Source organism: Megalops cyprinoides, chromosome 4 (genome assembly GCF_013368585.1).
Source record: "Megalops cyprinoides isolate fMegCyp1 chromosome 4, fMegCyp1.pri, whole genome shotgun sequence".
Classification (NCBI taxonomy): Eukaryota; Metazoa; Chordata; class Actinopteri; order Elopiformes; family Megalopidae; genus Megalops; species Megalops cyprinoides.
This window is the reverse complement of record NC_050586.1, coordinates 43079698-43223876: the sequence shown is the minus strand read 5'-3', so window position 1 is coordinate 43223876 and position 144179 is coordinate 43079698. Positions and strand designations below refer to the sequence as shown.

Here is a 144179-nt window from a genome sequence, read left to right as displayed (position 1 = left end):
AAGATATCTGCTTTGCTTTCACTCAGTTCATCTCCACTGGACCTATAGGCCACTCCTGCAGTCTGCAGAGCATCTTCAACCGGCAAATATATCCTCCCTCCTAGCACACCTTTTAATCAAATAGATATTGAGGGAGATTTTTTAATTTCCTTTGCTGAAGCTTGCAGCCCATCTTTCAAGACCAAGATGTTCCGTTGTGCTGTGTATAACAGCTATGCTTTGCTGCATTCTCCTGGAAGAATCATTCATCCTTCATTACCCTGAGAAGAAACTTCTCTGACCTCCTCCATCTCTCACATACCTGTGATCAAAATGATCAGGTGAGGTCCAACCATTCTCAGTAAATGATGTTGATGATGTTCCTTTTCTCTCAATCTGTTGATGACAATTTAGACTAGAATCCATGGAGCGGGTACCTGCAGTACCAGGTATATATAATGTTCTTTACAAAGCTTTGAAGGAAATTGAACTTGGATGGATATGCAACTGTGGATATGCAACTATGCAATGAATATGAAATCTTGTTGACTCAGATCATATGGATTCATATGGGTTCATGTCATACTTTGTATTTGTCATTTGTAAATTAATAGCATTGCTAATCCATGTCATTGAACTATTTTAATCTTTAATCAGCAGTTTCTTGCTGCATAGGAACCAAGATTTTCCCAGTAACTGTACAAAGACACATCTTGTTGCATTTCTAGTCTGCAGGGGTTTCAGATTTAAAACAGCCATTCACATTAAAAAAGCCAATATGACTCAATTGCATCAAAACAAGTCAATAATTTGTCACATACATTTGATTGTCATTATCTAGCTATAGCACTACAAGAACACATTGTGCCTTTGTGGATTAAATTACAGACTGTTGTAATGTTTGTCTTGTGTACTGGGACCTTCACCGATGGCTCTCAGACAAATTAATTTTCATGTGTAGATATATATCAGTTTACAGTAGGTGAGTTCTCCCTTTCACACAAGCCCTTTTATACTGAAGTAATGCCAGAGCACATAAGAGACATGGAGTTCAATTACATGCCCAGCTCAAATACTCTGCAGAAGATTTTGAATCATTGCAGTTCAGTGATTTGTTCAGATGAAGATTTGTACAATAGATAACTTGTCTAATCTCTAATTGAGATTATACTATGTTGTTCCAACAAATCTGTGAAATACACTGATGAGCCAAAACATTATGACCACCTGCCTAATATGCTGTTGGTCCTCCGTGTGCCGCCAAAACAGCGCCGACCCACCGAGGCATGGACTCTACAAGACCCTTGAAGGTGTCCTGTGGTATCTGGCACAAAACATTAGTAGCAGATCCTTCAAGTCCTGTAATTTGCGAGGTGGAGCTGCCGTGGATCGTACTTGTCGGTCCAGCACATCCCACAGATGCTCAATTGGATTGAGATCTGGAGAATTTGGAGGCCAGGGCAACACCTTGAACACTTCATCATGTTCCTCAAACCATTCCGGAACAATGTGTGCAGTGTGGCAGGGCGCATTATCCTGCTGAACGAGGCCACTGCCATCAGGGAATACCATTGCCATGAAGGGGGGTACCTGGTCTGCAACGATGTTTAGGTAGGTGGCACGTGTCAAATTGACATCCACATGAATGGCCGGACCCAGGGTTTCCCAGCAGAACATTGCCCAGAGCATCACACTCCCTCCACCGGCTTGTCGTCTTCCCACAGTGTACCCTGGTACCATCAGTTCACCAGGTAAATGGCACACATGTACATGGCCATCCACATGATCTAAAAGAAAAAGGGACTCATCAGACCAGACAACCTTCTTCCACTGCTCCATGGTCCAGTTCCGACGCTCGCGTGCCCATTGTAGGCACTTTTGACAGTGGACAGGGGTCATCATGGGCACTCTGACCGGTCTGTGGCGACGCAGCCCCATAAGCAGCAGGGTGTGATGCACTGTTGTGACACATTCCTCCTGTAACCATCATTAAATTTTTTGTGACTTGTACCACAGTAGACCTTCTGTTGGTTCGGACCAAACGGGATAGCCTCATCGATGCCCTTGTGCATCTTGTTTCTAAAATCTTCATCAAAGGTTGTTTGTCATAGTGTTACATGATATTAGTTTTTAATTATTTGGTAGTGGATCTGACAAATCCAACCGTAACCCCCTGTGCTTTGTGCTTAACTGTATATTAAAGGTTATATCATTGGTAATTTTAGGTTATAGATGTGTAGGTGGTGGTTTTTGACATCTGAGTAGGAATATTTCCTTTTCATCCCATAATTCTACTGTTGAATTCTACTATGAGTTCTTAAAGCAGAAATGTACTCATCTTTATTGCTGTCCTCTGTCTATCAGATCTGGGCTGGCAGAACTGGATTGTACATCCAGAGAGTTTTATCTACACCCACTGTGCACCCTGCTCTTTCCAAATGGACTCAACCTCCTCAATTTGCAGAGCTCTCCCTCCAAGGTACTATTAACATCCACAGTCTCCATTCAGCTAAGACCTCAGGTTTGTACTGCTTGCCATACAGTATATACCTGCTTAATGTGCGATGGTAGCAGGGTTTGATGTCATCAAACCTTTCACAGGATTTGAACACTGTTTTTGTAATATTTCCCAATCAAAATGGTGTTTAACTTCTTCCATCATCCTTTCTCATAAGGTAACTATTTTGCTTATTTTGCTGAAAAATCAGTGCTGAATTTTATTATTTCTATACTCTGAACAAGTGCCTTGTGTGGACCCATCCACTGCCCCTTTTATATACTTTGTATATACTTAAAAATTCTTCAGAATACTAATCTAGTGCACTATTTTAAAATACTCTATGCTTAGTTACTCCACTGACTGATTGATTCCATTTCAGTCGGATTTGTTTCAGTTTACAATCAACAAAATGTGTAAAATGAAGACCTGGAGGCACATTATATGCAAAAGGAAGCATTATTGTGAAGAGAGCCCAGCTGTGACTCTCGTTAGTGTATTCTAGTTGTTTCTAACAGTGTTAGAGATAATCAAGGAACATGTGCTGAAACCTCAATTATCAGTGCTTTGTCTGCGCAGATGTTTAAATATTTTGTGTGAATTTGGTACCTGTCATTGTACAAGGTCACCCAAGTGAATTTCCAGAAATAAAAGATTTTCATTCTTCATTTTGAAGTTCCCAAACTCAATCTGCTGAGAGAGAAGCCCAAGGGAAGAAGACAAATGTCCTTAGTTTTCTTTAGTATGTGAATGACTCAGAAGACATAATCATTTTATGACTCAATTTTTCAAAAGAGATGTTGACAAAATGAACAGCGATTACAGTTTTACATTATGAGGTTAGCTAAATGAATTGCTAATTGTAAAGTAGATCTGAAATATTAGGATGAAACTACAGTTCAGGTGGGGTGCTATCTAGGCTGAAATATAACATAGCCTCAGTATAGATGAGACTATATTGTAGTGCTTTTTAGAGTTACAAAATGTTTACGTAGAGGTGATAAATAGTACTAAAAAGTAATTTACAGTGAACTTTACGTCCTCAACAACAGCTTTCCTGGAGAAACTTTTTAGAGGAATGCTTTTTGGTCCAATCTTACAGGTTTCAGAACAGCCTAGTTGCGGAGATCTGTTCTAAATTATTATGGTCATCAGTGGTAGGGGCAGAACCTGCATTAATCAATAACAGACTGTTTATAATTATGGAAATTATGTGTCTCTATACCTTTTTGGTCCAGATAATGAGTTTCAGTCATTGTTTAAATCACTGAAGAGTTCTGTGATGGAAGTCTGTGTCCAACAATGAAGAAACAGAATGTATAATGTTAGTACAGACATCACCATTTTATTGAGTATGTGTATTTGGATCAACCTTTTGTTGCATCAACAGCACGAAAGTGGTGGGGCTTTAGAACGACAGGCTGTCCTTTGTATTGAAAGCCAGCGCTCAAATGTAACCTACTTGTCCTCTTCTAGATGGAGTGCTGCCAATCTGTGTCACAGGAGCTGATTCCATTCTTGTATGTGGATGGGTTCAACACACTGGTCATCTCCTCCATGCATCTGACTAAACAGTGTGGCTGTAAACCAGGCACTGACCCGCACCATGTGCAAAACTGAACAGCTTCCTTCTTCCACAGCACCTCTTGTTTGCTGTTTATACAGTGAGTTTCTACATACCATAAACTAATGGTTTTGTTTTCATCAAACTTTAATAGTGCAGAACCTATTTGTTTGGGGTTTTTTTCAAGCTTAGAAGTACTCACTGTATTGAAAATGTTCAAAAAGACTTAATGAGATGATCTGTAATGTTCTAGCCCTTTGGAAATATTTTAACTGCCCTCTTGTTCCAAAAAGGGGAGCAGAATAGTTGGAATGGTTGTTCCATAAAAGGAAAACATCTAAAATCTATTTGCTTTTATAATGGGCAATATTTCAGTTGTCAGCATCATGAGCTGGCAAGAGATGTGAGTGCATCCTCTGAATGTTGCAAACTAAAACATAATTCCTGTGGATCCCGTTTAAATTTTTACCTTGTAATATAAATAATATAAATATAAATCAAGATAACTTATTGAAAACAGTTTATGGGAATGGTTACTGTCTTTTCATTCAGATTAATGTGGGGTTCAAGCTTCTGTTTGTTTTTGGTTTTTTGTGGGCTGGGGGAGGATCAGATGAGGGGGGGAAAGCATGCAGTGCAATGTTATACTAAAATATGTAGCCTTGTTAATTAGATTTATTTGTTCTTCAATGTTGAGTTCCATTTTAAAAACAAATTGCTATGTATTATATTTTGTGTTACTTTATCTTCAGCTATTTACAATGGGTTCTTTGAATTTGAACAGTTTATACCAAAACATGGTTCCAAGGTTTCTGCCTTATGTAGTCTATGGTGCTCAGGGCAAGATATAATCCTGGCCCTGAAGGTAAACTCACATCTGTGGAATGATTTTGCCATAATCTATTGACACAGGTGGACTGAAAAGTCAGTCTAGTGCTTGTACTTTAGCAGGAATAAATGGTTTCCAAACAGGTTTGTCAATTACATTTCAGGTTTCAAGCCCTCTTCTAAAAAGGAGGCATTTAATGTTGTAAGGAGATCCTAAGTAATACATTTTTTAGAGATGGTGTTGCAGTTGAGTCTTTTTGTTTTTGCACTAAAGTGCACTGTATCTTATCAACATCAAGGGATGTAAATAATTTACACAATTTGTTGCTACTCAGTGGCTTACAACGCACATATTCAGTTCTTCCTGGAGCTGTATGTTTCTTTCTATTTGGTGAGACATGGAGAGTGGTGAATGTATACCTCTAATGTGTTAAACAACTCTAAAATGGAACAACATTTCATAACTAGAACATGCTTGATGAAGTTTTCATTTTTGGAAGTGGGGAGGAAATAGGAAGGTTTTAAATATTTAAAGCAATTGTCAATGTTCTCAAAATCATTTTGGCTGTGTTGTAAATGTTTTATTGAAGCTGTTATAAGAGAACATGCAGATGAGGGATCCCAATAAGTCTTTTTAAAGTGGACAGTATTAATATGGCTAGCAGGTCTAAAGCTAGCAGACCTTTTATTATTTTTGTGTCCTCAATAAAATGGTCATCACTTTCTTAAATATGGTTAATATCTTATCTCCATGTACGTATTAATCCAGCCAAGTATACAACTTTGACTTGAATTATAATATATCACAAAATGCAAGCACAAATAATTCTGACATTCTTATTTTTTTATAATCATATTATTTTTGAAATATACACATTATATTAAATACTCTATGTATATCATTTGCTCTCATTTGGATAAAATAAAGTCTATATGTATAAATTCTGTATATAATTGTCATTGATCACACCACAATTTTATTGCATTTTTATTGTATTTTTGTATGGGTCTTGTAGCTTTAGGTCTGGTTAATTTCAATGAAATTATATGCGGCAAAATTAAAATATTACTAACTATTAATTTTTCAAACAGGAGATGCTGAGGAGAATACCGGAGACCACTCCCCTCCCTGCCACACCACTCTACACCCCGCCGCTGCCCTCCTTCTTCTCCTCTTGGATCCACTCAGTACCATGGTTATAACCCATCAAGCTCTGTTTAAATGACTTTTGTTCTTTTATGTAAATTATTCTGGATGTTGATTGAGCTATTAAATGTTACACAAAAAAACTATTCTTGCATGATGAATTGTACACTGTAAATTTACATAACATTGTCTAGAAGTACCATAGGTTTAAGACCACGGCTGAGGGTGCGGCTGCCCCGGGCCCATGGTTCTTCCAGTAAGGCTACACAGGGGCTCACCTTAGGCCCAATCTGCCTGACTGAACATACATTTTTGTTGTTGAGTTGAATATTGTGAATAAAGTTTGCTCGTGTGTCTTGCTTGCGGAAATAATAAAGTCATAAGCTGGCTGTCTTGTTTTATTTCCCATCGCCGTCACTGCTGACGGAGCCACGATATTAAAAAAATGGTCTCACGCAATGAGGTGTACTATAATCTGCATATCTCCGTTCCGCCCTTCCATCTCCATAAATTTCCCCTTGGATCTGTCTTCTCCATACAGCCTATAATAGGCTGTATAAGGGGCCACTACAGGTCATCGCCCCCTCTGCAATGAGCCATCAGCTCCGCCCCTGGTCAGATTATTTTGTCTGTCTGGTTATTTTTGTCTTTTCTTTTTTTTTTGGTGGTTTTTACTCCACTGTCGTAGTCTGTTGGTGCCTCGATCTGGGATCTCGGAGAGAGAAAGAAAAGGAAAAGAACAAAAGGAAATGGGAATGTTTAATTTTGTACTATCCTCTGGTGGGGATTAGACTGGTTGCGGGGGCTTGTTTTTGGAATAATGTGTAGCTAAGTGTTAACACATGCTTGCCACTGTCATTGTGAAATCAGATAATATATTACTGACTGAATCTGAAGAAGGCATTTCAGGCTGCTGTGGAGGTGCAGGGGGGTTTGTTCCCTTGTCATGATGTGCTGTTATTAGATCACTGCTGGTAGATTGCTACAAAAATACACCTGTCTATGGCCATTGCAGGTCACTACTCATCTCAAAATGGGCTACAGATTCCAAGTTGCAGACAGAATGTTTCTTTTATAGCTCTGCTTTGAGGACAGGTTTATTGTGCAATGTGAACGTGACATTTTCTAACCCTGTTACCATTCGGAATTGAGGAAAAGAAAATATCACACAGCAACAGTAAGAGGAACCTTTCATCTACAGTTCTCTGACACTGCACTGATTTGTTATGGCGGGTCTATGCTCTTTTGGGCTTTACTGTTGGTTCCTGCCAGTTCTGCAGGTTAAGGTATTTGCCATGGACTACGGCAGAAAGGACAGCCTGCTAACAGAAGTGTCTAGAGTCTCTGTTGTGTGTGCTGAGCTGTACTGACACTTACATTACATTTACATTTATTCATTTGGTAGACGCTTTTATCCAAGGTGTCTTACAAACGAGGCAGATGTAACGGAGTGCCTATACCTTTAAGCAGAAGCAACAGCAGCAGTGCGGCGTCGCATCAACTGACGTCACGGTATGCGACACTAGTCATGCTAATTGTTTGCCGTGGGATCCCTTTAAAAGCCCGGCACTGCTGCAGCCAGGTAGGCAATTTGAATTCTGCTCGATTTGGCATTTTGCGTCTTATGCTCCAGTCGCTATCGTTGTTGAGCAGTAGTTGGGTGCCCACGTCTCAACCGTGAAGGTATGTTGGTCAACGCTTGCTTGACGCTGTGATTTTATGTATGCCAGATTCGGGTTGCTAACTTCTGCCTTTGTTTTAGGGCCAAACACTTGGAATATTGCCCTTATCGTGAGTCGCAGTGTGCCGTAGTTGGGGTACCACTCAATCGGTGGGTGCGTGTCCTTGTTTAAGTTACCGGTACGTAGCCATTCTGTGTTTTAGAATTATCGTCAGCGATTCTTAACCTGCTTGTCTAAACTACTGCTATCTGCTTTACTTAGGCTGCTTTGCTGTGTTGCGGTGTCAGCACTTAGCAACGGGAGTTCACCTCTCTTCGTCTTTGGCCGTGGTGGGTCGCTTACCGGAAGTGCACAAGATCAAGGCCGCATTTTGGTCACCGGCTGCTGTTTTGTCATCAATAACTCGTTTCGTTTTATGACTCTTATTTAGCGAATGCTCTATCGCGGCGGCACCGTACGAGGGTGGCCGGAGCATCTGAGTGGTAACGTGCGATCGTGTGTGTTGGTGCGTGTGTGCGTGCAGGTGATTGTGTGAGTTAGTGTTGAGGGCGCTGGGTGTGTGTAGACGTGCTCCGTGTTGGTGTGGGGTGCATGCTCGTGCGTGTGTGTGTGCGTATGGATATCGGGTATGGGGTTTCCTGGTGGGTAGCATGAGGAATGATCTACTGTGGTATTGTATTGTATTGTAAACATAATCTTCTTTGTTAGCTGTCTTGGTTGTTGTTGTTGTTGTTGTTTTCTGTTGTTTATTTTCGGTTTGGGTGTCTTGCGTCTGATGCTGGGCCCCATCTGTGACTAGTCTGCCCTCCTGGGCCCGTGTGTTTCACCTTGACTTTTCACACATTCCAGGATTGGTTAAGGCACCTTGTTGTGCCCGTTGGGGAAGGATTATGTGTTGTGATTTGTACTGGTGTTATTACCTGTGGCCATAATTGCTATTTGGTTAGCCCTGTGGGCTCAGACCTAACTGGTGGGGCCCTTTTCTGATGTTGTCTTATTATTGTTTTTCTTTTCTTTCCTGGCAGGACTGGGGACATCCAGTAGGGAGGCTTGACACCTGGTGGTGGGTATTTGTGTCTTTGCTCCACCATCATTTGCAGTGTAGTGTCACCGGGGTGTGCAGTGCAGAGTGTGTGTGTGTGTAGCCACGTGTGGTCCTTCTGACCCTCCTTCCAGACAAGGTCTCCCTCTGGTAAGCTCCGCTCCTGTTCATCCTAGTTTATTTTGTGTCTTCGGTATCCGCTATCGGTACAATATTCCTCTGTGTCTAAGTGGGTGTTTAGCCCCATTAATGAAAGTGTAACCATCAGACCAATCAAAATAAAGAGTGTATACAATTTTAATAGAACCCTGTCTCTGCTTCATCCTTGCACGAACCTGTGTGCCTTGGTGTGGATTATACAGGAAGCTGGTTGTATTTGGTAACCGGTGGTTAGTTCCTACCAGGCTTATTTCCTACATAGAGATCAGACCTCCAGTAGGTGGCGTAGTCGACACAAAGCTCTAATCATTGCCCCGGCTCCTCTACATTTTGGCGTAGCCGGCAGGATACTCATAAAAGAACAGAGACGGGTGTTCTATTTTGTGAATTTGTGTATTCCACCCCACCGATGTAATTCTTCTGTATGGTTGTTGTATGTGTGTATGAGCGTCTGAGAACGACTGAGTGGGTGGTGTGATTCTTGTTTTTCTTTGTAGAGACAAAACAGCAGCCCGTGGTCGGAACGGATTTAGGAAACTACAGTCCTTTTGGAGTTGCTTCTCAGTCATCTCCTGTGAGTTGTGGTAACTATAAATTTTGGCCCAGTGTGTCTTGGTGTGAAATGGCGGAGGAAATGCAAGAGCTTAGGGACCTAGTGGCCCAATTAAGAGCGGAGAATGAGCGTCTTAAAAATGCTAATCCAGGGGATGCCTCTGGCGCGGCCTCTGCTGACCCTAGTGTACCAGTCATATCGACTACTGAACGGTTGGTTTTTATCCCAAGGGAGAAGAAGTGCCCAATTTTTAGGGGTAGCATAGGTATAGGTATAGAGGAGTGGAGGGAGGAAGCAGCCGCCTGTATGCGGGCCCGGCATCTGTCTACAATTGACAAGGCATATTTTCTCTTTGACCACCTGGAGGGCGAAGCCCGGGAAGAGATTCGTTATAGGTCGAGGGAGGAAAGGGAGAACCCAGAGAAAATTTTTGAGATATTACAGGAGTTATATGGTTGCCCACAATCGTACGTAGCCCTGCAAGAGGCCTTTTTTTCTAGAAAGCAGCAAGAGGGGGAGTCGTTGCTCGAGTTTTCTATTGCTCTAATGACCTTAATGGATAAGGCTAAGGGATGTGCACCCCAAGGCATTATTAATGCGGACGTCCTGCTTCGAGACCAGTTCACGGAACATGTTAGCGAGGGCGCCCTACGTCGTGAACTGAAACGATTTATTCGCAACAAGCCGTTGGCCACCCTGATAGAGGTTCGCAAAGAGGCCATTCGCTGGGAACGCGAGGGCTCTGCTGAACCACCGCGGCCACGTAGTTTCTCCCTCCCGTCTGGTGGTGATAGAGTATTTGGGGTCTCTGGTACCTCCTGTTCTGCGACTAGTGGCCCTTTTGGCAGGCCTGAGCCAAAGTCTGACATGGAGGAATTAAAAGAGATGTTGAAACAACAGCAGATTCAGATAAATAATCTTACTCGTAGTATGGCCGCACTGCAGGAGCCCCCCAGGTGTGGTAGGTTCCCCTGGGGTGGACCCCTTATTTGCAGACGCTGCCAGCAGCCAGGTCACTATGCGAGGGAGTGTGATGGAGAGAGAATGGTGGGGCAGCCACCCGCCCTTTCCAATAGCGACCCAGGGCCCTGTGAGAGCAGGCCCTCTCGCTCGTCCTGGCCCTCGGAAAACTAATACCCGCCGGATTGAAGAGCCACAGTCCGGGTGGGGTTTTCCTAGGCTCAGGTATCGCTTTTGGTTCTCCCAGCGCCGCAAAGGGCTTACTGTCTAGCTGCCCCCATTTGCTTGTTTTGATGGGTGGGATCCGGGTCCCCTGCCTTATTGACACGGGGTCCATGGTGTCTACCATGACGGAAAGCTTCTTCTGTGAACATTTTGAACCTTTGGGCCAGGAGCGCTTACAATCTTGCCATTGGCTGCAACTTCGTGCTGCTAACGGCCTAGCGATTCCATACTTAGGCTATTTGGAACTGGATGTAGAACTCTGTGGTAAGGTTATGCACAACTGTGGCGTTCTGGTCGTTCGGGATCCACCAGGTGACATGTCGCCCCAGGTTCCTGGGGTACTCGGTATGAACGTGATAAGTAAATGCTACCAGGAATTGTTCGGGCAACATGGTCCCACATTGTTTGATCTGCCTTCTGTGTCTGCAGCTGTCAGGGCTCCGCCCTCCTAGCTGTGGTGTTTTTGTTTTTCCCTGTCCATGTGCTTTTGTTTTTCCTTGTGTTCCAGCCCCGCCCCGCTCCCCGCCTGGTCCCCGCCCACCTGATTGCCCCATTACCTTCACCTGCCTGCCTGCTCACCTGCATCCCATCTCCTCATCAGCCCAGCCCTATTTCTACCCTGCTTGTTCCTGTCTTGTTTGCCAGTTCGTCTCAGCGTTTTTGTACCTGTTTCGTTCCCGCAGTTTTTTGGATTTCTGTATTCTCCGTGCCTGACTCTGCCTGCCCTTCGTCTTCGTTTCCTGCCTGCCGTTTTGTCCCTTTGCCTGATTGTTTGCCTGCCCGGTTCCTGATCCTGCCTGCTTCTGTTACTGACCCTGTTTTTGTCCACGGACTGCCTTCCGGTTTTCGACCCTGCCTGCTTTTGGTTTTGCTACTTTCCTGCCGTCATTGATAATCCCGCCTGCAACCTGAAGCTCTCTTGGTCTGCGACTGAGTCCCTGCCTGAGCCCTTACAGTACGAACTGGCCACGATGGACTCAGCAGACCTGCCCCAGCTGAGGACTGCGCTGGAGCTGCAAGGCGCATTACTGGGGGACCATCAAAGCCAGCTGGAAGCCATAGGCCGGTCCTTGGAGAGTTTCGCCACCAACCTTGCCGGCGTCACGTCCCAGCTGCTGCAACTGCAGCAGCTGAGCCAGGAGAACCGCCCCGCACCGCCTGTGGCAGCTCCCCCGTCTGCCCCGCCAGCTCTCCCGTGCCGGGAGCCCCGATTGCCACCTCCCGAATGTTACGCGGGGAATCCTGGAACCTGTCGGTCGTTCCTCTCCCAGTGCTCCCTGGTTTTCGAACTCCAACCCTCCACGTTTCCCACGGACCGGGCGAGGATCGCCTACGTGATTACCCTGTTGACGGGACGTGCCAGGGAGTGGGGCACTGCGGTCTGGGATGCCAACGCCCCTTTCTGCCACTCCTTCGCCACCTTCGCCGAGGAGATGAGGAAGGTCTTCGACCGCTCCAAACACGGTCGTGAAGCCGCGAGGGAGATGCTCCTGATCCGCCAGGGGCGCCAGTCGGTGTCTGACTACGCGATCGATTTCCGCACCCTCGCTGCCTCCAGTGGGTGGAACACGGAGGCACAGTATGACACCTTTCTCCACGGCCTTTCGGAGACCATCAAGGACGAGCTGACCACTCGGGAGTTGCCGGTCAGCTTTGACGCCTTGGTGGATCTGGCTATCCGCGTTGACCAGCGCCTGTCACAGCGGCAGCGGGAGAGAGGAGCCAGTGAACCGCGGAGCCCCTCCCGTGAGCCCCTACCCACACCAGCAACGCGCAGCCCTGCTACACCGCCGCCTGTTTTCCCGGAGCTGATGCAAGTCGACCGCACTCGCCTGACTCGCCTGTCCCCGGCTGAGCGTCAGAGGAGGATCAGCGCCGGGGCGTGCCTGTACTGTGGTCAACCTGGGCATTTCGTGGCAACCTGCCCAGCAAAAAGCCAGCGCTCACCTGTAGCAAGGGGACTACAGGTGAGCGTCACCCCCTTAAGCCAGTCCTCTGAAGTCCGCCCTCTGTTTTCTGCCACGTTGCTCGTCGAGGATCAGCCTCACCCGGTCTCCGTCCTGATTGACTCGGGGGCCGATGGGAGCTTCATCGATGCCAACCTGGCGGCCCAGCTGCAACTGCCCCGGGTCCCGCTGCAATCGCCTCTGGAGGCCCATGCCATCACCGGGGCCCCGCTGGTCCGCATCACCCATGCCACTCCCCCCGTGGGCTTCCTCATCTCCGGCAACCATCGCGAGGAGATAGTACTGCACGTCATTGATACCCCGCAAGCTTCCATAGTCCTGGGTCATCCCTGGCTGGCGCGACATAACCCCCACATCGACTGGCAGGGCAACAAGATCCTGGGCTGGAGTCCGTTCTGCCACTCCCACTGTCTGCATGAGGCCCTAGCTCCTGTGTCACCTGTCGCTTGCGCACCAGAGGAGTTTCCGGACCTCTCGGCAGTGCCGCCGGAGTATCTGGATATGAAGCCCGTGTTCAGCAAGTCCCGTGCAGCCTCGCTTCCCCCTCATCGTCCTTATGATTGTGCGATCGACCTCCTGCCCGGCTCCTCACCACCTAGGGGGCGTCTGTACTCCCTATCCCTGCCGGAGACTGAGGCCATGAATCGCTACATCCAAGAGTCCCTAGCAGCTGGAATTATTCGCCCATCCTCCTCACCTGCCGGGGCCGGCTTCTTCTTCGTTGGAAAGAAGGACGGCTCTCTTCGTCCATGTATTGATTACCGGGGTCTCAATGCCATTACCGTGAAGAACCGCTACCCCCTCCCGCTCCTGTCCTCTGCTTTTGAGTTGCTGCAGGGGGCCACCGTCTTCACAAAACTCGACCTCCGCAACGCCTACCACCTGGTCCGTATCCGGGAGGGGGATGAGTGGAAGACAGCCTTCAACACCTCCACCGGTCACTACGAATATTTGGTTATGCCATTCGGATTAACTAATGCTCCTGCTGTGTTTCAGTCACTGGTGAACGATGTCCTACGGGATATGCTGAACCGGTTTGTTTTCGTCTACCTAGACGACATCCTCATTTTTTCTCGCTCCCTGCCCGAACACGTCCAGCATGTCCGTTGCGTTCTCCAGCGCCTGCTGGAGAACCACCTCTATGTCAAGGCTGAGAAGAGCGAGTTCCACCGTGACACCATCTCCTTCCTGGGTTTTATTATCTCAGCGGGCAGCATACAAATGGACCGGCGGAAGGTCCGTGCGGTGGAGGAGTGGCCCCGCCCCACCTCTCGTCGGGAGCTGCAACGCTTCCTTGGTTTTGCCAATTTTTACCGCCGCTTCATCCGTGACTACAGCACTGTAGCCGCTCCCCTCACGGCTCTGACATCTACCAGCAGGGCATTCTCCTGGACCCCGGCAGCCGAAGCAGCATTTCGCAACCTGAAAGGCCGCTTCACCTCTGCGCCCATCCTGACACAGCCTGATCCTGCCCGTCAGTTCATTGTGAAGGTGGACGCTTCGGACATAGGAGTGGGGGCCGTCCTGTCTCAGCGTTTGGCTGCAGACAACAAACTCCATCCCTGTGCGTTCTTCTCCCACCGCCTCACGCCCACCGAGCGCAATTACGACATCGGCGACCGGGAGCTGCTGGCGGTGAAGCTCGCACTGGAGGAGTGGAGGCATTGGCTGGAGGGGGCAAAGACGCCGTTCCTGGTGTGGACCGACCATAAAAATCTGGAATATATCAGGTCGGCTAAACGTCTGAACCCCCGACAGGCCCGCTGGTCCCTGTTCTTTTCCCGGTTCGACTTCGCCCTGTCCTACCGACCAGGTACCAAGAACGGGAAACCTGACGCTCTCTCTCGCCAGTTCGCGTCAGCAGGCGAGACCCCAGACCCCAGCACCATCCTGCCTACCCGGTGCGTGGTTGCGGCAGCGCAGTGGGACATCGAGACCACCGTCCGCGCCGCCCTCCGGACCGAGCCGGGTCCTAGCTCCTGCCCCCTTAACCGCCTCTTTGTCCCTCAGTCTGTCCGATCCCAGGTCCTGCAATGGGGGCACTCGTCTAGACTTGCCTGCCACCCTGGCGCCCGACGTACTGCGGCGTTCATCGGTCAGCGGTTCTGGTGGCCCACCATGAGGGAGGACATTCCCCGCTTCGTTTCCGCCTGCTCGGTCTGCGCCCGGAATAAGACGTCCAACCAGCCACCTGCCGGTCTGCTGCAACCCCTGCCAGTTCCCCGACGACCCTGGTCCCACATCGCATTGGACTTCGTCACTGGCTTGCCCTCGTCAGATGGTAACACCACCATTCTCACCGTCGTCGACCGTTTTTCCAAGTCTGTCCACTTCATTCCGTTGCCCAAACTTCCCTCCGCCAAAGAAACAGCGCAGCTGCTTATTCTTCACGTTTTCCGGCTGCACGGCCTGCCCTCTGACGTGGTGTCTGACCGGGGTCCCCAGTTCACCTCCCACTTCTGGAGGGCATTTTGCAGATTGCTGGGTGCATCAGTCAGCTTGTCGTCGGGGTTCCACCCCCAGTCCAACGGCCAGACCGAGCGGGCGAACCAACAACTGGAGACGGTGCTGCGATGTCTGACGTCCCAGGAGCCGTCAGCGTGGAGCCAGCACCTGCCCTGGGTGGAGTACGCCGTAAATTCCTTGCCATCTTCTTCGTCGGGGCTGTCCCCTTTCCATTGTTGCCTGGGCTACCAGCCCCCTCTGTTTCCTGCCCAGGAGGAGGAAGTCGGCGTCCCCTCGGCAGCTGCATTCATCCGGCGATGTCGCCGCACCTGGAGGCGTGCACGGCTCGCCCTGCTGCGAGCCTCAGCCCAGGCTAAGCGCTTCGCCGACCGCCACCGCTCCAAAGCCCCTCGTTATCGCCAGGGTCAGCGAGTGTGGCTCTCCACCAGAGACCTTCCCCTCAGAACAGACTCCCGCAAGCTCGCCCCCCGCTTCATCGGGCCGTTCCCCATTGCTAAGGTGATCAGTCCCGCAGCGGTCCGGTTGAAGCTGCCGCTCTCGCTCCGCCGCATACATCCCACCTTCCACGTCTCCAGGATCAAGCCCGTCTTCCGCAGCCCGCTCTGTCCTGCACCCCGGGCGCCCCCGCCACCCCGCCTGATCGACGGATCGGAGGCGTACACCGTGCGCCGCCTGCTTAAAGTTCGGCGACGGGGGCGCGGACTCCAGTACTTGGTTGATTGGGAGGGCTACGGTCCTGAAGAGAGGTGCTGGGTCCCTGCCAGGGACATCTTGGACCCCGACCTCATCCGGGACTTCCACCGCCGGCACCCTGGCGAACCCGCTGTGACGCCTGGGGGCGTCCGTAGGGGGGGGGGTACTGTCAGGGCTCCGCCCTCCTAGCTGTGGTGTTTTTGTTTTTCCCTGTCCATGTGCTTTTGTTTTTCCTTGTGTTCCAGCCCCGCCCCGCTCCCCGCCTGGTCCCCGCCCACCTGATTGCCCCATTACCTTCACCTGCCTGCCTGCTCACCTGCATCCCATCTCCTCATCAGCCCAGCCCTATTTCTACCCTGCTTGTTCCTGTCTTGTTTGCCAGTTCGTCTCAGCGTTTTTGTACCTGTTTCGTTCCCGCAGTTTTTTGGATTTCTGTATTCTCCGTGCCTGACTCTGCCTGCCCTTCGTCTTCGTTTCCTGCCTGCCGTTTTGTCCCTTTGCCTGATTGTTTGCCTGCCCGGTTCCTGATCCTGCCTGCTTCTGTTACTGACCCTGTTTTTGTCCACGGACTGCCTTCCGGTTTTCGACCCTGCCTGCTTTTGGTTTTGCTACTTTCCTGCCGTCATTGATAAACCCGCCTGCAACCTGAAGCTCTCTTGGTCTGCGACTGAGTCCCTGCCTGAGCCCTTACAGCAGCACCCTATCCGGTGGTAAAAGCCCTGCAACACTGCCATCAGGCTGTGATTCAGCCCCCGCCCAAGGCCGGTGGTCCAGTAAACGTTAGTGGTCGAAGGCCATGGCGAGTACCTGGGGGGACTATAAAGATGGTTGCAGCCACCTGCTCAGAACAGTTTTCAGGACCCGGCACTTTGTTTGAGCCAACCGACTCAGGATTACCTGGGGGATTGTTGGTTTCACCGGCTCTCGTACAAGTGACCCAAGGCTTGGTGCATATTCCAGTGGTCAACGTGGGTTCCACAGATATCATGCTCTATCCCCATACTAGGTTGGGACAAATGAGCACCGTTTCTATTGTCAGTTTGCCTCAGGGCATTGTAGAGGTTCGTTCTATTACTGCCACCTCTGGCGGCCAATTGCCCACACGCGTAACGATTGAGGAGCAAATTAGGGCTGTCGACCTGTCACCGCTGTCTGACTCTGAGCAGTTACAGGTCCGGGCACTGTTATTGAAATATTCTTCGGTCTTCTCTGCACACGAAGGGGATTTGGGTTGTACGACCCTGATTTCTCATGACATCCCATTGTTGGATCAAGTCCCGGTTAAACAGCGCTATAGGTGCATTGCACCCTCTGATTATGAGGCAGTTAAATCACACATAAACCAGCTTCTCCAGACCAATGTCATTAGAGAGAGCTGCAGCCCTTTTGCCTCACCCTTGGTTCTGGTTAAGAAAAGGGATGGGAGTTTAAGGCGTGGATTATCGGCTGTTGAATGCTAAGACCCGGAAGGATGCCTTTCCTCTTCCTCGGATTGAGGAGACTTTAGACATGTTGGCAGGTGCCCGCTGGTTTTCCACCATGGATTTGGCCAGCGGGTACAATCAAGTCCCTGTCTCTGAGGGTGATCGGGCCAAAACGGCATTCTGTACACCGTTCGGCTTGTTCGAGTGGAACAGGATGCCTTTTGGCCTTTGCAATGCGCCAAGCACCTTCCAGAGACTCATGCAACGCATGTTTGGCGACCAGCAATGTCATTCCGTTTTGCTTTACCTTGACGATATTGTTATCTTTTCGTCCACTGTAGCGCAACATCTTCAGCGGCTGGAGATGGTCCTGACACGCCTGCAGACAGAGGGCTTTAAGGCTAAGTTGAGCAAGTGTGCGTTTTTTTCAATCAGAGGTGCGCTATCTGGGCCATATTATTTCTCAGCACGGGGTTGCCACAGACCCTGGTAAAGTGGAAGCTGTCTCCAATTGGCGCCGGCCCACTAACGTGTCCGAGCTCCGCTCGTTCCTTGACTTTGCCAGCTATTATTGGCGCTTTGTGGAAGGCTTTGCAAAAACAGCAGCTCCTCTTCATCGGCTGGTGGCTGAGTTGAGCAGAAGCAGGTCCAGACGGGCGTCAGAGCAGAATACACAGGAGGCTTGGACTGAGGAGTGTGAGGTGAGTTTTGCGGACCTTAAGCGTAAGCTGGCCTCGGCACCGGTACTTGCTTATGCCGATTTTAGCCGGCCGTTCATCCTGGAAGTAGATGCGAGCCATAGTGGTCTTGGGGCGGTGCTTTCACAGAAGGAGAACGGGAGGGTATGGCCTATAGCATATGCCAGTAGGGCTCTTAGACCAACGGAACGAAATATGAGCAACTACAGCTCTATGAAATTGGAATTTCTGGCACTTAAATGGGCCATCACGGAGAAATTCAGGGAGTATTTGCTGGGACAGAAGTGTGTGGTGTACACTGACAACAACCCTTTGAGCCACCTCTCATCTGCAAAGCTAGGGGCCGTAGAGCACCGATGGGCAGCCCAGTTGGCGTCTTTTGACTTTGAATTAAAGTATCGATCAGGGAAGTCAAACCTCAATGCTGATGCCCTGTCGCGGCAGTATCAACCCGACACAGAGGGGGTGCAGGACCTGGCTCCAGGGACGGCAGTCCCTGGACTGCTGCAGCAGGTCACCGCCCCCGGGGATAGCATTAGGGCGACCCAACTGGTAGTCTCGGTGTTGCCGGCTCATGCCCCCCTGACTTGCGCGCCTTACAAGAAAACGATCCCGTGATTCGGGCAGCTCTGGTCTTTTGGAAGGACCAGAGGCGACCAACTCGCGAGGAAAGGGAAAAACTTCCGTCCCTGGTGCTCGTTTTGTTGCGTCAGTGGGACCGGTTAATCGAAAGTGAGGGAGTGCTTTACCGACGCGTTCTTCACCCCAACGGGAGTGAAGAATGTCGTCAGCTGATTTTGCCAGCCTCTTTACAGTCAGAAGTCTTGCAACAACTCCATCAGCAGCATGGTCACCAAGGGGTTAATCGAACCCTCGAATTGGTGCGGCAACGATGCTACTGGCCACGAATGTTTTCTGAGGTGCGCAAATGGTGTGAGGAATGCCCTAGGTGTCAGGTGGCTAAGGAAATTGGGCCCCCTGCCTCCACGTTCATGGGTCACCTGGTGGCATCGCGACCCAATGAAATGGTGGCGGTGGATTTTACTACTCTGGAGGGGGTTAGAAAATGTACTGGTAATTACCGATGTTTTTAATAAGTACTCCATTGCAGTCCCCACACGTGACCAGCGGGCCCCAACTGTGGCCCACGTCCTAATAACGGAATGGTTTTACTGCTTCGGGATCCCTAGCCGGCTTCATTCCGACCAGGGGCGCTGCTTTGAGAGTATCCTGATCCAACAGCTTTGTGTTATGTACGGTGTCCAGAAATCTCGAACAACACCGTACCATCCGGCGGGGAATGGCCAGTGCGAGCAGTTTAACCGCATGCTGCACAATTTACTGCGCACCTTGCCTGCCTCCCGTAAGAGGGACTGGGCAACTTGTTTGCCGCATGTGGTTTTCTGTTATAACACCACCCCTCACCAGGCCACAGGAGAATCTCCTCATCTCCTGATGTTTGGGCAGGAGCCCCAGCTGCCAGTGGACTTCCTCCTTGGGCGGGTCCGTGAGCCGGTTGGGGGCCGGGTGTGCGATTGGGTCCAGGAGCACCAGACCCGGCTCCAGGTAGCCTTTGATGGGGCCAGGGAGCGTCTTGCAGCTGCAGCAGAATATCGCAAAGACAAACATGACTCACGGGTGCGGGGTTCGGCCTTAAAAGTAGGGCAGTTGGTGTATGTGCGTGACCTCGGGGTGCGGGGTCGTAATAAAATTCAGGACCAGTGGAATCCGGTGGTGCACACAGTTCTGCGGGCCCCGTACTAATGATGCGAGTAGGCCGAAACATGTGCATCGTAGCATGTTGAAAAGGGTGTTGGGGCCGCAGGCCTATAACAAGTCCCCGGGGCTAACTCCACTGGAGGAACCATAAAAGGGCCGACGATAAAAGAAGCGGGGGGTAGATTGTAACGGAGTGCCTATACCTTTAAGCAGAAGCAACAGCAGCAGTGCGGCGTCGCATCAACTGACGTCACGGTATGCGACACTAGTCATGCTAATTGTTTGCCGTGGGATCCCTTTAAAAGCCCGGCACTGCTGCAGCCAGGTAGGCAATTTGAATTCTGCTCGATTTGGCATTTTGCGTCTTATGCTCCAGTCGCTATCGTTGTTGAGCAGTAGTTGGGTGCCCACGTCTCAACCGTGAAGGTATGTTGGTCAACGCTTGCTTGACGCTGTGATTTTATGTATGCCAGATTCGGGTTGCTAACTTCTGCCTTTGTTTTAGGGCCAAACACTTGGAATATTGCCCTTATCGTGAGTCGCAGTGTGCCGTAGTTGGGGTACCACTCAATCGGTGGGTGCGTGTCCTTGTTTAAGTTACCGGTACGTAGCCATTCTGTGTTTTAGAATTATCGTCAGCGATTCTTAACCTGCTTGTCTAAACTACTGCTATCTGCTTTACTTAGGCTGCTTTGCTGTGTTGCGGTGTCAGCACTTAGCAACGGGAGTTCACCTCTCTTCGTCTTTGGCCGTGGTGGGTCGCTTACCGGAAGTGCACAAGATCAAGGCCGCATTTTGGTCACCGGCTGCTGTTTTGTCATCAATAACTCGTTTCGTTTTATGACTCTTATTTAGCGAATGCTCTATCGCGGCGGCACCGTACGAGGGTGGCCGGAGCATCTGAGTGGTAACGTGCGATCGTGTGTGTTGGTGCGTGTGTGCGTGCAGGTGATTGTGTGAGTTAGTGTTGAGGGCGCTGGGTGTGTGTAGACGTGCTCCGTGTTGGTGTGGGGTGCGTGCTCGTGCGTGTGTATGTGCGTATGGATATCGGGTATGGGGTTTCCTGGTGGGTAGCATGAGGAATGATCTACTGTGGTATTGTATTGTATTGTAAACATAATCTTCTTTGTTAGCTGTCTTGGTTGTTGTTGTTGTTGTTGTTTTCTGTTGTTTATTTTCGGTTTGGGTGTCTTGCGTCTGATGCTGGGCCCCATCTGTGACTAGTCTGCCCTCCTGGGCCTGTGTGTTTCACCTTGACTTTTCACACATTCCAGGATTGGTTAAGGCACCTTGTTGTGCCCGTTGGGGAAGGATTATGTGTTGTGATTTGTACTGGTGTTATTACCTGTGGCCATAATTGCTATTTGGTTAGCCCTGTGGGCTCAGACCTAACTGGTGGGGCCCTTTTCTGATGTTGTCTTATTATTGTTTTTCTTTTCTTTCCTGGCAGGACTGGGGACATCCAGTAGGGAGGCTTGACACCTGGTGGTGGGTATTTGTGTCTTTGCTCCACCATCATTTGCAGTGTAGTGTCACCGGGGTGTGCAGTGCAGAGTGTGTGTGTGTGTAGCCACGTGTGGTCCTTCTGACCCTCCTTCCAGACAAGGTCTCCCTCTGGTAAGCTCCGCTCCTGTTCATCCTAGTTTATTTTGTGTCTTCGGTATCCGCTATCGGTACAATATTCCTCTGTGTCTAACTGGGTGTTTAGCCCCATTAATGGAATGATTATACAGGAAGCTGGTTGTATTTGGTAACCGGTGGTTAGTTCCTACCAGGCTTATTTCCTACATAGAGATCAGACCTCCAGTAGGTGGCGTAGTCGACACAAAGCTCTAATCATTGCCCCGGCTCCTCTACACAGAGTACAAGTCATATAAGATGCAAGTGCATTATACCATTAGACTTGAATTATTATTATTGTTTTTTTAAGGAAAACAAAGTTTAAGACAGAAAAAATTGCTTTAGGTGGTAGTCTTTCAGGTGATCAGGTGAGCACGGGAGAGCTTTACCTTCAGATGTTTCTTGAACAGGAATGTTGATATTTGACAGGTGGGGGATATGTCCATATAGAGCTGGCCACAATCAGCAATGACGATCTTGGCTTTGGTCTAGCCACCGGAGCTGCCGAAAGACTCCACTTTCTTCACAACTTCCACTCCCTGCACCACTTTTCTGAACACACAGTTCTTGGAGAAAGGAGGCACGCTAAAAGTCAATCCCACAAACTCAGGTAAGTAGAAGGATCATGACTATACTGTCATTAAGTGTGGATTCCATTTTACAATTAGAAATGTATAACAAACCTATTATGCCATGGTGCATTTATAACCAGTGTTGGGAGGGTTACTTTTAATATGTATTCCACTACAGATTACAGAATACTTGCCCTAAAATGTAATTTGTAATGTATTCTGTTAGATTACTCAAGGTAAGTAACGTAGTCTAAATACTTTGGATTACTTTCTGAACACTGTGTTTTTAATTTTTAAAAGTATGTAAGTAAAAGTATGAATGTGGCATATCCTGGTTGGGTGATTCTCACAAACTATGTCCAAGTGATGTCAAAATCTAAATAGCTAAACTTGAGTGATTTTTTTTACTGCAATACATAAAATACCGTCTATATTTTTAAAATTATGATAACACTTCACATGAAAAAAAAACAAGTTTTATAAGGACATGCACCAGTATAATTCTCATTACCAATATGTTTTATGATGAATGAAAAAACTAATTAAAAGGTCTATTTTACTGAACTTTACACATTTAGACAAGTGCATGAAGTGATCACAACAAAATATTTTAATAAACTTTTTAAATAAAATTTCTCTCATTACTGAAATACAGAAGCCATTTGAAGTATTAAGTATTAAATTATTTTCTTGTCAATTGAAACCATTCTTAATGGTTTGTTAAAGAATGTTCATCCAAGGAAGGTTCTGAACGTTTATTTTTAGAATGTACACTTAGCATTGTTGTGGCTAACATTTTGGCACCCCCATGTTAAGTCTTGGGCATTTCATCGCAGTTTCTTCAGAACTGTAAATGTTAATTCAAAAACTGTACATTACATGAAAACATGAGTTAGAAAAGGCACGAGCAACCCTAAATATATTGTGAGTGACACTGTTACACAATATTAAAGGATGCACTGCCTGTGTTCTACTGTTGGTTTGAGAAGACAATGGCCACACACCTCACCCACTCCAGTTCACACCTGGCACCACCAATTATGCCCCCACCAGCACCAATTTTCACCCTGCCCATACAACAATACCCCTGTGACGGAGCGCAGCGCGTCCGTCACTGGGATCGGCGGCTTTTCCGCCTCCGCATGAACAATGACATGATGAAACCGCAAATAATGCTTTACCGTCGGTTTCTATGATGTTAATGTGTTTGTTGGTAGGTCTGGGGTTTAGTTAGAGTCTGAAGATAACAATTAAAAGTTGTAATGTAAATAACTGAATCAAGGAAAGATGTAAAACACGGTACATTAATTTAGAATCGCAATTTATTTAAAGCGGCTATGTAAGAGTTCTTTTAGTGCGCACATTGAACATCAGAACACTTGCTAGTGGCTGTTATTTATGCTGTTTCTAAATGTATGTATCTACTTACTGGTGGTTCCTGTACTCCTGTTGTCTTCTGGGTGTGAGCGAGCAAACTGGGGTGCAGGACGGGGAAGCTTTTTCTGCGCTCTTTTCGCGCTCCGATAAGGAAGCGCTCATTGGTGCAGGGGTGCTCCGTGCAAATTTATTTTAATCGTTAAAGAAGTGTCTAAGGGCATTGATAAAATAAACACCTGATTGTCTGTAAGGAAGGTGTTTTGCCTAGGTGCTGTTATCAATGAAATATGGTGTGTAGTAGTTAATTGATTTATGTCTGTGCAATGGATGAGACCGGGGTTTTATAGAAGATACCTCTGAAGTGAGAGGTCATGCCATGGGACCTTTGTAATAGGGCCTAGTTAGAATATGGGCATTGTCTCAGTGTTCTTTTCCTTTTCTTTGCCAAAGTGTTTTGTTTGTTTGTCTTTAGTGTTTGCATGCTTGTAACCCTGCCGGTAGCCTAAAGTAAAATAAAAAGTTTTCAAATTGGAAACTTTTGTCTGCAGTTGTCCCTCCTTCAGTCTTGACCACCTCTCCGCTCGGGCACACTCCGTTACAACCCCCCACCCCCTCCCCCCAGACTACACTGAGAATCTGTGAAAAGGACATTTGCAGACTCTTTCAGAAACAAACCACCAGGAAATCACCAGGCTCAGATGGATTTTCACCCTCCTGTCTGAAAGCCTGTGGTGACCTACTGGTTCCTGTCTTCACAAAGATCTTCAACAGGCCATTGGAGCTATGTGAAGTTGTATCACAGGACATCAAAGTTTAACTTGTATCACAGGATTTAACGATGACAGACCTGTTGCACTTACTGTAATCATGAAGTCCTTTGAGAGGTTGGTGTTGGCCCACTTGAAGATGATCACAGCCACAAAAACTTAGAGCTGAACATGCTCAAAACAATGGAGATGATGGTTGACTTCAGGAGGAATTCCACACCCCTGACCCCCCTCACCCTCCTAGGCTGTCTCAGCTGTGGAGACCTTCAGATTTCTTGGAACTACAATCTCCAAAGACCTGAAGTGGGAGACCAACACCGTCTCCTTGGCAAAAAAGGCCCAGCAGAGGATATACTTCCTGCACCAGCTGAAGAAGTTCAACCTGCCACAAGAATTGCTAGTAAAGTTTTACACAGCAATTATTGAGTCTGTCCTTACCACCTCTATTAGTCTAGTTTAACTCTGCCACCAAACAAGACATCAACACAGCTACAGCGCACCATCAGGTCTGCAGAAAAGATCATTAGAGGTAACCTGCCCACACTCAGAGATCTTTTCAATACCAAAGCCAGGAAATGGGCAGGTAAAATTATTGCTGACCCCTCGCATCCTGGCCACCACATGTTTTAACTCCTTCCCTCCAGCAGGCGCTTCAGATCACTACCCACTAAAACATGCTGGCACCGGAATAGCTGTATATAACACAGGGCAATACCTGTCTAAAACAAAATGTTGTACAGACCCACAGGCTGGCATCCTGTACACTTTAATTTATTGTACAGTATCTGTTCATATTTTTTATATACAGTGGGGTCCAAAAATCTGAGACCACATAGAAAATGTCTAATATTTTCACATAAACATGGAAATAATCAAAAAGATTGAGGATTCAGAAACATTTAAAAACATAAGAAGTTATGTAAAATGACAAAGAAATATGTAGGATTCTGCATTATTTCTAGGTCAGCAATCAAATTTAAGCAAATTTGGGGCATTGACCAACTTAACTCCTTTGTACAAAAGGTCAGATTTCCTTGAGTTGTGTCCTTTCCATTGAAGCATGCATTCAGATGACACTCAAGTGGATTTGATCTACTCATCAGAGGCTTGTTCAGGTAACTCAACTTGCAGCCCGTGTTCACCTGTTATAAATATGGCTGTGCCTCAAGTTTCCAGCAGATCATTGCTTACTAAGTAGCATTGTGATAGTGGGAAAAATGGCATCAGAACTAAGTGAAAGTGTCAAGTCAAGTAATTATTCTAAGCAAAGAGGGGCTTTCTCAGAATCAAATCATGGCTAGACTAAAGGTTTCTAAGTGGGTAGTGCATGGAACTCTGAAAGGTTTTGCAGAAACTGGATCAGTTGTATCCAAAGCATGATCAGGCAGGCCAAAAGTGACCACACCATCAGAAGATCAATACATCAAGCTTAGTTCCCTGAGAGACAGAAAAGCAACTTCATCACAGATACAGAATTGGCTAACTAAAGAATGCAAGACTCCAATCAGCAAAAGTACTGTCAAAAAAAAGCTGTCTTGTAGTGGTTTCAGAGGACGAGTAGCAGTTTCTAAACCATTTCTCAGGAGGGGAAACAAGGCCAAACGCTTGGGGTGGGCTAAGAAATACCAGCATTTCATAGTGGATGACTGGAAAAAGTCCTATTTACTGATGAATCCAAATTTGAGATTTATGGCAGTAACAGAAGGGTGTATGTAAGGAGACGAACAGGAGAGAGAATGATACCGCAGTGTACCAAACCGACAGTGAAACATGGTGGGAATAATCAAGTCCGGGGGTGTTTTGCCTACTCTGGAGTTGGACACCTGCACCGAATTACCTACACCCTGACCAAGGAGACATACCACTCCATTCTTCAGAGAAATGCTATACCCTCTGGTTTGCATCTTTGTGGAGAAGGATTCATACTGCAGCAGGATAATGACCCCAAACACACCTCAAAGCTTTGCAAGAACTACTTGAAGACCAAAGAAGTCCTGACTGTCATGGACTTTCCTCCACAGTCACCTGACCTCAACCCCATTGAACATTTATGGGGGTACTTGAAGACTGAGAAAGCCAAGCATTCTGTGACATCACCAGAAGATCTTTGGAACATTGTCAAATCATGCTGGGATAACATGGGTCATCAGGTGTTGCACAGACTTGTGGAGTCCGTGACAGCTCAAGTGCATGCTGTCATTAAAGCAAAAGGGGGACATACCAAATACTAAGATATTCTGAAATTCATGTACATTTTTCAAAGATTCAACTTTTCGCTCAAATTGTTACGCTGATATCATTTGTAATTAAAAAAATTAGTATTACATTCAAAACAAATGCAAAATAGAAGTATTTTGACTAGTGGTCTCAGACTTTTGGACCCCACTGTATCTCATTCATTCCATCCTTACGCCATTCCATGTATGTGTCCTGCACTACTCTTGTCGTTTGTTGTTCCACTACTGTTGGATGGTATTTGTTGTTGTCACCTTGTAAATCATTGCGTGAACGCACTACGAGAGACATTGGAACTGGAGTCAAATTCCTTGTATGTGTAAAAGCATACCTGGCCAATAGAATCTTATTCTGATTCTATTATTTACCTTATATTTATGCAGATATTCGGACATATTTAGATATAGTAAATTTGTTTTGAATGTTCTTTTTCATCAACTGTGTACTAGTATTATATTCATTCATCAGTACTTAAAGAAAATTATGTCAGATTAAATGAATGCAGGTTTGCCTGTAGCTGTGCTACACTGAGAAGTTCATGAGCTCAAGGCAGTCTAAACACATCACCCACATATCTCAGACAACACAGGTGGACGAACAGATACAGGGTGAGGAGTGTGATGCAGAGTTGTGAAACATCTGGAGCAGCTGCCATTGTTTGTAGGGGAGCAGCCTGTACCCATGGGACCAGTGCAGTTTGTTAAATTGCCTCTTGCTGCTATGAGTCTGAGTGTGATGATGCAGCTGAGTGATGATGAGGCTTAGCTCCAGCACCCTCACCTGCCCTGCATGTTTTAGATCTCTCCCTACTCCAACACAGCTGGTTCAAATGATCAGTTTGTTATTAAGCAGCTTCAGGAGTTTACTGCTGTGATGTATGTATAGATCAATGAGCATCCATGTTATTGTAAGGGGTAAATTATTTGTGTCATGACAATATTTCCATGTTGTTTATCCTGTGTGGAAGTTAGTGACTCTACATACAATGAAAAAAAGAAAACATTGGATTTACTCAATTCAATAGTGGACATTGGTTGCACACAGATTGTTTGCTTTGGCAGAAACTTGTGTTAAGAGTTGTGTTTAATCAACACAAACTATTTATGTTCAATCAACACAAGTACTTTGTATGGTCGGGAGAGTACCATGCATTTTATGGTTCTTTGCTTGGTCTGGGTTTTTATGATTCCTTTCCCCACTCAGGACCAGACCAGAGGCAGATAAGAAGTCAACAAATATACACACATAGCAGGCAAGAGGGCGAATGGCCTACTACCATAAGTACCCCTAAATCAGTGACCTCAGGTCACATACCCACTTACGATAAGCAGCCATTGCTGTTAGAATTGCAAGAAGTTACCTAGAACCCAATCAGATACTTTAAAATCTCAAACTAATGATTGCCGGTTTGGATTTACATTTGATTTTGCCAGATAAAAGCGGAAGTAGGGCGTGGTACACCCGCTTTGTGTATTGGTAAGCATTAATCTGCCCGGATTAATGTAGAATCCTTGGCTAAACGGTTGCCGCAGTCATGTTTGGTTTATACTGAAAGAGGTTCAGGTACCAAATACTTCTGATACAATATTTAAGAGCACTGCTACTTCTCAAAAACAATAACATCCAAATAGTCCACAACTGCAGAGGGCTGCCTTCTCCCCCTTCTCCCCTTCCTGAGCACAATCAGCGTGTGTGTGTTTCTTTGTGTGTATATGTTTTGATCACTTACCCTTTTATACCCCACTGTTAATTGTACCCTCATGTAATGGGTAAAATGTTGGAAAACCCAATGCCATGTGATAACATGTGTAGGTTTATTCCTCAATATAGCAGCAAAACCACCATTTTACCAGTTCCTCTCAGCCAACTCTCTCCTCTCAATCCATGCCTATTAATATTTGGTGTCATTGCGATGCTCATGAGGAACTGAATGCAAAAACGATAATTTCAAAAATATATCCGGTATTTCCAGATGTTTGGATCTACGGCACAAGATTAAGTCCTGAAAAAACTTCCAGGCACTCCCCCACCAAAAAATTTATTATGCGTGGGTCAGGGAGGTGGAGAGAGCCTCTTCTTAAATTAGGCCTAGAACAGGCCTCTTTGCTCAGTTTTGGCAGCGCAGTTTCTGCTTATGCTCAGTTTATTGCCTACGCTCAGCCTTGATGTTCAGCCAGCTCAGATAGGCGCTCAGTCATCTGTTCAGTCATCCAGTCCGTGGCTCAGTTTCTCCTGGAACTTTGCGGATTTTTCCTTTTGGAGTTTTGCTGCTGTGGTGGTTCCTGTGTTCTTCTTTAGGAGAGGTAAACAATTGGCTTGGGTATTTTCTCTTCACGCATCCATTCATCCATTCTGTGATCATCCATGTTCCTGTTTTGTTAATGTCTTTATGTAATTTAGTGTCTGTTAAAGTAGTGGACCAGGTCTATAGCCCAGACTCAGAATTTTGTCTTTGTTCAATAATCCTTTTTAATCTATTCCAGTGGTGATTGGTGATTGATTCTGACAAAGGTTGATCCACCAGACTGCTCATTTCCTATCAATGAATTTGGCGATTTAATCGATATTAAATATCTTTAATAATAATTATTAAATTAAATCAATTCTTTTATTTTACATGTTGGTTAAGTGACGAGTTTTAGTAATTGGTGTCATTTGTGTTCAGTATTCAGCGTGCCGGACGATAAACAAGGACATTAAGGACAAACAAAGACATTCTAAGGCCGCTGGGTTCAGACCATTTAATTTCTATTAAATTCTCACTTCCCCGACAGTATTGATACAGTTATTGTAGTTATTGTTATTGAAATTTGATTCAATAAAGTATATTAAACTCTTTGATAATTTTACTCCAACACAATTTGATCACTTTATTCCAACACAATTCAATCCTTTTTATTCCAGCACAATTTGATCACTTAGTCACTTACTCTAGCAATATTTATTATTTTAATATTCCCATGTCAATTGCATGTTTTCATAATTAAAAATTTAATAAATATATAAATTATGTTAATATATCTATAATTATAATTTAAATATAAAAATTTACTAAATAAACTAAAATACTAAACTAAATAGACTAAATAAAAATAATAAAAATAAATTACAATTAACATTTCAGCAATCAATTATTTTCTTGTTGTCTAATACTTTTCAATTAACTTTTTCTTGATCATTCTTAACATTACCCACTTTTTTTTCCTTTGAAAACTATGAGAAAGTTATGTTGCAAAACCTTTATTCCAGAACCTGGATGAACAGCAGGTGTCCCCACTTTAAATGTGCCAAGTTAAAATGTCACATATAAAATGTCAAATATTTTCAACAAGAAAAAGCACTACACTGCAGACACCAGTGTTTCAACCTGGTGACATCAATTTGCTACATTACCAAACTGCCTTGCGTCACTATCTTGCATCCATATCAACCAGTGCCGTATCATAAGGAATAACATTTCGTACTTTGAACTTTTTCCAGAGTTATTCGGCTGAGCCTGTTCTTAAAACATTCCTCCAAAGTGAACAAAGATACACTATATGGACAAAAGTATTTGGATGCCTGACCATTACACCAACAGGGACTGTAATGACATTGTATTCAAATACATGTACTTTAATATGGAGTTGGTCCCCCTTTTGCAGCTATAACAGCTTCCACTCTTCTTGGAAGGCTATCCACAAGATTTTGGAGTGTTTCTGTGGGAATTTGTGCCCATTCATTCTGTAGAACATTTATGAGGTCAGGCACTGATGTTGGACGAGAAGGCCTGGCTCGCAATCTCCGTTCCAGTTCATCCCAAAGGTGCTGGATGGGCTTGTGGTCAGGGCTCTGTGCGGGCCAGTCAAGTTCTTCCACTGCTCCACAGTCCAGTGTCAGTGTGCTTTACACCACTCCATCCGATGCTTGGCATTGGACTTGGTGATGTGAGGCTTGCATGCAGCTGCTCGGCCATGGAAACCCATTCCATGAAGCTCCTGCCACACAGTTTTTGCGCTTACATTAGTGCCAGTGGAAGTTCGGAACTCTTCAGCTATGGAATCAGCAGAGCGTTGCTGTTGTTCCTAAACGCTTCCACTTTCTAATAATAACACTTACAGTTGACCGTGGAATATCCAGGGATGAAATTACACAAACCATCTTATTGCAAAGGTGGCATCCTATCACAGTACCACGCTTGAAGTCACTGAGCTCTTCAGAACGACCCATTTTGTATCACAAATGTTTGCAAATGGAGACTGCATGGCTAGGTGCTTGATTTTATACACCTGTGGTAACGGGTCTGATTGAAACACCTGAATTCAATAATTAACAGGTGTGGCCAAATACTTTTGTCCACATAATGTATTAGAGCTCATGTTACCCACATTTTTGCCTTCAGCTGAAGAAACAACTCCATTTGAGAAAAGCCAATGTGTTTGCAGTCGTGCAGTCATTACAATTATGTTGGACTGTAAATGGTGTGTATGGTCTGGAAGTGTGAAAACACACATCACACTTTAAACATGTAGCTTTTATATAACATATTAGAAAACAACAGCATGGCAGTTGCAAGGGCCACATTCTCCAGATCATGAAGCATCACCACACCCTCGAAGATTACTCCCACACCAGAATAGTCACTACTGGGAGTCCCTCTGGCAACATAGATCCCCACTGTTGTTGCCTCTGTGGCACTTAGTGTGTTGTCCTCAGTCATGTCCTGGGGAAAGGAAAAGAATTTCTTTAAGGATAGGATAGGGAACGTCTTGACAAATCAGATACCATATGTGAACGACTGAAAATTTTTCAGGTTTCCAAAATGCCCCACGGCATAGTTTTACATTATGGAAACCGTGAAGGTTATCTCTGTAAGCACACCATTAGAGAGACGTCTATCAAATGTAGCTAACTGAATGTGCATTTTCACTCAAGTAGAATGCCCAAATCTACACGTGTAAGCAGAATTATCTTTTTGCTTAAACATCAAGGTGTTTCTGACTCTAGATATGTCTCAAAGGCTTTGGGCGTTTTTCTTCTTTCAAAATTGTGGGCTACCAATCAGTCCACTCAGCAAGTTTGATGGGTGATGATGTGGTAACCTGACTTTGCTAGCTGACTAGCTGGTTAGCTGTGCTACCTAACGTTACACTGGCCTACACTCACTGACACCCTGTAGGTCTTGCTTGCCTCTTGCTCGCCCTGACTAAACCGGTGATATGGCTCTCAAAACAACTGAATTCCTCCACATGCCCTGATTTATATGGTTTTCGCCCTGCTGAAAACTTCGGGTCTCATCCTTAAAGAAGAGGAGAATATGGCTAAGCGACACCATTGCTGCTAACGATGAGCTTGCTATTGCTGATAGTGATGAGTGCTAAAGACAAGCTTGCAAGTTAGCTGCTATAGCGACAGCTGATAGCGATGATTATCCACACTCTAGCTAGCAAGGCCAGAGAGAGAGAATGAGAAGACTCCGTGGTTTCATGGGACGTGTAGTTTTTAGCCTGTGGTTGTACTAGCATATAAGATAAAAAATTAAATTACATAAAATTTAACTCAAAACAATTAAAATAAACAATATAAGTCGCAAGTTGGGATCACAATATATAATCTGGAAATTGATGGCAAGCCATAAATCACTAAAAGTACTTTAAAAGTGCGCTTTAAAAAAGGTCTATGACTAAAATGGATGGGGGATTTCACTTCCGACGCCAGTGTGACGTAGCCACCTCGGTACTGCCTCCCATGATACCTTGCCTGAATTATGGGCACAACTTCTGCTTTGTTACACCACTGAACCTGAACTTGCCGTTGTGAGCGATAACAAAATAACAAATCATAGGGATGCAGCGATTGTGAAATTCTGGGCTGATACCAATGTTTAAAATATCAATTTTGCCGAATACTGATGCCAATACCGATGTTAAGAAGGACCTGGCGCACTTGGCTAACTAGTGTAGCATCCGAGGTAAGACTCTCTTAAGAAAATACACTGAAACGAGATACTGTATCTTTGGATGAGACCAAGGCTCACCGTTTTAATGGCATTTCATCATACATCACACGCACAAAGTCACTACTCCTGGAACACCATGGAGAGAGAGAGAACGTGTGACAATATGGTGTTAGCCCATGATAAAGTCCCTCAGATGCTTTGGGAGCTGGACGACTCTACCTGTCTGTGAGGTCCTCAGGTCAGACTGGGGAGAGACAAAGCAATCATTTGCAGCAGCCTGATCGTACTCCAACTCCTTCACGTAGCCATGGAGATGCGGGCTGGCGCTCCCCAGCTCGCCCCCAGGAAGTGCTGGGGGTCCCGCATCTGCCAGCATGCCCCTTGCAGAAGCAGGCCATGGAAGAGTGTATGGGCGCATTCTGTTATAATGAGCCCTCTGGAGGGGGAAATTATCTTCTAATGGGCTGGCCAGTTGGTAGGTGACCCCAACCTCTCCTGCAACCTCCAGGTGCTCCTGCACCCTGTAAGGCCTCTTCCAATGAGATGCTAGCTTGCAACGGCTCTCTGTAGGATCATGTAGCCACACAAGGTCTCCGACCTCATATGGACTGTGTCTGATGTGAATGTCGTAGTGGGCCTTCTGACGCTCCTGTGCCACAGCTGCATTGTCCGTGGCCCTCTTGAAAGCAGTTTCCAATCCTATCCTGAGGGAGGCGGCAAAACTCGCTAGGGGGGCATTACCCCAGCCCATCACCGTCTGGGACCCAAGGAGCACATCAGCTGGGAATCTAGCCTCTCTGCCATGGGTGAGGAAGAAAGGGGTGAACCTAGTGCTGGCATGCACACTTGTGTTGTAGGCAAAAGCGACCTGTTTTAGAAAAGAGTCCCACTCTCCTTTGCACAAAAGTAAAGTCTTGGCCAACTGGTCAATCAAAGTGCGATTAAGTCTTTCAACCATGCCATCCGAGCGAGGATTATATGGCGTAGTACGGGTCTTCCTTATACCTAGCAGCTGACACAAGTTCCTCACCAGGACAGACTCAAACTGTCTCCCCATATCTGTGTGTAACGTCTCCATCACTCCATGTTCCATTACATACTCATTAAACAAACATGAAGCCACTGTTACGGCTGTGTAGTCTGGGATGGCATACAAGTTGACATATTTGGTATAATAATCTTCTACTACCACATATCTGTTACCACAGGATGTCATAGGCAGCTCCAGAATGTCAGCAGCCACCCACTGGAAAGGTCTTACAGCCTGAGAGCCCATTAGGGGTGCCTGATACTTTGGGACAGGTGACTTTCTTCTCTGACATGCATAACACTCCTCACACCACTTGCGTATGTCCCGGTGCATGTAGGGCCAGAAGCACATGTGACGCGCTTGCGCCAGCACCTTTTCAAAAGCCAGGTGCCCCACAAGTGTGCCTCCTTGAAGCTGACTCAGGAGTTCTGGAACCAGTGCAGCAGGAATGACAGTCTGTATTATCGGTGCAATCCCAGGTTGACCCATCACGCGCCATAACAGCCCTTCCATCAACATAAGAGTTGGGAACTCACTTCACAATCGCCTCACAGTCCAAGGGGCCTTCTTCACCTTCCACCTAGGGGGCCTCTGGCCACTCTCCACCCACGACATCACCACACTGGTATCAGCATCTTTCTTCTGCATGTCTTTGATTGAGGCATTATCATGAGACAGGGAGTAAAGCAGGGACTGGTCTGCTGTGGTGTCAGGCTCTGGCAGAGAATGCTGGCTACATGCCAGTGTACTGTCAGGGATCTGGGGAGGGGTGTCCACCATACACACAGCTGGAAAGTGGCTGCCGACTTCAGTTTGTGTTGCTGCATGCATTTGCACGGGTGGGGCATGATCGGTAATATCATAGACATTATCTGAAGAAGGTTGACGAGAGGTCAGCTCCAGGGCCCACCTGCTGCGTTGGCCTGTTCTGTCATTAGCCAGGGAGAGGCGTCGTAAACCGAGAAGGGGCCTATAGTCAGTGACAATGGTGAATGACTGAAGCTCCAAGTAATGCCTGAAGTGGCGCACGGCCCACATCTCCCTGTCAAACGTAGACCACTTCCTCTATGCAGTCGTGAGGGAATGACTAAAAAACCCCACAACTCTCTCAAGGCCATTTGTCCGCTGAGCCAACACAGCCCCCGCTGCAATCTGGGATGTGTCCGTATACAACACGAACGGCAATGAAAAATCTGGATGGGCCATCACCAGCTCTGAACAGAGGGCATCACGTAAGAAGTCAAATGAGACCTGGCAGTCAGCCGTCCACTGAAAAAGGATGTCTTTCCCCATTAGATGGTTAAGTGGGGCAGCATGTTGTGCAAATCCCTGGATGAACCTCCTGTAATATGAACATAGTCCAAGACATGCACATACCTCCATAGCCGACCGGCCATGACTGCACTTTGTTGATGTTGTGTGGGTCAGGGTGTAGCCCTTTGTGTGAAATCACATGGCTGAGAAACACCACATGGTCCTGGGCTAGGTGGCACTTCCTCGCGTTCAGCCTCAGTCCTGCTACCTCTATCCTCTTGAGGACCTCACCCAGGTGTGCGAGATGATCACTAAAGGAGCTGCTATAAATGAGTATATCATCCAAGTAGACCATGCAGATGTTCCCAGGGAGGCCTTTTAACACCAGCTCCATAAAGCGCTGGAACGTCGCTGGCGCATTGGTAAGGCCCATCGGCATAGAACGGAACTGGTATAATCCGTGGACAGTTGTGAAGGCTGTCTTCTCATGATCTTCCTAACCATCCGAGAAATCCAGCGTGCTGAACTATGTGGCTCCTGACAACGCATCCAAAGTATCATCTACACATGGTAGAGGGTGCAAGTCTTTTATTGTTACAGAATTAAATTTTCTGTAATCAACACAAAATCTCCATGAATTGTTTTTTTTTTTTATTAACAACAATTATAGAAGAAGCGTTTGGTCCATGGGTTTGAGCATTCGGGCCACAGTCTCACTATTGCTAACAAGGGCAATAGTACGGGCCATCACCAACTGCTTATTGTCCCGCAGTTCTGGTTCCAGGTAGCCCACATATAAGCACATGGGGGCCCCCTTTTCCGTCTGGTGCTTCCGCATGCACTGGCATGATCATCTCGCTGAGAGGAGGCACGGTGACCACAGTGGACACAGAAATGTTGCAGCAGTCGGGGACAAATTCAATGGTACGCATCAGGGGAATTGTAATGTTCCTCAGTTGAAGTGAGCCATGGGCTATGTCCAGAACAGCATGATGGTGGGACAGAAAGTCCCAGCCCAGCAACACATTCTGTGTGACCTCCCGCACAACATGTACTTCCTGTTCCCAGCACTCATTACCCATATGTATTGACAGTAACAGAGTACCCAGTGTGTCTAGTAATTGCCCACTGACAGCCCTAGCCAGTATATATTGCTTGTTCATTACACGTTTGTGAAGTGAAGGGATGGACATTATGAAACCTTCTGTGATCAGTTACACACTTGAACCTGTGTCCCTTAGCACTGTAACCTCATAACCCTCAATCAGTCCTCTTACATATGATGTATGTGCAGTACAGTGATCAAAAGTCTGGGACTCACCAGTGAAAGTTACGGTCATGTCAACGGGACTACCATGGTGTTAGCCCTCTACAGGTAGAACTGTTATTGGCAGTTTTCCTGCTCTTGTCTCAAGTGTGCAGGGGAGGGAATGCGGTGGCTCGGAGACAGAAACCTCACCCCCAGTCTCAAGGTTCCCTCTGTGCCACGGGAGATCCAGGGTCCTTTATAGTCAGCTGCTGTTGTCTAAGCATCAGACCTCTCCTGTGAAGACCAGCGATGGGTGTGGGGACTCTCCACTTGCTGGGGAGAACGCCCCCTCATATGTAAATCAGCAGCAGTGGAGTGGCAGCCATACTCCCTGCAGTCACACTTGCAACCACACTGAGTCCAATACGGAGATGGACTATGTTGATTGCGCCCCCTGGAGCGGTAAGAGTCTGATTTGTCATATCTGGCCCTGCGGCTGCACTCTTTAACATCCTGAAACTCAGTTTGCTGGTTGTCCACTTTCACAGACAGACACTCAACTGCACTCAGAAGGTCGGCTGTCATGGCAGCATTACAGTCAACTGAGTCAAAAGTCGAGACATTAGCACGCTGAGGGGTCATACGTGGAACGCGCGTGGTCACACACAGAGCTTGCCTTGCCCGTTCACAGGGCGCAGCAATCGTCATGACCTCCTCCAAGTCACTGGCCCCCATCTCACGGCACTTGGCCCCATGAGAAAACAGCGGAATTTTCCCCCATCTTGCGCTATTTTCTCATATTCTGGAAACGCCTCCTGCACTAGTCTTGAGATATTGGCTGCATACACCTCTAAACTTTCATTTGGTTTCTAGGGCGTTTGGGTTCTAGACATGTTTGGAAATATAGAATAAACTGTTTTTGTCCAAAGTCTTCCATTAGCCTTTCTTTTGCACTCCCATAATCGAACTGCACAACAGACGGTAAGCTGTCCCACAAAATGAACGCAGCCCCATCCAGCCTAGTTGGTAGCATAGTCGTCAGAGTGGTTATGTAGTGTGCTCCCGTACCTCCCCCTGTGTGGGCCCGCACCACAGCTTCAAATTGCTTGCTCCATGTCACAAATGACTTTGTGCCATCGCCTTTAAAGGGAGGGGGAATTCAGTTTTCATGTTGCTACTTGAAATGTCAGTGTCAGCACACAGTGACACACTAAACTTGACTGCATCCTCATCCCAATTGTGATAAACTCTCTGGCTGTGCATGGTCCCTCAAAAGTCACAAATAAAAACTCAGTAAACTGACGACTCGCATGAAATCCTCGTTAGAACTGTTTGCAGCAACAGGGATATTAGCAGCCGTAAGCTCACGGTGATGAATTAGCCAGCCAGTCCATAAATCAACCAAAGATCCAGTCAGTGTCCCAACTAATGTGGAAAAACTACGAGTCCGGTAAGTACCGCTGCCACCAATGTAGCGTCCGAGGTAAGGCTCTCTTAAGAACATACACTGAAACGAGATACAGTATCTTTGGATGAGGCCAAGGCTCACCGTTTTCATGGCGCTTCATCATACATCACACGCACGAGGTCACTACCCCGGAACAACAACAGAATTGTCACATAATGCCCCATTACCATGGTAACTAGTGAAAACAACTCAATTTATGCTATGTCACGTATGAAATGCTACACTAGCTAGCTAAAACACTAGCCCACAGACTACCTAGCTAGCTAGATAGCTAACTATAATGATAATTTGGTAGCTAGCTAACACTACTAAAGTTTTCAGAACAGGTTGCTTGCAGTGTCTGTGGTAAAATTAACTATTTAGTCAGCAGAGACGTGATGAGGCTTTATTAGTTTGATAGCCAGCTAGCTCTTAGTAATATGACAGCTGAGCAAATTGCATGAAAGCCAAATTAGCTAGCAAGCTATCTAGCTTTCGACGTTTTTATTGTAGCCTGCTAACTATATGTTTGTTTGCAAGGTGATATTTGTATTTGTCAGCAGGATAGAAACTAGCTAGTTATGTTTATTGTTTTGTTTGCATTGTAGCTAGCTAGCAGGGTTTCCGCTAGGATTTTTTCCGGCAAGGTCCGGTGTCTGGAAAGAATTTATTTTACCAGACAAATTTGAAACTTACTGGTCACGTTTCAAGAACAGTCTATGTTACAAATGCAAATATAACACCAAGGTTGACGAAAGAATGACAACGACCTCAAATCAGTTTGACTATTTAATGAACAGTAACAATTAAGCAAAACGAACAGTAACCTCAACACTAGCCGCTGAAATGTAGACTATTACGTAACATCTGTAACCTGTAACATCTTTAGCCTGTTTAAAAAAAGGCTAGGCCTACATCGCATCAAATGTAGCCTATAGGCTACCAGGTTACATGTTATTTTCTCCTTTTTTCAATGCGACACAGTCCTCTGCTGCCAAGTTGAAATCAGCTGTGTCCAATGTGTCTTTGCAGCTTCCAATGTGCATAAGCCGCGTCACTCTCTCCTCTCCTCCAGGCGACTTCGCAGCGCCGTTGTCATTCGATTGCAGAGAGAAGCCCCTTGACAGGGGCAGAACACTGCCAGATTTTAGCCAGTGTAGCCCAATTGTCCTGTTTAGGGATAGCCTTCATTATAGCTATGTTTTGTTTAAGCATTATTACCGGATATTTTGACCAGAAAGTTTTTAATTGATCAGTTTTTAATAAATTTTACCAGGCAAAAACTGGTAACTACGGAAACCCTGCTAGCTAGCTAGCTTTGTCTTTGTAAGCTGTTATTTGGCTTTCATGCACTTTGCTAGGTATCAAACCAATACAGCTTCATCATGTCTCTTATGAACAAACACTTAATTTTAACATTCGTACTACAAGCCAAGGTATTGACTTCTGATCTTAAGTACCGTTTGATAGCTAGCTAGGAACTTAACGTTAGTTAGCTAACTAGCTAGCGTTAAGTGCGCCAGGTCATTCATTCATTAGTGGATATAACTTTAAATCCAGCAGCTGTATCTCTTTGGAATTCCTTTAGGGATCTTTGCAGACCCATTTGGCCATTTTCGTTTTATTTCTTCAAAAGGTAAATACAGACACACGTCAAACTTTTGGTCCACTTTGCCATAGATGACTCATTTTCATTGTTAGAAACATTGTTTTTATTTTACTATGAATTAGACATAACATATATTATTAAATATATTTATATGAACCTGGTGGTCATTCTTAGCCCAACCACAAAGTAGAATGTGGGTTTGCCTCCGTTGGTGTCTTGTCAACCAAGTGACATGAACATATATAGAGCGTTTTCGGTGGTCTCTTAAATTTAGGTTCTTTAGCCAATATCGTCTCCATTCATTATCTTTTGGCAGGCGATGGAAAGTATACAAATGGTGACAGCAACAGTCCATCTTTGTTTCTGGCACATGATCAAAACATTGTTGTTGAAGTCACACATTTAGCTTAGCCTGGTTATTAGTACAGCCGCGAATGACACAACATGTACCTGAGCTCCGTAATGCCACTTCAGGCAACGCTAATGACACAAAAAGAAATATATTCCCCCAAAAAGCAATATATGTAACACTATATATGATAGACATGTTTGAACGGACCACCGTGGGTGGCTAGCCACTCGGTAGCATAATAAGTTTTTCACGAGTTCCAAACTTACACTCAGACAATTTTTCAAATCACAACAAAGGCTATTTTCAACTTTGCAGACACTGGCAGTAGTATCACAGACTTTTCAAAAGACAGTTGGAGAAAATGAAAGCAACAGGTGAAATGCAATGACACCACATGCTGTAGTGTAGACTAATGAGCAAAGCATTAGGTCCTACTCCTGAGTCATAATTCACCTTACTATGTAATGTAATATAATATGTGAATATGCAGCTTTTTTCGGTTGTTTTAAGTGTATTACAGTACCCCTTATTGTATAACGGAAATAATGTTACACTCGATTAGCAGTTGTCTTTCTTTTTGTGAAGGTATAAGAAATTATAAATTAATTTCCATAATTTGTAAATTATGAAGAATGCAAATAATGTGTCTGAATGTTTGCTGTATCTCAGGAGGAGGAGCTTCAGGTTTTTAAGGCCTGGGTAGAGCACCCTTGGGCGTTTTTTTCAGAAGGTGGAGCGCTGGGAGACTACGCTAACTCTCCTAATGAGTGTTATAGGGCCCAGTTTGGGACAGAGCCTACCAGCACAAACAAATTCCAAAATAATCTTTTTTTCTTTTTTTTCTCTTTTTTGTTTTGTCAGTTTTTTTTGTTGTTGTTTGTTAGTTCCTGTAGTTGTTGCACTGTAAATATCCTGCATTGGTAATTGGGGCATCTGTAAATAAACCACTGGGTTTGGAAAATCCTCATCCAATGCTTTTATTACGCCAACCGCCGGTTTCCCAACACAGTTGTAGGTACATCCCTGTTTTAGGCATTTCAGGTCCTTAGTTTAAGCCCAAATGAAATTAACTCCATTCACATTTACTTTTTGGCTAACAGTGCATCTTTAATAGTGACCTCATCCTGCACTAGTGGATGTGATAAAAAAAAAAAATCACACAAATTTCTCACAGTGGGACAGTATGGGAGCGTTATACATTTTATGGGTCCTTTCAGGCCTGTAAGTATGCCAGTTTTTGAAATTTGTGTCTGATGTTCCTGTGCTATTGACAGTATGAAGAGCTCAAGCAACCTATATATCTGGGCTGGTATAAAAGCACATAAACTATCATTTAAAATGATAAACATGAAATTATCAAACATTAACAAAGGTCCTGAAAGGCTCTAAACCAGGAAATGCACCTGTGTCTAAAATACAACTTACTTTTGTGAAGGGAATTCCTGTGTTCATATAATCATGATGGTTTACTCTTAATCTTATCCCATGTTTAAACTTTATTATGTTTAACCCTAATCTTTCATTGCTTAAATAGGTGCTCTGGCCAATTGCTAGGCTGAACTTGCCCGTATTGCTAAAAAAAATTTGGGCAAGAAGTATATTATTTTTCTATATAGTAATTTTTATGATAATTGTTTTTCCTGGATGATTTGTGTGATTTATGATATATATTTGACTCAACTTCTGATGTGTTGGATTTAATATGTGCCTGTATAATATCAATCTTGATGTTTTTAGTTGTTTTTGCCCTTTTAATAGAGGCATGCTCTGTCCCCCATGTGGGAGTATCAGACAGTATTGTCCAGCTCTGCTCTGATTGGTCCAGCTTGAGAGTAGATTGACTCTCAATCATGCAGATCACGATCACCTGAGTGATGAATGTATTTGTGTCTATATATTGCTTGTTCTGCTTTGGTGGTTTGACAATGCCTGACAAAGATCTCTGTTAGGTCAAAGCATTGCTCAATTAAAATTGCTGGGAGCTACTAGTACAGTGTGTGGATCTTAAAGCTGCCACTCAGCCATAGTTATCATACCAAAATATCATCTAGACATCTTTTCAAAATTTAATATGATTTTGCCACCTTGAATGGTATGGGGTAGTCAAATGTTGGGATAACTGACCATTGTAATGGATACTTATATATCTTTTACTGACGTAATGCCAAAAAGGCAAAAATGCAATTTATAGTTAAATAGTTAAAAAGTTCTTACTGTCATCAAGGCCATGTCTTTAAGCTTCTTGCCCTGCGCTCCTGATCGCTTTGCAAACACCCTCAGGAGATTTGCGGTGTGTAAGTCAAGCTGTGACAGAGACCTTGACTGTAGAGGCATGGTTGTGATACGCTTCAACTCTGCGTTTATCTGAAACAACATGAAACCATTTTTTAACAACACGGCCCACTGACATACACACAAGACATAAGAACATATGATGACAAGAACAGGCCATTCGGCCCAACTAAGCTCGCCATTTCTTAATTAAAGAGTATCCAAAACTGCATCAAGTCTAAACTTGAACACAGCAAGGGTCTCTGCCTCTACTACATGACCTGGCAACCTATTTCATGTATTGATAACTCTTTGTGTAAAATAATATTTCCTTATATCAGTGCGGAACTTACTCTTAACTAGTTTCCATTTATGTCCTCTTGTTTTACAAACTGAACTCACCCTAAAAAATCTATTATAGTTAACCTTATTGATTCCTTTTATAAATTTAAATACATCAATTAAATCACCCCTAAGCCTCCTCTCGCTTAGTCTAAATAGGTTAAGTAACTTGGGTCTTTCCTCGTAGCTTTTATATTTCATGCCAGGAACTAATTTAGTTGTCCTTCTTTGAACCTTTTCAAGAACTTCGATATCTTTTTTATAGTGCGGTGCCCAGAACTGCACACAGTATTCCAAGTGAGGTCTGAGTAAGGCATTGTATAATTTCAATATAACCTCTTTAGATTTATAATCAATACTTTTGGCTATATATCCCAGCATCCTGTTGGCCTTTTTTACTGCTATAGCACACTGCCTAGATCCTGTTAAGCTTGGGTCAACTATCACTCCCAAGTCTTTTTCAAATTGAGCACGTTCTAGTTTTTTTCCACCCATGAAGTAGTCTTGTCTAAGGTTCTTATTTCCCACATGCAAGACTTTACATTTATCTACATTGAATGTCATCTGCCAGGTATCTGCCCACTTTTGGATGCTGTTTAGGTCTTCCTGTATTACCTTAATTGATTCTATACTGTTGGCTAGACCCCTAGTTTTGTGTCATCTGCAAATTTTACAATTTTACTACTAACCTCTGCATCAAGATCATTTATGTATATAAGAAATAGCAAAGGGCCCAACACCGATCCCTGCGGGACTCCACTTTGCACAGGACCCTGCTCTGATACAATTCCTCCTACAGTTACAGTCTGCTTTCTATTAGACAACCAACTTTGAACCCACTCAGTGATAGCTCCTGTAATTCCTGCAGATTTCATTTTCAATATGAGCCTCTCCTGCGGAACTTGCCTTTCAAATGCCTATTGAAAGTCCAAATAGATAATATCATAAGCTTGGTTTGAGTCCAGACATGCTATAGCTTCCTCAAAGAAGTCCAGGAGGTTTGTTAAGCACGACCTCCCCCTGCGAAAACCGTGTTGGCTATCATTTAAGACACCATTTCGTTCCAGGAATAATTCCAAATTATCCCTAATGATGGATTCCAGTATTTTGCATGCGATACAAGTTAAACTGACAGGCCTATAATTTCTTGGATCAGTCTGGTTTCCTTTCTTGTTGATAGGTACTACACTGCCATGTTTCCAGTCATCTGGCATTTCTACAGTTTTAAGGGATTGCTTAAAAATAACTGTCAAAGGCTTGTAAACCACCTGTGCTAGTTCTCTGAGAACTCTTGGATATATTCCATCAGGGCCTGCTGCCTTATTTGTTTTAAGTTTTTCTAGTACTTCTGCATCATTTAAATCAATTTCCTCTATAAGTCTCTGAGAACTGACTGCACCTGAAGGCATATGTGAAAACACTTCACTAGTGAAACTCTCCACAAAGTAACTGTTTAGTGTATCAGCAATAGCTTTGTTATCATAAACCATAACCCCATCCTTATTTTTTTATACCTCTTATTTCAACCTTAACTATCCCTTTTCGACCGTAATATTGAAAAAAACGCTTAGAGTTACTCTTTGCATCTAGTGCAATCTGTCTTTCAAAACACCTTTTAACTTCCCTTATTTTTTTCTTAACTTGAGCTCGCATATTACTGTATTCAATCTTATTACTATCTGAACTTGTATTTTCTGAATAATTTCCTTTTTTGTTTCAAACTGTTCCATAGCGACTTATTCATCCACTGTGGATGCTTCTTTTTCAGTTTCCCTTTTCTCACTTGCGGAATGAATTTATGCCGTACATCCAGAATAATTGTTTTAAATATGCACCACATTTCTTTCACAGATTTACCACCTAGAAGAGGTACCCAGTTTATATTCCTTGTATAATCACGCATCTTAATAAAGTCAGCTCATCTAAAGTTGAATACTCTAGCATTGGAGAACATTCCCCTACCTCAGTACTGCCGATTCTATCAGGATTATTACACAGAACCAGATCTAGGATTGTGTTCTCTCTCGTGGGTTGAGTAACAGACTGTATCAAAAAAGTCTTTTACAACATCTAAAAACTCTTCCTCACATTTACCTTGACCTGACACAGCTTCCCAATTAATTGAAGGGTAATTGAAGTCCTCCATTACTATTGTCTCACCCTCCTGACATGCTAGTTTAATGTTATCAAAGAGCATACTATTGACACTGCTGTCTGAGGCTGGTGGCCTATAGCATACTCCAACAGACCTTTTTCATTTTCCCCCAATATCTTAATCCATATGTCTTCAGTAACACTAAGGGGCTCCATTCCTTGTCCACTCCATGTAACATTTGTTACACTGAAACTACACCTGCCAACCACATCACTGCATGCACTGTGCATGTTTAGTCATTATTTGATTTCTGCTATGGAATATTCTGAACCACATCCTAATGGAGCCAAGCATTAGTCTGACATTGCATTGCATATACTATCTACAGCACAAGAAGTCAAACCATTATTGACAGATTTTTTTTTACCTCCATTACATCAAAGAGAGCTGGCCATCTCTCTTGTACATCACTGATCATGAGAGCATCACAAATTACTTCTTGTCTTCTTAATGCAAATGTTTTCTCCATTTTAGCCCTGTCTCTCTGTTGTTACGCTTCTTGATATCTGAAAGGAGTTCAACCCTCATCTTCTCCAGGGATTGGTAGCTTTCTCGAAGTGGAAAGGAGGGGCAGTAAACCACTTCATCCCTCTTTGGTTTCTTAACGTCAAAGGTGGGACGTTTCCCATCTGGTTTATGTTTCAAAGCATTTACATATACTTCAGGACATCCTACTTTCCAGAGGTGTATGCGGTAGTTGGAAAACTTGTATTTGAGACTGGTCTTCCATCCCCCATAGCCAGTGGCAGAGCCTTTTTCTTGTAAACATGGATGCCTCATGATGAGCGCCTCTGCAACTTGGTCAAACTCCCTGTCTGTGACATAGACTTTGTGCTTAACTATCTCCTTAATCAACCCCTCTAGTATATCAGACTTCAGCTTTGGATCAGGGATCAGCAGCGTCCTTTTTCTCTGAAAGCTTCAAGGGCCTTCTCAATCTTCAGCTCTGCATCATATGAAAAACGAGGAACACGGAACATATCTGGCCACAAAGACCATGAAGAAGTGGACTCTGGAGATGAGAGAATCACGGTGCTGACACCAGAAGAAGATGTGGTGTCATCAGGATGACTGGTCGGTGGAAAGGAGCAACTCTCCACACACTGATCTGCATCAGCATCGAGAGGTTTGCAGGATATGTATATGACCTTGACTGTAGCGTTGTCTTGTATTTCTTCCATGGAAGTTAAGTTCATAGACTTGTTGCCAAAAAGCGTGTCCATGAACTGCAGCCGAAAGGGTTCCTTTATTTTACACTGACTCTTTATCTCAGTCTCCACTTCAGTCACAGTTGAAGGCAGGACAACAGAAAACACCACCCTCTGACAGCTGTCTGCCCCCAGGATTACTCTGAGAATAGCTGAGGTCACCATGGTCTTACTTCACTGTCTGTTAGGAAAAAGAGTAAATAAACAATAAAAGGTTTAAAATCAGTTTTATTTCAAAAGGTACATGTGATCATCAAAATCTCATAATTTGACTGTTTTCCCAAAGCAAACATGGGGCTGGTTGATAATTTCCTTATTGTGTAAAAAGGGGGCTTGGTAAGAGAAGGGTGAAAGCTTGTCATCTTCAAAAAGGGTTAATTGTGAAGAACATCTTGAATTTTGTTGGACCAATGTAACATGACAGCAACTAGGAGTAGGAAGAAAAGCAAGACTATACTATTGTTTTCAAGTACCAGTGTGTACTAGTGTGCTACTACTACAGTGCTAGTGTGTAATGATCTTATCATCACATTAATTTTTATTAATTTTATAAAGGGGTGCACATAGCGGACTCATTCATTTTTTTTTAAATGTCCCTGTTCCTCTATCCTTCATATCCCCATAGACTACTGTCTTTGTCAACCTTCTTTGAATAAGGTCTTGAATAATGTTTCTGTCTATGCCCTTACTTCTGTACTGATTTTTAACTCTTGGGATCATTCGCTATCACTCCAAACCAGTTGCAGATACACCCACACACGCCCTACTTACCAATGCCCTTTCCCTACCTTTACATATATGTACATTCGCATGTGCATATGCTGATTTTTTTTTATTTATTTATCTATTTTTACACCTTCATCCCCCATCTTTTTATTTATTTATTTTAATTTATTTTATTTTATTAGTATTACTGTTTTGCTTATTATTTCTGTTTCTGACTGATCCTTGTAATATTTATTTAATCTATCTTGTCAATATGCTTTTTGTCACATTACACCCCCATAAAAGTAGAACTTTTGGCAGTTTGGTGATCTTGAGTATCCAGGTGTATTAATACTATGCCAAGGAGGAAAGACACCTAAGACATAAACACAGAAATGAAAAAGAGTGTGCCCTCCTTTTCATGTGACTGTATGTAACTGCCCACACAGTGTTTAATTTGTTACCTTACCTCAGGCACAGATTGATCTCTTCAAGGTCACCATTCGCACACACCCAACCAGATAAGCAGCCAAGGGATACTCATTGACCAGTTCACAGACTTCCACAAGAGCAAGTTCTCATGTCAGAGATGGAGTCAGCTCAAAGGCTCCGTAGTGCTCACTATACCATCCACACAGCATTTTCAAAACAAAAAACAGTCTCTGATGCAAAATGCATATTTGATGGATTTCCCCAAATTCAGGCAAGCCACCTTCAGACCAATGGGCAACTACCATACCTGTCCTGTAGTTTATTCCCTTGCTCCAATTATTTTTTGCAAGGTGTATTTCAGATAGATCAGGATCTCTCTGTTTAAAAGCTTGAGCTAGCTCCTCCTTCAAAAATTCTAACGCGGCAGTAGATACATCTGAGATATCCAACAGTGGTTTATTGATAAATGGAGATAACAAGTGGTACCCAATCATAAACTGATGTTTCACAGCCAGAGAGAAGGGCACTTTTTAAAAGCAACTCGTGTGTTTCATTAACTTTTTAAAGAAACTGCGCTTTGCCTCAAACCTAATGGTCCGAAATCTCACAAGAGGCCCAAAAAACCTTATTAGTTGTGGGTAATGTTCTAAATAGTGGTGTTTGGGCAGCAGTCTATTGTTAGGAAACACCTCTTGATACCTTTGTCTATGGTCTGAAATTTTGCTCTCAAGGTATGCAATGGACTCGTCATTGTGGACTAGGGTAATCACAAGTTCAACAATCTGTTTTAGGTCCAACAAGATCTGTGGCCTCATTTATAAAAAAGTTGCGTAGAAACAATCCAACATTTGATCTAAGATCATTTCTGAAATGTGCGTACGTTTGATTCAGAGAAAATGAACGTACACACAAAAAAATGTGCGTATGCCACTCTCTCAGATGTGAAATATATAAATCACAAATGATTGTGCGTAGCTGAATGGTTTTAGATCTCCCCCTACAGAACCCCTAGAACACCCCCTAATTAACTTCATTAGCATATAAAGGAGCTTGAATCAAAACCCAAGTCCTCTACTTGATAACGGCGAACTGCAAGAAAAAATTTTTTTAGTGAGGCCAAAATCGAGGTCCTACGGAGCCCCCCTAGGGTCAGGTCGGTGAAAAAAAGCCGTCTGTAAACTGCGCGAAGAGACTGTAAAACTGTGAGCACAGTTTAGAAACCTGAGGGCACGGTTTTTAAACTGAGGACACAGTTTATAATCTGCGCCCACTGTTTTGAAATCCGTACCCTCAGATTACTAATTAAACAGTGCCCACATTTTCGCTAGATCCGTGAGTGTGCGTGAATCTTTACAAAACACTTGATGCTGAGGAGCAAAGGTGATCGTATCTGCTGTGTAAGTACAATTTTAATTTCGATTTAAGGGTGTATAGGTACCGAGCCCTTACAGAGTAGATTAGCAATTTTATAGTTATGAGTTTTAAATGAAAAATTTTCAGGCCCATAGAGGCAAGGGAATGCTTTGCACCTTCTGCAATAAAAGGCGAGGTTTTCATTGCTGATAGACAAAGCGGTCGAGGGACAGAATCTGTAACGGTGATTCAATACGTTATTCATTTATTGGACTGCATTGACATTCACGAATAGGTTGATCTTTGTAGCCAGCTCTGCTGCTTTATCTTTGTCTGCTCTCTCTCTCTCTCTCTCTCTCTCTCTGCAATAGACTACCCAATAGCCCACCATGGATAATCTTCATTTGATAAATCAAACACAACGGTATTCTCAGTTTGAAAACCTTGAAACAAATCCTAAAGACAAACGGGATGTTTCGCCTGAAACATTTTGACAACTTGGCAGACACTGTGCAATTCATAAGGAGGGAGCTTTAAGGGTCTGGAGCTTTGCATGGCTATAGATGGATGTACGCCAAATGCCAAGAAAATGGCTTGCGTGTAAGGAAAGAGGATATGCACATTATTCTATCCACGCTTGACCCAGAGGGCACAGACATCAGGAAAAGCAGAAGACTGAATAGGTGAGCTTACTTTGCAAAGGGACCCAATTTTTTTTGGCATGTTGATTCCTACGACAAATTGAAGCCCTTCGGCATATGCATCAACAGAGCCATTGACGGGTTCTTGAGAAGAGTACTGTGGCTGAATGCGTATTGCACGAGCAGTGACCCCAAAGTCATAGGAGGCTACTTCTTAGAGACCATATAGGAACTCGGTGGATGTCCCCCTATCCTTAGAACGGATATGGGGACAGAAAACAGCTGCATACGAGACCTGCAACGTTTTTTTCGGCGCAGTGATACTGATGCTCATGGAGGTGACAAAAGCTTCATTTCTGGTAGAAGCACAAGTAATCAGAGGATAGAGAGCTGGTGGGGCTTTCTCCATAAAGAGTGTGTGGACTTTTGGCTGGACCGGTTTCACCGACTCAAAGATGAGGGTGATTATGTTGCAGACTTCTTGGACAAGAATCTCATGTTGTTTTGTTTCCTCGGATTGACACAGGTAAGTTAAAAAATTCAAAAATTCACCTGCGCAGAGACTTCAGATACTTTTGTGACTGACTTCTAGATTTCCACTGACAAGTGTCCTGGCTGCGCTGTTGAGGCCAGTACGGCGTAGAATATAGGCTAGCCAGTCTGCACTGTATCGCTTGGTGAAATACGCATGTGAATAAAAATAAGTATAAATGTGACGAGACGTGTGTGAAATAATGTAACAAAGTGTAAGTAGGCCTAGATTTTTAAATTGTAATAGTTTTCCAGTACGCTTGAAAAGCTTTAAAACTACTCCTGTTCATAAGATTTATTCTGGAAATGGTGTCCCCTCCCTCAAGTAGCCTACTTGGTGCCATATGCACAATGTGTAATGCACGTGGTGGGAGTAGCAGCGGTACTGACAATTATGCTGGGCCTCAGTGCAAATACCCCCCCCCCCCCCAAACAAAACAAAACAAAACAAAACAAAACAAAACAAAAAACAAAATAAAATACCTCCCCCCCAACACACACACCGCTGCATGCACACGCTGTCTCCAAGGACAGGCTCACCATGCAACATAGGCTACCAGCCTTTGATAAGAACCATAGAAAGTGACTGCCTGATCGCTACCGCCACAGACTTCCTCCTCCAAAATATCTGAAAGAGTTTTAACCAGCTTAGCCTACACTAACAAATCAAAACACGGATATTATAGCATGGTAGCCATCCAGATAATCACAGCAACTCATAAGCCTGCGCAATGTACCACAACACAATTAATATATGCCAGGGTATCATTTATCACAGCGATACAGCGGCCAGATGTTACCACAGACAGGTTACAGTAAGAACGCATTTTACAACAGTGTGGTGCATTCATCAGCTCAGGTGGATTCACCCTGGTCCCAACGTGGTCTCTCTGCAGCCTGGCAGGGCTGTAGGCTTACTGTCGGTGGTCATGCCAGTGGCCATATTCTCTGTTGACAATCTAGCCTACACAACAGTCTCTCCTGCTTATGTATACACAGTACTACTCAAGCCTCTTGCACCTCATGCCACAGCAACCCATAAGGTACAGAATGATTAACTGTGTCTACTTTTTTCACCTCTGTAGGATGAATTGGATTCAACCAAACATTCCTGGAACGGCCACCTGATCAAAGAATGAACATGTTCCCCATGGTCGGCCTGATGCCATGTACACCATTCCAGAATTATATGGAACAAAGGACTGTTTGTGCCTCGTTGCGGAGGAAGATTGGGTCAGGTGTGAAGATGACTGCATCCACTGCCATGACATTGCCTGTGATGATGACCTGTTCACCTTCTGTACCTATATAATGGCACAAAAAAATCTCCAAGTTCCTGTGGATGCATACATGGCCATTGATCTCTACCTTTCCCTGAGAGAAGAGCTAATTAGACTATTCAACCTTGACAGGTAGAAGTGATATCAGCTCAGTTCTTCTCACTTCATACACAAGGCACGTGGACTGTAGTGTTGCCCCATCCAGAGGATGAACAATTAAATTCGATACCCCTTCTCCTCAGAGGACAAAAACTCTCTCACACTCACATGCAACTGTGTGGTTTGCAAGTCATCCTTTTACAAACCTACACCATCATTGGTACTCTTCACATTGCTTGTTTCTGTACTTAGCTGTAGTGCACCTACCCACACTATATTTGTACATGGTGTAATGTTTATCGCTCCTTTTACAAACCTTTACACTGTGCTCATAGCATTACTTGTTTACTATAGTTCTTATGTCTGTATTTTCTTTTTCAAGGATGCATTTGTTTGTTGGAAATGCTATTAAGAACATGGTACAAAATTAAAAAAAGATTGGGTGTGTTGTAATATCTTGTGCAAATCAATTTGTCTTAATTCACCTAATGATTCAAATACAAAATGACAATTTCTCCCTAAAATTCCACTTTGCTTTGCGAAGTCCCTGGGCAGCTTGAATGATTCATTTGCACATTAAGATCAATACTTATTTTGTTCATTTTAATTTAAAAAATGTCATTTGTCATCCAAAACAACAACAAATACCAACAATTAACAATTTAATTTGAAAAAATAAATAACTTTGCATTAAAACACAACAGTTTTTCACACTTTACATGAAACTATTAATATAATATGAATATTAATGATTTCATTTGACTCATATTAACACAAAATGTTGCCCTTCTGTTGCCCTGAGACAGAAACAGGTAGATTGAGTCAAGAAGTGTTCAAAACTGTACAGGAAAATGCATTTCTCAATTAATTTCATTTCAAATACTCAAACTCAAATAACTTGTCACTTTCCACTAAATAATGTCCATCACCCACATGTTGGCATCAAGCACATTTCCAGACTCCTCTGCCAACTCTGGGTATGAGGCATAATTATTTGGCACCTCCAACACACAACCACATGTGTGGGACTGGGGTCTTCTAGAAAAAATGCTCTCCGGCTCAATGAACCACACATGGATCCTGTCTACGACCAGGAGGTCTGCACCTGTTGAAGACATAACAAACACAGTATCTATATATTAGTACGGATGCACTAGATACTTATGCATCAACTACATCACTAATAATTATGTTAATATAAAATAAATCCAAAGTATCAAAAAAGATAACAATGTAAGTAACAACAATGTAAGCAACACAACTTCAGATTTACCAGTCCATTAATCCAATCTACCGGAGAAAGGAGAATTCCATGATATCTATATTTTTAGTATGTCTCACCAAACAATCAAACAACGGAAAATGAAAATTATGTAAAATGCTTACCTGTACAAAACCTGAGGAATTTCCTCAGCTGAACCTTGTTGCAGTTTCCTATGAACTTCTTGAGAAACTGTAGAGACTGGCTGTCTCTTTTGCTGAGGGTGTCTTGATGCAGAATAGATAGAACCTTCCTGGGTGTTGGGGTGAGACTAGCCAGTACCTCATCCAATCCTCCCTGGGGCAGTTTAAGCCCTTTTAGCACACCATTCCAACACTCTGCAATGTACGCAGGGTCCTGGATTATTTCCTTGTGTGCCACTTCAATCAATGTTTTCCAGACATTCACCTGTGTTACCAGTGTTTTTATATCATGAGCATCAAGAAAATCCAACCATTCCTCACTTTCAGAGGTGGTTTCGAAGTCTCTCAGTGCTTGCTCTACTATTTCCTTCTCTTCAGATGGAATTGTTTCCAAGAATGTCAAAAAAAGATCTTCCTCCTTGATTTCATGTCCAAGGCAGTAGCAGAGGAAGGGCTTGGCAAGCACTATAGGGAAATATCTCACCATGTTGTAGCCTAGTACAAGTACTTTCGCTATGATTTCCCATTCATCTTTCATATCATGTCTAGTCATGGGTATTTTAAGGGTGTTCCCAGCTGTGCATTTCATGACAAAGGTGTCCCAGTACTCACTCAGTGCGTCATGGAGAATTCCACCATTGTCCTCTCCTTTTTCAGGGGTCCCATTGGGAAGGACTATCTCAATTTCCAAGAGCAAGTCATCTACAGACAGACAACCATTTTTAAAAGCATCACTGAGTTCCCTGAAAACATTTCCCCTGTGAAGCCGTATCCTTTGGTGTTTCACAAGGTTCCTGGACCCTAAATGAAGTTTCCACTGGCACTGGAGGGGTATCATTAAGGTCATCATCATCTGCAAGATATCCATATCCAAGTATAATTTCCTTATCGAGTGAAATTGATGCCTGTGGTAGAATCAAATGGTCCTCTTCAGCCAATTCACTGTCTACAGAGAGGCAAATTGTAGCATTTACCGTTTCAGTCACCAAAGTCAGTGTAGAGTCAATTTCTCTAGTTATATTTGGACTTCCAGTTGTGTAAGCTATTCCACTAAGAGTTTCAGTTGTGGAAACAGTTCCTTGTGAAGCAACAGCGGCACATGGGAATTCAGTGGTGAGGGTGGGTGCTAGAGAATTCACTGGTGAGGGTGGGTGTGGGTGCATTTCATCAGCGGTGGTAGCAACATTTAGTCAGTGTTTCCTCTGAATCAGTGTCAGTCTTTCTGCATGACAGATACAGTCTCAACATTTTCACTTTTCGCATCTCATACAACTTACCTAGTGTGGTTGATGGATCTAGCTCATCTTCGGCGTAATCTCGCATGATGAACTGAAAGTCACTGACACTCCCAAGTTTACCTTTTCCATTGGGAAAAAATAAGTCTTTGTCAATCTCTACCAGCTGTTTCATTGTTGCCGTCTTCAAAGCCTTTAAATGCCTTGTTCCTCCTCCACACTTCTCTTTTACTTGAACATTTGAGTCCCCAACTTCTTCAAACAACCCCATTTGAAAGGCACGCTCCTGTTTCGCTGCATTTGAGTTACCACTCAGCTTTCCTGAATGATCATCTTCATGCCTTCGGTTGGCAGCCCGCCTTTGGGTAATCTTTGCCATCAGGCTTTCTGTTGCCTTAGAGATGGTTGTGGAAGTTCCTTCTAGTGCTGCCACCTCTCTTCTGCAGTACTGCCGAATAGCTATCCGGTCTCCAATTTTAGGCACATATTCAGTTAGCTCATCGTCTGTCATCCAATTGACGGCATAGCAGCCAATCTGGAAAACAAACAAAAAAAGTACATTAATATACTTACCACCCTCCGTTTCTCAGGCAGAAAAATTATAATGGAGAAGTATATGTCTGAAAGAATTTCAGGACTTATTTTTTTTTCTAATGGAGGGTGATTCCCCCTTGAATGTTTTGCATAAAGGGAACTTTTACAGTCTGGGGGGACAGTACTTGCGAGCACAAATACCTTTTGTCGCTTTTGGATTACCAATACAGGGCTCCAGATTAACTTTTTTTACAAGGAGCACTGTAGCCCCCTACTGAAATTTTTAGGAGCATTGATGTAAAGACTGACAGTGACTCGAGACTTCATCTGAACATTAAGTTTCCCTCGTACCGCAACGACGGGTACTGCGTTAGCCATTGTGGTTGAAAGTAGTACTTTTTCTTCTTCATTGGCTCAGTCGGTCTCTCCCTGCCTGCACCTGCACTCTCATCATCAGTTGTGTCTGAGTCGGGACCTCTCGCTGGCTCTCCCTCTCCACCAGTCTCCTCCTCTATCTCATTTTTTTAACCCCTTCGCACGTACGGTCACACCGGTGTGATTAGCCGTTTAGCGCATATGCTAAAACCGGTGCGATTACAACAGGAGACTGGAAATTTTCTAGCTAATTCTATCTTTGAAGAAATTTAGCGATTTAACATTAAAAAATATAGCAAATGCGGCGGTGAAAACTATGAGAAGCTTAATAACGTTAATGAAAACATAACAAATAATGTAAGGTTACGCGTGCTACATAGCATAAAATAAGTTACGTGCGAAAGGATTAAAATAATCAGCTACAGACCGCTTCGTCTTTGCAACAGGATAACAGCTAAATGGATCGTTTCGCACGTTTCATCATCAGTGCGTGTGTACAGGCAGGGAGAGTGCAGGTAGGGAGAGACCGACTAAGCCAGTGAAGAAAAATTACTACTTTCAACCACAATGGCTAACGCAGTACCCGTGCGGGAAGGGCTTGCACGAATGCGACCACGTAAAATTTTAATTTGCACATTCTCAAAAAAGGTTGGCATATGCGGGCATATTTGCAAGTCGCACTGGTGCGCCTAGTTATAAAATTTAGTCGCACTGTCTCCAAAAATGGTCGCAGTCTGGAGCCCTGTTTAGCCAACGTTACTTTTGAAAATCTAACTTTAATCACTTAAAGTACACAACAGTGCCTTGAAGCCTGCTTGAAGGACACGACCGATCTCCAAGTACAAGTGGTCACAATAGCCTACTTCTCAAGTCTGTGGGCGGGGTTCATAAATCACGCTTTGCAAATCTGAGGGTACGGATTTCAAAACAGTGAGCACAGTTTACAAATCCGAGGGAATGGATTTTAAAACAGTGGCCACAGTTTAGAAATCTGAGGGCACAGATTATAAACTGTGCCCTCAGATTTCTAAACTGCTCTCACAGTTTTGCAATCTGTTCCCACAGTTTACAGACAGCTTTGTTTTTTTTTTCGCCGACCTGACCCTAGGGGGGCTCCGTAAGGTCCTGTTGGCGGAGGTGCAGATGCGTGCAGGGACGCTGGTTGGGAGACTTTCCAGTGGCGCTACCACTAAAACGAAGTATGTGCCATCTGGAGCACAAAGCTCTAATAGCGTAGCTCTGGGCAAACGATAGCCTACCTGCTTATCAGCCACTCGTCATCATGCGCAAAGACGTCTGCCCGATCTGTAAAAACTTGTTCCCTTCCTATTGCGCGGTTGGCGATATCTTAGAGAAGTGCCAGTGCTGCCATTCTTCCTCTTGCAAACCACTGCATTATTGGAAAATATATTTTAAAAATCATTTAAAAAAACGATGAATTAAAAACTTGTCAGTCAAAATGGCCGATAATAATGGTCATACAAAACGTAGCCTACATTTTAGCGGCTAATGTTGAGGTTTTGCTCAATCGTTACTGTTCATTAAATAGTCAAACTGATTTGAGGTTGTTGTCATTCTTTAGTCAACCTAGGTGTACATTATATTTGCGTTTGTAACATAGAGTGTTATTGAAACGTGACCGGTAAGTTTCAAATTTGTCTGGTAAAATAAATTCTTTCCGGATACCGGACCGGCAAGAAAAAATCCTAGCGGAAACCCTGGTTGGCGCTCTTAGATTTCCGAATAGCTGCAGTACTCCAACATCGCCACAAGGGAAAGTGCGTATGCCAAGTTGGAACCTGACGTAGAACTAAGTACTTTTCCACGTCAAAGACCGTTTTTATAAATCTGAACTTTGGCGTGGATTTGAGCGTACGCACATTCTAAGATCAAGTATGTGCGTAAGAACGTTTTATAAATGAGGCCCCTGCCATGTTGGATCATGCTCATGAATCTTAGGCCCAATTAGAAATGGGAGCAGTCTTAACAAACTCCAGTTTTCATGGGCATTACCACCTATGATTTTCCTGCTTTCCTGCTATGATTTTGTGGCAAAATATGAGGCTTATTTGTTTTGTCTGTCCACTTGTATGGGAAATGTAGAATGGAATCATTAACTTTACTGTTAATGACTTGGAGAGATGTGCTATTTCAACAGGCACAATGCCTTCAAAGAGATCATGGGCAATGTCAGGAGGGTAGCCACTGACAACATGAAAATGAGGGACAAAAATAGGGGCCTCTAAAATTCTCAACAAAGCCCTCTGTTCCATGAGCTCCTAAATTGTCTGCAGCAATAGTCTGAACTGTACCTTTCAGCAATCTTCCCAGTTGTGGGACAAAAATTCCATCAACTTCCAAAGACCTGAGATTGTGTATAAGTGGCTCTAAAACCTTGTCATAGCCATAGGACTTAACATTGTTTTGCACAAAATGGCTAAGTAAATGGAGGAATGAGACCCTGGGGGTAGGTTACTCAGCACCCAATACACAGCACAAAGTTTGTGGGTTTTACGGGCCTTACAATGCCACATTCACAGCAACATTCTGCCACACTTGCAGCACCATTCACTGCAAAAGAGGAATGGAAACAAATAAGGATTAATGTACATTTGATGATTTTCTCATTAGACAAGTATTTCTCATTCAAAAATGCATGACAAACTGTCAAAAAAATATGAAATATCAAACATAAATCAGTAATAAAAGGGGGAAGGTCTAAGTAACAGTAGTGAACAGAGGCCCTGTTCACACCTGGAATTAACATGTGTCTCGGGTGATACGATCATAAGCGGACAGCACTAAGTACAGGCGTGAGCGCACCCAAGAAGCATTGAGAACGCATTGAGATCCGACTGCTCAGACCACATTCAGAGGTGGTCTGGGCAGTATATGGCCACATTCTATTAGCAGTGTGAACGCAAAAACGAGGAAAACGCTTAATGTAAGATAATGTCCATACTTATAGGATTTCGGTTTTGATTTTTTGACAGGCGGAAGTATTTATGACAAGAGATGTCCAAGAGAAATTTGGTGACCATTGATGGCTGTTTTGGAACATTAAGCCACGTTAAGCCTTTTCACGTTAATCATTTTAGAATGTCTGGATAACTAGGCTACGTGTTGTCCACTGACCATGATGCTTGGTGTTATTTTAATGATTAATAATTATTCAGTATTGCTAATTATTTCTCAAAACTTCCTCAAGCATTAAATTCTTAGGTAAATAACAACAGGAGAATTATTTAAAATGTTTAAATACGTTTATTTTTTTTGCAGCTGGCAGAGAGTGCTGTGATGCCTGCCTACTTCCCACAGCCCTGACAGGACTACACAGCTACTGAAAGAGTGTTTTGGTGAGAAGGTCCTCTCTGCCTAATGTGATCAAAGCATAATAGTGGATGTTTATGCAGCTCATGTTAGTTAGTCAACAACGCGTGCCCTGATTTTGAGGAAAATTAAATTATCATGATTTTGAAGAGTGTATTTCAGAAGTTCCATACCCCAGATACTCTTACAGTAGTGATATGCAGTCCTCAAGACAGCAATGATGTGCCACCAACGTAGACAAGATGATCACCTCTGACAAGCATTACAAATCTCCACTTCCTCAACGAAGGACCCCTAGTCCTTACCACAGCCATGCTTCTTTCCGTGATGATTGGGATCAGCAGGATCATCACCAGGGCAATTGTTATTAGCTGATGTTGTGGGGCTCTCATCAGCTAGTTGACCACCAACCCCCAATGACCATTCCCTACAGAGCTTAGACAACAGCCATGCTGCAGTGGCTCCTACTGGCCATTCTGATGCTTCTCTTCTGAATGCCTCTTTGTGCTTATCTTCATACTCAGACAAGATTATTGGAAGTAAAGACAATTTTACTGTGAACATCATTGACATTTAAGAGGGCACAGACATACATATACTATTGGCTCTAGAATTTCTTTTCTTAGTGAAGCAACAAAGATTTCAATTCCTTCCACTACTTAAAGGATTATTACAAATGAGGTTGAGTTGGTATTCAGTAATAGCGAATAGTACGTTTTGAAATAGCACCATGGTATATTTTTGCATTGGGGCAGCAGCATTTCTAATTTCTGCTGCAGAGGAAATAAAATGTAAATAATATCCATATCCACAGGTATGAATGCTTGTATTGTTAAGTGCCAAATTGATGTACCTTAAGTAAACAAGAGTCCTGCTAGCTCACTAGAAAGAGGACAATCTTGTTGTTAAAAACTCAACTGCCTCCATCAGATACACCACAACGGTCTCTCCTGAAACAACTTAAAGCAAATGTTGGTGTCATTCACCAGGAACACTGAGCGGACAAAGCAAGTTTTTTTGTTTCTTGTATTTCTCCCACTTTGAATTCAACAACATGTTTAGCTAATTTTATGATTAATGTATCTAACTTTAATTTGTAATAAATTGGCCGCAGTAGCCAAAATAAATGTAATACATTTCTATTAAGGCAACTTTTGAAAAGCTTTGAAACAGTTGGAGTGTGGTTTACATGTATTAATACTTTTATTTTGGTAAAAGTATTAATTATTATTTGCATGACTTGAAAGAATACAGAATCCAGAACACAGAAATCATATATTTTTGACCTCCGTAATTTGTAGCAAAATTTTTTGAATCTGTGCAAGACAGAGAGTTTCATTTGGTGTAAGTACATTAAGGCTATTGTTTGAGCACTCTTTGAAAAGTTCTTGGCTGTCGTTGCAGCCAGCTGCTCTTTGGCCCGTTGTGGAAAGATTTTCACAAACTGTCTTTTCTGGACACCCTCCAGGTGACTCATTTACAGGCTGGAAGTTCCAAGTAGTCCTGTACCATTATGTATTTCAGCCCATCCATGGCCATTTGCTATGTTGATATATTGGTGTCCAATAGAGATACACACTGCATTCCGATTACAACAGAATTTCGCCACTTCAAAGAAAATACCTCCAGTGCAAGACTCTGGCCTAGCCTGCTAAAAATTAACCCGTCACTGCATTTCAGGGATGGAACTCACTCTGGAGAGAAATTTCCATGTACATCTCATCCGATTGCCAGAAAGGTCAGTCAAACAATAAAAAATAAGAAAGCATGATATAAAAATATGATCGTCACAATTGATTTTTTTACTGGCATTTTGAGAAATTAATGAAACAAAGATGTTTGATAGTATATTTTGTAGTGTTTTACATCTCCTTTTTAAACATTTGGGTTTCATATTGGATTCATCAATATTGACATGAAATCTAGCTAGATACATACACTAGATAACTTTAGCTACCAAGCAACCTTTATTCATTTATGTATTTATTTACATCTTCAATTGTTCCACTTTAAATGATTTTTGTGATAACAATTAACATTGTTCATCTGTTTTCCCCATCAAACTGTACCACAGGAAGGTTTTGCCTTCATTGTAGGCTTTGCTGTGGAAACTATATTAAAGATTCCTGTAGACTACGTCAGAGCTTGCACAAAATTGCCAAGGGACAGTGCAGTGCAGTCCCTCTACACAATTTATGACAAACCATCTCAAGTGGTGTTTTTACAATGGTGTCTTTATTATTATTGAATTATTTCCTCAGCAACACAAATGCAAACACGTCCTCTTTCCCTAATGCAAAAATCCCTCCAAACTCCAAATAGAGAGTAGGATGGCTGCTGTCTCCCTCCTCCTGCCAACACCAGCTCGTTGAGACAGGTTACCAACTTGGGCTATGCAACCAAAGCGACCAACCATTGCCACTGCTTGATTTGTGCCAGATCCTGCCAGAACCTCTCAGTTCTAGACTACCTGCATTCCAGGGACTATACATGTGGGTCCAGCTCCTTCCATGGCATGTCGTCAATGTAAAAAGCCCAATAAAAAAACAGCTGACTTATCTGTTTCCCCTTACCTCCAAAAACTTGATTGGCACATGCCCATGTGAAAATAACATGCTTCCCCACATGTAATACTTACAGTTACATTGTCACTGATTCCAGATGAATGTTCAAATTGCAGGCTACATAATGTTATTATGGGGTGGGCTGGCCATGGGTGGCTGATCTCAAATGTACATACGGCAAAAAGCTGCATAGGTAATCACATCACAAATGAGTGAAGTGTCAAATTGTGTTGTGTCATTAAAGAAAACATGCAGGAGCAGAGGGCTGTGGTGTGGGCCATTTTGGAAAACAAGATATGGTAAGCACACGTTGACAAATAGTTAATTTAATTTACAATATTTTACTGTGACTAGAATGATCTGATTGACATTGAAAATGACTTGGAGTGCAGACATGTAAGTTCCACGGTTAAGCATGTGGCCATTTGTGTGTGTCGTGAAGAGGCTTAAAATTATTTTAAATTAGTGCCTTTTATATCATGTGAATTGCTTGAAAGGCCAGGCTGTAAGACCCACAGCATGCAGTGTGTAGGCACCATGTTCAGGACATTTGCATGTAAGGACATTTGAGGCCCCCTAGTCAAATGTCAAATACCATCCAATGATCTATATGTTTACCTACCAGTGACAAATGGGAGGGGCCTATGATACGAGACAGAGAAAATAAGTAAGCATTTTTTCACTTTTGAAATTTTGGACTGCTTTGCACTACATCAACATCAACAATTATGCCAATTTACATAATTTATGTCAATTTATATTAAATATAATATGGTCGCCCAATTTGCATTGACCATCTTATACTTGATCCTGTCTTATGGGACAACTCCTTTGTGCATGTCACTTGAAATCATACTAGTTAAAATGATAAAAATACATTAAAACTGATTTCTAATTTTGTTGTTATAGTACAATTTAAAGTTACGAGTTACCACATTAGACCTTAAATTAAACAGGAATAACCTTCTACAGGTGGCTCATGCCTAAAACTGTCATGTTTAAAATTTCCTGTCTTCTCTATCTTCATATCATCATCTGTCACTGGTACGATGTCCCATTTTGGACTTAAAATTGCAACTTTCTGTTTACTAGAGTAATGCCTTCAGGCTACATCACACTGATGCTTGAACAATCCTGCATGTCTGGACATTTCATTTAATCTTTTGCATTTCTGCCTATACCTACCATTTTTAAAATCATCATGAATACAAATACACATTTTCTCTCACATATCTAACAAATGAATAATACAAAATATGAGGTTGTTTCAATTAATATTGGAGCAAAAAGAAAACATTACAAATGTAAAAATCAAGGTAAAGGATTGAGAAACTGCTTTAAGTCAGTAGTTATCACATGAACCATTGTGCCCTCTGTCCATCATGCTATCCACAATATTTCTGCAGAACCGTACTAATCTAATACTGAGCCTTTTAATCAATGGGGTGAGAGATTTAGGGAGTATTGGGTTATCCGTATTGAAGGAGGCTGAAAAAATCATGAACAACATAAATACTTGTGGTGGTTATGAAACTCAGCTTGCAATTACAGGATTACAAGTTATATTCAGTGCAATGCACCCTTAAGTAAGGTGCTCAATCTACACAACTCACAAAAAGTTAGGGATATTTGTCTTTCGGGTGAAATTTATGGAAAATGTACAAAGTTCACGCTACAGTGATATTATATCATGAAAGTAGGGCATTTAAGTAGAAGCATGCAATGGTGATTTCCTCATCCCAAACAATTTATTGAAACAAAAGCCCACAACAGTGGTGGGTATACCACAACAAAAAATGTCAATGTCTCAATAACTTGTCATGTGCCCTTGAGCATCAATTACAGCTTGACAACGACGTCTCATGCTGTTCACAAGTCGACTTATTGTCTGCTGAGGCATGGCATCCCGCTCTTCTTGAAGGGCGGCCCTCAGGTCATTGAGGTTCTGGGGTACAGAGTTACGAGCCACTCCATTTGAGGTATCCCAGTCTCCAGCAGCCGTATGATGTGACCTTGATGAGCTGGAGCATTGTCGTCCATGAAGATGAAATTAGGCCTGTGTTGTTCATGCGGCTGCACAATGACTGGATTAATGATGTTATTCAGGTAGTATGGGCTTGTCACTGTACCATTCACAAAGTGTAGGGCAGTTCTGTATTGACTAGACACACCTGCCCACACTGTAACACCACCACCACCAAAGGCTCGTCTGGTGACAACAGTGGCTGATGCATAGCGCTCTCCTTGATGTCTCCAACATCGTTGGCGGCCATCATTTCTGCTCAACGTGAATCGACTTTCATCAGAGAACAGCACTGAGGCCCACTGGTCCCTCGTCCAGCGTAAATGCTCCCTGGCCCATGCAAGACGATGACGCCTGTGTCTGGTGGTGTGGTCAGGTACCCTTGCAGGTCGTCTAGCACGCAGACCACGCTGATGTAAACGGTTTCGAATGGTCTGACGTGACACTTGGGTGCCTCTCACCTCCCTTAAATGTGCCTGGAGTTGAGTGGCATTCATCATCCGGTTCCGCAGGGCACTGTTCACAATGAAGCGGTCATCAGTGTGGGATGTGGCCAAAGGACGTCCACTTCTATGCCTTTCTGTGACTCTTCCAGTCTCTCTGTATCTCTGTTGCAACCTGCTGATGACACTCTGTGACACTTTAAGCTTAGTGGCCACTTCCCTCTGAGAACATCCTGTTTGAAGCCTCGCAATGGCGTGGTACTGTTGATCAATTGCTAGGTGTCGTCTTGGTCTCATGATGTCAAAATGTGAACAGCATGATGTAGAGGACTGTTTAAATACCAATTCTAATTGAACCAGGAAATTTATTGGTCGATTCATGGATCAAACACCTGTTGTGAATTTTGCCGTTCAGCTCCTTGTTAGAGAACAGCAAGTTGTGCAAAAAGTACTGAAACATTGAACAGTTGGACATGTGCATTCAAAAGCTAAGAGAAGGTCAAATTAAGTTCACCTGTAAAGGTTATAGTGCATTTTAGGTTCATCCTGAAATTTCACCCGAAAGCCAAATATCCCTAACTTTTTGTGAGTAGTGTAAGTTGCTTCAATCACATCCAATCCAAATGAATGGAAAATATGTAAAACAATGTGTGTTAATGTCTGTTAAGCAAGTAACAATTACAATCATTGTTATGATTTCATGCTCTTATTTCAATGTTCTTGTGTGACCTCTGCCCAGAAACCTGCCAGTGATGTTCTTATTTTGGTTAGATTGTTTTCATTAAATATAAGTTGCATTTCTTTAGCTGTGCTTGTCCTCAGCTGAAATGTATTGGAAATGTGCCTACTGACTTCAACAAATATATTTCATAACTTATTTATTCTCATATTAACAAATATAAAGAGGATAATATGACAATGGTCCTGTTTTTGTCAATTATGAGCACTTGTTCAGTTAACTTATGTTCTGAGGAATTTAGGTTACCAAGGTTACTACAGAATTTGTGAGAAGAGTTTTGGCCCAATGGTAAGAGACAGGGTTAAAAAGAAATTACATCAGCCAGGACAGTATCAAGAAAGTGTGTAACCTTTTAAAGACACTGTTTAAGTGAAATACCGACCATCATTTTGTGCCATAACTGTCATGACATACACAAACTTTCTAACATGCACATAAATGCGGATAACTTACAGGCTTCCTTTAATTGTTATTTAAAATGTCCTCTAACTAGGTAAATGCTGCAACACAGTACTGACACTCAGTCCTGCCATCAAGGCTTCCAAATAATAAAAATGCTGAAAAAATCTTTATAGCGTGATTAGTACAGTGCTGTCTAACTTTAGCAAGCTAAAAGTGGCTAAATACAAGGCATTACGTGTACCTGAACATTAGGTGACCAAGCTGCAAAAGAACAGGGACAATAAAGTATACATCTATGGATGTATCATTTTTCAATTCACAAACAAGTATATAAGTTAGCATACCTGCTAATTAAAATTAAAGTACAGGAAAAAAGAAAAGCAAATGGGTAAATATTTTAAGTGAGTAAATATTGCATAGTCGCTGACTATAAAGCATTAAATTCATCATCCACTGTGGCCTTACCACGTCAGCCTCCATGAAATCCAAGATAAAACTGAAGTAACTATTAACATTCACAACGCAATTTTTGAACAATGGTCTTATTTAATATACAATTTCTATATTGCCTATCAAAACAAAAACAAATTTCCACTTGTTTTGTGTTTGACAGTCTGATCTGTAACCTTTGTACAGCGGATAGCTCTTAGTCCTTGGAATGGATGTCCTGCCTCACAACTGGTTTCAGGAGATGACCGAGGGCAGGTTGACAGTGGAGGGGGTTTGGACTAAGTGTGTATCCCCATGGATAAGGATCTCATTGCGAAGCCTGCCAATCTCGACACGCTGCAGTTGGATAATCCTCTCTGACTCCCCATCAAAGTTGAGCCTGGACACCGGACTGCTGGGAGCAGACTTTGTCGAGGTCAGTGCTGGTGCACACAGAAGAACCACATTCAGAACTGTCAAGGGTACCATTAACAATTAAAAATTTAAAGCACAATACACTTTAATTAAGCCTTCGTGAATAATGGAGCTTACTAATGCTTTAAAGGAGGAATGGGACACAATATCACCAATTTTCTACCAGAAATTGGTAGACATTTTTCCAGGATGCACTGCAGCAGTCTTTAAGGCCAAAGCCAGGCCGACCTGCAATTAATACCTTGGAATAAAGACATGCTGAATCATAACTACCTTAGAAGTTATGAATACAAACTGACTTTTGGTAGGATGGTGTGTTTACCATGAATGTATGAATATGAAGAGCATAAACTCACAAGAATGATGCTTTCCTGAAAGAGCAGGATGTCACTAAATCCAACTAAAATAATAGGAAACTAGAAGAATCACCTTTGGGTTTTGAGGTATTCTGCATCATCTTCTTCCTATTGAATCCCAACTGGTTGTCAGATCCATGGTCTTGACTTCGAAGGACTTTCAGCTCCCTTGTTAATTCATTGATCTCACCGATCAGGAAGGTATTTTCCTGCATTTTGTCAATCGAAATGCACAATGTAAACACACATTTGACAAGGCATTATTTCACATTTACAAGACTTCAATGTAAATTTTAAATGAATTAAAATACATTTAAAATAAATATAGATAAATCTGTCAATTTTTGCTTCAGCAGTGAAATTATTATCCAGCTGATACGTTATATTCCTCCACTGTCCAGCAACTGGACATTTGGAGAAAACGGGCAGATCACACATATCATTTTTTACAGGAAGTCCTCTCACCCTCATTATCCTGAGCTTGTCTGCACGGTGAATCTCACTATCTTTGGCTAGCTTCTTCTTAAGGGAGGCCACAGTCTTCTCCAAGTGCTCTCGCTGACGATTGTATTCCTTCTGTATGTCAGCATCCACCCCATCAATGTCCACCTGTATAAGACAAAAGAAAACGCATACTCATTCTGACCCACTACAACACAGCCTCCTGTCTTTGCATTCAAATGTATGCTTCCTGAAAAACTGACTAGTGCATTCCTCAGGATTAAATGCAATTGCTTCTTATTGATGATTTTTAACAAGCTATCTCCCATCATCATGACAAAGTAATGAGTATGAAACAACATTTCAGCTTAACCACAATATAATTCCTGTGCAGAAATTCCTGTTTTGAGACCCTGATGCAGTAAAGGGAGGAACTATTGAAAGTGTGCCCTGAAACAGAAATCAAATACTTCATTCAGATGGCTGGGAGAGATCCTGCAGCTCAGGAACCCCGTGCACATCTGCATCATCAAGAACACAAAACTATCAACAGCATGCCTTGAAAATACCTACTCTTGTACATTCATACAGAAGTTAATCTGGAGTCAGGTGATGGTACCGCACTGGAAGAAATTGATGCACTGGAGGAAAATTTTGTCGACAGTACAAAGATATAACAGCCGGACTGAAAACCTTGCTGGCATTAGACTGTATTTGTTTGAGATCCAGATTCTTATATAAACAGTCTATTTTCATGTGTGAACACAGTTTGATATCCTGTTACTTGAACATTTCCCTGAGAAAGTGCTGAACAGTCTTCTTTTCACTCAATGATAAAAAAGAACTGGAATCTATACTAGCACCTGTGCTTTACGTTTTCTAAATAACGAAGGGTGAAATGTTTAGTTTTTTCATTTTTACCTGGATTTCTTTTCCATACACCACCTGGTTCCATAACAAGCCCCACACACTTTGTTTTGTTGCAGTACTTAAGTTGGAATTTGTTATAGCAACAGCATGATTCTCTCACCACATCAGACTTCTGGATGTAGCGGCTGTAAAGCTGACGGATGCTATCTTTCAACTTTTTAGGCTCCTGAATGAAGCTCACACAGCGGTGAAGGTCTGTCTTGAATCTCCGCACCAGAGCTTCTATATCATGCACCTGCACACCAAAGTGGGGAGAAGGGGTAAGTAAGAGCTATGTAAGACTATGTAAGACTATCAGTGAAACTGTCAATACAATTCTGGGATACTCCCCTTGCAGTTGGCCTCTATGTAGGCTAATATACAGGGATTACTATACACGGGCCCTTAGTTAGATACTTACCCTCTGCATCTCTCGGCGTCTATCCTTATCTGTGGCCTTCAGCTTGAGATTGAGCTCTGCAATGTTCAGCTCCATCTGGGTATTCCGCCTTTGGAACTGCTCCAGTTCACCTTCCATCTACAAAGGAACATATCAAAGATTTTATTCTGATTATAGTTAGTACTGATCAACATTATTGTTGTTATTGAGATTACATTAAATTATTGGCATTTAGCAGATGCTCTTACCCAGAGCGACTTACATCAGTTACAATGTTATCAATTTATACAGCTGGATATGTACTGAGGCAATCGGGGGCTAAGTACCTTGCCCAAGGGTACAACCCCTCGAGACATAATTTATGTTAAAATGCACTGATGGGACATGGCAAGCTGTTTTTGCCCGAGATGTTGCCACAGAAAGGTGAAAATATCATCGACTTTGACAAAGCTGTTTACATTTGACAGCTAAGAACAGATTTATATGCTATTTAAAATGGATTTCATTTTAAATAGCATATAACATCTCATTTAATTAATGAGATGTTTACTATATTACATGCTTTGGGTGCTTTTCTTCATATACTGTCACCTGAAATAAATAGGGTAAATTATTGATTTCATGTGTAATAAAATAACAAATATGAATACAACAAATGTACTCCTTAGCAATCAAATGGGAAACTTATCACTCTCCTATCAATTGAGCATACACACTTGACATATTTATATTTAATTAGTTTCTAATATTTGCTGTGCAGTAGCTTTTGTCCATTATATTACTTACACTATATTATATTTATATATTTATATTATATATATATATATATATATATATATATATATATATATATATATATATATATATATATATATGTATATATAAAATTTAAATAAATTAACTGTCAAGCAAACAACCTTCTGTCCTTACTAATATCAACTGATATAATTCTTTTCCGCTGTCATTCAGCCACAAGGAATTGGTCCTACAGGCAGTTTAAAATATGCATGAAGGTAGGAATATTCTTACAGAAACATGCCTTGCATAAAACAATCATACACATGTTTTTGGCTAGAATTTGTTAGTATGCATGGTTGATCATTGTGGCCCTAGGACTTAAACACCATTGGGCTCTGAGTATGAGTCTTCACCTTTTGGATCTGCTCCCTCATCTCTTTAATGTTGTTTTCTCTGGGTTCTATCTGCTTTTTCAGTTCTTTGATTTTATAGTCCAACACAAACTTGAACTTTTCCAGCTCAGTGTTCTTCTTCCTCAGGTCATAGATGCGCTTTTCCTGCAGAGAGAAGAGGTTTCCTGTCATTGACAGCTCCTCAAAAAATCTTATACCTAACAATTTTTGATTAATTAGATCATAAGTAATAGGTACCTCCATGAAGAAAAACAAATGGCTTTGCTGCACTAAGGAAATCTTTCTCTCCTAGTCATCCATTAAAATGACGATTCCGATAATATCTGTACTATATCGGTACTATCTGTCCTTAAAATTTCATGTTTGCTTGGTTACATGATCTCAGTATATACTTAAGTGGATAAGCATCAAAAATGGTAATATTTTATTGTTTTCTCTTGGACTCTAGTATAGGACCAAAATGTCTGAGCTAAACATTCTCCAGCACAACACCAAATGAACAGAATCTCCTGGTATTCCATAAAGGCTACTGATAGATGCCTGTAGCTGATAAAAATCTGGGTTCTTTGGTTACCCTATCCCAGCTTCTACTGTTTGTGGTTAAATATTATAAGGTGATGGCAGGGAAAAATTAAATGTATGCTGTCACTATCCCATACCCTACATTGTGCTTATCAAACACAGGACAATACCTATAACCAGTGTTGTGCATGAACGCGTTAAAAGAGTTCATTGAACATGCTCATTTTTTCAGTGAACGGTGAACTTGAATGTACCTGATTGCAACTAAAGAACATGAACTTGAGCTCGTTCAGATTTGCGTGAGATTCGGAATCCTTGGGTGTGTTAAAGTTACTGCTTGATGAATAAACACGGACGGCGTTATTCCATACTTGAGATGTTTTTATTAGTGCAACTTATCAGATAGACAGCTCGACAGCTCGCAACCAGCTCCCCATATCCCGCATAGCAATTGCTGCATATACAGACGTACGCATAAAATAGTCCCAGGAGCAGCTCATTTAAAAATGGAGGAAATGAACTGGGACTGTGAACTTGTTCAAAATTCAAAATTGTGAACTATGAACATGAACTTGTTCATTTTAATCTGTGTGAACTGAACTTTGAGCTAGCTCTTGTGAAGTGTGAACTTGCACAACACTGCCTATAACAGTACCTATTTAACCATAAGGGGTCAAAGTCAGAAAGTAAACTGGAAAGTGGAGGCTGGAAGCATGTCTAACAGATCTGTTGATGCAGCTTAATTACTCATTAGATTGAGATGTGCCTACTGACTGATAATTTCACCCTTCTGTAGTGTGATGTGTAATGGCAGACATGCCAAGAATCTTTCTGGACTCCAGAATAATCTTTTGTCTATGTAAGAAAATACAGCATTGTATTTAGGAGGTCCATACAAGTCCAGAGACAATCAAGCTATTTGACACACATGATTCAGCATCAGAGGATGTACACAGGTCAATTGTCTGATACTAGCCTAAAGCTAAACAAACTTGTCACTCAAGCTGTGAAAGCCACTGCAAAAAGACAGGATTGGTTGAGTGATAGCGTTTCTCTCCATAAGTGACCAGGAAACAGTATGGCAAATATCATTGAGCTGTAAGCATCCACACCTCCATTAGCTAGTTACTTATAAAATGCTGCTCTTTATTATTGAGTGAATAAGTTTGTTTTTGTCTGTGTTTATCCGTGTGTGTCTGGGTGTCATCTATGCTTTCAAATACAATCGTACAGGGTCCATCTAACACAGTCCTCATTTGTATTTTTAAAATTCTAAATTCTCCATGCTTGAAATCCCGCCAATGACTGTTCAACTGAACAGAATCACTATCACTGAGCTGGCACAGAGACAGCAACACTGGTCTAGCACAGTTTTTTCTTTTCCCATAGACAACATCCAGTTTGCCATTCCAACACTGAAAACTGTATTGTGTTCATACCTTTACAAACCAAAAAATATAATTAATAGCATGGGCATCAATTTGTTTTGAAAAGTGCTGGGGACAATGACAGGTTTGACGTGTTCACACCTTTTTAAAGTGGTGGAGATGAAATGGGCCATGACAAAAAGTAGTGGGGACATGTCCACAGCATCCCCAGCGTAAATGACGCCTATGATTAATAGATTTAGACAAACTGGAACTTCAGTTACTGTTTTAGTGCAATCCACAGCAAAAGAGATAATATGCTACAATCACATGAAAATGGAAAATGAAAAATCTGTTGGTTACCTTTTCATTTTAGGAAAGTAAAATCCAACCATTCTTTACAGAGAAGGTTCCTTGTGTGTCCAGCACTGACCCACCTTATCCTGGATGGTCTCATCCCTCTCCTGGATCTCCTTCTTCAGGCTCAGGATGTCCTTTTCCAGGGACTTGATCACACCATGCAGTTTCTGAAGCTCCATCTTCAGTTTTTCAGTCTCCATATTCTTGTCGTCAATCTCCCTCTGTAAGCTGCTAAACTATCATGACGAGGTGCCAAGATGTAAAATAGCAATACAGAGAAAAAATAGCTAAATATGACCACATAATTGCATTTGGTTCTTCATTTAAAGTTATGGATGTGTTTCTGATGAGTGGCAGTCCAAAGCATTGTGGGTCGATAACCTGTAGGGTTACATAAAACTAAATGGAAATCCCCTGGTAGAAAAAGAGGTACATTGAGTTTAAAAGTTAAAAAAAAAATCATACAGATATGGATATTTTAATATTATTCTCCTGCTTATCTACAGTTTACGTGCACTGTGAGGCATTACAGCATAAATCATTATGGATACTAATTTTTATAAACAATAAGAAAAAGCTATGATAAAGACAATTTCTATGGCAGAAAAATGACCTGCACATGTTGTACTGTAATTCTGGGGCATTTCTGACACAATAATATTCCCATTATCAAATCAAAGGGGGTGAATTGTCGTGTTCTTCATTTGCTGCTTGCTACGTTTAGTCATGTGTTGTCATGTATACGGCATTAGCATTATGTACACATTAACACTAACTGTTGTCCACATCTGTGTTATGTTGCAGCCTATTCCATCATAGGTCTACCTCCAGACCTCTCCATCTGTGCATGGCAATTTGGACAGTACCTTAAACCACATCAGCAACAGGCTGTCCACGAACCGTCTTTCAAGAAAATACTGACATATCCCTGAAAATACCACTGTGAAAATTTACAGTGGTATTTGGTACCATTGCCACATTCTGTTGGGAGCCTCTGTGTGTCCAGGTACAATGTGTTCCCCTATACTTGTTATTCGGCCTCACACTGACATTTGTACATTATGCTCCGATGTCTTCATGTCTGGTGACAGCATTTTCCCAAAATGATTTAGCATACTTGCTCATAGAGTCAAGATGTGTGTAAAATACCTTGCAAGGTCATAAGTGTTCCAGATATTTCCACTAATTGTCATTTTCACAAATGTAACTTTTTACAGAATTCTCTAATCCCTCTCCCATTTAACACACATATTAAGAATTACTTGCAGATGGACATAAAATAGTTAGCTTATCTTCTCTTGGCAATGTGGCCATTCATAATTTGGTCAAAAAGTCGACCAAAGTCACCTGCCATTTCATTTGAAAGCCTCATGCTTGCCTACAACATCTAATGCATCAAAGCATATACTGTGCATATATGTAAACATACTCAACATGCTCAACAAATGTTGTTTACTGGTAACAAATATGACAAATACAGTAAACACTTTTGTTTGTTTTGCAAATTACCAGTTTACAAGTGTTTCCAAGTAAGATTACAAGTATCATCTGACTAGTAAAAATGAGTAGAAAGAAAATGAGTTATGCCTCCTCTACACACCCTTAGCCAGTAGTATCATCAGCCTTTATCACCATAATCATTACAGACATTACTTGGATAAGCCCAGTGCCACAAAAAAAACTTCATTTCTGGGGAAACAACTTTGTACTCAGTATATGACTGGTTGGTCCATTTACCTTTTTCCTCATGATGCCAGTCTCGTCTTTCAAGTGCACGTTGGTCTCTTTCTCCTCTGTCAACATCTTCTCAAATTTGACACGGATGTCCAAGATCTCCCTGTCTGTATCCTCTTCCATGATCTTTATCATTTCCTCATATTCCCGTTTTTGCTGTTGGGATTTGTCCTCACACTGGGACAGAGAGGATGCAGGAGTGACAAAGAGAAGAAGAGGATCATGTCAGACTAAACTTGTTGACATGTTCACCTGGCCTGGCCAGAATTGTTTTTGTTATAAGGTTTCTTGTACACATGAAGGCGCTATAATTTTCTTTTTCAATGTAATAGCATCAGTGTAAGAAACAAGTGACAATGGAGGGTCTTACTTTCCTTCCTTTTTTTCCCAGTTATGTGAAGATTCTGCAGATTAAAATCAGCAAAACAGCCCCATGACCCTCAAACGTCCTGGCGTACCTGAATGCTGAACTGTATGTACCACAATGCTCACCTCCTTCAGTTTACGGACTTTCTCCTGCAGCTTGGACTCATACTGCAGGGTGAGTTCCTCCAGTGCTTCTGTCTTACTTTCCTCTGAAGAGTGTAGCTGCCGTTCATAGTCCTCCTGCATGTGCTGAGACTTCATCTGTAGTTCCAGGTATTTCTCATACTCCAGCATCAGCTTCTGGTTATTGGTAGACTCTGCCCGAATAGGTGGGTGGGTGAGAGAAAGGACAACGTCAAAGTGCTATGTCTTTGGTTCATCTATCAAGGTTTAATCATGACATTACGACTGAAAGCTGTAGTGTTCACCTAAATCCCTCTGTTCTTTTGAATGCTTCTCCATCACTTCATCCATTAAAGCCTTATGGTCCAACTCAAGTTTTTCCTTTTCTGTTTTAAGAACCTACAGAAGAATGGTGAAATTATCAAGTTAATAAAAACATTACTTTTTTGTCATGCCGTTTTGTGGTGTTACTGTATACGTGTCATAGTTTCCACTAAAAGAGTTGCTGAAGCCAACTGATGATGTAATTACAGCTCACCTGGTTCTTTGTTTTCAGAGAATCTATCTCCTGAATGAACTTCTCCGTCAGCTCTTTAAGCTTCTCATTGTAGTTCATGTCCCTCAATCGAAGTTGGTACTCATTCTCCATCTTGAGCTCATCCACCCTCGTCTTCAGTTCCAGCATTAATTGATTCTGAAAAGTTAATAACAAGTACAGAAAACTTATTGTACCTATAGAAACTACAGGCATTCGACACAACAATTTAGGTCTGATCTGAACACTGGAGGTTCATATGTTCAAAAGCTCTACAACTACCTACCTTTGAATGTCTGAATCACTCTATACATTACTTCAATTTCAAGTGTCCTATTAAGCACACATATACTAAGAGGCATAAAAATACAACAAATGACTAAGTGCAAAATAAAGAGTGATTATTTTTTAGTCATAACAATGGACTGCACATAATGATGGGGCATTTTAATTATCTACTATACATTCAAATCAAAATAGGTCACAAGGGTGTCATTTTTTCAGAGAACAATTTCAATTTGCACTCCATTTGTTGCTAACCACACTCACAATGTAACCATGACATCACAAGGGCATTTCTTTAGCTCTGAGAAATCATATTGTACTCAGGAAGTGCTACACAACTCAGCAAGAATATGTGACAAACATGTGTGTGTCAACACACACTGAATAACAGCTGAATACTATTACGCCTCCAACCAGTACACTTGAGAGTGCAACATAAATGATTGCTCTCAACACATCTGCAGTATAATTTCCAACTGCTGTGCAGATGAAACAGACTGAATTCTGATTGTTACCCTAAACCTTTAATTAATAACCAAGCCAACATATGCATGGTCAGCTTTGAGGACTTCATACTAGAACGGCCACCTTATTGCAGGGGATAAGATATGACTATACTGATGTCCAGAGACCTCTGCAGCTTTTTTGGGTGTACGAAGATGTCACCCCAGTGAAGCCTCAACTGGATGTACCAATCTTTAAGGTAAGAGGGCCTGCCCTAGCTATTCTCAATTAGGAGTTGAACCTGTCTTAATATATAATGAATGCAGATGTGACATTGTTAAAGAAAGTATAAGAAATGAGGTTTGCTCCATGACATTTTTATGTCCTTTTGAAAGTCTATCTATATGATATTGCGAGAGTTGTTTTCTGAAAATGTGATGACATCACTGGTATTTGAAAATTTGTTTGAAGTTGTTCAGAAAACATTTACAAAGGAAAAAAAAAACTCAAAGGAAAAAACTGCTCTTTGGGATAGCTCTCATTGAATTACACACATCTTCAATCAAGAAACTCCAACTACAATGGACTAAAAGGCTTTTGGTTTAAGTGAGCATCTCTACCTTCTCCTCCAGGTCAGACTTAGTTACAAGGATTTCCTCAGAGTAACAGATCTCATTGTCCCTCTTCATGCCATGCCTCTCCTTGTCAATAATTTTCCAGATGAGCAGGCAGTTGTCCTCTGATACAGTCAGCAGGAACTGGTCATCAAATGTCACAGCCATCTGAAGACACAGTTTCAGATTGATATGGATATTACACACATGTGCAAAATAGTATGTACAGCAGTTATAAGAATTACTGATATAAAAATATATACACAAAATGTGGGACAGAATAGTTTCTTATACTGATGCTGTTACACTACTCACTAATCGGTCACAACATTTTGGGTTCACTCACAACATGTAATAGGATAGGGTATTGAGCACATGGGTAATGTGAATATGAACAAAATAAATAAAAAAGAATTTAAAATTGAGGTGAATTTTGTACCTCTCATATTGTGTACTTTGTAGGCATTGTGCCAAAACAGTAAATAGGGAAAATGGGATTCTGGGACATCTAGTAAAACATATAAATCAAAGGGGTGACCTTTATGTCACACAATGCCTTTGTCAGAAAACATTCAGAGAATTATGTCCAGTTCTGGTCACCACAATGTAAGAGATATAAAAGCTCTGAAAAAGACAACTTGCAGTTATCAAAAATTTCAGTCATGAGGAGAAATTTATGATCTCTTTAGCCTAAGCAGAAAGAGATTCAAGGGTATTTGATTGATCTGATTTATTTTCACATTTTTTGATAAAATAGACTATAGATGCTCACTTCAAAATTAATTCTTTCAGGATGCTGCAAGGACATTTACTTAAAGGGAAAATTACTTAACTAACACTAGGAAGTATTTTTGCATGCAGTTAAGCTAATGCTGAACTGAGATGTCTATCAAGCTTCATAGTGGAAACAGAGACCACTGCAGAGTGTTAAAGACCAGGCTTGGTTCTCTATTACAATGGCCTGTTCTTTCCGTTAAACATATGTCTTTAAACAGATTTTGCACAGTTATGTTTTAGCTACAGCTCAATGAATGCCTTCTCAATTCATTAGCTTAATATGCTGTGAAGCAAAGCCACCTTCCTCCATAATCACTGATGAGATTTATATCACCTTGTGAGAAGTGATGTCCAGATTTCATCACATCCATATGAAAATGACTATAACACTTTACAATGAGGTAAAATAGGGACAAAATGATATACTACAAGGTCAACATAACACCAGCTATTCCAAATTCTAACTTATATCCAAACAGTGTTGCTGGAGTCTCTTTGCTGAACTAAGATGAGATGAAACAGACAGACACCTTGGTGATAGGTGCTGCATGGCCTTGGTATTCTATCCACTCATTCTGTATGGGTAAGGGGTACTTCATGGCTCTGACAGTCCCAGCAGAGGTGCCAATGAAGAGCACTCGTCCCAGATGGGACAAAGCAACGGCAGTGTAGGTCACATCATTTGATGGCACTTCTTTCACAATCTGTCAAAGAACACCACCATTGTCACAGAGTTAACAGGAGCAAACAGGAAAACACAATGACAACTTCACCCATTCAAATGCCATAGGCTAATAAGATAGGAACATAGAAAAAGAAACAGCTCCCTGGCTGGAAGTGAGAATGTTGCTTGTTCAAACTGCTTCAGACTGGTTCGGTAAATTCTAGTTTCTCAGTCCTTTAAAACATACTCACAGATTATTTTTTTCTGCATAAGAACATAAAAAGGAACTGAGAGGATCTTAGTCACACCTGGCAGTCTTGAATCTCTTTCAATGTACAGTCCGTTCCCACAGCAAAAATGATCTTGGCATCAGGGGAGATGGTGACATTGGTGTACATGCAGGTCTTGAGGACACTCTCTGATTCACGCTTACTGGTAAGAGTGTTCCACTCATATACAGCACCATCCATCCCACATGACACCAGCCTCCTGTCATCCTCACTCCACATGATGGAACGCACCTGAGAGACACCACAGGGGACCGAATCTCACAGTTTCATGCAGGAGACCTTAAGCTCTCTACTACATTAGAATTTACAGAAGGTAAAGGTCGTCACTTTGCTGGCTGACTGCCTGAAGACCGCAATCAATACTTTTCAAAATTAAATGATTACCACAAAATGGAACCACAAAATCAACAAACCACAACATGGGACAGAGCATTGTTCATGGCACAATGGATTTTGGACATTGGTTACTTATTATATACGTCAACTTTGTTTTAACAGGGTATATTCTTTGACAGTAATTAATAAAAGTCCAGCTCCACCAATGCATATATAGTACTTGTATATAATATAGTCTTTGTTAACATGTCAAAACCACATCATTGGCCAAATGCTCCAACACATTAACCAACATTTTTAAACTGGAGTGTTGGAGAATTATGTTACGTTATGAATTAATGCATGATCATAATGTCCATTTAACTACCATCAAAATAAGTCACAGTTTGCCCTTGACTGTTCACTCCAACTCAATAAGGCTAAGAAAACTGAAAACTCCTCTCTGAAATTGGTACCATTTTATGCAGGGCTGTGGGAAGTAGGGGTGCTGTGGGTGCTGCAGCACCCCCTGTTGGAAAAGGCAGACATCACAACATTCTCTTCCAGATGCAAAAAAATAAACATATTAAAACATTTTAAGTAATTCTCCTGTTGTTATTCACCTAAGAATTTAATGCTTGAGGAATTTTTGAGAAATAATTAGCAATACTGAATAATTATTAATTATTAAAATAACGCTAAGCATCATGGTCAACGGACGTCACATAGCCTAGTCATCTAGTAGCTAGTAATGTTGCATCACTCAAGGTAGCTACTTATCACAATGGCACAGAAACGAATTTCGGATTTCTTTGGTAAACCCCCAGCTTCTAAAAAGAGCACAACGGAAGACCAGCGGATCCAGGAAAGCATCCCGACGCCGACCAGCACTTCCAGTGGCAGCTGGTGAGCTGGAAACAGGGGAAGCCGAAACACTACCTTTAAATCTATCATTACTTTCAACCTGTTCCCCTTTATCCTCCTTGATTAACAATAAAACAAATAATTCACAGAATAATCTGCACCAATTGTGTAATTAGAATAAATGATTATGCTCGCGAAACTATAGCTAAGCTAAGCTATAGCACATTGGTGTCGATTTCTGTGAATTATGTTTTATTGTTAATCAAGGAGAATAAAGGGGAACAGGTTGAAAGTAATGATAGACTTAGAAGTAGTGTTTGGGCTTCCATTGTTTCCAGCTCACCAGCTGCCACTGTTAACATTATCATTAAACAGTAATTTCACACTGATACCTTTGCTACAAAAATGTATTTGGCTACGTTGTTGTGTGCTGTGCAAACTGGGCTTTTGGACCGTTTAAAATATTGTGCATATTTGGATATGTTCTTGTCCGCTGTGCACAATAGCCTTTTGGACCTGCTTAACTATGTCTTGGCTATTTGTATATTCTTGTCTGCTATGTGCAACAGGGTCTGGCAGTTGCAAGACTGGCATACGTTTGATTCATATTATAGTAGTTTATGTTATATTAGAATGTGATGTTATGAATGGAATTTTCACCAAAAAAGCTTTCACTCAAACTCGTTAAATAAAAATTAATTTATGTGTATGAAGTAGCCTATAGCCTATTCATCGCGAATGCTAATCTTAACCCCCCCAAGGCTGGACACGCAAAAAATGCACCTCCCACTACAGCATCCCCAACTTAAACCCTCTTCCCACACCCCTGATTTTATGGGTCAGACTACAGAAACAAGTTCTCAGTAACATTCAAATGACTTGAACAGATTTTATGTAAGTACAAAAGTCTCACCTTTCCGTTGTGACCCTTCAGGTTCAGAATATTTTCAAATGTGGTTGTGGAGTAGATGTGAATGACATTTCCATTGACAGCAGCAAACAGGTGTCCCCCATAACTGAAAGCACACTGAGGGTGATAGCACCATTCAAAAAACAGATATTTTTGAAAATGTTCACTTTAAACATGAAGATAGACAAATGATTTTTTCAGTGTAAAATGTAATGCTTACAGTTTCTTTGTATTACACTCTCAATGGGAATGATTAGACCCTGATGGATTTGCTGTATCCTCCTATCTTCCACAAAAGACATACCTCCCTACACCCGCGCACAGTGAATTCCTTGAAGGTCCTGATGTCATCGATCAGAAGGTTCATTAAACGTAACTTGTCACAGAAGCCCACCAGGATGAAAAGTCCAGTGGGGTGGAGCGCTACACTGTAGGCCTCCTCCTGGAACTCCTTGTACAGCTCTAGCATGCTTGAGGAGGGTAAACAGATTTTCACCAATCATTATTTTTAGATGAGACATAAGCACATTTTATTTAAATCCTGAACTATTTAAACATCTGAAGATCAACGCCAAAGTGCTTAGCATAAGACCTGTTTGTCTAGCCTTACAATCATTATGACATAACTACAAACATTTGTTTATATCAAATAAACTTGTCCCAATTTTGTGAGATAAACAATTGCAGGACTATTGAAGGCAGACTATGCCATCGTTGCTAGGTATTCATATACCCAACAGTTCAAAAAACAAGTTAGATGTTGTCCTGTTACTAGCAAGACATTAGTGACCAGCTAAAAGGTTGCTTAAACATATATGACAACAACTAATCCAACAACTAATCCAACATCCAAAATACTGTAGCTACTATCACATTTTCATGCTTTCCTCTCCCCCTTTTGAACCGAACTTTAGAATCACCAATTCATACATTAAGCCTCACCACAATATCCTCTGCACTTGCACAGGAGCGCCGAAGTATAATGAATTCTCTCCTTCCATGCATGCCCATTCAGCTATAGCTGCCTGACCAGTTGCTAAAGGGTACTAATGAGTGATAAAATGAAAAGACCCTGCCTGATGAAACCCACTGTTGATTCCCACTCTTTGTCAACTGACAACACTGCCCAGATATTGTGGGCTATACAACTCAGCATGAGTGCCTTTACCAACTGAGCCACTCAAGAGCTGCTCACTAACTTTTTAATTAAAATTTATTGGCAAACAGTAGGCTGGTAAACAACTAGCAGCCATTGAACAATGCCAATTAAACACCTGGCCGCTGTTGTTTTGGTTTTGGCGTTTTGGTTGCAAGTAGCTAACAAGATAGGTAAGACAAAACATCCAGCTTGACAGATATCAATACCCTCCTATATCATTTCATCTGTAAACCTGTCTTTTCCTACATCTTTCTATTTTAATTCACTTGTAGCTGGCTAGCAGGCAATTAAGTGCACTTAAAACCCCTGTGTGATTAAAGAGATAAAAAGAAAAGTTCTCTCTCCTTTTCTTATGGAAAGTTAACCAATGCCTTCACAAGGCAAGTTGAAGATGATCTGTTTGTTTCTTCAGTGTATGTATGCATGTCTGTATCCCTTTTTTTTACCGTGCACTTCCAAAAGTTTATCTGCATGTTATTGTTGCATATATTGCACATAAGGCTTTCAGAGTACATTAAGGCCAATATGTAAGGCCATAACTAACATGCAAGTTTTTGTACACTGAAAACTAACAATTTAATTGGCAGACCTATTTTGCATATGCAAATATACTGACTTTTGATTTGAAAACTGTAATGTCTTAAACAGGTGGTCTAGAGGTGAGCATGTGGTATGAGAATGGCAGACTCAGTGACATCCCGCACCCTGATCCTGACAGCTGATCTTACTTTAACTCAAAGTTCCAGATGCGCACAGAGTGGTCCAGGGAACAGGTGGCGATGAGGGGCTTTCGGATGCAGATGGACAGACCAGTGATTATCCCAGAGTGGAAGGAGTCAGACAGGAACTCAAAATAAGCTTCTTCCCCCTCCTTAAAAAACACATTGAAACCCCATTTTACTTTCATTCCCTGACCCAGTTTGACCCCATGGTCAGTAGTGTGAGGTGAAGCAAGTGTGCTGATCGATGCAGTACCTTTCCCATCTCTGCAGAGGTCAAGGTGATGCTGTAAAGCTGACCACGGTCAGTGCTGGTTGCTAGGGTTTCCTCCAAAGGACTTATACACATGCAGATGATCTCCTGTTGCTCTGCCTGGCTGGGATCATTGCTGCATGGATCTGCGGGGATCTGAGAAATATATGCACAAACACAATTGGCATTGCAAGGCACATATTAACACAACATACAGTATCATTAATATGCAATCAATGATATTATTCATCTATACCATTTATGATCATGTTCATTAGGGCTGGGTATTGGCAGAGATGCACCAATCCGATTCCATTCCGATTCACAAGCTAACAATTCAATTCAATCCGATTCAATTCAATTCTGAATTGATATTGATTCGATAGGAATGAGATATGAAATACTATAGCAGCTTTCCATATTTGGAGAGATGTTTAAAAAGCTCTAAAGGGAACACAAATTTACAAATGCAGAGTCACTGTAAACAAATTGTGAAAATCACTCAAGAAAAGGCTAAAGGCTTGTACAGTCATGTGCCGCTTAGCGTTCATTCAGACAACGTCCGTTCGCATATATGTCCGTAGTCCCATAAGGTTATAATAAAGTTTTAAAATCCTGATTGCAGAACAGGATGTAGCGGACGTAAATGGACGTAGTGAAGGCAATGCTTCCCGCACGCAACACGTGCATCTCATGTCTCTTGGAAATAAAACCATTGCGCTGCCAGGCGTATAATGGTACAGTACATAGTATAGAGACAGAGTGCATTTAGGCCACGCCCACGCCGTGGGGGAAAACAACGCTGCACTTTCCATTGATTTGAATTGCACAGTTCTCTTTCATGTCTTAAAACTAAAATCACAACCATACCACAAAGCTGTTGCGTGGTGGGTTGCACAGCAAATAAAATAACTAACCCCGATTTAAGCTTTTACTGGATTCAAAGACGCAAAACAGAGCCAAAAAGACGTCATAGTTGGCTTAAAGCTAATAGACAGGAGGGCTCCCTAGCCACAAGGACCTTATGGGATCCCGATACTATTCATGCCTGTGTGTACAGCAGACATTTTGTGTCAGGTAGCTCACAAAGTTAATTAATTCTTTATCTGAGAATTTGTTGTTATATGATTGATTCCGATTCTCCAGATATATTAGTTTAGCTAGTTAGTTAGCTAGCTATCTAGCTACAGTAGCTTGCTCTAGGTTAGCTAGCTAGCCAGCTACTGAAGTACTCAATCAATGGTCAATCTTCATGTTTGCAGGGACTAAATGACTTATCCATTAGTCATTTTTAATAAGGCCTTCTGGAAAGTACATGTGGAGAATAACACTGTAATCAGGGTTTGACATTAACATTTAGCTACCAGCCAATGTGGCTAGTTGATTTCCAAAGTTAACATTAGTCGCTAGCAGGGGTGTACTGGGAAAGAAATTCAATCAGCCCTAACGTTGAAAACTTGTCTCGTTTTATTTAGCGTTAATAAAAAAAAAACAGAAAATGCATTATTTTACTTATGTTATATGGGCGCGTTGTTGGTAAGCTTATGCAACTAAGCTCTGTTTGAACTAATCGTGACATGACTGTCAGTGTCAAAGGATTACATACGAACATGTGTCATTGAAAACTGCTGTGCAACATGCCTAAACAGTGAAAGCATTCATGAAATTATGGTATCTTGTTACTGAAATAAACGTATATTTCTCAGTCCTCCTAACTGTACCATCAGATGATAGGCACAGAGAGGGGGCCGGTAAAAACTTTATTGTTTTTTGACGGCCTGCCCGATGGCCAGTACACCACTGGTCGCCAGCTGTCATTTTCACCAGCCAAAGTCTTTATGCCTCAAGTGTAACTGCAATTTATATTTTAACAAAAAAAAGCAAACATAAAAACATACATACATACAACATTCAAACATATTAACATATGCATATAACACTGATTTTGGGATAGAAAAGGGACACTGAGGGAGTCCAATCAGACTTAGTTTCTCTATATCTCTGGCCCTTTCTTCAGGCAGAAGGGTATTGAAATAGGCTGGCTTTGACATTTTTTGTTAAAGCTGCTTCAAGAGACGGTGTCCCGCAATTTCCCATTCACTCCCGTTCAAATTCACAGAATGTTTTCCCCCACAGGAGGCGTGGTTTTCCCTCTGATAATGCGTTACGGTCTGTCTCTATACCCAGGCTTGGGAAGTAAGGGAATACATGTAACGGTGTTACATAATTAGGATACAAAAAAAGGTAACTGTATTCCGTTACAGAAAAGACGTAATCAGATTACCGATACATTTAGTAAAAATGGGGATTATTAGCAGGATTACAATTTTAAAATACATTTTAAAATAAAGAATGATATACTATCATGCACATGCGCACACATTACAACACTTAACAAGTCTCACAACACCACTCCGGTCTCGAGTGAAACCATAGCCAATCTTACAGTTGCCAATTCATTATAATGGCCTCTAGTGAAAAAAATGCTCTCACTGGGTGGAAATTTCACCATTAGTTTGTCTTTAAAGCAGAAAAGGGGAACAACATCACAGTACAGTGCAAGTTATGGCTTCCAGCTGTGAAAATGCTGTCATCATCCAAGGACTCCACATCTAATTTTAAGAAACATACTGTATATAGGTAAGACCAATCGCTAATGTTAACTACACAGAAATCCAGTTAGCTAAAGTTAACATTAGTTAGCTAGCTAACCTGTCAATACTACTACTACTACAACTGAAAAATATTTTGGGACTGTAGGTGGTGATGCTGGTGATGGGATGGTGTGTGGGTAAAAACAGAAGCCCCAGGCTGGAAAAAAGCTTAACGTTAAGTTACTAGCTAGCTAGCAAATGGTACTTAAGACTAGAAATCAATATGTTGGTTTGCAGTATGTGTCATGACTACGGCATCTTAGCCGGTTGTTTTCTTTCCCCTGTCCATGTGCTTCTGTTTTCCTTGTGTTCTAGCCCTGCCCCGCTCTCCGCCCTGTCTCCGCCCACCTGATTGTCTCTACCTGCCTGCCAGCACACCTGCTTCCCATCACCTCATCAGCCTAGCCCTATATCTACCCTGCTTGTCTCTGTCTTGTTTGCCAGTTCGTCTCAGTTTGCTGTTTCGCTACTCGCCGTCTGTTCTGGTTTGCCTGTTGGTTCCGTTTGCTTTGCCTGTTTATTCTTGACTCCGATTTCTGGACCTGATTTGTGGTATGTTTGCTGTGTTTTTCTGGTTTTGGACTTTGCCTGTTTTTCCTGACTTCGTTCCTCATTTTTGCCCTGTGGTTTTGGTCGCCGTGTCTGCCCGGTTTTTGACTCTGCCTGCCCTGACTTCGTTTTGTGGATTACCCGTTTGGATTATTAAACCTGTTTTTGGCATCCATCTCCTCTGTCTGCGCTTGAGTCCCAGCCTGAGTTCTGACAGTATGAATGTAAAATGAACTATTTGTCCAGAAGAGACATGATGAAACGGTATTGGTTTGATAGTAAAGTGCGTAAAAGCCAAATTAGCTAGCTAGCTACTTGCACATTCAACTGAAAAGTACAAATACTAGGGCTGCCTCCGACTAAAGATTTTCCTAGTCGACTAGTAGTTGTTAGCTCAAGCCATTAGTAGAATAGTCGTCGCACGTTTATGATGTTAATTTAATTATTTAAATAGCATATATATTGATTATTTCTGGGGGCATCAGAAAATGGTTTGAGTTCCAGGGCTGAGAAAGAATGTTATAAGTAGCTCATAACATACAAACAGGGGATGCACTGGGATGCATCCTCAGTGATGTATCCTGGGATCGTTGGATGTTTCGGTTCTTTTAAAACATCATACACCCTCACCCAGGCGAACCAGCCAGGGGTGATCAGTCCCCGGCTCTCAACTCTCAGCTCTGTCAACTCCTGGTACTTGGCACTTTTCCGCTCTTGGGCTTCTTCCATGTGCTCCTCCCAGGGTACAGTAAGCTCTACCATGATCACCTGTTTGATGGAATCTGAAAAGATGACCATGTCCAGACAGAGGGTTATTGAAGCAATATGATCTGGAAACCGAAACTGCTTGCCAAAATCCACTCTGCTGAGGCAAGGAGGCTGGATGGTGATCTGGGCTGGGGGGTGCTTTTCTTTCCAGCCTTAACAAAAGTGATGGTCTGCCTTGGGTGGTGGTGTTTGTTGGTGGTCAAGACTGAAGCTACTGAAGCACTTGATCATGCCGCCAGCGGTAGTGGCCTTCTGCCAGGGCCTTTGGGCAACTACTCAGAATGTGCTCAAGAGATCCTCTACCAGCACAGAGGGCACAGGAAGGTGATTTGCTTTTACCCCAGATGTGGAGATTCACATAGGTCGGTCATCATATACAGCCTGGATCAGGAATCGGACTTGATAATAATCTGTCCGCAGGATGTTATCTCAGGTGATCTTCCGCTGCTCTGCAGATTCCCACCTCGTCCATGCTCCCTGCTGTTTCAAACCCACCATCCTGCTTGCTCTTTCTTCTTCCATGCCAGGACTAGAAGGCGCCTCTCTTTGCCCTTGGCTTTGCGGATCTGCATCCCGGTGAAGGAACCCAGCCCTGCTCGGCCTCTAGCCGCATTCCCCACAAGCTCTCTCTGCCTCAGCCGAGACTCTGCAACCTTGAGCACCTTGGATGCTCTCCACTGCCTGTCCTGATCTCGATTCCTGTGCCCGCCACTCTGGGGTCCCTCGAGTCTCTGTACATGTCTCCCTTATCGAGACACTATAAACTCCTCTTTCAGACTACTGAAGGGGAGCTGCAGGATGTTACTGCTGCCGTACAGAGCCATGCTGCTGAGGCTGCGGGGGAGACCTAGCCACCTGCGAAGGAAGCTGCTAATCCTCCTCTCCATTACCTCGACTGATGACATCGGGACCTTGTATATCAGCAGCAGCCGTAGGACCCTGGGCAAGATGGCATGCTGATAAACTCAGGCCTTGAACCTTCCTGGGAGGCCTGACTTATCAGTATTAGCGAGTCACGCTTCAAAGTCTTTGATGGTCTTTTGGACAGAAGCGGAGTCCTTGAGGCTGGCATCAAAGAACTTTCCTAAACTTTACACCGGCTTCTCAGTGATAGATGGAATGGTGCCCTCAGAAAGTGAGAAGCGGAACGTGTCCACTACTCTCCCCTTCTTTAACACCACTGACCTAGACTTGCTGGGCTTGAAGGTCATCCTAGCTCATGCAATGAGCTTCTCTAGGCCTTGGAGAATCCACCTGGTGCCTGGCACTGAAGATGCTGTGATGGTGAGATCATCCATGAAGGCCCAGATCGGAGGGTTGCCTCATGCCGGACTTGGTCTTTGGGCCTCTGCATTCCACCTCAGCTGACTTGGCTATCATGTTCATGGCCAAGGCAAAAAGGATAACAGAAATGGTGCAGCCTGTTATTATCCCCTTTTCTAACCAATGCCAGCTGGATGTTACTGACCTAGATGTGACTCTTATCTTGAAATCATTGTAATAATCCAGGATAAGATTCTTGAGGTTAATGGGCACATGGTGTCGTTGCAGGGCAATTCCAACCAAATCGTGTGCCATTGACCCGTTGGCATTGTTCAGGTCCAACCACACAACAGCGATATCTCCCCTTGAGGCCCAGGCTTCTCGGATGAGCTGGGTAATGACACCTGTGTGTTCCAGACAGCCAGGTACTCCGGAAACCCCTCCTTTTTGCACTGATGTGTTGACATAACCATTTAGGAGGAGAAACCGCATTAGCCGCCGAGACAAGATGCTAAAGAAGATCTTGCCTTCCACGCTAAGCAGTGAGATGCTACGGAACTGATCAATGTCCTTTGAGTTCTCCTCCTTAGGGATCCAAACTCCCTCGGCACACCTCCACTGTTCAGCGACTTTCCCTCTTCGTCAGATCACTCCTAAGATCTTCCACAAGAGCCAGAGGATTCCTGGGCATCTCTTGTAGACGATGTATGACACGCCGCTGGGTCCTGGAGCTGAGGCTGATCTAGCTCCATTCACAACCTCCTGGACCTCCTTCAGGCTCAGCTCCCTTAAATCAAAATCAAACTTGGAGGATGGTGGTTCGATGAGAGCTCTGTGGGGGACCAGCGCCTGGTCTCTCTGTGGATCACTCAGGGTGTTCTTGAGAAACTGATTCACCTCATACGAGGTATCCACTGCGTTTGTCCCCTAGTACCTTCTTCACAAAGCCAAAGGGGTTGGACCTCTGCTCTGCATAAGGTCATGAGCTTCTTCCGCAGAATGCTCCTTAATTCAGCAAGAGGTTGCTTCTCACTCTCACTCGTGCTTTTGCACTGCCTTCTCAGCACCCGAAGCTCATGCCGTAGCTGATGTATCTGAGTGACTCTCCGGTTCTTGGTGTAGGAGGCTCCCGGCTTCCTCTTTTCCTCGTAGCCAAACCGCTCTGCAGCATAGCTGACAATTATGGATGTCACGCTGTGAAGTCGGCTGTCAACGCTGCCCTTAACGCTGGTCTGTGTAATGTTGCAGATGTCCTCGTTAAACTGCCGCCACTCGCCCTGTCTCTTTACGGGGGGGCCACCGTATCTTCCCTCTCTGTGATGCTGTACTAAGTGTGGGAGGCTGAGAAACCTGGAGGTTCTGGGCTCTGTTTGCTACATGTGCTACATTACAGAGAAATACAAAACCGTAATAATGATATATATATATATATATAAGTTATAATATATATATTATATTATATTATATTATATTATATAATAATGAAATATAATTTTACAAGCACATGCACAAAGCCGTCTGTTAACAACAATGCTAATGGGAAAAGGGGTAGTGATTCTGAATGTGTCGGAACAACTAACAAGAACACTGAACATTTTGTTAATTTATTTCAACACAGTAGCCTATAACATAACACAAATTATGAACCTGTAACACCAACACAAAAACTTAGAAAACAAATCATAAATAAAAAAACAGAACATGAAGTTAAACGTGCAGTAAGCGAGGTAATTTAGCTTCCCCAGTCCCCACGAACACTTGGATAAGCCTAATAGTGCATTACAATATATTTATTTAGCTGCATATAGCCTTAACTTTGCAATTCCTTAATGTTAGTTAGCCCATTAATTATTTAGCATAATGTAATAACCCTTTTGCGCGTACAGTCGCACCAGTGTGATTAGCCATTTAGCGCGTATGCCAAAATCAGTGCGATTAGAACACTAAATTGGAAAAAATCTAGCTAATTTTAGCTTTGAGGAAACAGCGATTTAACATTAAAAATATAGCAAATTCTAACTGAAAACTTTGAGAAGCTTAATAATGCTAATGAAAAAAGATAACGTTACAGTCAGAAACTAATTTTCGTTGTGATCAACAACTCACATGTGTGTTCTATCAATACCAGGCGCTATTTTGTACAAATGTGGAACAACTTCGGTATAATAATATAGCCTAATAAGTATCGTAGAGGGACGAAAGAAACAACTGTTATAATCGTCCCAACAGTGACTCCTGGCAGATAAACCTGACTTGCTAGTCTTTCTAAACTGAGAAACTCTGACATGGAAAACTTCAGGATGTGTTAAAGTACTAATTAATCTGTCAAATGATCATGACTATGACCCATGAAACAACAGACACAACTTGTCGTTAAAAAAAAAATTACCGCTTGAGTGAATTTACTTTCCATGATCGAAAACAGCTTCTCGGGTATAACGCAGTGAAAGTATGATGTATACACGCGATTTTTCAGGGTTCTGGTAAGTGTTGCATGCTGTACATGCTGATACAGTCAGGCATATCAGACTTTTATAGGCTCGGAGAAAATCGCTGTGTTACTTTCGTCACGTGTTACTTTCATACCGGCTCTTCCCTACATGTGTCATATGATGAAGTCATATGAAGTCATGTTTGAGGTAGATGAATGATAGGCGAATCTTTGCATGCAGAGTTTGCATGTCACCTTCTTGGGGTCGTCCTTTACACGCTGGAAATGATCCCACACTTTGGATGATTTCCTGCCCGATGTAGGCTGATAACTTTTTAACGACAAGGCGCAGCTCCCAAAGGGAGGTTGAGGGCTTTTTTTCTGCAACTAACCGACCAATGAAAACTTGGTCGACTAAGACTCTTCTCATCGACTAACGTTTAGTCGACTATTAGGGGGCAGCCCTAACAAATACCACCTTACAAAGACAAATCTAGATAGCTAGCTACAATACAAACAAAACAGTAAACGTAACTAGCTAGCTACTATCACATTCCGCTGATAAATACAAATATCACCTTGCAAACACATAGCTAGCTTAGCTAGCTACAATAAAAAAACAACATAGAAAGCTAGATAGCTTGCTAGCTAATATGGCTTTCAGGCACTTTCCTCAACTGTCATATTACTAGCTGTCTAGCTAGCTATCAGCTAATACAGCCTCATCACATCTCTGCTGACCAAGTAGTTCATTTTACCACAGACACCGCAAGCAACCTGTTCTGACAACATTAGTAGTAGGGCGGGGCATACATTAATTATGATTAATGTATGACGATTAATCATAATAAAGTTTGCCATGGAAATTACGGGAGCTTCCCAGGAGAAACAACAAAACAGGAGGGCGCTGGGAGATGGCTTTTGACTCATTGCAATGAAAAGCAAATACATCATTTTGTGTTTATTTTTCATACAAAGTGGGATGTAATGACAGCCTTATGTTGGAGACAATGCAGAAATTTGCTGTGATTTCAAAACTCGATTACTCGACAACGCTTTGTTGCAAAGAGAAACAACTAGCATCATCGAAAAGGGTATAAGTTCTGTTTTGATATGCGGTACATTCGTGACTTATTCAACCGAGAAGCAGGAGTGTGAAAATGGGTGACAAAATTTGTAAAGATATAACTTTGCAGAAGTTTGATCTGTCGTCATAACGTGATTACTTCGGTATGTACAAATATGTGACTAGCATCATTATAAAGCTCCGGTTCCGCTCTTTCTTGTGATACACTATATGGACAAAAGTATTTGGCCACACCTGTTTTTCAGGGTTTGGGCTAGGCCCCTTATCTCCAGTGAAGGGCAATCTTAATGCTTCAGCACACCAAGACATTTTGGACAATGCTATGCTTCCAACTTTGTGGCAACAGTTTGGGGAAGGCCCTTTTCTATTCCAACATGACTGTGCCCCAGTGCACAAAGCAAGGACTAGAAAGACATGGTTTGGTGAGTTTGGTGTGGAAGAACTTGACTGGCTCGCACAGAGCCCTGACCTCAAGCCCATCCAGCACCTTTGGGATGAACTGGAACGGAGATTGCGAGCCAGGCCTTCTCGTCCAACATCAGTGCCTGACCTCATAAATGCTCTACAGAATGAATGGGCACAAATTCCCACAGAAACACTCAAAAACACACAAAATCTTGTGAAAAGCCTTCCAAGAAGAGTGGTAGCTGTTACAGCTGCAAAAGGGGGACCAACTCCATATTAAAATACTTTGAATGTATTTGAATACAATGTCATTACAGTCCCTGTTGGTGTAATGGTCAGGCGTCCAAATACTTTTGTCCATATAGTGTATGTGTTCCATATCTATGCAATGACGAGTTCATGAGTAATTCAAACAAGAGTAATGGGTGTGGAGATGGACACAGAGCTGTATACAGATTGTAACTATGATTAAATTTGTAAAATGTAAATTCAAAATTATTTTTCTCACCAACACTACGTCGCATAGACAAGCAACTAGCATCGTTAGTGATGAATAGGCCTACTTTGTGAGCAATTCAACCGAGAAGATGGGATGTGAATTTGGACGCAGGCTGCGTCTGTCGGGCTTTAAGGGTTAAAATACATTTTTAGTGACAATTGCAAGTGACAAATAATTTTTTAATAAATTTTCCAGTGCTGCGCTCATATATGTGAATATGTACACCAGGCATCTCCACGATTTCAGACACCCTTCTCCATGCATCATTTTTATTTATATCTCTGTATGTATCAAGAGACAAATTGTAGAGTATGGAAAAACCCGGCACTGCCAACGATAAGCTTCTCCTTCATGTTTGACTGGAACCAGAATGTTGGATCATTTGTTTCAGCAACGTGTGTCACGCTGCCTTCTCCGTGTCGCATCGCTCAGTATTTGCATAACCTCGAGTCTAGTATATTTAAGCCCCACCTAGTTGGCTTTGCAACGGCCACTTGTTTCTTGTCGCTGTAAATCGCGAACTCTCATTGAAAATGAATGGCAGCCAGTCGCTTTGTCTCTCCTGTGTCATCTGTGTGACCGTAGGGTTAGCCATGGTGAACACTGAGAGGTCGCATCACAGTAAAAAAAATTGATGTAACAGGTTTTTCTCTATGCATTCGCAGGTCGTTAAACGTTAAAAGTTACATGAGAGAGCGACATCTAATGGGGGGGAACTAGTAATTGCCTTTAATACGACAGTTAGCCTATTTCAGAGCCCGTCTATTTAATTCTCTGTTAAACCATTTCAGAAATGAACCTAGAATGAATCTAGAAAACTGGAAAAAAATGCATATTAGCCTAAAAGATCGATCCATAAATTTTACAGATCAATATCGAATCAGACGAATTTTAAAAAACGATTAATCAAAAAACGATTCACACACCCCTAATGTTCACTACTTTCAATACTTTTGACATCACTGAATTTTTCATTCATGAGGAGAAAACAGCCTAGTACCCGGATCTCTCTGGATTTCCTGTAGTGGTCCTTGTCCTCCATCTTCTCAAATAGACACATCATCCCTGGCCCAGCAGAGCAGAAAAATCCCTTAGAGTAGGCAGCAATGGCTGTGACACGAGGCAGCTGGGCAGGGGCTGACTCTTCCTGCTTCTTCCTGTCCTCTGATCTAAAAGGCAGAAAAGAGACTGCCAATCTGCTAATCATTTCTAACTGTTTCTTTAAGTAAAGGCTTTCAAATGACCACTCATGACATCTCCTTCTCCACACCTTTCAGGATCCTGTGCAGAGGGCTTCATCACCACGTTCGTCTCCCACCACAGGTCTCCAGATTCGATCACCAGCAGCCGACCTTTGTCTGTGCCTGCGATTAACCGTTTCTCTGACACCCAATCATGGGACAGGAAATTGTGGGACTCCAGCTTCTGGGCACTGAATTGCTTCAGCACCCCCTCTGCATACCGGAAAAGTTTGAATACCCCAGTCCCACACGCGCAGATCTGAGTGTTGTCCCGAGGGTTGAAGCTCACCTGCAAACAAGAAGACATGAACAACAGATTTTTTTAATTTAGTTTATGGGTCACACCCAAATTAGATCCCTGCACAGACATGTTAACAAAAAAAAGTGGAAAATTTCCTCAGAATTAATTTTCAGATGTTTCCTAACTTTCCTCAGAATACTTTAAACAAACTTTATGATCCAATTACTGCAGATATACCAATTTAATTACACTGTGAGATAAAATACTGAGAATTACAGAGAAAGATAATGTATTCTGAACTAAACCTGTCAAAATTCAAGATAAATTAATAAATGAATGAATACCTAAACAGGCTAAATGTAGAAATACAAGCACGAAATGAGTGACGAAAGTGAAATAAGTGATGAAATGAATATCAAATACACAAAGCAACAAATTTAAACAAAATACACAGATAATATATACATGCATAATATATGTATTTACAAATTTTTCCAATAATGTTTTCTCAGTTCATTTTTACATTTAATTTTCTAATTAATTAATTTAAACCTTTTTATTTCTATCCCACTTATTTGAGTTATGACTTATTTGACTTATTTGAGTTTCAGTATGGACTAGCCCACACATGATAACCTATTGACTTCTGTCAGACAACACTTTGTAACAAGCTGATGGGCAGGTGTGGTCTTCCAATCAAGGTCCTCTTTGATACAAATAATAAACCTGAATGAATAACCTTTTGGAATTGTTCTTTAAGCACTGCTTTTTCACCTGGTGAGTGGGCCCTCCAGTGTTCACTGTGGCAATGACCTTCTGTTTCTCCCACATCCAGTAGAAGAGGGTAAAGTCTGGGCCGCCTGACTGGCCAATGAGGTACTTTGAGTCAGGAGAGAAAGCCATGCAGACAAACTCCTGCACAGGGATTTCTCCTCCACTCAGTACTTTCCTCTTCTTGATCTGATCATTTTGCAGGTCATACACCGTGATGGTGCCCTTCTCACCCCGCTCGGACACTGCCAGGTAGCGTCGGTTGGGGCTTAAAGCTAGGGCCTGCATACTTTGACTTTTCTCGGTTCCTGATGGAAAACAGAGGCATTTGTAGTTTTTTATTGAAATGACATTCATTGAGCTCTAGTGGAGATCTAGGAACATAAAAGCTAAAAAAGAACTTTACATTCTTCAGTGATGCATTAACCTGCATTGTACTGGGGAGCTTACAAAATGGTGTCATGACAGTGCTCTTTTCATCAATGGAAAAAAGACCAAGGAACTGGTGATTACGAGACTGCACAATGCTTGCCAGGATTCATCTGTTATGATTCATGATCAGCCTGTAGAAAAGGTAGAGGAGTTTAAATATTTAGGAACTTTTTTCGACTGCACTTTATGTTTTACAGGGAACACAGTACATTTTTAAAAAAGCAATGCAACGTCTATATTTAATCAGAAAATTAGATTCATATGAGGTTAGCAAGGCCATTCTAGAGACCGCGTACAGAAGCCTTGTGGAAAGTGTATTGACCTTTAATATGCATACATGGTATGGGAATCTTGGGGCTAAGAACAGAAACAGACTTGCAAGAATAGTAAGCATGGCTAGTAAAATTATTAGGAGAGACCAGAAACGATTGGGACACACTTATGAAACACAGATGAGATAAAAAGCCCAACAAATCGTGTCTGATTGCACACATCCCCTGTTCAAAGAATTCATTAAACGTTATAGAGCCGCAACAGCAACTAAGAATATCTACAAAAAATCATTCATACCAAGTGCAATAACTTTGCTTACCTCAAAATAGGCCACTCATATGGAATCCATATTTATTTATACTGCTGTCTGTTTCGTGTATGTGTACTATTTATTAACTGTGTTTTATTGTATTTATTGTGTCTGTATTTTTAACTACCTGTGGAGCCAAAGACAAATTTCCACATTTGTGGACAATAAATTCATATTATTATTATTATTATTATTCAACACAAGTTGACTGAAGTGAGCTCACATAGAGTATTGCACCTGTAAACATACAATGTTCACAGGAAACATTGTGGTGGAAGGTCAAAGAATGTTTTGGGAATAAAGAGATTCTTTAAGTTCATGGTAAAAGATTGTGAAAAATGGAAGACAAACCAACACTAAAAATCATTTTTAAAATGATATTTTATATGTATATACTGTATACCAGTTTTTTTGGTATGGTACCGCTGGTAACATTGGTAACTAGTACCAAACAACCTCCCAAAATCAGAGAATGCGAAGACACACAAATTTGAATGCTGTGGGTATATGTAAAGGCCTCCAAGTTAACCAGCCTCGTGAACTCTAAATTCAAAATGTAATGCATAAAGCAGGGTAGAAAAGACGTGTCTTTTAAAAAGCTCAGTCTATCATATAAAAAGCTCAACTGATTGTGATTCTCCGAGGGCTAAAACTGAGTGAGGGAGTTCCACAGTTTGGGCGTGTAAAAACTAAACGCTGCTTCCCCAGTTTTTGGAAAAAACGCTGGTTATATCCCTAATCTTAGGAAATGCATTGTTGTGAGGTTCTTTACATAAGATTAACATCTCAGAATAACATTAAGATAATCAAGGTTAATTGCCTCAGATTTGGCGTTTATGTGCAGAGGTGATAGATTACTATGTTTTTCTCTGTGAATCTTTGAACCAAGGTTTATATCCTCTCCAATACAATAAAAGTGTTGAACAGAAACACTAAACCAATTAGCCAATGTTAGGTATGTTACATGTGAGCAGCATTTCTCTTCTCGACACTGTCACTATTTATTGGCAAGCACTTAGTTTTCTAGGTAACAGCAAATTGCAGACACAGGTTGTCCTACCTGGAATGAACCTCTGCCATTTCTGGTCGATGTTATAGCGCACACAGTTGTTTCCGGACAGAAATATGACGGTTTGCTCGTCATAAAAAACGACGTTGTTGGTCACCCCAGTCCGCAGGCCGAAGATGAAATGCGATTGGGCCACAACTGTAGACATCCTTCAATTGTTGTAGAACGTTTGTCCGCCTGCCAATTAAAAACAAATCGTAATTTATAAGTATGTTGATTCTATATGTGAAATTTATGACGATGGGGTCAACACGCTTGATTATTACTCTGTCACGTTCTACTTAACTAATCTGATACCTAGGTAACCGATGTAAAACATTCCTCGCCTTCTAGTTTTTAAACTTTAATTAAGCAAATTTTACAGTTAAACTGTTGTTAGACGCCTAGTGACTACCTAATTTGACCGCTAGACTCGTTTGCTAAAAGATTTGGAAGTCTGGCTAGCTGTTTGGCGACCGTAGCAACCTAGATGGCAAAACTATGTACTTTGCTAATGTACACCTAATTATTAGCTATAAGGTCTGCAAAACCTTTCCATTACAAGTAGCTATGGTCTCAGTTATCTTTATCACTGCATCCGCTTGATTAAATCCTGAGAGAGCTTTAGGTGGCTCACGTCATCTAACAAACTTCACCTTTTCTGCTTGAATATGGGGAGCACAAAGTTCATTCATTCAGTTTATGGTGTTACCAAGGATACCTAAAGCCAACGTGACACCATAGCAACGAACGTCTGTCCGTCTTTGGTAGCTCCGTACTTCCAGACAGTTGCCAAAATAGAGCACCAGCTGCTCGAATAACAATGAAAAAAATGTTGGTTTTTTCAATATCTGTCGAAATTATTCTGATTGGTGATTATTTTGTTCCGAATCGTATACTTGCTACTGTTGTTCCCACTAGTATGCATTACAAATTAGAAATATAATGCTAATAATATTATGAAACTAATGAAACTTATTTAAATCACTTCAGGCTACTTATACCCACTTTTAGAGCGAGATGTGGACAATCTAGCTACTATAAACAGTTCACTGCAAAAATGAAATAGAGAATGAAACGCACAGCTTGCTACCTAGGAACCTTTATTTCGTTTGTCAGAGTAGGGCGGTCTATACGGACTTACAGGATGGGTACGCAGTGTTGTTCACTTCCGCTCCATACAAACGTTACCTCCACGTGACAGAGGTTGTAGCGTGTTGCAGAATTGTTATATGATTTTAAGTCACTATTATTATTTTAAACATGGATGGGCTGGAAGAGAACAGCAAATCAGGAATTTCTTCCGAAGAGGAGGGTAGTGAATTATCTGATGGAGAGGTGAGAACGTGTACTGGAAAGCAGTAGCGATTAATTGAGACGGGTGAGCGCGTTAGTGGCTTCTGTGGCAACACTGAAATAATAATAAGAAGACTAAATTGTATTGTTCCCGGTTGTCCAGTGAGCGTGGTATTCTAGCAGTGCTGCCCGTTACAGTATCTGCCTAGCTGGGATAGTTGGCTGGCTAGCTACCAATATTTGTTTTTGCAATAAAAGAATTTTGAGAGATCCACGAACGTATTAACAATAGCCTAATCGTAATTAGTTTCAGTGTTAATAATTTACAATGGCAGCAGTAGCCTACTAGAAGGGAGAAGGAGACTAGAAGGCCAAACAGATGGACCTACTATATATAGCCAGCTAATGTGATGTCATTTAGCGTTTTGTCATTGTTCATGAAGATGTAATAAAAATCACCGTTTTCACTCTTTGTTTTAAGCTCCAAGAGGCCTTCGGTAAGGGTTTGCTAAAACCAGGATTAAATGTTCCTCAACAAGAAGCAAAGACGACAGTCAATAATACGGTGGGTAGAGTCATACTGTTGTTGGCAGCTAAATGATCAGAATGTGGTTGAGTCCCATCCCAGATTGTTTCCCTCGTGTTTTCCTGAAATTGCAGGGCTCGATTTGTTTACCCAACTGGACAATGTGGTTGCCATGCTTTAGCACTACATATTTTGACCCGTGAGTCGAGTGATACACAGGGCAGATCCGGATGGATCAGAAATCAGTTGGTCACTCCAGTCACAGTGTTCATGTTCAGTACTATCAATTATAAAGTCATTATGTAGTTACAACAAGGACATGGCATTCATGAGGTCTTGTAAATGCTCACCTGAATTTTTCTTGTTTCAGATCAACATACATGTTTTGGAGGATGAGAAAAGCAGGGGAAGCTAACATTTTACTAGCGAGTTTTCTGCAATGGAGAGAGATTACTGTAAAGATGAGCCACCATTGCAAGGCAGTGAGAGGGAAAATGCTGGGTTATTTATAGAGGAAAAGTGTAGTTGTTTTGTTTGTGTTTTGAATAGTTTTGTTTGCCAAAATGGGCAACTGGACAGCATGAAATGGTTGCCAAAACTAAATCTGGCTGCCCCAGCTCTGCATTGCTAACAGTGATCTCTCATCCCCACCTGTGTCCACAGGAGGGCTTGAAGCAGTGCTTGGTGGACTTCAGAAGGAATCTGCCTTGGGTTGAAAGGCTGGACCTAAGCAACCAACCTGCTGCAGACATTGTGGCCAAAGCAGAGGGCAAAGTGACTGCAGAGGACAGTGATGCTATAAATGCAGAAGATGACTTCCAGAGGGAGATGTACTTGTGGGTATTCATTGTTATGCAAGTTCAAACATGTGCTCCTGCAAAAATGTGCTTGCATGGATTCCTTTCTACAAATAGCACAGTTTTAAAGTTTCTAAGAATTTGAATATATATATGTTCGTGTCGGTAATGTTTTAGTGTAAAGGCAAAGGGCTCGTAAGCAAAAGGTTGCTGGTTGAATCACTGCTGTTGTACTCTTGGGAAAAGTTCTTAACCCTAAATTGCCTCAGTAAATATCCAGCTGTATAAATAGGTAAAATTACGTGTAACCTATGTAAGTCTCTCTGCATAAGAGCATCTGCTAATGACAATAATGTAATGTTTTATCTATTCACATTTACAGCTACCGCCAAGCCCAAGCAGCTGTCTTAGAAGCATTGCCACGGTTACGTAAGCTGAAGATTGCCACCAAGCGGCCAGAGGATTACTTTGCAGAAATGGCAAAGACAGATCAGCACATGCAGAAGGTTTGTGCTTGCATTTCCAATTAATTTCAAAACTGATGTTCACTATTCACTTGTATATTGTCCCAGCCCTGGCCTTCTACATTTATTGTACCACAGTTCTTGTAAAATGGGTCCATGCAGTTTCAAAAATAACTCCAGACAAAAGAAATTAATTGTTTAAGAAAGAAGGAATTGATATACAGTACTATGCATTGTAATGTCACAGGATCTTCTGTGGTCTTAGGATTTATTATTTATGTAGTTAAATTGTATACATTCATAACAATTATAATTATATAATATTTATTATTTCTCACTCATTGAAGTAACCCGTTTCAGATGCTATTTGTTATTTGTACCCAGTGCTTAAGTCAGCTAAGCAGTAACATCCTGTCTGGTCTTGTAGATTAGAAGAAAGTTGATCATGAAACAGACAGCAATGGAGAAGTCAGAGAAGGCCAAGAGGCTCAGAGAGCAGAGAAAGTATGGCAAGAAGGTGAGTGCTATTTGATCTTTCTACCTATATATCAAATCAAAGCGTCTAGCATTTCTGTATTATGTATCAGTGAATCAATGTGAGACCATTGTTGTGTTGTAGGTTCAAACAGAGGTACTTCAGAAGAGGCAAAAGGAGAAGAAAGCAATGATGTCAGCTGTGAAGAAATATCAGAAAGGTACTTTTAAGAGTGGAGAAAAATAAATGGCTAGTATATTAGGTAGACTACCATGTTTTAGTTTGGTCATCTGTTACAGCAGTACTTGGAAGTGTTCAGTTGTGTTAGCTTTTTTTCCCGTAGACTTTTTTGTAGTTTGTGAAGTATTGTCTTGTGGTCTGAGCAGACTGGATCACTACAATAATACTATGAAATAGCATAAGCCTGTGGTGGGATTCTGAAGACTTTATATGAGTGTTAATGTCATGTGATGATTGATTTTACCTTTGTGGTCTCTGTAGGAATGACTGATAAATTAGATTTCCTGGATGGTGATCAGGGGAAGAGCAAGAAAGGAGCTGGAGTGCCCAAGGCAGCTATGAACAAAAAAGGGTATGGCTCTTGGTGATGGTGACACATTTTAATTCAGCTAGATGTCCTCAATTAAAGTCATCCATTTTCTGTCGTGTTTTTGTTTCTACATAACCCTGCTCGTGTTGACGACTGTCTTTTCCACTCTAAAATATAGGTCCAAATAATAATGTTCTTGTTTCCAGTCCAAATGCAAAGAGAAAATACAAGGATCAGAAGTTTGGCTTTGGTGGAAAGAAGCGTGGCTCCAAATGGAACACCAAAGAGAGTCACAACGATGTGTCGGGGTTCAGAGCGAAGGTGGCACATGGGAAGGGTGGAAAGAAATTTGGAAAAGGAGGGAAGCAGAAATCAAATGTAAGATAACGGTAGATTTTCTTGACTCGTGTTTAACCCTGTAAGGTGAACCAAATTTTGGAATGTGTACCCCAGTAAATCTGACCAATCAGACACCATTTTGTGTAAACTGGATTGTGAAAAAGCAATTGCTGTGTCATTTGTCAATTGTGACTAATTGTAAGTCGCTTTGGTTGAAAAGCGTCTGCGAAATGCCAAATTGTAAATTTGTATTTCAGTGTTTTTTCGTGTGTTTTTATTGTGAAATTATGTAATATTCATAGAATTATAGATAATAGAATAATAGAATTTCAGGTTCCATTTGTTCCCCATTCAAGGACATAGTGCAAAGATCACTTTATATTGAAAATGTTTTTGCCAAAATGTATACCATTTCGATATGTATTTTGACTCTTCTTCTGGCTTACTTGCAGAAGCGGCCAGGCAAGGATGCCCGCAGAAAGATGAAGAACCGCTCTCGATAGGCATGCCAAGCAGCCATGCCAAACACACAATGTCAGGTCTTTTCTGTATTTCATTTTTATCCGTGTGTGTTCCTTGAATTGTCCCTCAGTCTCTCCTGATCCCACCATATGAAATTGAAACCTTTACACAAAAATACCAAAGAACACTTTGGTATTTTCATGTTAGTGCCTTAGTGCATGATCTGGAGAATTGGGCATGGACTGTGGAAAGGGAGTTGAACAACAGTGACTTAATCTATGCCTGTACTTGCCACCAATCATTTCAGAGTGGGCATTTGGATTGCCTTTGAATGTCATAAGGGACATGCAGAGATCTGACAAGGGTCTGACAAGATTTTGTCACCATGGTTTTTGCAAAGGTTTGTTATAGTCTTCTCTCCATGTTCACCAAAGCAAGCAGAAAAGAAGGCAAATGCTAAATAATTTTTTTTACCTGATTTGCTACTTGTCATCTTGGAGAATTTTGGTGAATTGATACAAACATGCCTTTGAAGGGGGATATATTTCAGCAACTTCTGTACGTGGTTCACTCAAGATCCCTGTTTTTTTTTTTTTTTTTGTATGATTTGAAAATCTGCTCAGAGAGTGCTGTACCTATGGTTTGATATCCCACATGAACCTTGAAAGTGCTGAAAATGACAACCAGTGAACAAATGTATGAATAAATGTAGAACAGTTATAATTACCACAGTGGAGACCTAATTTCTTTGCATGGCATCTTGTTATATTGCTGAATAGCAGGGTCAGTAGAACCACTTGAGGAGGACCTAAGAAGGGGCATTCTTATGTGACAGCAATATAGCATACCAAAAGAGCACATGCTTTCTGTCCAGAGTACCACAGCTGTGCCCTGTATCTCCAAGTCATGACCTGACTGGTCAATGTAATATGGAAATTGGAAATGAATGGAATTACGACCACTAGTTGTAACGATGTGTGTTATAAAGTCTGTGGTTTGGCTGCATTGACTGCTTCAGAAAAAAGAAACATTTGCGCCAGTCAGGAAGAGGAACTGGTGGACCTTATTAAAATCTTTGCAAAAGTTCAATGTTAAACAACAAAGTGAAAGAAAAATATTTAACAGAAACTCAATCTAATTCCTGGCAAGATCTTAGAATATTTTTAAATTACTTGTAACTGCAAATTACTGGGTGCGAACAACAGGGGTACTGGATGGCAGCCACACAGAGGTTCCAGGGCATGTGAAATGCCAGCTTCAGGAAGAGGGACAGAGGAGAGCAGGGGTGTCCCTACCTGTGTAGCCAAAGGGAAGGGGGCATGGATTGTGGCAGGGTTGGCAGGTGGGAGGACTGGGTCGCTGTGGAACCAGGTATGCCCCAGATCAGGGAACCTGTCTGCGTGGCTGTGTGTGCGTGAGCCGGGGACAGAAGCGGAAGGAAGATGAAGGACACGCAAAGAACTTGCCAGGGCAGGCATGGGAATGGGAGGGGACGGATGACAGCACATGGAGAAGAGATATGGAGGGTTCCTGGGGTCCCAGCAGGGGGACAGTCCAGGAGAGAGTGGGAGATGGCAGGGTGTGCTGTAATCAGTATATGCAGTGCAGGATGGAAAGATGTCATGTTTACACCAGAAACATAACTGCTCAAACATTTGTTCCAACCTTATCTCCGTTTCAGTAAATTCATTACAGTGATGTTCCAGCTTCAATATCCCTGCTTTTTTATCTTTGATCCCTGACCTGAATCAATCATTTCACCCCTAGGGTGGATTTTCTTGAGGTTTTTAATTGCTCTGCATTTGACAGGTTTCTGTATTTTTCAGGTCAGACTCATATTGTCATCTTCAGTGCTTTTTCTGAAATCTGAATAAAGGTGTCAAAAGAAATTAGGTGTGCTTCCATGTAAGATATTTAATGTGTCATTTTGAACAACCACCTGAAGGCTTTGAACAGCAGTCTTTTCAGTCAGCCCTCTTAGATCCAGTTCTCGAACTTCTGTGCCACTGTTGCATTTCCATCTGTTTTAGCCTGTGCATTGCTTCCACCAGATGGCATATGTTGACAGTTTATGTACATCTGTCTGTGTAGAGAAGCTGGCCGATACTTCTCCAATAAATTACCCCAAAATAAAAGTGTAAAAACTGTTTTAAAACGCAACCCAAAACAAAGGAAATCAGCCTATGCACAGCACCAGCAGGGACAAAGTGAGCCATCCTCTCTGTTCTCAAGCCACACCTGTATTTAATCACCTTTAATTAGAAAGGTGTGGCTTGTTATCTAATAGGCTGATCATCATAGAAATTAACACAGGTGCACATAATTAATTGTTTAAATTGTCAATTGTGTCACAATTTGCATTCAGGTTCAAGGGAGAGGTGGTGAAGGCTCTCCACAGTCTGACTGCAGGTTTGTTTGCGGATATTGCCTACTCATGTTTCATTTTTCTGCTTCTGCTCAGAAATAGTTTCTTAACTGAGTATTACTGCATGCATACAGAAAGCGGCAATCATAATACTGCAGGTGAGCTCAGTGGTTTCAACTTAGGCAATGTCACCATTGTTGCTGGCACAAAAGAAAAAAAGCATTATTGGCCATCGCAACAGTTACTATCTATCTCCCATGAGTAGTTTGCAAACTCAATAATGTCTATGGTAAGATCATATTCATACCTTAGTAAGAAAGATGAAAGGAAGTGCACAGGGCAAGAGCAACTGTAGGAGAGGCTGATATAGGACAGTGGGTGTTTGTTATATTGCATGGTGGTGGAACTGTTCTGTATAACTTAACTTGCGTATACATTGCCCATTCCTTATAATACTTTACAAACTAACCTCACAAGAAATTTTAATTGACACAGTACCAGTGTGACCTTCCCAGCTCAATTATCCAAATTTGTTTAATAAACTCAACAAATGATGATTCATTTTTTCATTTATTCTTTTGCCAGATGCTTTCATCTAAAGCGACTTACAAGTGAGGTACAACACAAGCAAAAAACCATAAGGAGTCAACAATATTAGAAGCGCTGTATGACCACGTTTAAAATGGTTGGCCAGACAAGGTACAAGCTAGCTGGTAGAGGTAATGAGTGCATTAAGCCATTAGATTACATTTTATTTAAATAGTTTAGTGGGAAACAGTTTTGAGACATGAGAAATTTCTTTAGGTGGCAGTGTTTAAGGTGCTCTGGTGAGAGCAGAAGAGCTGTGTCTTCAGATGTTTCTTGAAGACAGAGAGGGAAGTTGTGGAAGTTCTTCAATAAGATATATGCTCCTTTAAGGACTGCAGATTACGTATATCAGATACCAAACTCTCTTACGCCCTTGGTTGGAAGAGAACATATATTTGTAATAGTGAGTTCAGGTAAGTATATGCAGTTTTGTTATTCGTCTTATAAGCAAGCATCAAGGCCTTGAATATGATGCAGGCAGCTACAGCAAGCCAGTGGAGTGAGACCAGGGGCCTCATTTATAAAGAAAAAAAGTTGCGTAGAAACGATCCTACATTTGGTCTAAGATCATTTCTGAAATGTGCATACGTGTGATTAAGAGAAAATGAACGTACGCACAAAAAACGTGCGTACGCCACTCTCCCAGATGTGAAATCTATAAATCACAAATGATCTTGAAATTGTGCGCAGTGCAAGTTTAGCGAGGCCAAAATCGAGGTCCTGTTGGGGGAGGTGCAGGTGCGTGCAGGGACAGTTTGGGAGCCTTTCCAGTGGCGTTACCATTAAAACCAAGTACGTACCATCTGGGCACAAAGCATACGGTACCTGCTTATCAGCCATTCCTCATCATGCGCAAAGACGTCTTCCCGATCTGTAAAAACTCGTTGCCTTCCTCTTGCAAACCACTGCATTATTGGACATTTTATAGCCTATAGATTGACCGAAATGTTTTACACGTGTGGAACCATAATATGTATATTAAATAAATTTCCTTCAAGGATGTGTCAATTATGCTAATAGGGGTAGTTTTGGAAAACCAATTTGTGTTTTTGTTTTGTTTTCCACAAGTAGCCTAGCTTATGTTGTTTTACTTTGATTGTTGTTGTTTTACTATTGATAACTTTATTGTGCAAACCATTACATAGCCTAAGTAATGTGTTCAATCTGGCGATACAGCTACAACAGCATCTACTACTACTACTACTACTACTACTACTACTACTACTACTACTACTATTATTATTATTATTATTATTATTATTATTATTATTATTATTAACAACAATAATAATAGCCTAATAATGAGGAAACAATTAGGCATCAGACGACATGTTGGCACCAGGTTTTCCGTTAGCCGGTAATTACCAGGTTTTGCCTAGTAAAATTTATATTAAAAAAAAACGATAAACCCGGTCAAAAATGTCCGGTAATAATAGTCATACAAAACGTAGCTAACATTTAAGCGGCTAATGTTGAGGTTTTGCTTAATCGTTACTGTTCATTAAATAGTCAAACTGATTTGAGGTCGTTGTCATTCTTTCGTCAACGTAGGTATAGGCTACATTATATTTGCGTTTGTAACATAGACTGTTACTGAGACACCGGATCGGCAAGAAAAAATCCTAGCGGAAACTAGAGAGAGTCGCGTCAACTACGTTCGCTCCAATGGACCATTTTCATACAGCAATGGCGGATTGTGGAATCTCTCAATAGTTCCCGGGCGGAAGTTAGCAGCAAATAATAGCAGCGCAGTAGAGTTGCAGCAGAATAGACCGTTAGTGATGCACTTTTAAAGGGTAAGATGTTATATTATCAGATTGTATATTATCAGCACATCTGAATCAAATTAACGTGCATTAAAGCATGCCAGTGGATTATCCCCAACTAAATTAGTAAATTTAGGGAACATTAGATAACAGATTGGGCTATACAAAGTTAGCAACACATAATATTAACCACGAACAGCCTATTATATGATCACCTCACATACACTATATGAACAAAAGTATTCAGAAGCCTCACCATTACATTGTAATGACATTGTATTCAAATACATATACTTGGAGTTGGTCCCCCTTTTGCAGCTATAGCAGTTTCCACTCTTCTTGGAAGGCTATCCACAAGATTTTGGAGTGTTTCTGTGGGAATTTGTGCCCATTCATTCTGTAGAGCATTTATGAGGTCAGGCACTGATGTTGGTCAAGAAGGCCTGGCTCGCAATCTCCGTTCCAGTTCATCCCAAAGGTGCTGGATGGGGTTGAGGTCAGGGCTCTGTGCGAGCCAGTCAAGTTCTTCCACATCATCAAACCATCAACCATCACCATCGAACTCATCAAACCATGTCCTTATAGTCCTTACTTTGTGCACTGGGGCACAGTCATGTTGGAAAAGAAAAAAGGCCTTCTTCAAACTGTTGCCACAAAGTTGGAAGCATAGCATTGTCCAAAATGTCTTGGTATGCATTAAGATTGGCCTTCACTGGTGATAAGGGGCCTAGCCCAAACCCTGAAAAACAGGTATGGCCAAATACTTTTGTCCATATAGTGTATTTTTGTTGTTGCAATCTTTAGTGATAGTAAGATTGCTCCTGCTGACTTGAGCCAACCATTTTTTCTCCACTCCGTGTACATTCGTACTCCTTTCCCGGAGCTATTGGAGCATCCCCATGCAGCACAGCAAACCATGGTGGAGACTATATGCAAGGACAACACGGCGGAAAGGGCACAGACGAACTGCTTGACACGCTATTCGTGTTTCTGAGTTTATTAGAGATGTATTTAATGAATTCATGACAATCATTGATAGTCACCTGTCAGTTTCCTTCTATCCAGTCTGAAAGTCATAAAGATTACATTAGTCATTCTAAGACTAAGGCACATTCTAAGATCAAATCTGTGCGTAAGAACGTTTTATAAATGAGGCCCCAGGAGAGATGTGACGTGTGCAATCAGGGTGTTGTAGTTTGTTTTTTTTTTAATTCATTTAAAATGTTCCTAAAAATTAACTTTGTTTTTTCTCTGGATTTTTTTTTTTTGTTGGAAGATCACATTACAGATGGAAGACGTCTGATATTTATATTGTTATTTCTGTCTACATTTCAAAAACCTGCAATTTTATAAGGGTGTGTAGACTTTTTATATCCACTGTAGGAATGGGAGGAGAGAGACTGGTCTGTTGTTTTCTACTTGGGAGGGCTTGTGTGTGTACCTTTTGAGCAGTGGGGTTACCCAATCCTGCTTTAACATGGTGGGGAAGGTGCCAGTGATGAGTGATGTGTTCATGTGTGTGAGTGCAGTAGGAGATGGGAGGGTACTGGGTCCAGGGGGCAGGTGGTGGGTCAGTTAGAGAGAAGAAGCTTGGAGACATCACTGATGTTTTTCCAAAGTCAAATGACTCTAGTGGCAGGCTTATGTATTTTCATGTTTGTAAAAAATGTTATAAACTAAACTCAGTCAGCCAATGGCACCACAATACCATCCTCTCAGTCAGCAAAGAGCTTGGGCGTCATCCTCGACAGCAACTTGGACTTCAAGGAGCACATAGCTTGCACGCCACGGCGCTGCCGATTCCTCCGCCACAACATCAGGAGGATTCGTCCGTTCCTAACAACATACGCCATGCAGCTCCTTATCCAGGCCACAGTGCTCCCTCGCCTGGACTACTGCAACGCTCTCCTCGCAGGCCTCCCAGCCTGCACCACCCAGCCTCTGCAGCTCATCCAGAACGCAGCTGCCCGACTAAACTTCAACCTCCCCAAATTCTCCCACATTATTCCCCTGCTAAAATGGCTTCCTGTCGCTGCCAGGATCAGATTCAAGACCCTGACCCTCACCTACTCTGCAATCAACAGGACAGTCCCTACCTACCTCCAAGACCTCATCCAGCCCTGCACACCTGCAGCAACTGGACGTCTTGCCCCTTGCACGGACAAAGCAGGAGGCTCCGCTAGGCAACGGCGTTTAACCTGCATCGCTCCCCAGTGGTGGAACGAACTCCCTGTCCCGCTACGGACAGCTCCATCACCCCATTCCTTCAGACGTGGTCTGAAGACGCATCTCTTCAGACTCTACCTGGACTGACCCATCACACACAGCTCAGTGCTGTTGTAAATTGCTGTGTGCTTTTGTGAATTGTTTTCTTGTCACCGCCTTTACTCTGGCACTCATTGCGCTGTTTGAAGTTTGAAGGTGTATCTTATTAGTTGCCCTATACCCTGTAGTTGTACAAATTGGATAGTACTGTGTCCTCAAACAAACCTTGCTCTCAGCTGAGAACTACTGTCTCATTGTGGAACTATACATTTCCTGTCCCCGTACTGTCGCTATACTTATTGTATGCACTTTTGTAAGTTGCCTTGGATAAAAGCGTCTGCTAAATAAATAAATGTAAATGTAATGAACATAAATCAATCTTGTTGAAAAGATTTGGTCTGTGAGAAAGTCAAGGCACCTTACATGCATTGTAATGAGAGACTTTTAAAAATAATGCAGGTAAAAAATGAGCACACTTTATTTTTTTGGAAAACCTTGTATTAAAGGTATATGCAGAATGCACTAGATCAAAATATCCATATTTTTTATTATCCAGGAAGATATTCTCAACAATCAGTAAGGCCACGAGCTATCTCATGGAGGGCCCAATAAGGACCAACCATGCTTACTTTTGAGCTTCTGAAAAGATGCTCTTCACCAGGAGAATAAGACAAGGCACAATCAAAAGAGTTGCAGAATAAAGGGTCATCAACTCACCCTGTCTCTATGGCAAAGATTGTGGGAACAGATTACTTGATTTTCAATTTCAATTTCAATTTTCAGTTTAGGGCAGTGATTTAAAATTAATTCGTGTTTATTTTAAAATTTTTATTACAATGTTTAAGTGAAAGAGTAACACCCCCCCCACCCCCCGATTTTCAAAGCACTTACCTTCACTGTCACTTTCGTTAGCAACCTACGGTTGCTTTAATTTACACGCTGGCAAAACAAATGTAAAAACATATCTAAATATATCTTATTAACTTCATAGTGTTATTGAAACCAGTATTTTTACATTTATTTTCTTTTGGGATCTTATATTTTTATATTTACATATTTTTCCGCTTCAAATGAGAAAAATTGGGTTTGAGAGAAATGGAGCTGCTTAAGAAGGCTTTTAAAGTATTTGAAGTAAGTCATCTTCATTTTTATTTTAATGTGGTAATTTTATAATTACTACTTTTCACATTTTATCAAATTCAGGATACACCTATGCTGTGTTTGACACTGCTCCAGCGGCAACAGCTGCCTTTTAATTGCCCTGGGCAGAACTGAGAATGGTGGAGCAGATCTCTGTGTATTTTCCAGGAGCTGATCTTCCAGCCTATAACTGCATAATCTCTCTATGGTGCAGAAAACAAAGGCCAGAAGGTATCATTTCGACACACAGTAGCCTTTTCTTTGCAACATGGACATGCTTCTTCATAAAAAAATTTCAATACATTAATAACTGTAAACAAGGATGTCATATAATGAGAGATTCTTTTCCTAACCCCAGAGCTGTCTACAGAGGTCATCTGATGCAAAGGTGTACTCCCGCCCAGCATGCAGCCACAGTCGTGGAAAAACATCATGGCTCTCAGTAAGACACTACAGCTGCTGCTGGACCAGTTCTTTCTTTGCTACAGCAAGGGCCAATGAGCCAACCAACTGGATATGCACACACTTATCCAACCAGCTGTAACTGACACTTCAGGTTCACTTAGCACTTCAGTTACTAATCTAACGCTGTGGTGCTCCAGAGCCCCAGCTCCTCAGGTGAAGGTGTAAGACATTAGCATCATAGCTGATCACAGAGCATTATCCTGTATGCATTTGACCTAAAAATAATGAACTACCTTAGGCCTAGAAGAAGGTATGTATGTATGTGAAGACTTTTTTCTTGCATTTGTGATCCACTCAATGTCTGATCCTCATTGCTTTTTGAAACACATGCACAAAATTGCAGTCTTTCTTTAGCTACTTTTGTTGCTGTCAGTCAATGAATATCAAGCACTTTCAGTGTAACTGTAATGACATCTTGTAAGTCTGATATGCATGATTCACTCTTTGAGCTTTTAATTTGTTTTTCTGCTGTGACTGTAAAGACAATAGCTTTCCACAAGCTTCTCTTTCATGTGTTGTTGTGTTAGATGTTCATTACTCTTAAAGCCATTTGGAGAAAAAATCACCAGTAACTATGTAGCGATGTTACCTCTAAGGGGTGGGTGTGTGTGTGTGTGTGTGTGTGTTGGGCGGGGGGTGGGGGTGTTACATGTCTTTATGTAGCAATGGGGGGTGTTACATGTCTTTATGTAGCAATTTAAAATTTTATACATTGTATAACACTTAATATGAACCCATTAAATATTTGGATTCTATAAGGCTAAAGTGCTGTGTTACTGGAAAGAAGTATAATTGTAACCATTTTCATGTGTTTGCATCAATACTCTTACTTCACTGAAAACTAGTTTTGGTCAAGTATTTCTCCACCCCAGCATTGCGATCTCATGTCAGTGTATTTGGGAGGGCAAAACAATGATTTGTGATCGTTTTAATCTCTTTTTGGAAATTATGCTTTGTCCGTTATCCTCTACTGACCAGTCCCAGGTTCACTTACACATTCACTGCAGTGTTCTCCTCTCATGCTCCAGGCTGGTAGTCACAACTTAACTGCAAACTGTAAATGCATCAAGTTCCTGGATACAAAGTAAAAATAGTTGTCTGTCAGCTGTAGTTGTAATTAACTTCGTGTTTGCAGTGAGCAGTTTCGTTCTATTGTATCATCGATTAGTATCACCTGTGTTCAGCTGTAACCAGCTGTTTGTGCTTTGTTTGTTTGATCAAGCTGATTAGCATCAAGGGTATTTAGTTTAACCCAGAGGCTGCCGGTTGCTGTACCGTCATTTCCTCACAGCAATTTTATCAGCGTTTTCCTCTCCTCTCTCCCCTATCACCAGACCCTTTACTCATTACACCATTTGCCGCCTTCCTATCCTTGTCCACTCTTCCTCTCGTTCCAGGAGATACAACTCCTGTAAACGCAACCTGGCTAACCTGGCTTATCCTCCTCTGTCCTCCTCCAAGGTGCTCTCAGTGGTGGGTGGGCTATGGAATTGCCAGTCATTGGTTCAAAAGGCAGAATTCATCACGGCCTACGCTGAGACCATGTCACTCCAGTTCCTGGCACTCACTGAGACCTGGATTTCCCTGGACAACACCGCCACCCCTGCTGCCCTGTCCTCCTCATACTCCTTCTCTCACACTCCACGGGCCTCAGGCAGAGGAGGGGGCACGGGCCTGCTTATCTCCCCATCCTGGAGATACTCCCCTCTGCCCCTCCATACTCTCTCCATTAACTCATCTGAATTCCATGCCATATCTGTATCTCATCCTCTAAAACTCACCATTGTTGTTCTTTGCCGTCCTGCAGGTCCCCTCGGCCTCTTCATTGACGAGCTCGACACTCTTCTGAACTCCCTCCCTGATGACACTCCACTGACTGTACTAGGAGACTTCATTCAGACATTCAATCTGAGACCTCCCAATGGCCAGCATAATCTCCCTCCTCCAGTCCTTTGCCCTCAACCTCTCGCCATCACCTGAAATCAGCTAGACCTTGTGTTCACCAGAGGCTGTACCACAACCCACATCACCGTGACTCCCCTCCACGTATCGGACCACTATTTTGTATCATTCTCCCTCACTCTGCCCTCCACCCTCCGCTCAGACAGGACTGTGCTGCGAGCTGCTGAGAGGAAGTGGAGGAAATCCAGATCCTCTGTGGACCTGGCTACCCATCACTCTCTGCTAACAGTATTCACATCTGCAACAACAAGTCCTCATTCTTCCAATGCAAAATTAATGCTAACTAACTCATGAAAACTTTTCTCCACCTTCTCCACCCTCCTCTCCCCTCCTCCTCCTCCTCCCTCCCCCTCTCTCCTCTCTGCCAATGATTTTAGGGTTTACTTTGAGGAAAAGGTGACCAGCATCTGGGACCCCCCTCACTCCCTCAACAACACTCTTGACCACCCCGACCAACTGCATCAACCACCTGTCCTCTTTCATGCCGCTCAATGATTTGGATGTGCTTCAACTCATCTCAGACCACCATGCCACAACCTGGCTTCTGGACCCCATCCCCTCTACTCTGCTCCAATCTATATCCGGTGAGATCACCCCATTTCTTTCCTCAATTATCAACACCTCACTAATCTCTGGTATTGTGCCCCCAGACCTCAAGAAAGCTCTGGTTACTCCACTCCAGAAGAAACCATCCACTGACCCATCAGATGTTATGAAATACTGACCAGTATCTCTCCTTTCATTTCTATCCAAAACCCTGGAATGTGCAGTACTTAACCAACTGTTCCCTTTTCTTCTCAGGAACAACCTCCTGGACCCCCACCAGTCAGGTTTCAGAGCTGACCACTCAACAGTGCTGTTAAAAATTGCTGTGTTTTTTGTGTTTTTGTTACCGCCTTTACTCTGGCACTCATTGCGCTGTTTTGAAGTTGGATCTTGTTAGTTGCCCTATACCCTGTAGTTATATAAATTAGCTAGTACTGCGTCCTCAAACAGACTTTGCTCTCAGCTGAGAACTACTGTCTCATTGTGGAACTGTACACATCCTGTCCCTGTACTGTCGCTATACTTACTGTAAGTACTTTTGTACGTTGCTTTGGATGAAAGTATCTGCTAAATAAATAAATGTAAATGTAAATAGAGTTAAGCTCAAAATTCAAACTCTAAGTTTGATTTCTCTTTATGTAGCTATTAATTATACCCAGGTGGCCTATTAAATGCATGATGAAATTTGATATTCCACCTCGCAAAAGCTCACCTCATGTAAAACAATGGTATGTCTTCTTGTAAAAGGTTAAAATTAATGTTAAATTAAAAACTCTGAAATACTATGACTAACAATATAAATAAATGCAATTTTTGTATGAACAATGAAACCATTATTTAAAGGAATGTGAATTTTCTAATATTTGCCCTTCTAGAGGAGCTTATTACTTAAGATGGAATTAAACACCTAAACTCAGCACATTACCCCTTTCAGAAGTTTAATGTCTTGAAGTGGACAAAAGTGAATTACTGTCTGCCTAGATTTCTATTTTTGTTTGTTGCAGAGCCACCTAGCGGATGTATATAGACTGTTCTTTGAAAGCCTGTAACTTTAGACTGACAGGTCTTTGACACCAGTGGGTTATATCTCTGGGTTAAAAGAAGCTGATTCTGCGACAGCCAGTGCAGTCACTACCACTGATTCTTCTACATGATTTCCCAGTTTCGTGCAATCTTTACCTTGACAGAAATCAATTAAGCTCCTCACAGGCCAACCCACAGACCAAACCAAAAATATTATCTGATTTGGGTTTGGAAATGATGCTCAACAGCAAAATGGTAAATCTCTAAAACATTTACTCAATTTCTACAGCAGGTTGGCAGACAACCATTTAAAGGTCATTAGAAAACATTTAAACATCCCAATAAAATTAAAACATTTCAAACAGTGTTTTGTTGGTTGAACCACAAGTAGATGATAGACACATGCTCTCAATTCAGTTATCCCAAAACTCAGACAAGATAAACATATAAACAAAGCTTACACGGGTACAGCAATACGAATAGTTCAAATGTGTTTTTAGTATAGCGACCAAAAGTGAAGGGAGATGTAAAGGTAACTATTTGTACAATACATGATAGAAATCTATGTCACCAAATGTATATCATGTGACAGAAGAAAAATATAGGTCTCCTAATTCATGGTGGATTTTCAGTGTGAGAAGGATCGATGCATATTTGCAACGGAAGCTTCAGATTTGCCGTCATGATGAGGCCCTCTTGGCTTCAAAAGGAGACTCATAAACTTCCATTGGTGGACAGGTGCACACCAGGTGCTGGTCACCATAAATGTCGTCGATCCTTGAGATTGATGGCCAAAACTTGGTCTCTGGTCTCACAAAAGGCTGAGGAATTTGATAAACAAAATCACTGCCACATGTAGCACTATGTAAAAAGCATGTGTGTGCTTTCAACATAAAGAACAGAAACAGGAGTGCGGAATGAAATCTGTAGCCGATAGCCCTGTATTTGCACTAAAGCTAATTAAGGAAGATGGATTTGTTTGCGTCCATTAATATGTAACCTAAATGAACAATGTTTTCAATTTGACCCATCAATTCCCAGATTTGACCTAGGTATGACACATTCTGCAATCTTTTGCCTGGTATATTTCACAGTGTGTGGTAAGTAGAGTGTGATAGTCAAGAGACTTACTAGTGGGAAAGCAGCAGACTCCCGAGAGTAGGGCCTGTCCCAAGTGGAGGATGAGATACAGGCCAGAGAGTGAGGAGCCATCTGTAACAAAAGTACATGCTGTAATGTAGGCAGACTGAATATTTGTGATCTGAAAGTGTCCATGTCAATTCAGGCTGGCACCTTCAGTGGGTTAATGCGCGAGTCCATCCTGCCCTCTTCGATGTCAGCAATCTCCTGCCGAATGTTGACAAGGGCATCACAGAAGCGATCCATCTCACCCTTGTCCTCCGACTCGGTGGGCTCAATCATCAGGGTCCCTGCCACTGGCCAGGACATGGTAGGGGCGTGGAAGCCTTTCAGGACAGAGATTACACCTGCATTACAAATTCAGCAGTGAATCGTGTCCTGTGGATTAACACTTAAGATTAGGGGTAGGGAACCAAAATGTGACCAAAGGCCAGCATTATGTCCACTTTAATCATTATAATCCAGTACCATAGAAATCAACTTTTTACTCTTCTGTCAGTTTTGTAAAATTAGTAGTCTTTTATGTACTGTGCCAGTATGGTTCATACAGCTTTCTGATAAAGCTACACTCTATTTATGTGAAAACAGAAAGAAAAAAAACTTCTCAATATGTATCAGACAAAGAAGAATCTGGTGAATACTCCAGCATGCATTCAAACATGATGGTGGCTGTCTTTGTTCAAGAACTGAGATTTCTATTGTTATGATATACTATGCCATTGTACTGACAGAACAAACACTTTGAAAAGATAAAGCAAATGTGGTCATTTTTCTTTAACTAAAAACAGTAGCAGTAAGGAAGTGTTAAAATGAGAAGACATTCAGCTGGATAACCTTCTTTATCAAGATTGAATAATTGAGCTGATTTTCTCTACAGACCAATAGACTGTCACTGCCAGCATGTCTAACATTAAATTTGGATCACATTACTACTGACATAAAGGACAAGTGCAACCTTTGCTGTCAATAAATAACAGACCACATAAAAAAACCTGAAACAAGCTGCAATTTTTCCCAAAGCCCACTTTTCCAACCTGTACTCTAATTTAATTGTTTTGTGTGGTGCTTAAATCAGACAGATGCTAGTATTTTTGTTACAGTCACGCCAGCCATTTTGAGTTCCACCTACCATAATCCTGAAGCCTCTTGGCCACATCTACTGCTTCAATATTTGCAGTCTTTTTAAATGGTCTCACGTCCAAGATGAACTCATGAGCGACAAACCCTGCAGATGGTGAACAGTGCTTTGACATTCTAGGGCAAAATTCATCAATGGACACAAGCTGTGCTATCTGTTCAGTTTCTCCAGTTGAATCAGGTAAGGCCCTGTTCACACCTGGTATTAACATGCATCTTTGGTGATCCGATCATAAGTGGACAGCTCTAACTACGTCCGTTCACACCTGGCATCTCCATATGCATCTCGAGTGACCACTTGTGATCAGATCTCACTTCCCCGCTCTATATGCAAATAAACACGTACTTCATTTCCGTTTTGCTAATGTAAGTTTACGCCTCATTTAAGGGTCTGCTTGAATGAATCTTATGACTGTCACTATGAAATGTGTGTTGTATCTGTAAATGAAAACCTAGTTGACTAGCAAGCTAGATTCCATTCATCACTGAAATTAAATACCCCTAACTCAGCTGCAGCTGATCTTTTGTTAAATTCTGTTTATCATTGGAAAAAGCATAAACGCTAGATTAGAACATTTTGAACTTCGCCGTATTTTTCTGGCACCTTGCCAGTATGGTTGAATTAAACAAGCAAAAAAAACTAAGCAAAATATGTTTCCAAAGTTTCTTACGTTATTCACTGCAATGAAAATGTTTCATAATGTAGTTTAATATCAAAGGGTGTTTGCTGATTTGCTAGTATTGTGAATACATCTATGAAATACTTTTCTAAAACCAAAGCGCCCTTGTTATGGAAGAATGCTTAACATAAAATGGCTTAACGTGGCTTAATGTTCCAAAACAGCCATCAATGATCACCAAATTTCTCTCGGACATCTCTTGTCATAAACACTGTCACCTGTCAAAAAATCAAACCCGAAATCCAATGATTATGAACACTTTTTTGATAGAAGATAGTGTTTATGACATGTGAGATGTCAGACAAATTTGGTGATCATTGATCGCTGTTTTGGGACATTAAGCCACGTTAAGCTTTTTCCTTATAATGGGCGTCAATGGAGAGGAAAACGTAGTGAGATAACGATCGTACGCCTAGGATTTCAGTTTTGATTTTTTTAAAGGAGGAAGTGTTTCTGACAAGAGATGTCCGAGTAGTTGTTTTGGAACAATAAGCCACGTTAAGCGTTTTAGAATGTCCCTTTGATATTCATGATATCGTAAATCTTGACTCCCACAACTGTCTACTAACATTTATTTGTAGAACTACAACACTTCACGTATTATTCGTAATACCATTTTTCATGTAATATATTGCATTACACCTTTGGGGCTTGGAAGCATTTGAGGTAGCTTGCGAACTCTAGTTGTTGTTGCCTGTTATCGCACTTTAAAACCCTTTCGCACGTAACTTATTTTTCATGCTATGTAGTGCACATGGTTCATTATATTTTCATTAGCATTATTGAGCTTCTCATAGTTTTCAGTTAAGTTTCAGCATTCGCTATATTTTTTAACGTTAAATCACTGTTACCTCCAAGTTAAAATTAGCTAGAATTTTTCCAATCTCGTGTTCTAATCGCACCGGTTTTAGCTTATGCACTAAACAGCTAATCACACTGGTGTGAGCGCCGTTGGCGTGCGAATGAGGACATACTTCTGCTACGCAGAGGACGTCAGTTGAGTAGGCAGTCCTCCAATGTGGCCCAGGATGCATTTGCGTTCACACTGCTAAAAGAATGTGGCCATATGCAGCCCAGGCCACCTCTGAATGTGGTCTGAAAGATCAGATCTCAGATCGGATCTTGGTGCGTTCACATCTGTACCTAGCGCTGTCCACTTGTGATGATATCACCAAAGATGCATGTTAATACCAGGTGTGAACGGGGCCTAAGACTCCTTCCTGTCCTAAAAGTTCACCGCTTCCTGATACACTAAAAAGTATAAATTAGTACCTCACACAGTCATTTTAATTAATTACAAATACTAAAATGACAGCTTGATAACTTTTCATTTTTTGACAAATTATAGATTTATGGGTTGAATTGACCAGCTGCCCAGGTATGGAAAATGGAAGTCCAGTTTTAAGTTATAACCCAGTCAAAACCCTTCTCTTTAATATCAATCATTAAGACAGCTAGAGAGAATGTCAATAAATTGATATTAAGGTTGGGTGAGATGAGCCTCAATCAGTTCCTAGGGACAGAGTACCTGGAGTGCTGCGATAAGTAATGCTGCAGTGCTATAGGCAATAGCCAATAGCCACTCACCTTTGCTGCCTCTGAAGAGTATCTTGTAATGGCTCTCCAGTCTCTTGGCCATATAGTTAGCATTAAGGATAGCCACTTCTGTGGCATGTATCAGCCCCTTGGAACCCATCATCTGGGTAAAATAAAATGGAAAACTACAGCTGTAGCATACTGTGAGTTATTTTGGGAAGGAAAATCCTTCCCTTTAAAAATAATCAAGTCTGTGCGTCAATATCTTATACAGTGCCCTGCAATTTGTTTTGTCTTACTCAATATCCTCCAAAATGTGAAAACATGAAATGGATACAGCTTGTAGGTGGAGTTTTTTTCTTTCAGATATGATCAACACTTGTTAAGCATATTGGTATTGCCAGTGTATCACACATGCTAGGTGCTTTACCTTAATGTAAGCCCAGGAGATGGGTAGAATAGCACTGGAGCCCCAGGGGGCAGCGCTGATGGTGCCCAGGGAGCTCACAGCGTTGTCAGACTTCAGAGTGACTACTGGATGGCTGGGCAGGAATGGGGCAAGGTGCTTCTTTCTGCAGAGAAACAAATGAGACAGTTTGCATGAAGCAAACCAACAGTGTCAGTCACTGAAAAGCAAAATGAAACTGTATTTATTCCCAGAGATGAATATGATGTGGTTTGTATCAACAGAGCTGGGTTCAATGTGACAGACAAGTTAACTACCTCTTCAGTGGGAATGTAAGACTTAAGTTCTACTTAAGTGGCTATTTCTGTTCTAGTATGCACTGCCCAAACACCTAATCCCACCATTCTTTCACTGGCAGGGGGTGCTCGAGTCAACGGGCACTCACACTCCAATAGGTCCCATTCCTGGGCCTCCACCTCCATGGGGGATACAGAAAGTTTTGTGGAGATTTAAATGGGAGACGTCTGATCCATAGTCTCCTGGGCGGCACAAGCCCACCTATGCGCAGAGCAGAAGACATGACACATTAACTAATTGAGGGTCTTTTAAAATTGAGCTTTACATCTCAATCTAGTGCTAAATGAATTATGAAACAACCATCAAGGTAGATTTTTTTTGTTTACCCGTCTCCTCCAATCTTACATTAAGTATGGGGATATTTACTTCCAAATACAAGGTTCTCTGGCAGTTAATATTTTCTTTCAAGTCATTTTACAGAATAGCCAAAAAAATATGTGAATATCTGAAGAAGCATGGCTACTGAGCATTAGCTGTGTGCTTGCAGTTTCTGCACAAAGTTCCTCTTACCTGTGCATTCATGTTAGCACCGTCCAGGTAAACCTGTCCCCCATACTGGTGGATGAGCTCACAAACCTCACTGACGTTCTCCTCAAACACACCATTGGTAGAGGGGTATGTGATCATTATGGCTGCTAGGTTGGCCTTGTGTTTGTCCACCTGAGATGAAAGCATGAAGAATGAGGTAACTGAACATCCACATTAGTGACAACGTTCCTTCATCATCCTCACAGTATTCACAGTGCAGTAATTTCTGATATACACAAGACATGCCATAAGCCCGCATTCTCATTTTTCAAGGAAAATTGGTTGTAACACAAATTAACCTTTGATTCTCAATTCAAAATTGTGTCTGTAGTGTTCATTTGTTCAGTTTTGGCGTGGAATGCAAAACTGATTTCTTCATTTTTATTATCTAAATGCACCTTCTGTAATGTTAACATTGTCAAGTGAGGCAACCAGTTTCTATTTTGGAAGTCTTGTGCCTTCTGTGGATAAAATTAGAAATAATCAGCACAGTTACAACATAGTTCAAAAGGTCAGAACGTGAATTTAATTAAATGGGAAGGTGTATCCAAGTATGGCCCTCTTATGCATCACTTTTATGACACTCAGATCAATAGTATCTGCATTTCCATAGCATTGCTATAAATGTTATGCATACACCCTGTTATCACATGAGTTTGGTGCTGTCCTGCCACTGTCATGAGCCACAGCAACACGTATCAGCACAGTGCTGTGGACTTTGGGCTCCTACCATGGCCTTCAGGTGTGCCATATCGATATTCCCATCCCGGTCCATCTCCACCACCTGGACCTTCATCCCAGCCATTTGTGCACTGGCAGGATTCGTCCCGTGGGCTGACTTTGGGATAAGACACACCTAGGAAACGCCATTCAGGAATGACTCTCAGCAGTGACTCAGCAGTGACTTAAAAAGAGAAGTCAGGGGTGCCTTGCTGCCCTTTACAATAAGCCATTTAGGCAAATATGTGCAAAAAATTCAGAATGTATGCCAAGGATGACACAGCAATTTTCACTAAAATCAACTGTTTGGAATATGACTAGGGCCTGGAGTTTTGCTTTAGTTGTTTTATGGCAGCCATGACAATCCTCCAGCACAAAGAGGTAGACATAACCTCAGTTTTGAGCCACTTGTTAAACAATTATCTCATTGTGGTATCTCAGTCATCCCAATTGATTATTTAGTCATTGATGTTTGTGGCCGTTATCATTCTTTAGTAATCTGAACTACGTGGCAATTAAAATTTTCACAAGGAAAACTAATTTTGCACTAAATAACTTGCACTACCATGCAAAAAGTAGTGTAAACAAAAAGTGTAAAAAAGCAGTGTAAAACAAAAAAACACAAATCATTTTTTGCTTTTTCACTTAATTTTGTGGTTAAATTCATTGTTAAGTCATTAGCCCTGTTCACACCTGGTATTAACACGCGTCTTGGGTGATCCAATCACAAGTGGACAGCTCTAAATACGTCTGTTCACACCTGCCGTTAAAATGCGTCCCCACTCGAGTGACCACTTGTGATCGGATCTCACTTCCTCGCTTTATACGCAAATAAACACGAAAATCTTTTATATTTTGCGAATGTAAGTTTACACATCATTTAAAGGTCTGCTTGAACGAATCCTGTTATGACTGTCACTATGAAACAATGCGTGTTGTATCTGTAAATGAAAACCTAGTTGACTAGCAAGCTAGATTCTGTTCATCACTGAAATTAAATACCCTTAACTCAGCTGCAGCTGATCTTTTGTTAAATTCTGTTTATCATTGGAAAAAGCATAAATGCTAGATTAGAACATTTTGAACTTCGCCGTATTTGTCTGGCACCTTGCCAGTATGGTTGAATTAAATAGGCTAAGCAAGATATTATGTTTCCAAAGTTTCTTACGTTATTCACTGCAATGAAAATGTTTCATAATGTAGTTTAATATCAAAGGGTGTTTGCTGGTTTGCTAGTGTTGTGAATACATCTATGAAATACTGGAAGAAGGGACATTCTAAAATGCTTAACATAAAATGGCTTAACGTGGCTTAATGTTCCAAAACAGCCATCAATGATCACCAAATTTCTCTCGGACATCTCTTGGCATAAACACTTTCACCTGTCAAAAAATCAAAACCGAAATCCAATGATTATGAACGCTTTTTTGACAGAAGATAGTGTTTATGACATGTGAGATGTCAGACAAATTTGGTGATCGTTGATCGCTGTTTTGGGACATTAAGCCACGTTAAGCTTTTTCCTTATAATGGGCGTCAGTGGAGAGGAAAACGTAGTGAGATGACGACCATACTCCTAGGATTTCCGTTTTGATTTTTTTAAAGGAGGGAGTGTTTCTGACAAGAGATGTCCGAGTAGTTGTTTTGGAACAATAAGCCACGTTAAGCGTTTTAGAATGTCCCTTTGATATTCATGATATCGTAAATCTTGACTCCCACAACTGTCTACTAACATTTATTTGTAGAACTACAACACTTCACGTATTATTTGTAATACCATTTTTCATGTAATATATTGCATTACACCTTTGGGGCTTGGAAGCATTTGAGGTAGCTTGCGAACTCTAGTTGTTGTTGCCTGTTATCGCACTTTAAAACCCTTTCGCACGTAACTTATTTTTCATGCTATGTAGTGCACATGGTTCATTATGTTTTCATTAGCGTTATTTAGCTTCTCATAGTTTTCAGTTAGCATTTGCTATATTTTTTTTTACGTGTTTTAACGTGTTTTTTACGCTGTTACCTCCAAGTTAAAATTAGCTAGAATTTTTCCAATCTTGTGTTCTAATCGCACCGGTTTTAGCTTACGCGCTAAACAGCTAATCACACTGGTGTGAACGCCATTGGCACGCTGTGCTTAAGCAGAGGACGTCAGTTGAATAGGCGGTCCTTCAATGTGGCCCAGGACGCATTTGCGTTCACAAAAGAATGTGACCATACACGGCCCAGACCACTTCCGAATGTGGTCTGAGAGATCGGATCTCAATGCATCCTAAATGCGTCTTTGGTGCATTCACACCTATACTTAGCGCTGTCCACTTGTGATCGGATCACCCATGGATGAAAACTTCACTGAATAATTTAGTGGTTTATTGTTCTATCATGCCAGTGCTCAATATTTATCAGTTTTTTTGTGTTCGAACACTTCACAAGCCTAGAAGGATGTCACTTTCCAACACAGTCATGTTTTAAAATTGATTTTAAATGCATTTAAATATTTCACAATTCCATGTGCCAATGAGTAGTAATTCACATAGTGTACACACAGAGTATCAGCCATAACAACTGAACCCAGCTGTAATTGACTATGCTTGCTAAACAAAATAAGTAAAGCATAATCTTCTTCTACATCTGTTGATCAGTGATTACAGATATGTCAGCAGTTTTTATCAGTTATTAAATTTTTATTTTCATGTAAGTCAGCAGTCCATGGCAGACTCACCTGAATTTAACTTGCTGATGGAACTGCCCTGCCATTTGTTGTTTATTTCAAAATGCATGCAATGTTGACTGATCTACTTTTTCAATGTATGCGCAGACCGACAAATCGGTCAAGTTATGAATGACATCCTCCTTGTTCTCCTGCATTGGCCTACAGGGACAGGTTGAAAGCCCTGCAGGTCATGTGATAGAGGAAAATTCTCCCCAAGACATAACAGCCCCTCTTGTGAAACTTGCACGTTGGGCAACAATCATGTTTCAGCAAAAAAAAAAGAACACAAAAAACCTCATATTGTCATTGGATGATACTTTCCTGGGTCTTAAAATCACCAAATATGGACTCCACATGTAACCTTCAGAATCAATGTGTTGTTTTTCCTCTCCTGTTTGCTCAACACTGGCAAGTTGGACCTTGACTGGTTCAAGAGCTCTCACCACTATCTAAGGATGTGCTTATAAGGGAGTTGTTAAACAAAGGGCAAGTTACAAAACTCTCAAACCACTCCTACCTGAAGGCTTATCTTAAGTGAATCACACTTTTCGCCCCTGTGCTTATCACAACATTTCTCTCTGGTGGTTATTCCTGTGCAACGCCTATAAAAACTTTTAACCTCCAGCCACTCAACATTTAGTATAATGTATCCAGTGACAGGATTTCACTGTCAGCAGATATTACTTATTGATATTATTACTAATAGTAATAAAGCACACCACTCATTACCAAATAAATAAATTTCCATTTAATTCTCGATTCGTAATCTTCTACTGCAACTACAACTCCATGTGTAAGTGAACAGGATTCAGACTATAAGTATAAACATATTATTTCCCCAAGAAGCTGTAGAATCTAAAAAATCTATTTTCATTTTGCTCTTTGTTTTGATATAACTTTCATCTAACATAATACTCAACCCTGAGCCACCAAAATGATACACAATATGTAAGAGTATCCAAAAAAGTGACTATATATTTCATTTGTTGATTGCAAGTAGCACTAAAACCAGTGGGTGGCTCTAAATTTAATCTAGGTTATTGGTGGCCAACCTGACCCAAAGTAGGAGCCAGAATTTACCCGTGTCTAGGGCGACAGTAAAAATGAAAATGGTGAAATATACATTTTTCATTTTCTATCCACATATTCATTTATTTTATTGCATACTTAACATGAGAGTAGGGGGCTATTTTGCCAAACAAAAAATTCAGGTCTGCCGGTTTCACACTTCTCGTGAGATGACAGCGATAAACTGAAGGCGGTTTTGTCTACAGAGACATGGCATTCTACAAATTTCACGAAATAGCACTTTCTAATCATGACATTAATCCATTGAGTAACTGGTGCGCATTTCCCTTTATTTTCCTCACAATACTTCAGGGGTCACACAAGAGGCTCTGAAGGGCTAAAATATGCTGGCTGTGTCTAGACAGCATATTGTTAATTTAATCTGAACTCCACTACTATCGAAAAATCTACTGCTTTGAATTCCCAGTGCTACAATTTAATTGTTTTTATATTGACATCAACCATGCCCAGCTAAGTTCAGAACTGGCCACAGCTTAATGTCCATCCAAGAGCTGTATATGGTGCAAGTTCAAGTTTTGGTTCATAAAGTTTTGAAAATACTATAATTTGAACAAATCACGGAGACATGCTTCAAAAAAAGTCTGCTACTGAAGGGGCGTTCTCAGTCATTCTTTATCATAAATATCTGTAGAGACTGGCTGACTTCCATAGGCTAACCAGGAATGAAGGGACATTCTATTAGCAGAGCTTTACTAGTACTCCTAAAGAAATGACTAATGCAAAAGTGTTAGATGCACTTCACATGTATAACGTGATGGGCAATACTGAGCAAATAACTTCTATTATGAAGACAGTTCCTGTTCAGTTCTTACCGTTCTGTGTGCTTCACCTTTGGAGTTCAGATAGGCTTTGATGGCAGCAAGGCCAGCATATTCTCCCTGAGCACCACTGAAAGACAAAGAAGCACACTTGTCTCAGTCATCTGGTACATACCTCAAAGCTAACCACTTTCAATAAAGCAAATATTGTGAACACATTTTTGTCTAACAGGGAATCCTGTAATAAAGAACACTCAGTATACAAGAAACTACTTTGCATATGACAGGTTACCATATCATGTCCTACTAGGTAGTTTCAGAAACAATTTATTATAAATAATTGAAATAATATGGGCTCACGGATAAGATCGCCAGACACTTTCAGCCAACATTACAAAAGTGAAGCTTTGGCTGAGATCAAAGATCATTCAAAAAAGATGGTTAAATAACCACACAGCTGTATCGTACAGCATGTACGCAAGTCCATTAGTACCTGATAACAAGTACATTAAGATAAAGCTAATAATCAATGTTCATTGTTCTTTCTGGTTTTGTCAGGTACTGGGAGACCGAATACTGGTAAATTCAGGTTATTGATAAACAAGCTACTGTCTTTGATGCAAGTATTAAGGTTTTCCTGGTCATTGGGCATCTAAAAAAAGTCATTATAAAAGGTATTTTCTGCAAGAATGTCATTGAATGTTGCACTAATCAAATGTTCTTGCATTCACACAGTTTACTCACATCACATGCACATGCAGCCAAGAAGTGCTGTACAGTACTTTCAGCAAGTCACAATCCCTAGGTTTTGGAGACTATCCCCTGCTACTAGTATTGCTTTATGAGGTGATCAACTTTGGGAAAAGTAAATAGCCAGCTAATAAAACGAACATCAACAGAGCTGTATTATTTCATACATGTTGCCATCTTCTGCTGTGAACACCACAGACCCATATACGAAGCCATACATATCTACATAGTAAAATGAAAATGGGAACTGAATTAAGGCTACAGTAGGCTATAGCACTTTTTGAAGTTAGCTTGATATTGAACTGAATATTAAAATTGACAAAGATTATTCAGCTCAACTGACTGCTCAAGGCAACTTCACATGATTTAAATTAAAGTTTAGACATGATAACATGTTTGTGTTCACTATTTAAGTAACCTTGTACGAATCACAACAGGCAGCATAATCTTTCACATTTGTATTGTTTTACAGATTTCAACTGATATGCACAAGAGGGTAGTGTATCAACAGTGCATTTTTTATAGAATTATTTCATAATATCAATAGCACCTTGCAGACACACTACTACAGTCAGCAAACATCAAAAACAACACGACAGAAAAGCTATCAAAATACATCAATTTAAATGAATTAAATAATATTTCCCATGTGGTACAGGTTATAGTGAACAAAGAAAAAGTCAGCAGCAACATTATGGTCATTACTATAATATTTTGCTGCTTTTTTAAATGAGCAGCAAAGTTAGTTATCTGTCCTGTAACCCCAGCAGAGGACTTCCCTTGACCGTAAACTTCTGCCTGCGGTGGAGGATGACATAATGACAAACATCTGATTGAGACCAATGGATCCCATTCCTGTTGCTACTGGCAGTCATACGTGACCATCTTTATTACCCTATTCCTCCATTTTTCTGCCAGCACTAATCTCAGGAAGAACCTCACAGTTTATTCAAAGCAATTACAGGCAAATACAGGCAAGCATTTCTTCATGGCGAGTAATTTTTTTACAGCCAATGTAGTATTACATGAATGTTGTCCATTTGCTATAAAATGTCAACCTACCAAGACATGTTTCTCACTCACTGTCGACTGCACATTCTCATAGTCAATCAGGAAAGACTGACCTGTTGGGCTGGAATGAGATCTTGTCATATCCTGTGACCTCACATAGATCTTTCTCCAGCTGTCTGAAGAGTTGCTGGTAACCCTCAGCTTGGTCCAGCGGCACAAAGGGGTGGATGTTTGCAAATTCTTTCCATGTGATTGGCTGTTATGAGGGAATCAAGTCAGGGAGGAATCTGACTGAACAGACAAGTGTGATTTTTATCCATGATTTTACATTAGTATGTACTGAGTTGCTTCAGTAAATATCCATTTGTAATTTACATACCTTGATCTAGAATGCAATGCAAGTGCCACATGTGACAAATGAACTATTCCAAGTGCCTCTCCTTCACCATCACCCAGTAAGAGAGAGGAGAAATGACATTCACTCACCATGAGTTCAGAGGAGCTATTTAGCTTCATGGTGCAGGAGCCCTATAGTTCATTGGTGAAAATGAATAATTAGAACCATATATGGTTATCATGGCTTAATCGTACAGAATTTGTCCCATTTTTGTTTTGACTCAAACATTATTCCCTACTCTCTACTCCTAACTTTCATAATGTAAACAGTCGACTTAAAACTCACCAGTGGTATCATACTGTGCACAAGAGAAATATCTTTGTTTTCCAGACGTTTCATGTATCGAACAATGTTGGTCTCAGAGTGATAACTGCAAATTAGGGGAGAATGAATAATTGAACAACATACTACTGAGACATAAATCACTAATACATTGTGTAACTGATCCTGGTCTTGGACTAAATCACACATCTGAGAACTTGCCTTGACCAAACATGGGATACAGTTTCAGTTCATCACTCAACTCAGCTCATATTCAGTGGCTCATACTGGTAAACTGATCCTAAACAAATCTCATACAAGTAAAATCAAACGTAAACCTGCCTGACAAACCATTTGTCCTGGTGATCTTTTAAAACAAAATATTCTGGTAATATCAAGACAAAAGACAAAAAAATGTCAAAGTTTTGTTGCAATTAAGAGCAAATCAGAGATGTTAAATGGCAAGCTACTTCGCATAGTCCAATGGGAAGAGCTACTTCCCACAGTCTCAGGTTATGCTGAGATTCTATCACTTTTGAAGAATTATTTTAAATAATTCATAATTCTTGGCACAATATTATAATGGTCGTTATGACCTGTCAGATGCTTTACTCTAGGTTTCATTTCTCATAAAATCATGCTGGATCCCTCTGAAACCAGTTCTTAAATTGTTAACCAAACCTGTTAAAAACTGTGTGTGACAGGAACTTGCTGGTTCTCTTAAATGGGGTGCCCAGAATGCCTTTCACCCTTTCCCCCATTTTCTCAGCAATCAACTCCTAAAAATTCAGATTTTGAAGAGTTTTACTCCAAGAGCACATTAAAGGAAAGAATGATTAATTAATTAATTATTTAATTAATTAACAATTAATACATGTTATATTAGTGTTTAACACATTTTGGGAAATTATTGATAAATTATCAAAAATATTTAACTAAGACTGTTCCTTCATTCTAGTTTTGTGGTCTTCACTGTGCAATAGATAATTGACAGTGACATATAATAGTGACTCAAGGTAATCATGAGTAAATAAACAAGTGAATAAATGAACAAAAAAGCCTACAGCTGAGGATTCACATCCAAACACCCAGAGCAGATCGTCCAAGTCCCTCTCAGTTACAGTCTCATCCAGAGAGATTCCTAGCTGTCAAGAGTGAATATACAAATCACATCAGCAGATGGGTAACTATTCATGCTCCAACGTTGAATAAGGAAATGAAGCTGAGCAAAAAATAATAAATGAATGCCATTCATTTAGGATTTCTTCTGTGAAATACTAGCCAATTACCTTCTAGCAAATGAAGTGCAAGACTTTTGTGGCTCTGTCCATATAACTCCCTTATCAAGACAGTCTAAAGGATTTACATTTCATCAAGACATCCAAGCATGTTGCAGCTGGTGTTAACATCATTCTGCAGGGATAAAGTGGAGCTTCACACAGCTTTAAAATAACTCACCACTCCTTCACTGTAGACCCGCAGGTTAATCTGCCTCTGCACAGCCCTCTCCAGGATATCTTTGGCTGCCACACTACAGTGGACCTTCAGTGTATCAAAGAACATTTCATGCTGGAGCTTGTGTCCTGCTCTCTTCAGACCTACAAGGGGGAAGGGGAAAAGAAAAAGAAAAAGAAAATAAACAGTTTGTTAGCAGGTTGAGTTAGCAGTTGGAGTCAGAGTCTCAAAATAAAGCTTCCACTCTGCTCCATTGTCTGAGCCATACCACAACATTCTATACTTTGATAACATGTATGGTAGTAATATTCTGCAAAATGTGCATGCCATTCTTTTTACTTTTGGTGTTGAATTTTGAATTGCTCACAAACAACTTATATCGATATTGGCCCAGATTTTGATCGAACCACTGAGGTGTCTTGTGGGAACTCATCAGCATAAATCCTTCTGTAGTTCCCTGGCTGCCTGAAGACATCAAAAGGTTGCAGGTCTACTTGGGAAGATGCATCAATAATACAGCAAATGCAAACCAGCTATAGGATTACAATATTAGAGCATATTGTTGAATTCTTTATGTGAACCAGTCAATTTAAAATTAAGTGTGGGAGAATTGTATGAAGACATCTGTGTGCCCTAGCATCCTGTATGGGAACTGGCTGAAACACAAGGACATCGATGGATAGGTTGACTGTGACCTGAAATAATTTGTTCATTGTTTAGATTGCTAGCTAGCTTGCTATTGCAATTGTGTCAGCTTTCTCATGGCATGTGTGCTTTTCTGTGTGCAACTGTAGTCATGCAATAGTCCTGATTTGATCATCATATTCAATGTATTCAATGCCATCTAGCTACCGTTTCAATTGTAGTGAATATTACAGCGACTGAATTGACATGTTGTTCACCCATTTCATGTTACAATGTAATGTAGTATAAAAAATGAATGCAGTTTGTATTTGCTTGCTAACTAGGTGGTTACTGCATTTTCAGATAAAATGAGCTGGCTCTGTTCTGTTCCCCCAGTGATATCATAGGACCCTCATTAAGATTAAGAAAAAATTCCATGTCTTAGGCAAACAGCCATCAGAAATCGCTTACTTATTCAATCAAAAGCACTGGAATCACAACACTCAACTCTAAAGGAAGCTTGGAGTTTTTTTATACCTTACTCTCAAGCTGTTGGAGTGCTGTGTCTGGATCATCTCTGCCACCTTTGTAATTGCTAGAGACAGGCAATTGTAATGTTTTGCTCTCCAGACCTCTGCCTAACATAGCTGGCAAAGTGGTTGGACTGTTCCAGCTGTGTCAGCCATTTCACAGTACTATGTACTGTCTGGAGCTAGCTATTGTTCAAACCATAGCCAAGTGAATGTCCTTGTTAAAGAGATGCTCGAATTGTCACACTGATGTGCCTTTTCAAATGACAGTTTAATGTAAAATTATTTCCTTTTGTGTTCGCTAACTAGCTAGTTATTTTCAGAGAACATCTAAGACATTACCACTGACTCACTAATCAAATGGGGCGAATTGATTCAAATGTAAATTCTGATATAGGCCAAATGGAAACACTGGTTTCTATGTTTATTGTCACTCGACTTTGCCCGTCTAGTCTCCAACAATGTTGTTGTTAGACACAATGGCCACAGTAGGTGGTCAACCAATTCGACATTTTCCTGCACTGAAGAGTTGCGGAGAGAAAACAGACTTGAGTGACCCCGTCCAAAATGCACATTTCCCACATAGGTGTTTAAGCAGCCCATGTCTGAATGCATTTAGTAACAGAGGTGCGCAACTCTCCACCAAAGCACTTAAGTGGGCATATCGCAATTCTGAATTTGGCCCTTTGTGTACAGCAAACATTTCATTTCTCTGGAATGTTTCTTTTTGCTACTGACTTCCAATTCCTTCCTTATATTTCATTTACATTATGTCATTAGCAAGTTAAAGGGGGTTAGACTAAGGTAACCTTACATTGTAGGAATTTCTCTCAGGGTCATATTATGTCACATACCAAATTATACATTGTGCCTGGAATACTGGAACTTAAATTTACTGTCTAAAGTTAGCCATTACATTGAATCATTGGCAAAGTCACCATGAATACATGAATCTAAGGAATATATGAATCTAAGATGACAGAGATCCATACATACCTTCGGCTAAGATCAGAGTGGCATTGTGTGTCCTCTTTGCAATGTGTTTTAGGCCTTGTGGCCCATGGTACACTGCAAACATGACAGCCATATTGGCAAGAAGAGCCTGAAAGAAGAAACCATGGTATGACGATACAAGCCAGGACAGAAAGTCAACAATAACAAGCAAGTTAGTTCAGTTCATTATTATACATTCAGATCAAATCTTTATCCATGTACTTGGGCAGGCATTTCTCAAGGTTCAAGAGTTGTTGTATATAAATTTAATTGGGTCAGTCTGTAAACATCCCAAAACCCACTTTTTTGCTAGCAAACCTTCAGTTAATTTTCCTTTTGTGCTGTAGTACTGCTGGACGTACCTGAGCAGTGCAGATGTTACTGGTAGCCTTGTCTCTGCGGATGTGCTGCTCTCTGGTTTGGAGTGCCAGACGGTACACTTCTTTACCAGCTGCATCTCTGTGCAGAAGAAATACAGACACTTAATACAGGGCTGCCACATTATGACCTGCCATAGATCAGAACAAAACCATGAATGAAGGGACCACAAAGCAATATGCATACTAACATTACGAGAGCACACCACAAAGACAGTCAGCACTGCCTGATGCTTGCATCTCATGCCTTGTCATTAGCAATTTCAACGTTGAATTAGCAAGTTAAACATTGTACAACGTACTTTAATCTGTTACTTTTAAAAGGTGGATTCAGTATAACCCACTTAATATCACCTCTGCCATGCAAAATAAAGTGATATTAAGCAGAGTGTGACTAAGATTTGATTATTACACAAGGGCACCACCATGCACTGAAACAATATTTCAGTGACGCTTATGAATCAATTTTACAGTAAAATTGCATTTTGCACATGTTATTATGTACTTACTATTACAAGAAAACCCCCTTGAGAATATTTCTCAAAACTATGTTAGCTGTTCCAAGTCTGGCAAGCTAAATTGCTAGAGGGTGAAATAAATGAAAAGTATAAACAACACAGCCTTACATTCATTGAGAGTGAGTGTGACTATGAGCTATCCTATTTGTAATTCAAAACTAGTAAACTGGTTAATAATTGACATCCTTGCTTTCAAGCTTTCGCAAGCCTGACCAGTTATAAAGTACCGTTTTGAACTTGCAAGCTTGCATTATTATAACACTTGTTTTCAAGGTCATAGTTCGAGCCTTCAGACTTCTGCAACCTTCAACCATGACCTGCCAATGCTCGCACTAATATCACACTCCCATCACTATGTCCCAATGGATAATCATTTGTTTGTGTCCTACCTAGTTAACATCTCAATTACTTTTTAAACATCATAAGTACATAACATGACAATGTGGGTTAAAATGCAAATAATCAGTGTATTCTTCAGGAGCTCAAAAGGTTAAAAACAGGCCCTGGTCACAGAGCAGAGGCAAAATTAAAAATGTGTTTGTTTCCACCAAGTTAAACAGCGTAAAAATTATATTGTAAAGAAGCTTTCAGTGTATGCTCACCTCGTGACTCCAACCATCCTTCCTGGCATCATCCTCACCAGATTTTCTTTGACAGAGAAGAATGCAGCATGAGGGCCTCCATAGCACAGGGGCACCCCAAATCTTTGAGAACTGCCCAGTGCAATGTCCACCCCAAACTCGCCTGGTGGGCGCAGCACACAGAGAGCCAGCAGGTCGGTGGCACAGCAGGCCAGAGCCTGAAGGGACAAGAACATCATCCCACATGGATCCCCAGTAGATTGGGAAACTATTCACACTCAAGACAGAACCTGATGACATTGGAGAATTAGTTGTTGCATCAACCAGGGTGAGCAAATAGGCACCAGATGCATGCCTGTACATTAACTTCTGGTAAGTGAGCTAAGGTCAAAACTAACTCGTTTTATCAATGATATTATCAAGAAATATGTTAATCTCACATCCTATACACTTAACATAACTCTGAGCCAGAGAGGATGATATGAAATGCAACATAAAAATCATGTCTGTCTTGCGCAAAATGGAAAGAGTTTTGTTAATAGATTTGTCACTATTTGGCAACATTACTTTGATTAAATGATCAGAATCTTTGCATTTTGAGGAGACATGGGGAGATATTAGAGCTAGTCCAGCCATAAAACTATCCTCAAACAAAATGGAGAGAAAAATACAAATAATCATGACCACTCAAAAATGCACATGAGCTACCAGTCATTAAAGCTGAACAGGTCCCCCACTTAGAACTGATTTACAACATAAAAACACAGGGCTGGAATTCCCAGACACTGAAGAATGTCATTAATTCCAGGATCACAACTGCCTGGATGTTGCTTGGCCAGAGGACAGAGAGCTACAGAGGAGCTACAAAACCCACCTCTAAAAAGCAAATAGATTCATCTTTCCAACTCAAGGTTAAATTTGAAACTCTCAATAAATTGTGCTAAAGTCTCAGCACTGCACATCATATAAATATAATTTTGCACGGTAAAAACTGTTCCTATAAAGTTATTAATATCTACACCAAGACAGGCAGTCACAGAGCTTACAGAGATTTAATATTTATAATAATATTTGATAATATTTATAATATTTAACATATTTAACAGATATTGTGTAAAACCACTGAAATATACCTTCTTTGTCTAACTACAAGAAACAAACAAATCAAAGATGTGGTAAGATGAGTGGATCCATTGCTTCCTAGAAACAACTGATGTTTAAACTGCACCAGTTCAGGTATTTGATGTGTCTAACTCCTCTTGGACCCATCTTACCCCAGCCTTGTGTGCACGATCCACCAACCCTGTGAAGTCCTCCACTCTACCCTCAGTGTCTGGATACTGGAACAGCACGCCAGACACGTCCTTCCCACTGAAGTCCATCTCATGAGGCAATTTCAGCTCTGTCTTCACTCCAATGTAGCTGCCATCGAGAAAATGACATGCCAGGATGCAGTTGTGGAGTACAGTTTACAAAACTAAACTGATCAGATGACAATGTAAAGTATAATGCTATTTAGACTTCATATTGGGCATCCAGAGCAACCTACAAAGTAACAAAAATGCACGTACTTAATTTGAACTTTCAGAGTAAGTGTCCAGCAGTACAATATAAATGGATAATATGTGAGTATGTGAGCTATGCAAGTTGCTCTAAAATCCTTTGTTTCATTTGTTCTTTGTGGCTGGAGCCAAGATGTGATGTGAACCCATACAGTTCAACAGTATAAATTTGATAAAAGGATACATTATCACTTAACGACATACATAACGACGTTGTGGACTAAAGGGAAATCGAGGACATTACTTTTATATTATTGTTACATTATCAAAGTAATAATGTAACAACTAAGTTACATCTGTGATTATGAAAAGTACACAAACAGTAAATGTGGGATTGACTAAAATCAAAGTGTATAAGTTGACTGCAGTGTACAGTTACAGAAGGTGTACTGAATACTATGAAACATGACTTGCAAATACACAGGGAGCCATGTTTGTGTTTTGGAGCATGACCGGTATGTCCCACATTACTACTCTGCCACAGTAATGATCTCATTCAGCACAAAGAGCCAGTGCCGATGCTGCTGTTTTGACATGTTTCTCAGGACTACAGTGTGGGAGTGCCTGCTGTGACAAAAACAATTTAACTTTGAATACTTCCAAGTGTTCAGATGTGTATACAGTTCACTGACTGAATCATCTAAGCCACAACAATTTTATTGAAAACCATGCTTTGAAGACATGCTGAAATCCAACTTCCAAAAACAGTTTCATTTATGAGATAAAGGAAGTGTTCATGTTGCATAAACAATCAAACGGCCCTTACTTGGCTCTGGTTTGTACCACAGCGATAGTTTGAGGGTGGCAACGGGGGTCGATATAAAATGTTCTTTTTTTATTCTGCCTGGGTACAGAGAATGACAAAAATGGGTCACACACTTTTGCACATACTGCAAATGTGATATATAGTAAACATGAATTGCCTTCTACTTTGACCTTGAAATTGGCCACTCACCTGTGGCAGAGCTGCATGGCCTCTGCAGCTGCTGTGCCCTCATCCAAGAGTGAGGCATTGGCAACTGCCATACCTGTAATGTCACACACCATGGTCTGGTAGTTAAGCAGGCTTTCTAGACGACCTTGAGACACCTCTGGCTGGTAGGGTGTGTACTGTGTAACCCTAGGGGAGACAGGAAAAGCTGAGGTTCAGGAATTTCCATCATTAAGTCCTCTCTTATTTTTAATCTACTAGGATCACACAAAAACAAAACAGGAGATACTGTTCACCTACATAAAATTTCAACTGGCCTAAGGTTGGATCCAGAGTTTTGTCTTACATGTCAATGCATTAGATTCACTGTAACTTAAAACAATTTGAAACTTTTTGGTCTAGCTTGCCTCAGTCAACTATGTTGAAATATGCTGGTGACAGCTGAAAGGGAGGACTTAACAGCTATGTTAGTTTTCACTCCTTTTGGTGTAACACTGGTCACAATGTGGCCTGCAGATTCAGTTTATCAGACACCACTCAGAAATTATGTTTGCATGGGAGATCAGAGAAACTGGCACAATAAAACAACCCCGACCCATTGACCGATGACCAAACAAACACAGGTCTAGTGCAACACCCTACGGTGTGAATTGTAGTTCCTCCCATCCCGGCAACACATTTAAATGTGCAAAAGAATGTGCTGCACGGTATATTCACCTTTTGGTGGCTGTAGAAAATTCATGCATTTCAGTAATTTTTCAGATACAGAAAGTATAACAAAGCAAAAATATAGATAACTAAAACAGTCTAAGTGCCTAAAAATGAAATGGTAATTACAAACCTCATCACTGCTCTTTGATTGCTTTTGACTGGCATCTTTAGGGGGTTTTTGACCAACATACTTTGGAAACTGAACAACACCTTAATGAAATCACAAGATCATTCGCGTGAAGAAACAAATGGAATTGAATTCAGAGATCATAAGGTCTTAAGTCAGAGTCTTCAAACTAGAGACTCAATCCTTAAGTCACAAGCTGTGTCATCTGATGATGCCCACATTATTCCTACACGTGTCAATTATAACTATAATCGTCTAAAAACTGGAGACATATGGTTGTCTGTGAGTGCTGTTTTAAGTAACAGATGGAACAACCAATAGTGGCACTTCATGTATTGTTCCAGAAAACATGCAAAGGCAAATCTAATATCTCAAAATCTAGTTTATTTTCATCATTACTAAAAGGGTACAGTGGTACGTATACAGCTGTGCAGGTCATGTGTCTGGATTACAAATAACAGCAGAACTAACCATCCAGAGTTTTCCAGCAGATTTCTCTGTATGACCGGTGGCACAGAGCAGTTATAGTAACCCATTCCAATGTAGGACCTCCAGAGCTTGTTCTTGCTTGCGATCTTGTGCAGGGTATCCAAAATTTCATTTTCACCTGCAAAGCAATAATCACATATATATCTATTTACATGTGCACTCTGCAGGCATGTTCCATCTCTTAAGAGACATGCTGACTATTTTGAGAAAATATTATTTCTTTACTTAAAGCAATATATTGTGGTATTAACAATAAGCTATGCAATGATAAACCTCAAAGAATGAAAAAGGCTGTACAAAAGGCACCATATTCATTTAATATCACTACTGATGTACAACACACAATTTCATGTATTGGGGAGAACATGCATGTTTGTCTCTTCTGGTAGCTGACAGAAATAACACCAAGTGGCCCAGCAAAACATTACACTCACTAACCTAAGGAGACACCAGAGTTAAATGAGTGAAGAAGGCATTTCATGAAACTGTGGTGTGGTGTGAGCATAGTGTTGTAGTGAAGTGAAAAGAAGTGTAAAAAGTGCATCTCCTCTGCTATCAGACCGGATGACTACATTGTGACTCAGATCTTGTTAAAGCTTGAGCAGGTTTGGGATAAGCAATATAATCACATGCTATTTCCAGAATCTAGACCTACCTTCTTAGAGCTGGCCAAACAGGAAATTTAAATGCACCGATGAGTTAAGAAAAGGCGAAAAAGGAAAAGCAGGACAGGAGAAAGGACATAAAAACAGGATACGAGACAGGAAATGAATAGGAACACAACACTAAAGTGACAAGGACAGACCATTCAGCCCATCCTCACTCATTTGCCCATCTAGAGTGATGTACAGCAGATAGAAGCATTATGTTAGAAAGTAAACATGTAGGGTCCTCAAATACAATTCACTAATTGTTTATATATATTGTATATATAATATACTAGACCAGATTTTTACAAAGCAATAACCAAAAAGCTTTCAGTTGTATTAAATGTGAACCCTTCCAGCTTTACAGTTAATAAAAAAAACCTAAAAATTCTGAAATGCCACATTAACATGAGTTAATCAAAATTAAGATGAATTCTGTGTGTGTGTGTGTGTATAATATTTCTATGATTCACTCAAGTGAAAATATAAAGGAAGGGCAGCATATGGCCCATTTTCCGATGGCTAGCCATCTAGTTTAAGTTTCAGTGCTACAGAGAGGAGAACTGCCAGTGCACACTGGGACACTGGAATTCCCCAGGCATTCCATTGCTGCTTAGCAACTCTTCCAGCTGGGCAAGGACAATACTGCTGGAGCAGAGCCCACATTATTCTAGTAACTACAAAAACATCAGAGCACTTATCAGCTTTTTGTGGGGGTGTCAATTGGAGAGTGCCTGCTGACAGACATGTATTTGTAGTTGTATTAATGCATTATGAAAAATGTTTCTGTACTGAAATTGCATCCCAGGCCCAGATTCAACGTAACACAATAAACCAATTAAATTTAAGCAAGTTTTCATTTGTTCCTTTCTTAACATGAGGCTGGCAGTTGCTGTAATTTAAGATTTTAAGGAACAGAAAAATATTCATTACAGAAATCTGGGCCTTACTCCCCTGAAGTGTCACTATGATATTTAAGTTGATTCAAATAATCTCTGCCACCAAGTAAGAAAATTATATATAAAATAATAATAAATGACACAGTAGGTCATTCAAGTGAAGTTTTTGAAAATCTGGGACGTTCAGTTCAATAGTTTGTCTACAGAAGTGCAAATCAATGTTTCAAGCCTGACAGTCTGTCATTAAATGAAATCTACAAATTAGTGAAAAGTACCACTCATTTGTCTTTCACATTGCCCTTTGCCAATAGTCATCTGAACTGCCCCAAATGGGTCTAATCTAGCCTGTTTTGAAAAAATCCAGCAAGATCTATTGTCTAAGAGAGAATCCCCTGCAGGAAATGCTAACTAAGCACATCACTGCCAAACAGGCAGAGGTCAGCCTTGCTCACATTTTTTTTTCACCATAGCCAATCTGACATAGACAGCGGACTGACAAGGAGAGGAATAGAATGCACTGTACTGTTTCAGTAATGCACATCCACTCTTGAGTAAGAACACTTCACAACCTTTTTCAATTAAGCAGTACTGTCTTGATGGAGCCAATTAATCTTCCCCGCCAAGGAGAAAGTATTATTATAATATGATAGCTGGATAGTTTAAAGGAAGCTGGATGTTAGTCCACAAGGACTACATTTGAGGAGGCCAGATCTATGCTTGCAAAGACAGTTGTCGCAACTTGTGCCAAAGGCCTCACCTTGTCATGTTGGTGGAGGTGTTTAAATCACTGTAAACATGATTTAAAAACAAACACTAAAACTAACATTTTCTAACCAGCTCATGCAGGAGGACACATTCTAATTCTCGTATCAAAAGGTCCTGCAATGGATCATTTAGAAGGCCTGCAATAATGATAATTTACAAATCCAATACACCGTCATACAATATAAAATGGAACTGGGTCACCAAATTAAATAATATTACCATAAAGCCAATATGGCTTTGAAATTTACTTCAATCATCACATAAAGTATGTGCATTGGCCTATTGGCCTAGAAAGCTTATGAAAAGGATTCCATAATTCCTAGAATATACATAACAGCAAATTAAAAGGGCATACTTCTATACACAAAGACATGTCTAATTTTGGTTCATCACCTTGAGAATTTACAAGGTACATTTCAAGGTCCTGCTCTTTGTAGGTGACAGAATTTGACTGAAATGCCCATAACATGGTATAACTGCACACTGCAGATAGTGGGCATGGGCAAAGGCCATTTTTAGAAGTATCAACAGTGTTGTCCTTACAATCGTGTGACATTTCACTGGGATTGGGACTGGAATGTCACAAGTGAGAAAAATCAGGCAAAGGCGGAAAATACATGTACAATAGACCTACCAGTCCTTCAGGCTTGGAAAGCTAATCATTTTCTCCTGAGGTAGAACCCACAGGGGTTGATAAAATAATAAAACACCAAACAATGAATGAATATTTATTTATTAATAAGGAGCTGGGGTATTTTAGAATGAATAGCCTACCTTACTTTTACTGGTATAGTGTAGGCCTAATAATTAAGATATGTGCTATAACTATATCTAATTTGCCAGTCATTTCACGTTTCATATCTAAAATAAGATTATTGTGATGCTATTTATTTAATAAGGCTATTTTTCTTGTTTTGCTATGTAGTTAGTGTGTGAGTTTTGCAATGAAGTGGCACTGTACAGTTGTCAGCTGCTAGCTAGAGAGTGTCATCTTGACTAAGCAGGGCTTTTTCTCCCTTAACTTCCACTGCTAAGAAGTCCAGATTTTCTGCACATTATAGTAGGTCATGCATTGCGTCCACTGGCCTCGGTTTCTATCAGGTTGTGAATGGCAGCCCTACTATAAATATCAGCTTGTGACGCTCACAGCATACAGTGTGTTCCAGAGACTGGGACACAGAGGTGTAGCTTCATGTCTGTGGTCATTTTGAGGCCATTGTTTTGTGGCTTTTAATCTATTAAGTAAGTGTCCGTCTATCGTTGTCAGTGAGCTTCAACTTGCAACCATTGCTGCTCTTTCCTAATTTGGTTTTTCTTAGACATATGCTGTCATTTTTTACACTTTCCCTTGACACATTAAATGATTTTACTGCATCTGTGACTGATGTACTTGCAACTCTGTCTGCTAGATCTCTCATATTGCTTTAGAAACACATATATTAAAGTGTTGATTTTAAAATATCTTATTGGACACACACTGGTAAAATTAGTATTGACATTAAAACGAAACGCATCCATGGGCGTAAATTATTGGGGGGATGGGGTGGGTAACCCCCCCAATAATCAAAACAGGCCAATACCCCCCCAAATAACCATATCATGACGATGAATGTTATAAAACATGATGAAGTGGTTGGTCTTCGTATTGTAAGACTTGGTTGCGTCCAACCCATCCTAATCTCCCTGCATCTTCTCAAGCAGCAGCAGTAGCTGGTGCAAGCTGTAGCAAGCCGGCGTACAAAATGAGAAGAGGAGCAACGAAAGACCAACCAACAATTTTAAGTTGTTGGTCTAACAAAAAGAGCAAAACCTCTTCCCAACAGGAGGTATGCTACTGTAATTGCGCTATCACTCAGGAGTCAAATAATTGAATGAGTCTTATTTTCTGCTATGGTTTCATTGTGTTAGCTGAACTGTTAGCTAGCTATACTAGCCATCATAGAATCAGACCACTTTTACCGTATCTTGCTAGTATGAGGTATAACTAGTGATTATTTATAAGGTATATCAAGCAATTATTTATTGTTAACAAATATAATTTAGGAATTACCCATTGAGCCTATATTCTTTAAAGCTTTGAGACTGTTTTTTTTATATGGATACAAAACGGTGCAAAGGTGGGGTGGGTGTGACACCTTCCAGGGTCTTGACAGCTATCAATGCTGCAATAATTATCACAGAACAATAGGGATTAAGTACTGTTAAATTGTGGCATAACTAGTACATGGCAAAAGATATGTTCACGAAGTGATAAATACCCACTTTACTAATATTGGAACAACAAACTGATGCGTTACAAATTTGGTGCTTTTATCACAAAGTGAATGATTTTATGCTATTCCACTGCACTAGTTGGGATATGTAGATCATGTTGTTTTGGTATATCTCTTCCCCTTAAAATTCATGCGAAACAGCCATTTAACAGCCTTTTTGCAAAAAAAAAAAAAAAAAAAAAATCTTCTTTGTTGGGGTCAGGCATGCTCCTGGACCCCCCTTCATGGGTGGAGACCTCAACCCCCCCAATGTTCAACCCAAAGTTACACCCCTGAACACATCCTTTTACTTCGAAATACAAGTCCTTTTTTGATTTTGTGCTTCCATTATTCTGTCTTCCTCCTGTATATAATAATAAAGCAAAAGCAAATAACTGAACATTTATCTCTTCTTTATTATCCTTTTCAACCGTTCCATCAGTTATTAATTCCATTTAAGGCTGCATAATTACTCTCCAGACCAAGGCTAGTATTTGTAGCCCCCACCTGCTCCTACTTTGATAATAAAGATGTACAGGACGCACATCGTGGATACATCTTCGGCTTTGCTGGTGGATCTGGCACGCATTTCTGAAAATTGGACGTGGCATTCGGTGTTCATAAATATCTGACCATCAAACGGTAGACAAAACATTACAATCAAAATCCTTAAAAATACTCATATAGTCAAAGTTTCTCTTCGTTATTAACCGTGGAATGTTTCTAGTCGTATCATTCAACCCGCAGCCTCTGCACCCATTCGCCATTTATTTAATCACAAACCTGAAACGACAATTCACAAGATTTCTTCCACAACTCATTTTACTGCCAGTACGCAACAATCATGAAAGGAACACCAGATATCTCCCCGTTGATAAAACGTTCCTACATCTACCAGAATTAAATCTTCCTTCGCAAACCCTACAATGGGGTATCAAAGGTTAGCATGCTGCAAGCTGTTTTTGAAGAAACACTTCCTTCCGTTAATAAGCTTTGTATACTATAGGTACAAAAAGATGAATATAAAACATGTGAAATATCTGAGATGTGAAATAATAAAATGCTGGGGAGGCATGAAGACAGCCCATATTTGGATATATGGAATCCTTGCTGAGAGCATAAACCGTTGCAGCTGTGATGTAATGCTAACGCCAACCAGATTAAACTGGACTTGGGACGAGAGCTCAAGGCTGAACTTTACACTCTAATTGCCATCCTATTAGCATCGGCAGCAGCCAACAGGAGATTGGTGCTGCTCGGTGGGTTTCGCAAAAACAACTCCAAATATGTTCAAAGGAAGACTTAGGGTAAGAGCACCGCACAGAACACAGGCACATAATGAGTGCATCCTACATTTAACCAAATCTCATTTTCTTATTTAACTAAAATAAAATGATAATAAAAACCGTTACATTAACAGGCTGTTTTTATTCACCTTCAGCAGCACAGACGTGAGGAAAATGGTTATGTCCGCAGGTGGTTAATAAATACAATTTGCATGCTGAACGTCAGCATTTCAAAATAAATGCAAGTTCTAAGACTACTCTGAATAGTAGAACGATGAGAGATAGCGAACATACGGCTAGCATGTGGAGAAATGATAACCACAACACGTGCAATCTTGTTAGAGTGACGTCTGAAACAATGAAATCTTCACTTACATATTGGATCATCCATTTTCAAACTTCTTTGCAAACGAATTGAGCCTGGGAGAGTTTTTTCAACCAGTTCGGCAACTGTCTGAAAAACAAAGAAGTATTAGCTGGACAAGAGCGCACCACAATAGCTCCCAAAACGACACAGTTAAAGATACGACAAATTATTATAATTGCTCGTTGTTAACCGTTGGCGTATGACATCTGTGTCTACACTATTGTGAATTCTTCTGATAATTGCAAAACTTACCCCAAGTCCGAGGGTGTCGAGCATCTCTCTTTTCTCTTTGTCACCTGGTCCAATATGCCTCTCGGCGAAGTCATCATGCCGTGGTAGTATTCTCTCAATCTGCCTGGATGTGGCAAAAACCGCTGAACCCCGAAGTGCCCGCACTGGCACAAAAACATGTTCATTTTTGTTCACGATGTTTTTAGCTTGCGATTTTCGTAAAGTACCACTTCTCCCACATAGTTTCCTACGAGGTATATGGGTGTTCACGGACCTAAAGATGAGACCCCAGGATTTTGCACAGCTTTGCATTTTCAGTCTAACTTAAAATATATTTCTAGATGTTCTATGCCTAATTCAATATTGCTCTTTTTAATATGTCCGATGCTCCCCAGGTGACACGTAAAACTCCTAACAAAGAAGTCTGCCAAGTTCTTAAAAAGTGACTCGTTTATACGCCTCCTCATTACACAAGACCTAGCCAATCGACAACAGAAAGCGCACTGACGCAGTGTCAAGCCCCCCGTCCACAGCGCCTTTGAACTTTCTCACGTGCTTGCGTTTCATGACAGTCCTGCGTTCAGTTTTTGTCACTTTGTTGTATTTAAATAGCGCATAGACTTTTGTCGTTTAACTGTATTACTTGTTAAGCTGTAAAAATAACAATTACGCGCCGAGACCTAGAGAGAAAGAAATTATGTTTATATTTAGTGCAGACTCCAGTCTTGTTAATTCTGATATCAGTTCTGCGTCAGGCACATTGAGGACGTACATGCTCAACCATTTGTACTCAGAATAGTAATGTGAAAAGAAGAGCAAAGACATTATGTGCAGGAAATAGTTCAGCATGGAAAAATCGTCATAAACATAGGTCACAGCAAACAGGTAGCATTTTACTAATGTGAAACCAAACACATTTTCAAATACTGGCAGACATTCAGGATCACTCTCCTTGAAATTAGTTGGAGTGCTGTTTTGATGAAAGAAAGACTCAACCTTTTCTGAGCTGAGGCAGTATGGCAACAATGGATGCTGATAGAAATCTGTCTTAGTTTAATCAAGGAACTGTCTTTCATCTTGCTCTTTGGGGTGTACAGAAGTACATGTGCATTCTGTTTTGTGTGGTACCCTGAGAGTATGGCTCTACATGTGCAGTGGCCTCTCAATTCTGTAACTGTAATACAAACATTCAACCTGTCACCCGGGTTGCACAAAAAGTCATATCTAACATCGGGATATAAGGAGACAAATGATCCGTCTGGATCCTATCATCTCTAAGCACCCCCACAGCGCCGGGTCTGCCTAAGACAAATACTCTGTGCATCAAAGATGACAGGACCATTGTTGGATATGTTGATAAATAAAATATTTGAATTTCTATTGCATAACTAGTTTCCCTGTGTTTGAAACTTCCTTTAACAGAGGTGTCTATCTGTATATAGATAGATATATAATCACCGTTGTTGCCTCAACCTGAGTTAACATGCTGTCTGTAGCCTGGGAAATCTAAGAGCTAAGCTGGCTGCAGAGGTAAAGACCTAACCTGCATGTATGTTGTATAAATGTGGCAGTGGCGTTACTAGCATGTCATCCTGGGGTGGGCATTTGGATATGTGGGGTGGGCAACTATATCCAATATGAAAAGAGCCACAACTCAAAAACCTCTCTTTCTGCCTGTACAACGCAGGTCACTTTTCATTCAAAAATGCTCCGATAAAAGCTGTAGGCCCACATATACAATAGTGAATGCAACTACAGTTGTGCTATTCCCACATGACAAAAAATATTACAATTGCTGATTATTTCTATTTATACTGTAATTGCAGTTATTAACGTAGTTTGATGGACACAAAATTTACAGAAATGAAGGATCAGAGTGCAGTACTAGCAAACTTAATGCAGAATTACAGACTGTCATTTTCAAGCCACTCTGTTGAAAGTGATTTTGAATACAGTCGCATTCAGAACTGGGTATGGAGGTTGGTAGTTCTAGTCCAAGCTGCCGTAGGTAAATTCATAAATATATTTCCAATGAATAAATTTAGCAAAATATATCATGGGTAAGCACAGAACACCCTGCCAGAAAATGCACCCCCACTCTGTGTCTCAGCCTAGGGTTAGGCCATAGATTCACCAAACAATCCAGCCACATAGGCTAATGCCACCGGTTTTATCAAAAGTTCGTCCCGTGCTGACTTTGGAATCAAAATATCACCAATATATACACCAATACCGTATATTCCTGTAGTAGTTATTACAGATTACAAAGCTATACATTGGAAAAGAGGGCATAACAACGGCATAGCCTATGCCTTGCAAACACCTTGCAGTCATAACAATTCATCCATTAACAACAGACATGTTGAGAAACGAATGACAATACATGAGACACAGAGGGGGGGTGCATTTTCTGGCAGGGTGTTTTGTGCTTACCCATGATATATTTTGCTACATTTATTCATTGGAAATATATATATGTACACAATATGGACAAAAGTATTCGGACGCTTGACCATTACATTGTAATGACATTGTATTCAAATACATATACTTTAATATGGAGTTGCTCCCCCTTTTGCAGCTATAACAGCTTCCACTCTTCTTGGAAGGCTTTCCACAAGATTTTGGAGTGTTTCTGTGGGAATTTGTGCCCATTTATTCTGTAGAGCATTTATGAGGTCAGGCACTGATGTTGGACGAGAAGGCCTGGCTCGCAATCTCCGTTCCAGTTCATCCCAAAGGTGCTGGATGGGGTTGAGGTCAGGGCTCTGTGCGGGCCAGTCAAGTTCTTCCACACCGAACTCATCAAACCATGTCTTTATAGTCATTGCTATGTGGAGAAAAGAGCACAGGTAATTATATTAAATGAACAATGGGTATTGACATGAAAGGCCGTCCCCTGGTGGCCTCCCTTAGTGGACTGCAGATAGACTCCCCTGTCTTTGTAGAATGTGGCTGCAGCTTCAGCCTGGACACATCCAATAAATTGTAAGGGCTCAGGCAAGGACTCAGTCGCAGACCAAGAGAGCTTCAGGTTCCAGTCGGGTTTATTAATGACGGCAGGCAAGTTGCACAACAAAAGCAGGCAGGGTCGAAAACCGGAAGGCAGTCCGTGGACAAAAGCAGGGTCGGTAACAGAAGCAGGCAGGGTCAGGAACCGGGCAGGCAAACGATCAGGCAACGGGACAAAACGGCAGGCAGAAAACAAAGACGAAGGGCAGGCAGAGTCAAACACGGAGAAATCAGACATCCAAAAAACTGCGGGAACGAAACAGGTACGAAACACACTGCAACGAACTGGCAAACAAGACAGGAACAAGCAGGGTAGAAATAGGGCTGGGCTGATGAGGAGATGGGATGCAGGTGAGCAGGCAGGCAGGTGAAGGTAATGGGGCAATCAGGTGGGCGGGGACCAGGCGGGGAGCGGGGCGGGGCTGGAACACAAGGAAAAACAAAAAGCACATGGACAGGGAAAAACAAAAACACCACAGCTAGGGGGGCGGAGCCCTGACAGTACCCCCCCCCCCCCTACGGACGCCCCCAGGCGTCACAGCGGGTTCGCCAGGGTGCTGGCGATGGAAGTCTCGGATGAGGGCGGGGTCCAAGCACCTCTCTTCAGGACCGTAGCCCTCCCAGTCAACCAGGTACTGGAGTCCGTGCCCCCGTCGCCGAACCTTAAGCAGGCGGCGCACGGTGTACGCCTCCGATCCGTCGATCAGGCGAGGTGGCGGGGGCGCCCGGGGTGCAGGACAGAGCGGGCTGCGGAAGACGGGCTTGATCCTGGAGACGTGGAAGGTGGGATGTATGCGGCGGAGCAAGAGCGGCAGCTTCAACCGGACCGCTGTGGGACTGATCACCTTAGCAATGGGGAACGGTCCGATGAAGCGAGGGGCGAGCTTGCGGGAGTCCGTTCTGAGGGGAAGGTCTCTGGTGGAGAGCCACACTTGTTGACCCTGGCGATAACGAGGTGCTTTGGTGCGGCGGCGGTCAGCGAAGCGCTTAGCCTGGGCTGAGGCTCGCAGCAGGGCGAGCCGTGCACGCCTCCAGGTGCGGCGACATCGCCGGATGAACGCAGCTGCCGAGGGGACGCCGACCTCCTCCTGGGCAGGAAACAGAGGGGGCTGGTAGCCCAGGCAACAATGGAAAGGGGACAGCCCCGACGAAGAAGACGGCAGGGAATTGACAGCGTACTCCACCCAGGGCAGGTGCTGGCTCCACGCCGACGGCTCCTGGGAGGTCAGACATCGCAGCACCGTCTCTAGTTGCTGGTTCGCCCGCTCGGTCTGGCCGTTGGACTGGGGGTGGAACCCCGACGATAAGCTGACTGAAGCGCCCAGCAATCTGCAAAATGCCCTCCAGAAGTGAGAGGTGAACTGGGGGCCCCGGTCAGACACCACGTCGGAGGGCAGGCCGTGCAGCCGGAAAACGTGACGAATAAGCAGCTGCGCTGTTTCTTTGGCGGAGGGAAGCTTAGGTAACGGAATGAAGTGGACAGACTTGGAAAAACGGTCGATGACGGTGAGAATGGTGGTGTTACCGTCTGATGGGGGCAAGCCAGTGACGAAGTCCAACGCGATGTGGGACCAGGGTCGTCGGGGAACCGGCAGGGGTTGCAGCAGACCGGCGGGCGGCTGGTTGGACGTCTTATTCCGGGCGCAGACAGAGCAGGCGGAAACGAAGCTGGAGATGTCCTCCCTCATGGTGGGCCACCAGAACCGCTGACCGATGAATGCCGCAGTACGTCGGGCGCCAGGGTGGCAGGCAAGTCTAGACGAGTGCCCCCACTGCAGGACCTGGGATCGGACAGAC

General features: G+C 41.7%; 3 protein-coding genes across 3 annotated transcripts; 1 reads left to right on the top strand and 2 right to left on the bottom strand.

Annotated features, from left to right (window-relative positions):
• Nucleotides 1–63803: 63803 nt before the first annotated feature.
• cfap57 (cilia and flagella associated protein 57) lies at nt 63804–93682 on the bottom strand. The gene is made up of 22 exons (XM_036526862.1): nt 93526–93682; nt 91454–91758; nt 90468–90727; nt 90198–90366; nt 79545–79697; nt 79298–79437; nt 77715–77880; nt 77414–77527; nt 75340–75552; nt 74898–75071; nt 73597–73758; nt 72251–72406; nt 72018–72111; nt 71716–71906; nt 71227–71400; nt 69567–69725; nt 67241–67384; nt 66111–66227; nt 65811–65945; nt 64805–64948; nt 64413–64548; nt 63804–63991 (listed from the first exon to the last, which is right to left on the bottom strand). Exons 1-22 carry the CDS (start codon nt 93680–93682, stop codon nt 63804–63806), a joined length of 3651 nt encoding a protein of 1216 aa, XP_036382755.1.
• Nucleotides 93683–94698: 1016 nt separating this feature from the next.
• Nucleotides 94699–100174, top strand: ebna1bp2 (EBNA1 binding protein 2). The gene is made up of 9 exons (XM_036526702.1): nt 94699–94851; nt 95291–95374; nt 95999–96171; nt 96515–96638; nt 97024–97113; nt 97216–97291; nt 97573–97663; nt 97828–97999; nt 98413–100174. Exons 1-9 carry the CDS (start codon nt 94777–94779, stop codon nt 98461–98463), a joined length of 936 nt encoding a protein of 311 aa, XP_036382595.1. The 5' UTR covers nt 94699–94776; the 3' UTR covers nt 98464–100174.
• Nucleotides 100175–110810: 10636 nt separating this feature from the next.
• Nucleotides 110811–139811, bottom strand: gldc (glycine dehydrogenase (decarboxylating)). The gene is made up of 25 exons (XM_036526699.1): nt 139392–139811; nt 139148–139226; nt 132906–133041; nt 131621–131785; nt 131432–131509; nt 130378–130525; nt 129125–129321; nt 127990–128086; nt 127631–127736; nt 125484–125623; nt 125090–125170; nt 124707–124804; nt 124050–124134; nt 123854–123895; nt 123481–123623; nt 121661–121736; nt 117057–117182; nt 116309–116458; nt 115887–115999; nt 115466–115607; nt 115087–115198; nt 112812–112907; nt 111836–112008; nt 111674–111754; nt 110811–111363 (listed from the first exon to the last, which is right to left on the bottom strand). The coding sequence occupies exons 1-25, from the start codon at nt 139680–139682 to the stop codon at nt 111223–111225; spliced, it is 3096 nt and encodes a 1031-aa protein (XP_036382592.1). The 5' UTR covers nt 139683–139811; the 3' UTR covers nt 110811–111222.
• Between the last annotated feature and the right edge of the window lie 4368 nt (nt 139812–144179).

Excerpts from the sequence above, each read along its gene's own strand:
- cfap57 (XM_036526862.1), bottom strand. The coding sequence starts at position 93,682 with ATGTCTACAGTTGTGGCCCAATCGCATTTCATCTTCGGCCTGCGGACT. Across the intron at positions 77,881-79,297 it reads ATCTGGAACTTTGAGTTAAA|CATGCTAGAGCTGTACAAGG; the intron begins GTAAGATCAGCT and ends ACCCTCCTCAAG. Across the intron at positions 63,992-64,412 it reads GAATACCTCAAAACCCAAAG|CACTGACCTCGACAAAGTCT; the intron begins GTGATTCTTCTA and ends TGTGTGCACCAG.
- ebna1bp2 (XM_036526702.1), top strand. The coding sequence starts at position 94,777 with ATGGATGGGCTGGAAGAGAACAGCAAATCAGGAATTTCTTCCGAAGAG. Across the intron at positions 95,375-95,998 it reads AGACGACAGTCAATAATACG|GAGGGCTTGAAGCAGTGCTT; the intron begins GTGGGTAGAGTC and ends CTGTGTCCACAG. Across the intron at positions 96,172-96,514 it reads TTCCAGAGGGAGATGTACTT|CTACCGCCAAGCCCAAGCAG; the intron begins GTGGGTATTCAT and ends TCACATTTACAG.
- gldc (XM_036526699.1), bottom strand. The coding sequence starts at position 139,682 with ATGCAAAGCTGTGCAAAATCCTGGGGTCTCATCTTTAGGTCCGTGAAC. Across the intron at positions 125,624-127,630 it reads CACTCTGATCTTAGCCGAAG|GTCTGAAGAGAGCAGGACAC; the intron begins GTATGTATGGAT and ends TCCCCCTTGTAG. Across the intron at positions 117,183-121,660 it reads AAGGTGAAGCACACAGAACG|GTGTGTCTTATCCCAAAGTC; the intron begins GTAAGAACTGAA and ends GGCGTTTCCTAG.